Source organism: Sphaeramia orbicularis, chromosome 13, assembly GCF_902148855.1.
Source record: "Sphaeramia orbicularis chromosome 13, fSphaOr1.1, whole genome shotgun sequence".
Lineage (NCBI taxonomy): Eukaryota > Metazoa > Chordata > Actinopteri > Kurtiformes > Apogonidae > Sphaeramia > Sphaeramia orbicularis.
This window is the reverse complement of record NC_043969.1, coordinates 7,184,516-7,328,694: the sequence shown is the minus strand read 5'-3', so window position 1 is coordinate 7,328,694 and position 144,179 is coordinate 7,184,516. Positions and strand designations below refer to the sequence as shown.

General features: G+C 39.8%; 1 protein-coding gene across 1 annotated transcript; it reads left to right on the top strand.

The window, feature by feature from the left end:
* The first annotated feature begins 62,651 nt into the window (after positions 1-62,651).
* Positions 62,652-143,939, top strand: ecel1 (endothelin converting enzyme-like 1). Its single transcript, XM_030152012.1, has 18 exons — positions 62,652-62,805; positions 71,386-72,588; positions 73,473-73,541; positions 82,824-82,934; positions 83,017-83,109; positions 95,577-95,701; positions 120,860-121,082; positions 124,666-124,764; positions 125,237-125,311; positions 129,335-129,438; positions 130,396-130,454; positions 133,240-133,291; positions 138,042-138,109; positions 138,665-138,789; positions 140,215-140,280; positions 140,917-141,012; positions 142,213-142,289; positions 142,407-143,939. Exons 2-18 carry the CDS (start codon positions 71,731-71,733, stop codon positions 142,504-142,506), a joined length of 2,400 nt encoding a protein of 799 aa, XP_030007872.1. The 5' UTR covers positions 62,652-62,805; positions 71,386-71,730; the 3' UTR covers positions 142,507-143,939.
* The last annotated feature ends 240 nt before the right edge of the window (positions 143,940-144,179 follow it).

Sequence of the window (144,179 nt, the reverse complement as noted above, 5' to 3'; positions counted from 1 at the left end):
ATCCAGTGGGGGCCATGCTTCGAAGATGGCGTGCCATCCTGGGGTGAAGAGGACCCTGTTTGTGGTGAAACAGCGCTTTTGGTGGCCAGCCATGGAAAGGGACGTTACTGAATATGTGGCCGCATGTCCAGTGTGTGCGGCCTGTAAAGTCTCCAATAAGGCTCCCATGGGGAGTTGCGTCCGTTACCTGTTCCCAGAAGACCCTGGTCGGACATCGCCCTGGATTTTGTAACAGGTTTGCCCCTGTCTAATGGTAACACGGTGGTTCTCACCGTTGTGGATAGATTCTCCAAGATGGTGCATTTTATTCCACTGCCTAAATTGCCCTCGGCTAAGGAGACAGCGGAGGCGCTACTGACTCATGTGTTTCGTCTGCATGGTTTCCCCAGAGACGTGGTCTCCGATAGGGGGCCTCAGTTCATTGCCAGTTTTGGAAAGCTTTTTGTTCCCTTGTTGGTGCTTCTGTCAGTCTGTCCTCTGGTTTTCACCCGCAGACCAATGGCCAAAACGGAGAGGCTGAACCAGGTCCTGGAGGTGGGTCTCCGTGTGCTGGCCTCCCAGAATCCCGCCTCTTGGAGCCATCATCTGTTGTGGGTGGAGTTTGCTCATAACTCTCTGCCCAGTGCTTCTTCTGGGCTTTCACCTTTCCATGTTGTGTATGGTTATCAGCCCCCCTTGTTTCCTTCCTTGGAGAAGGAGGTGGGCGTGCCTTCGGCCCCTGGCTCTCATCCATCGATGCAAAAGGACTTGGTTCCGAGCTAGACAGGCCCTATTGAAGGCGTCGGGCCGTTACAAGACCTCGGCGGATGCCCATAGGAGCCCAGCCCCCGTTTACCATCCTGACCAGAGGGTTTGGCTGTCTGCTAAACATCTCCCTCTGCGGATTGAGAGTCGCAAGTTGGCACCCAGGTTTGTAGGTCCATTCCCTATATCAAAGGTTATTAATCCTGTTTCTGTTCGCCTGAAGTTACCAAGGTCTATGAGGATCCATCCCACTTTCCACGTCACCCAAATCAAACCTGTGAAGGAGAGCCATCTGGTCCCGCCCACCGAACCTCCTCCGCCGCCACGGATGATTGATGGGGATCCGGCTTACACGGTCCGACGTTTGATGGCAGCTCATCGCCGGGGGAGAGGTTTCCAATACCTTGTGGACTGGGAGGGTTATGGACCTGAAGAGCGTTCCTGGGTGCCAGCGTCTCGCATTCTGGATCCGGACCTGATTCGACAGTTTCATCAGAGCCATCCTGATGTCCCTGGTCCGTCTGGTGCCGTCCCTAGGGGGTGGGGTACTGTCACACCTGCTGCCAGACGCTAGTCTGGTTTTGTCTGTCCTTTGTGTTGTTGTTTGTCACTTCCTGTTTTATTTTGTTAAGTTTTCCCTCATGTGTCTTGTCTGTCGTCTTTACTTCCTGTTCTCTGTTCATCCTGACCTCTGTCTTGATTACCTGTCTCCGCCCTGATTTGCTCCACCTGTGTCTAGTTGTCTTCCCTCCCTTTTGTGTATTTAAACCCTGTCTCTTCCTATGTCAGGCGCCAGTTTGTAACTCTAGTAGTTCAGACCAGCATTCTTGACCTCGTTTGTTCGTTTGCCTGCCTGTTTTTGACCTGTTTTGGATTCCTCGGTTTTTTGTCTTCTGCCTGCTCCCTGTCGGTTTTGTCTGCCTCATCTGAAACCTGGTTTTGACCTTCTCGCCCTGACCTACCGGTACGTGAGTTTTAGCCTTGTCCTTATGTCCTGTTGCATGAGTTTTGCCTACCTGTGTATGACTGTTTCCATCCCTGACCTCCCTTGCTTTTCCCTAGTTGGGAAAAACCCCCCTAACACCACTCGGGGAGACAGGCTGTCGCCCTCGATCTGGAGGACGAATCAGAGGAGGATATCACCAACTATTATCCTCAAGATTCTGTCATTGATCATTATTTTTCACCTGTGTGTGATAAATAAACCTTTTGAACTATATTTTTGGCGTTTGAGTTCTGCATTTGGATTCTGTGTTTGTACTAGCACCATTACAAACATTGTCTTATTTTAATCATACTTATTGATTACAATACATATAGCAGTTTCAATTCAACTCAATAAATCAACTCAAATCATCATGTCAGTATTACATTATATCTAATCACTGTTTTTACCCTGGATCATATGTTCCCACTTCTATGCCTATATCAGCCTGAGGAGCCCTAACCTCAACCTAACTTGACAAAGAGTAATAATCTGATTATGAGAAATCAGACCTACATAACATACCTGGTTTTCTTCCTAATACTGTGATGTCTTCCTGCATGTATACAGGTTAATCTGATTTATTTAATTCTTTTATGTGCATGTGTAAAAAACAATTAAATAGTAGAAAACAGAAGTTACGTAGTCAAACATGAGTGGACGAAAACAGGAAGTTTGAGTCTACCATCACCAGTGGCGTCACTAGGCCTATTTTAGGGGGGCTGAAGCCCCCCCTAAAATATTCTTAAGCCCCCTTAAATGATTTGGTGCTATTTATTTATTTATTTATTTATTTATTTATTTATTATTTTACAAAAAAGTTCCAGCAAATTCAATATTATGTGGCCAGAATATGAGTTTAAAGAAATAATCATATAACCTGTCATTATTAACTTAAATATGGTCATAAATCTGTCAGTTTCCCTTCACTTCATAATGTAAGGTGAGAGTCCCTTCAGCGCGTCATTATCCAGTCCATTCCACTTGTTCATATACAGTACGCCCACATCACTGAAAATCCAGTCCACATTTTGCCTGCAACCGTCGCTTGTGCTCGGTCTACACAAGAGGGTATGCACGTGACGGCACCACTAGTGGAAGTCACTGCGGTTACGCCCACTGAGTGGCAGAAAGAGGGAGACAAGTAGCGCTTGGCTTGAATACTGCGAAACTTTAGAACAATCTAAAAAATGGGGAGGAGCTGTTGTGCCATTGATTGCACAAATAGGTTTAAAAAGCACTCGGAGCAATCTTTTTACTGGCTACCTAAAGCCAAAGACAGAAGAAGCAGATGGATTGCTGCAATTCATAGAAATAACTGGAATCCAGACAACAAAACCTGGATTTGTGGTTGCCATTTCGTGTCAGGTAACGTTAATTTGTGCTGTGTTCTTGCGTAAAATCATACCTTAAATTACATATCGTTTTGGCTAACGTTACTTCTTAGTAAAGCTCTTAATGTTAGCATCTGTCATTTAGTTCTACATTCATAACTGAAACGTTTTTGTCTTCAGTTGTGTGATTCTGAACCTTGTGCTCTACATGATTTGTGAACTAGCTTAAACTGAGGCTAACCTAGTTTTCCAAATAAGGGGGTACTCTAGCACAAAGCTGTTGTAGCTGTGTTGTATCAAGTATTTGATGTTAACTCTACTTAAATATCCAAAGTGCCAGTAGATCAGACACTCACTTGGGTCAATACTAAGGGTTAAACTACAGTAAATCAGTAGTGAACTGTGAGCACTACTGCTGGGGCCTTTACCTTGGCAATCACTGCCAAGAAAAATATGTCTGCACTGACATAAAACCTCAAAAACAATAGTATGTTGAATTAAAAGCACTCACCAGCTGTAATCCTCTAATTAATGATGACGAGTAGTTAACAACTCTTTGGCTTTTGTATGCTTTCAGGCTTTGCATTGTGGATTTCCTGGCGTTGAAATCAGCTCATATAAATGTCAGGATACGTGATTTCCGGCCACATATCAATGTTCGTAGACCACTTGTTGTTTGGTAGTTGTATGGATCCACGTCCAGATCCAATTATCTTTAATTTCATGTTTTATTCCACATTTTTCCCGGTCTCGCTTGTGTTACTGCTATGCTCCGCCATGTTGAGCCAGTTTGTTTTTTCCCACTCAGTCTGACTTAGAGGGGCGTGGTCCAGGGGGGAAGTGACGTATCTGCATTCCCTCTATTGTAGCACACATACCTCTTTTCCACCAAACTAGTTCCAGGGCTGGTTCAGAGCCGGTGCCGCTCACTTAGCACTTCTTTGTGTTTTCCACCACCCAAGCACCTGCAAAAACCGGTTCAGGTAGGCACCAACTTAGAGCTGGGCTAAACTGGGGCCAGACAGCCAGCTGAAAAGAATCCCACATTTGGACCTGCTGGACTGGGTTTAGGGGACAGAGGCCGGTGAATCTGACTACCAGTGCACTGAACTGGGACACAGCAGACATGGACTGGAGGCTTTAGATTGTGGACGAGTCTGTTGTTCAAACAGGGCAAAGGATACTGGTAAGTTTGTTTCTTAAACGTATTGTTAATAGCTCACAAAAAGTTGACTTTAGAGATTAAAGTGAGCTACAAACGTTACGGATGTTAAATCGCTAGCTGTTGGTATGCTAACAACAAGCTAACAATAACATTTCTGTGTTTTCTCCGAAACGCTGTTTCCTCAGTGGGTTGATAAAAGGCAGAACTGAACCCAGTAGTTAACTGAACCGTGTTCCAGTAGACAGGGTTATTGTTCTAAAAGTAGTTAACTGAACCGTGTTCCAGTAGACAGGGTTATTGCCCACATTATGGAGAACATGTCAAATTACAGCACGGTTTCTTTGTTTTGTTCTTTACAGTTGTTGTCCATGGACGAGGAGGCAGATTCACAGCAACACCACCTGGATTTTTCTTCCCTTTTGTAAAGTTTTTGAAGCTTTTTTTTTTTTTTTTTTTACTTGAAGGCCAATTTGTATTTTTTACTTAAGTGTTAATAAACCCATTTGAAATGCATAAAGTTCATTTTGTCCATGTTTTCCCGTGCCTCACATTAACTTGGGTAACAATACTGCTCTGCTGACCTCACTAATTATCTGTTTACAGACTATTCTTACATTATGTTTGTACTTTTGTCATATAGAACCCCATATTTGTGTTTTTCGCCTGTGGATTACAATATAGGTTTGTAAGCACAAGAGCAGCGCTTGCTTCTGGGTGAGCGTCTCCCGCACCAGACCCAGTCACGTGATCACGTTTTATGATGGCGTAATGACATGGCTCTGACTTGGCTCCGATTAGCTCTTAGCATAATGGAAAAGCAAACCGGTTCTTTGGAGGCACCAGGTTGGAACCAGTTAAGCAGTGGCTCTAACACTGGCCCCGAACTAGCACCAGGGGCCTCATGTATAAAGCGTGCGTACGCACAAAAACCTGGTGTACACCCTTTTCCACGCTCAACGTTCAGGATGTATAAAGACTGAAATGATCGTGGAATGGTGCGGGTCCTTCAAGGCCAAGTCCATAGCTGGCGTACACATGTTTCTAGCGCTTTGGAACCTTTGGCGATACTTAGAGGTGACACTGAGAAACTGTTAATAATGTGAAAAAGGACATTCCTCCGATTGATGGGCACATCAGAGATACACAGAAGAACAATGAACACACCGGCACGTCATCCTACTGCTAGAGCAGCACATCCACCACCAGAACCAGAACCAATTAGACCCTGTATCCATCAATGCCAATCCTGCCCGGGTGGACATTAAGCAACAACCATATAAAGAGACAAGGACACAGAATTCACTGGTTGATAAATGCATTTAATGTAGTGTTCATGTCTGTGAGAACATTTATTAGTCGTCCAGTCGCTCATTGACTCCGCCGATTGTCCCTCACGATGTCCTAATATGACTCGGGTCAGCACAGACCCATGCCGGTGTTCTGGACACCGGCCGGACGGGCATCAGCAGTGGGCTGTGGCGGACCGGAGGACCGGCTAACGCCGTGGAGCAACAAAAGCCTCTGTGACAGGAGGATGATACTGCGTCGGACCGTCTGCTGTCTCATTGTTGGAAAATAATAATTTGAGTGATTAAACATGAGTCAAAGTCTATGATTCCTCTTTGATATTCTGACATGATTACGCATGAACCTTATCTTGTTTGGCTGTGATCAGACTATTATATGACCCGTAGAATAAACTACTGTGTGAGTTACACTAATACTAAATATATATTTACTTGGGGGTGATCTGCGTCAGCCCTGTGAGAACAGTGTCCACCCACAATATCGTCAACTTTCTGCTCAGTCTCAGTTCGTCCTCTTTTCTCCTTCCGCCTGTTTCGGCCTCCGCTTCACGGTCCACCTTGACATCATCGTCTGATCCCGCAGACAGGGGATCCCAGAGGGAATCCCCCTGTAGACCCCGTTTATACTAATTTGCATATTTAAATGTGGGCGTGGAGAGGGAGGAGTCAGGTACTACAACATATGCACTCAATTCCATGCTGATTGGGATGAATAAAAGAAGTGTACTTGGATTCGGGCGTATGCTCAGTTTTATACATCTGGATTTTTTTGTGCGTTCGGACTTTTCTGGATTTGGGCGTACACCAGGTTTCAGTATGAAATCCACGCAAGTTTTTATACATGAGGCCCCAGGTTCTTTTTGGTGTAAAAGGGGTATGTATTGAGACATGAACTACCTTCCTCCATGTCATGGAAAGCACATAATTCCATATCATATTTACACAGTTCTACATTATATTTAGAAGGCATAGGCTTTTAGACATAACCCAAAAATGGTGAGACACAATATAATAGGCAGCTATGGTCAACTGAGCCTTCTCCTCAGTTTACATTCACTAATTTTGGAGAAAAGGTGATCATTGTTCATCCTTAATCTTTAATATTATACATCATAGGTTTAAGATGATGTTAGACTCTCATCTGGTCAAATGGCTGATACAGTGGTGGGATTGTATGTCAGTGGAACTTGTACATAGATCATGGTTGGATTATCACACATTCTTGTTATATACTGTATGCTTTTATGAAAAATCTTTGGCTTGTCTAAGAAATTTAAAAGCTGGATTAAATTCAATAGCCTAATAATTCTGTGTCAAGAATGGATGTCAGATGCTTCTTGGGGGCTGAGCCCCCCCAAAGGTCAGATCCTAGAAACACCCCTGACCGTCACTATGTACATACAAAACTCTGAAAGAAATCTGATAATGGATTGAAATGACTAAACCAGGGTTTATCAATTATCGCATATCTTAAGGGCATGTAAACGCATCAGGATCTGATTATTACAATTCTCCGACTACGCCTATTATATTAGTTATTGGATTTTTATGGTCATGTAAACAGGTGTCAGTGATTAACCAGTTCTCCAGTACATCTGTCCAAAGAGGAGATTTTGCTACATTCAAGAGTCACCTTAGAGACATGTCACACAATATAGACTAAGTTAGAGACAACCCTTTTGAGAGAGACACAACGTATTTGGAGTGAGATCCTTTGCACTGACTCTCAATACCCATTGTGCAGTACTAGATGACCTGGAAATGACCTGTGTCAAATCACAAACAAGGAACAGGGGGTTGAGGATCATACACGAGTAGACAAATGGCATGAACAGATAGTGATTGGTGTGTTCCATCGATACGCTGTAAATTATGTAACATATCAATTTACACCTACATTCATCACAGCAGGGTTCCTCTCCAGAATATATAAGGTGAATCCAGAAGAGGAGAGGGATCTCACAGATTTTCTCTAACAATGGCTATTATTCTCTGTCTTGCAGTGTCCTTGAACATAATATCACACACATTCACCACCTGGACATTCAGCCTCTCCTCATACAGCTCTGACTTTACATGACTTTCCAAGTCATGTAATGGGTATGGGAGTTAGATAGTGGACTCAGTTAGACTCAGAATATGGGTAGGTTATACTCTAAAGACTTGTTTAGCCGATACTTAAGGTTAATTACCTTAACAGAACCGCATACACTCTAATGTCCCAGACTTTTCTGAATGTAAAAGTACCGAAGAGATGGAAATTACTCCTTTCATTTCCCAGACTTCTCCATGTTTATGATCACCATACAAACCCTGAATATCAATAATTAATGGTGCAATAAAAATTCAAAACTTATGCTGTTATTTCAGTCTATGAAGCAGACCTAATAATGTGCAAGTTGCAAAGAGTGAAACAAACAAACAAATTCAGTCATATAATGAAACCCCGACATTCACATGCATCATTCATGTTGTTTCCGAATGAAAAACCCGTACATGGCAGAAATTGACTCTCGTATGTACTCACACATACTTGTCATTTCACTCTTGAATGTACACTCACATACCACTGGCAGTGCTCCAAAACACACAAATACACAACACACCACATCATCTCTGTACCCTGGGCAGCTGTTGAGTCAGTCGGTGGGTTCGCTGGTCCATGGTAATAACACAGGGGCTGATGGGAAGGCAGTCTGAATGTTTAGTGGCTGCAGCAGAGGGCAATCCCAGCATGGCTCCGACTGCCAGCAGCACATCTACACACAAAACACACATATGCAGACACACAAATACACAATTACTGTCTACTACCCTTTCAGCCAGGCCTCTCGGTCTGCAGTGACTGGAAAAGGACTGTTCATTCTTATCAAGAGAATGGAGGAGGAGATGAGGGAGACAACGGCTTTGATGATCCCCAGAGGAGGTGAGGACGGAAGGCACATGGAGGAATTACAGAAATGGATAAGAGAAAACAGGAAATACAATACGCATGAGACTTCATTCATATTGCCTGGGATTAATAGCTATTATAGTAACATGTCTCTTCCATGGTCAATATTACCAGATCCGCGTAACAAGTCTCTACGTGGTGCATGGAAATAAAGCTGGGACAGTGCAAACATTATGAATGAACACAAGAACCGCCAACATTCCAATAACCCCCATATTTTAATCTCTTAACATCCACCACATCACTGGCATATTATGTTTCAGTCACATTTTAATACAGAAGCTACAAGAGTTAAAGAAGCCTAATAACCATATATATTGCACTTACACTTCTGGTGTATAAGCCTAAGGTCAGGTCAGACAAAATCCTAAAGAAGACTTAATAAAATGAGTTCAGAGTGGAGATGTATTAATTTTACAGTTATTTAATATTATTTTATTACATAACAGTGATCCGTGGCTTGAGGTTTTTTTCAACCCGCAGATCCCGCTCTTGTGGAATTTGACCCGCCCCAACCCACCCCACAAATAAAGTGCCATTTTTTTTTACCCACCCCAACCCGACCCGTCCCATGGGTAGCCTGCTGATCTATGCATCACTAGTACTAAGCTATCATGCAGTGTGACTGATAGAACTCAAATGCACAGTGCTGAAGGGAGAAACAGATTTATTAATAGAAAGAAAGAAAGAAAGAAAGAAAGAAAGAAAGAAAGAAAGAAAGAAAGAAAGAAAGGGAAAAAATAGAAAAACCTGATGCAGTAGTCAGAATCCGGTGGGAAAGAATGGTAGAAGTCCTGGTTATTGCAGGTGATGAGGTGCAATGATCCAGCGCTGTACAGCCGCAGAAAAGAACCTTATATACTCTCCTAATGAAAAAGGAGCTGAGACTGTGCAGCACGCAGCAGGTGGATGTGATGGGAGTCTGACTGATGAAGGAGGGGTCAGAGCATGCCAGAGTGGACTGTGACATAACCATCAAATAATATAAAATCTAACAGGCTATATATCGCTAAATATTTTGACCTGCATAGGAATTTATGATACTGTAGATATTTTTGTGTCTCTGCTCAATCAATGACCCAGCCCAACCCGCCCCCCGCAAATAAAGTTACATTTTTTTACCTGCCCCAACTTGACCCGCGGGTCCTGCCCAATGATCCGCGCATCACTATTACAGATACAAAAAACTTCAACAAAAAACAACATAATCATCATTTTAAATTATTAAATTACTGAATTGCTGAATGACATTAAGTAAAATTTCGAGACAAAATGTGTTAATGTTGACAGTATTCAAACCAAGCTCTTCCTATTTAATCATTTTAGAGGAAATAAAGTATTTCTTAATTAATCAAACAGTAGATAAATCAAACATCAGCAAAGAATTCAACACATTGTTGTAGAATAAAACATATTTTACTTCATGCGTGAAAGAAACAGAGCTCTCTTCCTCATACAGTACACTACTTGTCCAGTGCCAAATGACTGACATGAACAGTTATCTCTGGCCAGTGAACCAGACAGGATGTTTCCTTCCAGAGTTGTTTGAGAGTCAAACAGAACTGTAACAAGAATGAATATTGGATTCAAAAATTCCACAGCCCCAGTCACACTAATATGGATATTTACGCATATGTTTAAAAGTAAATATTTCAGTTCACTGAAATAATAATCAATAGAAAAACTATTTTAGGGAAACATCTTGACCTGAGAGATTGGGGCTGTTTAGGTTTAATGTGAATGAAATGTTTTAGGAAAACACTATGGGGGCGGTAAAATGTACCTTTTGATGGTCTAATGTTAATGCAAAACACATACGGTATAAAACAAAACTATATTATACAGCATAAAGTTGATTTAGACTCTGTGTGATTGGGGTTCAACATTCAGCTGGTCCAAGTCTTTGTCAAACAACGGAACCTTTCGAAATACTGTATTTTCCTTCTTGCATGTGGTGGCGCTGCATCACGAATCACTGAAGGAGAAGATAAGACAAAGAACTGGACAAGAAACCCAACTCATCTATTGGTTAATGCAGGGTAATTTCCATTTCCGCCGAATGAAAACAAAACATGGAGGTTGTGTTAACCCACAATGCCCTGTGTTGTGGTCCTCTTCTTGCATTTGGTTCAATTGAAGCAGACCGAACTTAACCCTCCAGATCCGGGTGCGTCTTTTTGGCACACTTTGCACTTCGTGTTAAAAAACTTTATATTATTTTTTAAAATTTAAATAAGGTTAGAATTCAAAAGTTCTTCATTTTTGCATGATCTTTAAAATTATGGCCACCAACTAAAATTTGCACATTGTAAACAAAAAAAAATTACAAGACTAGCATTTGTCTCCCAAGTGTGCCTAAAACGCACTGTTTCTTCCATTATAACCACTGTTTTTGATCCGTAAGCCAATAAGGCATAAATCATGCTTTTACTGGTATCTGGGCTTCATTTGAGAGGTGAGGGTCTAAATTAATTTATTAACAGTGTTTTTACCCTGTGACGTCACTTTTACCATATTTGGAAGAGGAAGAAATTGCATTTTTTTTTCCCATTAGATGGCAGTTTATTGTTCCCTGTTCCCCTCTTCACCAAGGCTCTGAGAGGGTGTTTTTATGTGTGTGTGGAGGTGTGCGAGTTCGTGTGCATGTGTGTGCATGTGGATGCACGTGCGTAAACATGCGTGGTGTGTACATTCTAAGACTTTTTGGCCTTATGCGTAAAAAGCGCAAGAAGCCTTCAAAGTGCACTGTTCAGTCACTCCATTTCATGTGTAGATTTTTTTAGGAAAGATCTAAATTCCTGTTTTACTTTATTATTACAAATCACACATTGCACACATGTGCAGAGGGCCCCATACACACAAGCATTCCACAGTACTGAGGTGGAACAATAGCGATCTTTTATCAGCACTTCAAAAACACATGAACAGAAGCAAAATCTGACTGTGTTTACAAACCTGTGGCTGCAGGTGGGTCTGAAGAGGGCCAGTTTAGAACAAATGGGCATTTCTGACTTTGCATCCCCTACCTGGCACGATGGAGCCAGATTTTAGCACGGAGGGGGTTCACGTGGGGGAGGGATGTCCAGGAGCAGGCAGATGCCATGCGCCTCTCCGCTGTTTTCTCATGGACACTGGGGTGACCGCTCTTTACCTGATCCATCTTATAACCGTGGCCCGATCAGGTGCCTGGAGGAAGTTTTCAATTTCTGTCTCACTGACGAACATGATGATGGACTTAGACCAACCCCTAGGGGAAAACGCTCCAACTGGAACCGAGAGTGACCCACCCCATGAGTGCGTATTTGGGCCTCTTCCTGCTGGCTGGGGTATACCGCCTCCATGACCAGGCAACCCGCAGCATGGAGGACAAACGGACAGGCCGGTCTGTGTTTGGCTCCACCATGCCCCTAGAGCCATTCGAACCCTCAACGCCACGAAAACCCTGTCTCGGAGTTGCAGCGCAGCCAAGCCTTGGAGAGGTGTGGCAGGTGGACAGGGTGACTCCCTCCGTATTCAACTGAAGCTATGACACTGCGTGGATGAAAAGCTGGCTCCTCACCCAGGCCGCTGCTCTTTCCTCTGGTTCGCTCAGAGGGTGTGTCCGGGTGTGCCGCTTCTGTGTGTGCCAAAGCCGCGGGAGGAAGTTATGAAGTTATCTTGCACATGGACAGACAACAGACAAACCAACACCGGCAAAAACAACCTCCTTGGCGGAGGTAGCAAACCCGGGGTGCCCAAGTCTCCTTCTCTGCAGCTACAGCTGCAATACACATGAAGCCTCAGTCATAAATGCTGTTATGTACGAACGCAGTATGAAACCCCCTTTCACACTAACGAATGAAACTACGTAAGACCTCATTGGTGGAGGTAACAACAACAAACCCGCAGTTCCCACTTGTCACTGTGTCCCGGCCCATTAGCGATTAGCACGCTGTCATCCCCTGGGCTATCATTATAAACAACAACAAACATCGGTAGCTCCCACCTGACACCACATCCCGGCCCTGTTAGTGATTAGTGCACTGTCATCCAGGGCGAAGATTTATAATAACAACAATCACCTAGATTGTAGGACCTTCACCTGTACAAGGGACAAGTATCATCCAACATCAGCTAAAACTGAACATCAAGGGTAGTTGTTCTGCCAGTTACCATTCCAAATGAACAAATTAGACATGGGTCCTATAATGAACTATGTTACATCCCACATATATTAGATTCAACTGACAAAATTCTGTGGCCAGTAGTAAAAAGGCACTCCTGAGGCAGACAAAGGGCAACCTAATAAACTGAACAAATATGCACCTATGTGACATAAACAACCACAATTACTGCTGAGTATGCTAACATCTCCGCTAGCTAGCAAGCATGTGGGCATTGTTCATAAAATGAGTTCGTAAACGGGTAGACACTGTTACAACCAATAGCAAATATCAAGAGGGCACAAATCCACTGAAATACAGAGTATAAAGCATTTATCTTAGCGATACTTTCAAGTGCAGCAGCAACAACGCCAAGTTTGCATCCATTTTGCATGCTTCTTTTTCTTTCAGCTCTCACCATTCTGCAAAAGTTTGTCTTGTTCCTCATTTGGGCACGCAGTTTTTTCTTCTTTGTCTTCCTCCATCCTCTGACAACAGCCACCTCTTCCTTTTCTCTACCGGCTGTGCTATGGAAAATGCCTGTGAAATGAATGTATGGCTGGCTCATGTTTACAGCTAGCCAGCTGTACCTGGCTGGGGGTGTGTTTGTGTCAAACTGCTGTAAATGGTGACGTTTCTTGTGAGAGATGGAGATCTAGGCCACCAGGATGGTGGCAGAGAAGTTGTAAGTGGCATATTCAGCACTAGAGACCCTAGTGGGAAGGGGGAGGGCTTCCATTTTCTCCCTAACAAGCCATTTAACCATTACAATTACTTTGAAGCTATTTAATTAAGGTAAAAAAAAAAAAAAAATTTGCACATTTCCGCTTTAACTTACTTAAATGCACTATGGGTACAGGGTGGCATTGAAAGGGCTGACAGGGCGGACTCTTCCTCTTGCAGTGTGAGTTTTCAACTTGCAGGGTTGACTAAAATGGGATGCAGTTGTGCAATGTGCATGGTGCAGGATTTCCTCCAGGTGATGCGAGCGGTAATAAAACTTCAGAGTTTTTCCAACTTGTGATCACTTCTCCAGAGAAATGTGCCATGACTTCAAAACCTCTGTCTGAAGTGATGCTGGTAATTCTGCTCTCCAGTTTGGCAAAAGAGTGCAGGTTTACTGCATGACTACATAAACCTAATGGCAGTCATTTAATCATCATGTTTTATAAAACAAAACAGTTAATAGTTGGTCTGTTTAGACACAGTGTTTTTAATCTCTCCCTTGTCACTACAGAGAAAAAAAGTCATCCACCAGCATCAGGTTGAAAAGTGGCACAGTCAGTGTGTCAGGTTATCCCCTCTTTCCATAAATGCATCTTCTGTAAATTTGTTCTGTATATTAAGCAAATTATTGTTACTTGTCTCTGCATTTTTTTGAAGATTGAGTGCAGGTTAGTATGCATTATAAAATCACTAAAAAATACAATTCAAATGATCTGAAATGATGCAATGGTTATAACCCTGTCTGTCAAACTGACAGTGAAGATGTCTGTTTTAGGGTGTACATATCTTAAAAAAAAAAAAAAAAAAAAAAAAAAAAGTACCATTCAACAATATTGTGTCTTCGCTTATTGGTTAACACAGTTTAAAGATCATAGTGGATCTACAAATGCAGAAAACATTTAGTAACAGGCATTATATTGTTACAATTGCAATAATTTTTCATTAGAAATTCTGGTTTCTCATTGTTCTTCAGGTTATTCACATTTTATTGTGACAGGATAGTTTGTGTATATCCTGTTTCTTTGTAATGGAAGAACTCTCCACTTTGTGGATAATAAAGGTAAACCTAACTAACACGACTGTCACAATAGCTTGTTTTCTTAGAGAACTTAGAATGACTTAGTATATTTTACTTGCACTTCTTGCAAACTCCCTACACACTTCCTTTCCTCTTTGAACTGGACATTTTTGCTTTCTGCTTTTGGAATCTGACTTAACATGACTGAAAAACTGGCACAGTCCAGGTAACCAGAATATACCTGGAAGCATTTTTGTATGATTCACTTTCAGGTATCTTTACCACTCTCCGAACAGACAGAATATAGATTGAAATGAAATGTTGGTTTGCATGAATTAACTAAGGTCAGTGTAAACTTCCTGACCTCTACTGTATTTCATTATTCTAAGGACCCAGTCTGGGTACATTCATATTGATTCTCGGATAGTTTGATAACACATACAAGTAACCTTTTCAAGCCTGAGGACAGAAGATAGGATTGAGGATTGAAGACAACATTCTGCATTCCACATCTCTGCAGCAAAAGTTCAGCTAGTTTATTACAGACTGAAATGTCTTCAGTCTCATAAATCATCATAATCAAATCCAAACATTGTGTTCAATGTTTTAACAGTGAACATCAAGAATGGTGACTGGATGAAACAAGGCAGTATATAGAAATCAGAATCTCCCTCAAGAGAGAGGGAAGTGTGGATGAAAATAAGAGGATGCCAAAGAGAAGCATAAAAAGAGAAAATGGGGGAGATGAAAGCAAGAAGAGGGGAAGGGAAGATCCTGCAGAGAAAATAGGACAAGAATGTGAAAATTTTTCACCTGTGAAAGAAATCATGGTGTTTGCGTGGACATGTATGGGGATGTGTGTAGTGGAATCACCATGCAACATCAACACATCCTTCAGGGCGAAAGCTGTATTGACAGGTGTCGTCCACAGGGGGCCTAATCTTGTCTGGATTTTTTGCCGTCGGCATTTGTACCTGTGTGTGCACATGTATGTGTTGTGTGATGTGTGGGCAACTGAGAGTAAGGATGAATTTGTGTGCATGCACTAAGGGTGTGGTCATGTAGATGTTTGTGTGTGACAGTGTGTGGTCGATCAGTTTGTGTATGTGTGTGATGCCCATGGCATTTCCCCCAGCCCCCACAGAGTGAACTTGTGTTTTTGATGTGCTGCAGAGTACTGGACAATAGTTAATTCTCTGTTTCATCTCTAAAATAACAAGCATGCTTCAACTGCAAAAACAACTCTTCCAACTTTTTAGGTTTGTTTACACCCAATTAATCCTCAAGGACATTTAGCTCATCTGAATTATTGACAATGTGATCATCAGACAATAAGAAATCCACAGGGGAGCAAAGTATTAATCGTTGGTATTCAGGGATTAATTAAACAGGTTTTGATCATCAGGTCTGACAGTGTAGGTGCTCCGCAATCCCACCTACCGATGCTCAGTTTGAGGTAACAGAGCCTGACGAAGCTCGGCAGGAGGAAAGACTGTGGCTCCCCGTGGCTTTGATTGCCTCTTTTCGTTTGATCGAATTGAACTGAAATGACAGATTTAAATGACAGACACAGAGGAGCTCAGAATGGGGGAAAACACAGGCTGAATGAAGCAACAAGACTTAGAACATCCAACTTGAGCTAAATTCACCAAAACACAAGAAACAAAGTGTGCATGTTGGATGAAGATGGTGTCATTTTAATTTTTACATCACAATTTGGAGTAGGTGTAGATTTTTGACAAATGACAATACAAAAGTAGTTATTATTGTTATTATTGTTACTGTCAATATAGCCACCAGTGTTTGTGGTGTTATAGTTCTGCAGAAGTTCATTTCCAAGATAAATATAACTGCATGTAATTGTAATGTAGCAGGCTAATAAGGTCCAGAAACTTAGGTTATTGTTGAGTAAAAACATTTAGTGGCAGGAATGATTTGATGTAACAAAATAAATAGGTAAATACAATAATGACTGTGTTTGATGAGTCCACACTCAAAAAAATATTTGTTGGACGAACGTAATAAAATTATGGAAACAATTTCCACCTAATTAAAATGCTTTCATTTAGCGAGACACAATTTTGTTGAACCAACTAATTGTAAGTATGATGAGTGAACATAAAGTATTTACGTTACCAGTACTTAATTGCAATGTATGGGTCCAACTTAATTTGTAAGTTATTTCAACATATTTACTAAGGAAGGATTTGACTTAACTGTCTTGGGTCACATTAATTTGTATAAAATGATTATGGACAACTTATTTTGACAGGGTAGGTACATCTTCATTTTTAAGTGGTGCAATAACACTAATTAATCATGCTGATTGATCAATACTAAACTAAGTTCAATCATCAGAATATAGCCTCGAGCCCTGTTCTTAGATCCTTAGAGATTGTCAACCCTTCCCTTCTGTCAAGGTTCCTTACTTTAAATTTCCCAGAGCAGTCAGGCTCCACAGGTGTGCTTAAGCTCTTCCACCAGTGTGGTTGAAGGTGCTATCAGCCAGAAAACCTGTTCTTAAAGCAGCCATTTTGAAACATCATGAGTCAATGTAGCCTTGCTCATTCTGGTGTGGGAATCCTTATCCTAAGTATTTGGCTTGATTATTCTCTAACAGATCTAAATTACGTTGGTGCTTTAATCCTAGGTTTGTAGTTAAGGTTAGAGCCGAGCTAGACTAAATCTGGTCCATTTGTTGTCAATACCCACTCCATAACCCGGACATTCTTTCATCTACAGACTGACAACAGTCCAGGTTTTTATGTTATCCCTTGTATTAGTTGTAATCTGTGTTAAATAAATTGTTCTTTCCCTTCAGCACCGTGCATGTGAGTCCTCTCATTTCCACTCTTTGTGACAGAATGGAACAGCCATACCTGGACTCAGCCGGTGCTGAAGCGAACTGTTTTTCGTTTCTCTGCGTTTGAGTATTTATCCCTGGTTTCGTTCGCCTCTTCTTAGTTTCCCTTTGAACTATCGCTCTGTGCTTCCTGGTCCCTTACCCGGCTTTTCCGAGGCTTCCCTTCGTCTCTGCTCTTGTCCTCAGCACCAGCGGCTCTGCGTTCTCCAGGCTGATTGGTTCGTGTGATCTCGGAGCCGTCGGGTGAACACCCTGTTTTTTTCTCCCAGTGGATCTCGGTCTTCCGTTAGTTTCTTGCCTCGTGTTATCAGCGTTCCCATGTCATGTGGCTCTCCTCCTGTGTCCTCTCCCGTGTGTGTCCATTGATTTGGTGAATTCATTTGTTTTGGTCTGTCTGTCCATGTGTTTTTCCCGTGTGTGTATTCCCTGTTTTTGTGTTTTTATTCCTTGTCTCGTTCGCCTTTTTCTGTTTTTCCTCTGTGCCGTCATTCAGTGCTTACAGATCCCTTCCCCGGCTTTCCGAGACTTACCTTTGTCTCCGTCCTTGTCCTCAGCACCAGCGGATCTGTGTCCTCTGTGCCGGTTGGTTTGGGAGGTCCCGGAGCCGTCGGGTGCACACCCCGTTTTTTTCTCCCAGTGCGTCTCTGTCTCCCATCCGTTTCCTGCCTCGTGCTTCCAGTGTCCTATACTGTGTGCAGACCTGGGCATTTGTGGGGTTCTTCTCTCGTGTCTTTTCCTTCGTGTGTCTGTTGGTTTCAGTGAGTTCGTTAGTTCTGATCTGCCTGTCCATATGTTAGTTTGTTTGTTCTGCTTGTTTTATTCGTCCCTCCCTGTCTCTCTCCATCCATGTGTGTATTTCTCTGTGTGTGTGCATTTCCCAGTCAGTGTGAGTATTTCTCAGTTTGTGTGTGTTTGTTTGTTTGTTTGTTTGTTTGTTTGTTTGTTTGTTTCCTGCGTTTTTTCAGCCCCTATATTCTGTGCTCTTTGGGGTTTTTTGGCTTGTAGTCTTGTGATTTGTTTCCCGATCATGTGGTTTCTATTTTCATGTCTTGTCATTTCATGTCCTTTAGTCTGCCCCATTTTTTGGTTCTTCCTTCCCTCGTTCCATTATGTTCTCTGCCGTGGAACCTTTGTTCCTTGTGCCTCCAATCTGTCTGTCATTCCTCTTTGTCCTTCATTTCTGTTAGATTTTTTCCTGTTAGCCTGCTAGATTCTGTTTGTCTTTTCGCTGTTTGTCCTTCGGCTCTATTGCAGTTTCCTATTCTGTTCAGTTTCTCACTTCTGGTTAGTTCTTCTCTTCTCTTCAGTTCAGTTTTTGTCTTTAACTCATGTCTTCAGTCTTTGTCTTTTGTCTTTCTCTTCAGTCTTTCTCTTCAGTCTCTGTCTACAGTCTTTGTCTTCAGCCCTTGTCTTTAACTCTTTCCTTGCAGTTCAATTCTTTTTCCCTGCAGTTCAACTCTTTTTCTCTGCTGTTCAGCTTTTTTCTTTGCAGTTCAGCTCTTTATCTCTGCAGTTCAGCTCTTTATCTGCAGTCCATTTCTTCAGTTCTCCTCTTGAGTTCAATTCGTCTCCACAGCTCATCTCTTTAGTTCTTCACTTCTGTCCAGGTCCTCTCCACAGCTCATCTCTTCCATTCTTCACTTCTGTCCAGGTCTTCTCCACAGCTCATCTCTTCAGTTCTTCGGTTCTGTTCAGGTCTTCTCCAAAGTTCTTCTCTTCACTTTGGCCCTTCTCTTTTCTTCAGTACAGTTCTTCTCCTCAGATCAGTTTCTCCTCAGTTAAGCTCTTCAGTTCTTCCCCTTTGTATTCTTCAGTCCAATTTCATCTTTCTCTTCAGTTCAGTACAACAGATGTGTCCCTCTGTCTGCCCGTGTCCCTCTGTCTGGCCTCAATCCCCCTTTCCTTAGTACCACCCGGAGGTTAGTACACTGTCCGGTAGTGTCCCCCCTCGAAGTCCAGTTCCGTCCGGCAGATTCCCTGAAATCCGGTTCCATCTGGCAGCATTCCTGAAGTCCGGTTCCATCCAGCAGCATTCCTGAAGTCCGGTTCCATCTGGCAGATTCCCTGAAGTCCGGTTCCATCTGGCACGTTCCCCTGTCTTAGTCTCACCCCTCGTGTTTCCCCTGTCTTGGTCTTGCCCCTTGCGTTTCCCCCGTCTCGGTCTCGCCTCTCATGTTCCCCTGTCTCGGTCTCACTCTTCGTGTTCCCCCATCCCGGTCTCCTCCTTTGCATGCATCCCATGTTTTTTTTTCCCCTGTCTCACAGTCTGTAGTCCTGTCAGTCCTGACTCAGTCAGTCAGAGTCATGGGTCCAGCCACAGTCCAGCTTTAGTTGATGTCTGTAGTCCAGTCATAGTCCGGTCTGCCTTGTCTCAGTCAGAGTCATGGGTCCAGCCATAATCCAGTTCCAGATAACGTCTGTAGCCCAGCTATAGTTCTGTCTGCCACAGCCCTGCAGATCCAAGAACCAGGGGATTTTTCTACATCCTGTTCCTGAGGATTTTCCATGGCCTGTACCAGAGGTTTTCCATGGCCTGGTCTGGGGGGTTTCCACGTCCCAGTCCAGAGGGGTTTCCTGATCCTGGTCCAGAGGTTTTTCCACATCCTGGCCCGGAGGTCTACCCTGAGGCTCGTTAGCCGTCTGTCCTGAGGGTCTTCAGCCCGTCTACCCGGTGGCTCTTCACACCGTTCCACCGGGAGGCTCTTCAGCCTGTCTGCCCAGAGGCTCTTCTCGCTGTTCCATCAGGAGACTCTTCTGTCGTCTGCCCTGAGGTTCTGCAGCCCGTCTACCCGGAGGCTCTTCACGCCATTCCACCGGGAGGCTCTTCAGCCATTTGCCCTGAGGCTTTACATGCCGTTCCGCCGGGAGGCTTTCCACGCTGTTCTGCCGGGAGGTTTTCCATGCTCCGTTGCCAGGATGCCCTGTTGCCAGGATGCCCCATTGCTTGGATGCCCTCTATGCCCCAGGATGCCCCATTGCCAGGATGCCCCAGTCTTTGTAGGGGCACTAGTCTCTGTGGGGTTTTTTTGCGTCTCTGGGGATGTCAGGGGCCGTCCCTTGAGGGGGGGGGTCCTGTCACAGTTTGTGCCTGTGTGGCCGCTGGCTCCTCCCTCTCCACTTAGTCCATGATTGGACCCACCTGCTGTGCGCTGCACGGCTGCAGCCCAACACCGTTCAGCCTATTTAAGGCTTGGTGCTTCTGCTGTGCAGCGCTGGTCCATTTGTCATCACTACCCACTCGATAACCCAGACAGTCTATCATCTATGAACTGACAGTAATCCAGGTTTTTATGTTATCCCTCGTTTTAGTTTTAATTTGTGTTAAATAAATTGTTCTTTCCCTCCAGCACCATGCATGTGAGTCCTCTCATTTCCACTCCTTGTGACATAACCAGCAACTTATATAAAAAAGCGGAGTCGTTCACGTTACATTCATTAGCGCTGGATGAAAGCAACGACGTAAAAGACAATGCTCAGCTCCTCATTTTTATCCGAGGAATTAATGATACTTTTGAAATAACAGAGGAGTTTTTGACAATGGAGTCTCTGAAAGGGAAAACATGGGGAGAGGACTTGTATGACCGGGTGTCTGCTGTCATCGAAAATATGAAGCTCCCTTGGAGTAAACTTTTAAACGTCACCAAAGATGGATCTCCAAATTTAACGGGGAAAAATGTTGGCCTGCTGAGGAGAATCCAAAATAAAGTGAAAGATGAAAATCCCAACTAGGATGCTATTTTCCTTCACTGCATCATCCACCAGGAATCTCTATGTAAATCGGTATTACAGCTGAATCATGTTGTGAATCCTGTCGTAAAACTTGTCAAGTTTATACTTGCAACGGGACTTCAGCACCGTCAGTTCATCACGTTTCTTGAGGAAAGTGATGCAGATCACCAAGACCTACTTTATCACTCCCGTGTCCGCTGGTTAAGCTTGGGGAAAGTGTTGCAATGAGTGTGGAAGCTGGAGAAGGCTGACAAATTTCCTGAGTTGAGCAAGGAGAGCTGGCTTTGTGACTTTGCATTTGCTGTTGATATATTTTCACACATAAATGAGCTGAACGTGAACCTACAGGGGAAGGATCAGTTTGTTCATGACATGTACACAAACATGAAAGCCTTCAAATCTAAGATGGTTATATTTTCCAGGCAAATTTTAAATAAGTCATTCACTCATTTTCCCACACTAGCCACACTGAAAGAGGCCGGCGCAAAAGTGAAGAAATACAGCAAGTCACTGGATGCGCTGCACAGAGAATTCTGCCGTTGCTTTTCTGATTTTGAAAAAAATGACAAGTTACTTCAGTTGGTGGCCTGTCCCCTGTCACAAGACCCTGAAACAGCACCAAAGGAGCTTCAGCTGGAACTGATCGACCTTCAGTCTGACCTTGTCTTAAAAGAGAAGTTCTTCTCTCTTAAACTGAATGACTTTTATGCTTCACTTAATGAAGCGGTGTTTCCAAACCTTCAGGGGACGGCACAGAAGATGCTGGCATTGTACGGCTAGACTTACGTGTGTGAACAGACGTTCAGCGTCATGAACATCAACGAAGACAGCCACAGATCCAAACTAACTGACCAACACCTCAGATCAATCCTGAGAATCGCCACAACAAAACTAACTCCAGACTTTGATGCGCTGGCTAAAAAGGGACACCAACAACACTGTTCCCATTGAAATTAAAGTCAGTTTTTCTGCTGTGTTATGTAAAAATGCATTTAAAAATAATTTGTTCAAAAAGCCTTACATGTTACATGTCATTTCTGTTAAAGGGTGCACATAAGCGATGTGTAGATGCATGTACGTTCTCAATATAAACGATGCGCACAAGATCAGATATAACACGCTCTGCATACTGGCACGCTGTCACTGTTCCGTCCTTGTGCTGGTCGTTGTTGACTTTTGGCACTGGGGACGCACATTGAATAGAAGGAGCCGGACAAGTAGACCTACATCTCCTACCGTTTTTGAAATATAGACAGTTAGGAGGAGAGTAATGATGATAATATCCTAAAGGATAACAGAACTTTTAGTGCTTTAAAATAACACGTTAGTAATAAAAAGCTGTGCGTCATTTCAATAAACAGCCAAATACCATGAGACTTGAAAGACAGATATTTTGTTGTAATGTTTTTGTTAATTTTCAACTGAAATTAAAGTACACATTTTCTACATATTCCATGTTATTTTTTTCAGTTATGAGGTGGATTACCAGAACACTCTATTCATCTGCTCCTGGTCTGGCCCTTCTGTCAAATTTTAGAACCCTTTGTGGCCCACGAGTCAAAAAGTTTGCCCACCCCTGGGCTAGACTAAATGATGCCACCTTCTGCTCTGAAAAGGTATAGAGGATATGCGTGTGACGTCACCGCTAGCGGAAGTCACTGTGGTTACGCCCACTGAGTGGCAGAAAGAGGGAGATGAGTGGCAGCTTTGGCTTCAGTACTGTCTAAACTTAAGAACTATATTTAATAAAAAATGGGGAAGAGCTGTTGCGCGATTGATTGTATGAACAGGTTTGAAAAGCAGCCAGAGCTATCATTTTACAGGTGCCGATAGCCAAAGAAAAGAGAAGTAGATGGATCCACAAATCCAGGAAGCCAAACCTAGATTTGTGGTTCCCGTTTCGTGTCATGGTAACATGAATTTATGCTGTATTTTTGGGTAAAATCAGACCTTAAATTACATATTGTTTTGGCTAACATTACTTCTTAGTAAAGCTCTTGGTTTCATGATAAGATCTTTCATGGTTTTTTGTCTTCATTTTGTGGTTATGTACCTTGTGCTCCTACATGATTTGTAAACTACCTTAAACTGAGGCCAACCTAGTTTTTCAAATACGGGGGTACTGGAGAATAAAGCTACGATGTTGTATTAGGGCCACATAAGAAAATAAAAACGGTTGTCACTATGAGTACTAAGTCATAAAATATCGATATAAAACCTGGAATTTTATGATAATAAAGTTGAATACAAAAAGAATCACAATGTTATGAGAATAAAGTCGTAGTTATAAAAAAAAAACTAATAATTTAACAAAAAAAACATTTGTTTAAGAGATTAAAGTTGTCATATTAAGCAATAATATTACAAGAATATTGTCGTAATTTAAATACAGGTGGGAAAAATATATTTACAAGAATAAAGTCGTACCCTGCTCGTACAATGCAGTAGTATCTGTGTTGTATAAAGTACTTGATATTAACTAGACGTAAATCTCCTCAGTACCAATAGATCATGCATATATTCACTGGGGTCAGTACATGGTCTACTGCAAATGGATTTTGGATCAGTTGGTTCTCTGCCTAGTTTTGGACCCTGGTTGTCAGTAATGATGAAACCATGTATGTTTGTTTCAGGTAAAAATAGTGATGATCCCCTTCACCCTGGATGTCAGGATATGCAATTTCGAGCCACATGTCAGTGTTCGTGAACCACTTGTTCTTTGGTAGCTCGTACGGATCCATGTTGAGTCCAATTGTCCTTAATTTAATTTCATATTTCACATTTTCCCAGTCTCACTGTGTTTACTGCTATACTCCGTCATGTTGCGCGTGGTTGGTTTTTGCCACTCAGTCTGACTTAGAGGGTTAGAGGGGTGTGACCCGGGGGTAAGTGACGTATGTGCATACCTTCTATTGTAGATGGGATTCCTACCTAAACCCATTAGGTTGTGTTAGCATAAAGCAATCTGGTAGTTTTAAGGATTTTGCATGTCATGCTAAAATTATATGATTTAAAAATATTTAACCGCTAAACATGAATTCACAAAATAATATAATAGAAGCTACATGTTGTCCTCAGGTCCTCCGTGGGCATTTTTATACAATTTTCTCTCTTTTTTTTTTTTTTTAATTTGTTTGATCATTCTGGCTGTGTTGCAGCTTTTGGCATGAAATTCAGCAGAAACGTGTCTTTTTAATTATATTTTTAAATACAGCATCTTTTACTCGTAGATGTGTTTTGTTTTCCTATGATGCATTTTGCATCCTCTGGTCACCCTTGTGGACAAAAATGTACATGCACAAAAAACTATTGTCTTCATACATCAATATTTTTCTTTGCTTTTTTTTTTTTTTTTTTTTTTTTTAAATAAATCCCTTAAACAACTTCCCCCCTGCCCAAAACTACCAAACATTCAACATTCAATTAATAATTAGAATTCTGAGTATCTTATTAAAAAAAAAACACAAAAACCAGAATATTTTCCATAAAATAAATAGTAGGTGGATGAAAACATTGGTGGTTATTAGAGCCTTGGATAGGTCAAAGATTAGCAACAAAATTGATTTGATTGCATTTTTTTTTTTTCTGTAGTGTCTGTGATACTCCCTGTGGTGACCCTTGTGGCCAAAAACATCTCATTTACTGCTATTGTAACCACGGTGTTTAATCTCACTGCCATTACATTTTATAACCATGCCTTCTCTAATGTCAACATTTTATTTTAGAAGAAAACTAGTGATATTTGACATTTTTACTGTATTTTACCAATTTCAACCATTGTTCCATTGTTGGCTAATGTGTGAAATTCTTGAATTTTTTTCTGTCATATTATGGCGCCATATGACCACCGGGAGGGGGGGTTTGTTTTTCTGTGGGTGTGCGCAAAATCATTTTTAAATCAACATCTGAAGGTGGCATTGACCAGATGCAGAAAGTCTATTCAGAGATGGATATAATTCAAGCCAAGCTGCTGTTATACAGTGTGATGGTGGTTGGTACACAGGAGTGTCTGAATCGGTCAGTGCTGCATCTGGGTGGGATAATCCACTGGCTGAATGAACTGTCCATCAGCCACAGCTCAGGGTGAGAATGACTGACCAGGATTGCACAGATTTTGTCCTTCAACCTCCTCTTAGCCACCGTATCCAGACTGTCCAGATCCAGTCCCACCACAGAGCGGCTTTTCCTCACTAGCTTGTTGAGCCTTTTGCCCTCACCAGTCCTAACACCGCCCCACCAGCACACTACAGCAGAGAATAGTGCACTGGTCGCCATGGACAGCTAGAAGGTCGTAAGGAGCCTGCTGCAGGCACCAAATGACCTCAGTCTCCTCAGGAAGAACCTCCTGCTCTGGCCTTTCCTGTACAGTGCATCTGTGTTATCATACTAGTCCAGTTTATTGTTGATGTGGACCCCGAGGTACTTGTATGAGTCCACAGTCTCCACCTCCTTCCCTGGATGGTGATTGGGGCAGGTTGACTTCAGTTCCTCCTGAAGTCCACCAGCACCTCCTTAGTCTTGCTAATATTGAGCTTCAGGTGTTTGTGACTGCTCCATGCAGCAAAGCTCTCCATCTATTTTCTGTACTTGTCATCGTTGCTGATGAATCCAACTAGTGCTGCAACAACGAATCGCTCAAATTGATCCAAATCACCATTGATTCGTTGGGTCTTGAGCATGTTAGTATTGAGGCATGCCCACATGCTGTGTAGTGTAACAGAGGAAAACACAGAGCAGCATGGCTGAGGCTTTGGATGCCAGGCCAGATTATTAAAGCTAGGTTTGCATTATGTCCGCGGTGGCCATGGCAGTCCCATTTGCCCAATACGTAGTGCTCCGTTTATGTAACAGAACTAGAATATAGAGAAAAAAATAGCCAAAATCCCACAGCACACTACATTTCAGGCAAACAGGGCTACTGTGGCCACTGCAAATATAATGCAACCCTAGCTTCAGATAGCCTATTGCCGCGTTTCCACTACGTGGAACCAGCTTGACTTGGCTCGGCTCGACTTGACTTGACTCGGTATTCCTGGAGACTGTTTCCATTACAGGATACTACTGACTTTATAGTACCTGGGTGTCATAGTGATGTGGAGTGTTATTTCCGTGTCGTCTGCTCAGAGAGTTGCTGAAAACTCGCTCATTGCGTGTTGTCTCATCTGAATTTTTACGTCAACCACCAAAGACTGAATCTCCTCAACCGACCATGGTGTAGTTTTGGGCTGTTATCATGTGGATTAACCTACCGCTATATTTACTGTCCACTTCTGCATCTGTTTTTTGTAAAACGGCGGGTCACAGAGAAAACTGTCTGACCAATCAATGGTCTGCAGTGTTATACGTCACAGTTTAATATTGCTTGGAACCTCGGCAGAGGTGATACCAAAAAACTAGTACAGCGTACCAGATTCCAGGTCCTTTTTCGTAATGGAAACGCAAAAAGACCGAGCCGAGTCGAGTCGAGCTGATACCATGCAGTGGAAACGCGGCATATGTGTCGTGATTAATTTAACCCACTAGCTAGTTAGACTTTATCGTTGTAATTATGTTTTCATCCATCTCCGTTCATCAGGCCAACAGACTAACATTACCTATTGTTGACTGGAAGTAATACATACAATGCTAGTTTGATAGCCCCTAACCAGAGCTGGTTGAATACTATAGCTTGCTAGTCTCTAGCCATAACAAGTCTAGGTAGTGGGCTAGTTCTCGATAACTATACCGAAAGCCATTGCAGGGATGTAATCATTAGTGATTTGTCTGCAGCCTATATTGCTTTGGTTTAAATGACGATCTTTGAGAATTGAATCTTTTGTGTTTATCCGATGAATCAATTAGTTATTAAAATAATCTACAGATTAGTCAGTTGTTAAAATTATCATTAGTTGCAGCCCTACATTCAGCTATAGAAAAGTCATCTGAAAACTTGGAAGTGGCAGGATCCAGAATCAAACCGGAAATCAGAAGTGTAGAGGGTGAAGAAGAATGGAGCCACAACAGTTCCTTGAGGCAACCCAGTGCTGATTTGACACCACCGCAGATAAGCAGCCATCCACCCTGATGTACTGCGACCGGCCTGAGTGGTAATCCAAAATCTAGGCAGTGATGTCCGGGTGAAGTTGCATAACCAGCAGTTTGTCTGTCAGGAGGCTGGGTTGTATGCTGTTGAAACCACTGGAGAAGTTAAAGAAAAAGATGGAAAAAATCAGAATTCATGAGGCTATGACAGAATGGTTCAGGAAGCGTGAGACATCATTGTCACATGCGGATTGATAACCACTGAGTCCAGAGGTGAACCCCACTGAGAATCATAGACTTTGCACAGTGAACTGACTCTCCCATTATTAATACAAGATCTTAGTGAAAATTACTGGAGTTCTGGATGGAAATAAATGTTATGACATTTATTGTGCTATTGGTTAAGTATTGCATGATCATACCTATTATCACTTAATAATTGCCTCTTACTTCTATACCACAGTTACCATGTTATTATCCAAGCTGTAATGTAAAATGCTAAAAAACAGATACTAATCACGTTGCTGGTGACTGCAAAGGGGTTACATCCAAATATATTCTTTTTTGTGAAAGAATGGACCCTGTATGTACAATACAAGACTCATTTTCTTGAGCTGTAACTTTTTACTATGCAGGAATACCTTCTTTTAAAAGATACTAAAACAGAATAATTTGCATCAGTTAAGTATTGGGACAAATTCAAGTGCACACAATCATTGTTGAATACTGTTGTGAGGTTTAAAATGTCCCATTTAAAACACTTCTTAGAAAGCTAATCAGGAAATAATCAAATGGAATTAATTCTGTAACGTCATTGAAGTAATGAAAGTAGATTTTTTTTTATCAAGATAGGGGGTATCTGTAACTTTTCCAACTATGTTAGTGACATTAGCACCTTATAAAGGGAAACTTCATCAGGATGTGAGATTCATTCATTCATTCGTTCATCCATCCATCCATTTCTACATTGTGTACTCTTTCTTTCCTGCTGCTCTTTCTTTGCAACACCTCCACTCTGCATTTTCATGGACAGACTAAGGCTGAGAGCAGAAGAGGATTTAAGATTATTTATGCAAGTATATACATCAAAGGTGTTCATGCATGTAATACACTACATTTCTGTCCCCTCCCACTCTGTGTCATGCTAGCATTGGGAGGTGTTACTGAAGATGATGGGGAATTAGAGAAGTGAGAAATTGAATACAAGTCTTGAAGGTGGCTCCTCATTATCGTAAAGGCAATTCCAATCCAACATAATTAAGACACAACAATGCAATAACTGTCAGCTCATTACGGAGAATAATAAAATTCACATCACAGTGTCACTCTCACAAATGCCAACTTCAGGCGCCAACTGTGATCATGCAGCCAATCCCTCGCTCTTTAACAGAGAAATTACAATGGAGCTTTGGGTGGAGGCCCATCTGCTTAGATTTCTTATCTCCTAGTCTTCTCTGTCACTCTGTAAGGACTGACTTAGATGCAAGGATGAGGAGGTTTATGCCAGCTAATTAAAGGAATTTGACTAAATACAAATTAAGGGAAAAAGTTTGAGATATGCTGTAATGTGTTTGTTTACCAGACAACTTTTTTCTTAATGTCTGTTTTATACTCCTTCACTGTGAGTATCTGATTGTTGGCTACATCAGTACTGTGTGCTCTTTGTATCTGTGATTAGTTTAGGTACACATCGGTGTAAGAAGCCTTGAAGTAAAAGTACTAAAGGCACACTGTGAAAATACTTCACAATGAGTATAATTCCTGCACTGACTTGTGCAGTACAATTATTCCTTTCAGTCTTTTATTATATTATAATAACAGTGAGTTTTGAAGGAAGTCGAACTGTGGAACTGAAGAGCACTCAGCCCTTACTGTGGTACCTTCGTGAGGAAAGGCTGGAGGTTCAGGTGTGGGTTACGTTTAAGAAAGAGAAAACAGTTACAGTGAGCCTTTTGAACAATGAGGAGGACGGGCATGGTCCTGTAGTGGAGGATTTTACCTCTTGGTGTGAAAACTTTTACCTGTCCATCAATGTCTCCAAAACCAAGGATATGACTATTGATTTCCGTAGGTCTCCCCATAATTTATTACAAATCGTTATTCAAAATAAGGTTGTTGAAAATGTGGATGAATACAAATACTTAGGGACCATTATTGATAGGAAAGTGTCATTTGAGAGTAATATAGAGGCACTGTGTAAAAAGGCCCAACAGAGACTTTTCTTTTTAAGAAAGATGAAATCATTTCATGTGTGCAGGACTTTGATGACTTTGTTTTACCAGTGTTTTATTCAGTCTGTTTTAACATTTTGCATTGTGGTGTGGTATGGTGGTCTTTCAATGACCAGCAAGAGGAAGCTAACTAGGCTGGTAAATGCAGCATCAAAGGTGGTTGGGGTACAGCTAACCCAGCTACAGGACATATATGATAAACGGGTCAGCGGTAAGGCCAAGCAAATTTTAAACTGCCCTGATCACCCACTTTTTGGGGAGTTTAATTTGCTCTCCTCTGGTCGCCGTTTTAGGCTTCCTCAATTGAGAACCGGACGGGCCAGGGACTCCTTTATTCCGGCGGCTATTAGGAATCTGAATTCACGTAGCTGATATCTACATTTTTTTTTTTTTTTCTTCATATGACATTTTTAAAATCTTTTTATATGATCATTTATTTTTTAAGGCTCATGGCCATTATGGCAATTAACTTGTGTACTGCATTATTGGACCTTTTCTTACTTGTGTTGGGAAGGGGAGTGGCTCCATTGTATGTTGTCCTGTATTGTGTAATTTTATTGGGGTGGCATCTGGGGGTGCTGTTTCTGTGTATGTGTTTTTGCGTATGTGCTTATGTGTTTATGACCCCTGCTGCACACCGAATTTCCTTTCCTAAGGATAAATAAACTTGAAAGTTGAAGTTATATATGCTTTTTTAAATTATTATTCATTATTTTCTATTGTACGTATTTAAAGTTGAGCTTATTTTGGCTACATTAAATACAGAGCTGGTTTAATGTGTACGTTCACTTTGTGTTTTTATCATCATTCTGTGAAAACCACAGTTGTTGGAAGAGTCCAATTTTTCTGAGTTCATATAAACAGGCCAGTTTTCTGATTTATGACGATTCATTTTGGTTGCAATCAGTTGGGTTTCTAACCGTTGGTTAAATGTGTGTCTATGTTTGGTTTGTAATTTGTGCATTCACCAATGGACACACATGCAGGCTGTGATTAAACTGTACTGTTGGTTTTATGTTGCTGCACAGATTCATGATTACTGTCAGTCAACTGCCAAGAAATGTTGGAACTTGTAAATACAGATAAGGTGGAAGAGTGTTAACAAACACATCTGTGGTAAAAATCTTACAAGTTCTGATGCAAAGTTCTGACAAAAATCACCCTGCAAGTATTATATGAGAGAGAAAATTCACTGAGCACATTCACTTAGCTTCAGTGATACATGTTTTTTCTGAAAAACAGTTAATATTTACATGTGAAAAGTAATTTCTCTGGGTTCATTGAAGATACAGTTTTAGTACCAAACTTCTCTTAAAATAAGCTGTTTTTAAAAGATCTGTATTAGGTAATTATGTAATGAAGTTTGTTTTCAGTCTGAATAGGCTGAATACTGTTGACTGACACTATGAAAAGACCACTTCAATAGTCGATATCAGTTTACATACTGAATTGAGAGAAGTAACTTTGAACCACTTTTCAAAACTTTACAATTAGGATCAAAATTAGAGGTGTTTCTGGTGGAGGTGTTTAGACCTAGTAGCCAAAAGTGCTTTATATAACAGAAGGATGTTCATGGGAGCACCACAAAACAAATAATGTGTAAATGAAATTATGTCCTTAAAAATGTTGTATGATCTTCATTGTGTACAAATTACACATTGATAATTATGTCTCAGAATCTGTTTTCCATTTTCATTCATTCATTTTCCAAACTGCTTAATCCTTGAGAGGATTATCATCAGATCATCAGAGGGCTGACAAATAAAAATAAACCACCTCACACCAACAGGCAATTCAAGGCTCAGTTACATTCACTTTACATAGGTAAATAGGTATGCCTGTTTCAAGTGGTGTAAACATCACTGCTTTTATACTTTCATGCCTTTGTTGTGTTGGCATGAGCATAAGAATGAGCATATGACCACCAAAGCCATTCTGCTGTAAATATATTGGTAGTTTTGCACCAACTCACACAGTTGCTCTTAGAAAAATTTTGCCACTTCTTGAAAATTATTCTCTTCAAATCTCAACTCTGCTTCTATGGTTCCCGGTGGCACTGCTCTGTTTTCTCTGTTGGGGTGCACATCTGCAAGCTCCCACAGGACAAAACAGAAATAAGCACATAAGGTAGGCAGAGGACAGACAAAACATTCCTTCCATGTATGTACAAGCATAAATCAGCCTTTAGATCAGTTAACCTATTTAGGTGCATGTCTTTGGACGGTGGGGAAAAAACGGCATACCTGAAGAGAACCCACACAGACACAGGGAGACCATGCAAAAAGGTCCCCACCGCTGGCTTTCGGGACAGTAAAAGTATATTTTCATACAACACTTAACACCGCTTTGACCCACAGTGGGCTTCACACAGTAGTGCATGGGCCAGATGAAAGTAATCAGCACTCAGGCACCAACAACCAACCCGGGCCATCCTCTCCATACTGTAAAAGAGTGAAATAGAATGAGAGAGAGGAGGGGGAGGGAGACATGATCTCTGGGAGCACAATTTAATTACAGCTGCAATCAATCTGATTTACAGGCACACACGTGCACACACACACACACACACACACACACACACACACACAATGAACCCAAGTCTTTGTCATTTGCTAAAGCTACAAAATTCTCCTCTCTGGCTTTTGTCTATTTGTAGCGTGCACGTTCACAAAGAAACACACCAGATTATTTTCCTCAAGGTTCGTAAAAGTACATAGTAAAGATTCACATCTTAATCTAGAGAGATGAACAAACAAACATATATGCACACACACTGATATGTTCATATATATGTCTCTGTCCAGGCAGAAAAAGCAAATAAAATTTGATGGGTTGATTGACACACACACATACACGATTTTCCTCTCACACACACATGCACACACACACGAAAGTATTGTTCTCAGCAGTAATGTAATCTTGCCTCAGCTGCTGGCTTCATCAGACTGATGTAATAGGAAACTGGTATTTATGTTTTTCAGAAAAGATGGATTGAGCAGAGGGAGAGAGGAGGGTGTGAGGAGGTTATAGCCCTGAACTGACTCCACTCAGCCTATCAGGCCTGAGGAGGGAGAGGAGGAAAAGCACTGAGAGGGTGGAGGATGGGTAAATGAATAGAAGGAGAGAGAGGGGCTGGGGGGAAGATGGGGAAATTGAAGGAGAGATGGAGTAAGAAGATGAAAAAACTGCTAGAGGAGGTGTAGATTAAACAGATTAGAGTGTGAGAGATTGTTTTTTCTTTTCATTTCATGTTGGTTTTACTCATTAAGGTGGAATGGCCAAGTTGAAAGTGTGTATGAGCATAGCCACAAATGCAGTGTATTATGATACGGAGTAGTGCTATTAGATGACAGACCCCCCCCACCAATGTCCGTCAGAGAAAACTGTAACGTGTTAAGTAATGCTATACTGTGTCAACAGGAACGGCATGGTTCACAGTATTTGTTTGCACAGATGTAATAATGACAGTGAATAAGGAGTGCACTGCCACCTGTGTTTTTATAAGTGTAAAAGTATGTATCAGCCAGTTCATCAAGGGGTCTTGAATTTAGTTGGCTTGGCTACAAGTGGGGTGATTCCAAGAAGGCCTTAATTTGTTCCAGTAAAATAAACTGGGCAATCATGATAATAAAATTAGTTTGCTTCCTGAGGTTCATTTACTGCTTCTGATTTGCAGCACATTGGATTCCATTAGATGACTGTTATTACACTATAAAACAATCTAAAGGATCTTTACTGCAGTAAAGACAGTGACCTCTGTATCCTAATACAATACCTGTTTTCCACATGTTGAAATAGTTGTCATTCATTGGAGATTCAGATTTATATCCAGTGTTAACAATCATGGCTTATTGTTTTCATCAGTACACGTTCACAATGTTCAACCTCAACACATGATCACAGGTGTGCCCTCTTGCCTTCATGTCTGAAACCTTTGGTGGAGGTAATGATCCAAGTACATGTTACACTGCTCTACAAGCAAAATGTTTCCAGAATAAAAGTAGTGAAATAAACAAAATAAAGAAATATAAAACACAAAGAACTTTAAATATACAATACTGGGTCAAAATGTAAAATTCTATTAATTATTAACTGAATGGGTTCAGTTTTCACATTCCTTTAGGGTAAGATTTATAAATAAATCATATAAATATTAGGGCTGTCAAAGTTAACTTATTAACACAGATTAATCCATCCTCTTGATGAATCGGATTAAAAATTTTAGCGCAATTAACCCATCTGCAGTGCAGAATGACTCTGAATGTCTCTGGCAACGCATTTGGGGCAGTTTGTCCGGGCAGTTGATCCGGTAGTGACAGGCAGCAGAACCAACCCATAAAGGTGGAAGATGCTAAACAGCACGTTAGCCCTCTGGATGAGAAATTTGAGTACAAAAAAACCCAAGACGGAAGAGTTGTTTCAAGTTGGTTTGTATAAACTGTTGAAGGTGTTTAATAAACATGTTAAGTACATATATATTCCCTTCTTTCTTGAGTCTGTTTGCTCATGCAAAATGAAACGCGATTAATATATAGATTAAAAATGAATTATATTTAATCGTGATTAATGGAAATTAATCCACAGCAACTCTGTGTTTAATCTGCTTAACAATTTTAATCATTTGATAGCACTAACAAATATACCTAAATACACCTACATAACCCTATGTATGTAGACTCTCATCTATCTTGGTAACTTTACCTAACCAGTGCTTTTCTTATTTATTTTTCAATTCAATGAATTCAGATGAATTATTAAGATTTAGCATATTTTATCTCAACACAAACAGTTTCTGATGAATTGTAGACCAGTGTTATGTGAGATCCTTGAGCTCAGCATTGCCATTGTCACATTAATTGAAGGTATCTTTGAATTTCATGCATCCCAATATCTAAAACTATTCATATTAACACCATAAAGACCCAAACAGCCACTAGCGACCAAAAGCATCTACTGATCCAACATGTTGAATACCAGTTGATCCGCTAACCCTATCACTACATGTCCACATGTTCTTTCAAAAAGCAGTTTTTCAGCTTTTCAACAGCATCACATTAGCCATTTTTTGGTTGTTCAGAGGCTCCGTCGTGAATGTGGAAACACTGTCATCTTCTACACCACTGATTCACTAGTAAAACCCATGGAGTTTGATAAATGACAGTGGATGGAGACACTGGGTTTATGTTCAGTTAATGGCAGATTTTATTGAAAAAGTCACTTTTTCTTCAGTTTTCTCTGTTTTTGATATAATAACCCTCAACTTTGAAGTGAGCTTTTATGAACATCTACATAATCAGTAAGTTAAATATTGAAAATCCATGTTTCTCACTGAAAAAATGCCAAAGAAAAAAAAAAAAAAAAACTGAGAATAATATTATCCATATGATAAAAGCCAAGCGGCCTCTGTGTGTGTGTGTGTGTGTGTGTGTGTGTGTGTGTGTGTGTGTGTGTGTGTATGTGTGTGTGTGTCTCAGGATTCACACAAAATCTGGAAAGAGCTGACTGCTGCATTTTGGCATACTTATGTATTTGGTCAAGGAAGAGACTAGCGAAAATGGCAAGTTGATAGGACCAATGTTTTGGGAGATATTAATAATTTTGGAATACAAAAGCCCTACAATCACATTGCTATACCCCGAACGCTTTGGTGGTGACTGCTGGACAAATGCAGTGCAGCATGCATAAATACACAACAGCATAAAAACTACCCCATCTAGAACCCGTGAATCCCCACAGGTCAACATGCTAGTAGTAAATAATTCTAATTCTATCCAACCATGTATTTTTTAATTATATCTTTCTTTTTTCCCCTTTTTTCCATTACTAAGAAACTAGAGATTGTCTGCTCTTGTCTTTCTGTGGTTCCACTGCAACTTAAGAAGAACACTGACAATGTCACAACACAATCAAGAACAAAGAACAAACATCAAACTTCCTTTTGGTGCATTCAGCTGTTTTTGCAGATATGTTCTATTAACCCATAGCTGTTTGTTTATTATCACAACCAATGTGGTGTCACTTTGTGAGTTTTTGCATGTTTTGTTAATTTGCTTATGCTTTACCAATTCACTTTTTTTTTCTCTCCTGGCCACTGTATGCTTCTCATCTCTTACATGAACAAAGCTCCGTGCAAAAGTCTTCAGCCAACATATGTTGGTTTGATTTTTTAAGTTATAATGTCCACACATAGGCATTTGTCAGTCTCTGTCCACACATAGGCATTTGTCAGTCTCTGTATGAAGATTCAATCTGTATATATGTAAATTATGAACAGCAGGAAAAAGAAAAGTTTGAGGGTACAAACAGCTTTGATAAACCAAAGTGGTCGTATTTAGTGTGATCTCCCTTTGCACTTAACATGTCATTAACCCTTTTGCTCAGACAAAATTAGATTTATTGCATTAATTTTCTGCTTTTATACCACATTTCAATCAACACGTCAGATGTTTCCAAATGTTACTGTTAACTGTTAGTAACTTCCAGCTGTTTCTTATCATGGGGTCAGGGGTCACAATAAATACATCAAAATCTCAACACTGAGATTTTGGACTGGGGGTATACTTTGGCTTGTTACATCGCATCAGAAATACATGCATACACAGTCTTTCTTAACACTCCCATCTGTGTGCATGACCTTGAAAACAAGCCTGATCATTCTGATGTTTTTATTTAATTATTTGTTTTTTGTATGATGCACCGATTGGATGGCACTTTTAATTTCATTGTGGTTGTTACAATGACATTAAAGATATTCTGTTCTTTTGCATAGAAATACGGAACATATTTATTGATGTTTTACTTTGAACATTTATATTGTAGTGAGGACTAGTCTTAAAACTTGAAGTTTCAGTACTTTTATTATATTCTGAACAGTCAAAAAAAATGATTAAGTTCCAATTGCATTATAATGTTTGTTTTTGACCTGCTTTTATTTTAATATAAACACTACTGAGAAGTGTGGTAGTAATCTTTGATCTTTGTGGAAGTCAAGTATTTTTCCTAATTAAGGTTTTTCTGGTTGAAGTAATAAAAGTAATTTAGGGCCTACTAAGATCCCAATTTGCATGTGCAATCTAGAATTTTGTGCGTGGGGTTGGACCGCGGTTTGGGGCATATATCTCAATTTTTTTTTCTTCTGTCATTCCAAAAATGTTCACACGAGGGTGAAAAACGCGTTCTCTGTGTCTTGTTTCATCATTTCGATGTCTCCTTCTTGCAACAATAACAAGTTCCATGTGTGCACAATTACACATAAAAACTGTTTGCACCTCCCTTTTAGACATGTTAAACATAGACGAAGTTCTATCAGCAAAATTACTTTCAGGTTTGATAAATCGCTTTGTGTGTGCTAAATTAATATATTCACATTTTCTCCCTCCAGCACATTCACAATTGCATGTAAACGCCACATATTTCATATTCCTTGCGGTCAACATACTAACTGGATGCAGAAGCGCTAATTTGCACCTTTGAAAGACACAACCCTTAGCGCACACTGATAGTAAATCAGTTCATTATTTTGCGTGTGCAATGAGTTTGCACATGTTTTTATACACACAAACCTTTAGTAGATCCAGCACTTAGTTTTAAGATTTAAGTCAGTTAGTTTTCTCACTTAACTCCAATGACAAAGCTGAACCCCAATAAAATGTTGAAAAATGAAGTAATTCTTGTGTATATCACTCAACACTACTGATATCATGGGGGTATAATCTGGCCCAGGGGGGTACATTCTGGCCTAGGCCAGAATACACCCAGGGTATAATCTGGCCTAGGCCGCTTTAACCCCAGATATATTCCAGCCTAGGGGCCTGTTACACCGGCGGTACTATTTTGAATTCTCCGTTGGGGTACGCATCCACAAGCTCCCACAGGACAAGCAGAAATACGCACAGAATGAAGACAGAGGACAGGCAAAATGCTCCTACGTGTGCATATTTAACATTCAGCATGGGCCTTTAGATCAGTTAACCTATTAAGGTGCATGTCTTTGGATGGTGGGGGAAAAACGGCATCCCTAAAGAGAACCCAGACAGACTACGCAAAACCTGCCACTGGCCAGTTGGAATCAAACCCAGGCCCTTCTTGCTTTGAGGAGACAGTGCTAACCACTGCACCACAACACTGCCCTGTAGTCCTATTATTTGTCATCTAACAGGCAAAGACAAATCATTAAAATAATAATCACCAAACTGTTAAAACTGTTGTCAAATTGATGTTGATAAATTTCCAACTGTTTATGGTGTTACGTATCATGGAATCAGGGGTCACAATATATAGTCACTTTAACCTTTAAGTTCAGTTTTGTGTATCTTTTCAGGCTGTGTACGTATTCCCTGAATTTTCTTGTTGTATCTGAAGAAAATGAAATTGAGAAATAAATATGTATGTTCATTTCAACCTTGAAAAAACAACAAAACTAAAGGTTGGACTTTTGTACTGTTGTTACGACCCATAGGTGGGTCGTAGTGTCACTCCGTGGGTGTGTCCACTTTTGTCTGTGTGAGTGGATAATATATTGCAGGTGCCGAGCCAGATGTTCCCCCGTGATTGGAGCGGCAACAGGAGTCGGACCTTTAAAGACCGCGGAGCTGGGCCAGTCACTGTGTCGCTCTTCCTCCACTCCCAACCCTGCCTCCATTCCGCCAGCAGTCCTGTTCAGAAGTAGGGGTGGGCTGCCCTGTTTGTTTTACCTCGTTTTCTCCTGTTTTTGGTAGGAAGGTTAGACATTGTATTTTGGTTTCTTTTATTTTGCAGGTCAGCCTAATTTCTCAGTGCAGTTTTGTTTGTTGTTTTGGCCAGAGCCCACCCTGAAGTTTCAGTTGCTTTCTGTCTAGTTTTCAGTATCCTTATGTTGCACCTTGTAAAATAAATCACCTTTTTTGTTAAACTTGCAAAACCCGTGTCCAGGGATTTTTTGTCTATGGCTTGGGAGTGAGGAAAAGTGATCACAAACTTCATGTTGCACCCTAGGGTCCCCTAGCCGGGGCGTAACATGAATAATGATTTGTTATTTAACAACGAATTTTTTGTTATATTTCTTCATGTGATGCATTGCTGTTTTGTACTTCATATTGTGTAATAAGTTATAAAAAGCCAACAATCATTGCTGATTTGTGTTGCTGTGGGATTGCAGGAAAGTGCATGTAGTTAACACCATCTTAGACCTGCAGTCAACACTGCCTTTTTATCATCCATTACTACAATGTTTCTCTAACCTTTAAGTGACTTAATTGCATAATCCTAACCATACATTAAGTGTAGTTAGCATAGCACCGCCCTACCTAAAAGCTTTTCTAACTTTAATCATACTACTGGGGCCCTAAGCAGAGATATATCTCTCTGGCAAAAAGGTCAAGGGTCTTGTGGTAAAAGCTTTGTAACTCAACACCAAGCTTTACCAGTATACAATAGATTCCAGTGGGGAGCTTTGAGAGTAAGAAGGAAAACAGTCTGCTTGTTACATGATTGTAGCAGGATTGTTTGCTATCAGACAATAAACCTGCACTACAAGATACCCCTCAGTTTGCCTGGCTGCTGGAGCTCTATGTTTGCTTCTGCTGCAGAGAGTCCAGACTACAGATGTTGCTCTCCTCTCTTTTTACAGTGCTATATTGTTGGGAAAGGATTCCTTCAAAGCCAGTGCACACAGGAGGGAATATTATAAAAGCCAGATTCACTCTATAACCTTATATATGGGCCTGTTGTATTTAAACAGACTTTAAAATAGATGATGTTGTGCTTCTTGTTGAGGTAACTGGAGATGTTTTCTCCTAACAGTGTTTAAATCCTCCCATTTCCTTTTCAGCATTGGTACTTTCCCTTAAATAAATCAAAGTAATGCTGAACAGAGTCAGTTGGGATAATTTGCCCTTCTTTCATATTGCTGTCTTCTCAACAGCTGGGCTCCAGGGCTATTTCAGCTTTAAACAGTTGTATCTTTGTTCAACATTGTCAGCATTTTCTCCTTTCATGCTCTTAGGAGTGGCATTGCCCCTGGCCTTTTTTTTTTTTTTTTTTTTCATATATCCTGTTCATTACACCATGTACTGCTATCAACTGGCTCCCTAACATGCCACTGGCAGGAGGAAAACCATTCAGCAAAATGTGGCAGCAAAAGCCAGGTAGGTTGCCATGGACACGGTAACGTCCACTGTGAGCTGCAAAAACAAAGAAAGTCGTTTTCATAGTCCCCCTGTTTTTTTGGGTGGGTGTGTAAATCTGTTTATTGAGATAAAGAGTCTTTAGGGTTTTTGAAAATGCATTATCTCATTTTTACTGTTTGTTTGTTGTTTGAGCAGCTTCCCAGGCAAAGGAAACAAAATGACAAGTCAAAGCTGTGATTTGTAACACTGAGGGAATGAGTTGCTAAGAAGACATACTGTCATTTCAATTATAAAAATGCTTTGTTTGTTATGCTTTTTTACAGAGCAGTCTTAGTGGATTTGTTATCTGATGACACCAAGTCCTTGGAGAGAACTGAAGAGAAGATGTGAACATAGAAGACTTCACAGATTAAATGTAGGCACAAGGAACACCTGTACTGTATACTTACATACTGAAAATAAATATACAATAAAATAGATATACTAAGAAAAAAGGCTCATAGTTTTATATTAATCTGACCATTCATCAATGTAATGCAACAAAATGAATGATATTAGAGACAGTTTGAGAATTCAACCTGTCAGCAGTAATAAAGGGCGTTAATGAAGTTTTAGAGTAAAATACACTGTTTATTAGTGCTCCATGGTCACAGCAGAATGCTTTCACTCTACCAAAATGTCTTAACAGTGATGAATAAAAAAAGATTTATGAACAAGTGTTATAAAGTCTATGAAAACCAGACAAGAAGATATTAATTTATTAATACAGCATAAATGTCATATTAGGTATGAAGCAGCAGTGAAATGCCATGGTGACAGACGACCTAAAGAAGAGTTACTAGCATGCTTTTGTTTAACTCTGTAATTTTGTCTGCCCTTTAAAGAATATTCTTTTCCAAAGAAATTGGTGAAATGCATTCATTAGTTTTGTTTTGGTCAATTTAAATATATATATATATTTTGTGGAGCATTTGGACATAAAAAAAATATTAAACAGGCTTCACTATGGTTCTGACTGATCAAATGTTAGTCACACTAATCTAATTTCTTTTTCATTAACAATGGATCAAATGTAATATATAATGTAAAATGTACAGTAAAAGGTGTCTTTCATAGTGACACTGACAGATCTTTTAATTTGCTGAATCAAGCAACACAGTGAAGCCACTTTAAAACTGTATTAATGGTTTTATTTATTCATTTGATATGATCGTTTATTCAGTTGATATGACAGAAAATATTTTCACTTACTCAGTCATCCGTCCATCAATTTTCTAATCCTCTTAGTCTATTTCAGGGTCACAGTAACAACAGGAGAAGCAGGGACGTGCAGCCTTCTCACCAACTGAAACCAACAGTTTCTTCCAGATTATCCTTGGGGGGATCTGCATAGGCTCTAAGCCATCTGGGAGATACAAACCCATCAGCATATCCTGGGTCAGCCTCAGGGCCACTGTCCATCTGGCTGTGTCTGAGGCCCCCAGGGGGGCTCTTCGTCAGGTATCCACACCACATGACCTGGGTATGAGACAGTAGCCCTGCCATCCTGCTGAGAAGTTTCCTCATTCCCAGTGGTGGTCCAGGCCAGTGATTGTTTTGAGTGATGTTTTTTCATCATTATATATTAGACAATAATCTTTAACAGTGCAACTGTTTTCAGAGAATATGGAAATCATTGGGAAACTCACTGGCCCTCTCACAGGGGCAGCAGCTGAGGTAGATATGCCTAGACGTCTCTCTCCTTCCTCCAGCTCCTCTTGGAGAATACCTGGGTGTTCCCAGGTCTATATATACACATAATCCCTTCATATCCTGGATCTACCCCAAGGTCTGCTTCCAGTTGGACAACACCTCACCAGGATTCGTCTAGGGGCCATTGAACCAGATGGTTGAACTACCAGAAATTACTCTGAGTGGGGTGACCTGGATGACCAAGCTCCTCTATCTCTAAGGTAATGCCCAGCTTCCTTACACATTTCATCTGCAGTAATTTGTATTTGGCGGTGTAGCTCTGTTCTGGGACTTTCCTATTCTCCCACATGTCTACATGGAAAGCCTAAGATAGGAGCAGCACCGAGACCCTCCCCAGAGAACAGAGCAGGCATCAATCAGCAGGTTTCTATCCAAATGTATTACATATTTGTCCAAAAACTGACAAAAGACAATGCAAAGGCATTTCCATCCGTGATTATGTGAATATTAGTTGGTTCATCATTATTATGGTTTTAAACTTTGCCAGTTGGATGGTATTTCACACAGTAACATTTTGATCGATTAGCTGATAGAGTTAAAAATGTGAAGCTGGATATGTAATGTTTCAAACCTTATCCACAGATTGTCAAACCCTTTGATTAACATTTGTTTCTGCAAGACCTGGGTTGAGGGGAGGCTGCAAAGTGGCTCACAGAGAGAACAGCCAGGGTTGAGGCTAAACGGAATAAGTATTGAATGAGATTTCACCACTGAGTATGTAGAAGGGAATCAGATGAGTCCATTAGCTGATGTGGGTTCACACTGAGCTCATTGCTACCAGTGATGTACAGGGACTGTGGGCTGATCCTGACTTTCTGACATGATCAAATAAACACTTTTTGCTTAAGTTGTGCCATCCTTAGCACTTCAGGTATAAATGATTTTTTGCTTTTTTCAACAGCTCCTTTCACTTTGTTAATGTTAAGGTTTCCTCACAGCAACGACAAACTTTCACAAAAATGCTGGGGGGGTTAAGATTTTGCAGAGGTCTGTGGAATTCTGAGGATGATGAATTTATGCAGAAGTTTATGACCATAGGTGAAGTTAGGGATGTAGAAGGATTAGTAAATCACGATCTTTGCCTCATGGCTCAGCTCCCTCTTCACTTCTAAGGTGAATACACGACTGCAAAACTTGTTTACAGTGTACAGTTATACTGGCTCAGCTCAACTCGACTCAACTCAAGTACCAGATACTATTCCTGGAGACTGTTTCAGTAACAGGATACTACCGACTTTAGAGTACCTGGATGTCATAGCGATGCTGTGCGTAACTTTCTGCTCAGAGTGTTGCTGATAAACTCACTCATTGCGTGTTGTACACTGCTCACACTGAATTTTTTCATTGGCCATTAAGGACAGAAATGCCTGAACCTCCTCAACCAACCACGGTGTAGTTTTGTGGGTTGCCATATGGATTAGCCTAACGGTATATTTACTGTAAACTTCCGAATCTTTTTTTTTTTTTAAATGGCGGGTCGCACATTGAAGACGCAATGACACAGAGACAACTCTCTGACTAATCAGTAGTCTGCAGTGTTTACATGTCACGTTTTAGTATCTCTTCCCCTATTTTGGAACCTCAGCGGAGCAGATACCAAAAAACTAGTACTGGGAACCAGATTCCAGGTCCTTTTTTGTAATGGAAACACAAAAATGCTGAGTTGAATCGAGTCGAGTCAAGCTGGTACCATGTAGTGGAAACGCAGCATTAGTCTCACAGCTGCTTTTGCATTCACTAGTGAACAAGACAGGATCTCACCCTTTACCTAAAAGGAGAACACAATTTTTTCCAGGGAAAGAACCAGATTTTAAAGTAGTGATGACCCACCATAATAGTCACAGTTTTGTTTCTCATTTTTAAAATTTGTCCTTTTCGTTTAATGTCTGTAAAAATCACTTTTGTGTGCATTGTCCTGGCTGGCTCTTGCCTCCTGGTGCTTGGTTTGGTTTAGAATAAAAAGTGCTAGTTTTGCATTTACTTTTCACCTAAATTTTAACCTTGTGATCTGTGGAAGATGGACTGGACGGTGGTAGGTTTAAATTCTGATTGCTTTTATTGTTTTCAAACAATATTCTCTGTGACATTTGGTTATCACTTTCTTTTGTAAAGAGGGGATCCTACATGTCACCACCCATATCTGCATATTTCCTTCAGCTAAAGGCAAAAAATTTCTGGAAGCCAGAAACTATCGAAAGTGTTTCTAGGTAACAAATCAAAAGTATAATTTCAACTGTTGATTTTCAGCATTTCATTCTAAGAAGATAATTACAAATGTTACTTCCAAGAATTGTCATTATTATTAAGTTACAACATGATCATAATGTTGGGTGTCTAGTTTCAGTTGATCATACATTGTTCATTGTAGTTCTTACCACAACTTTATTTCCTATGTATTACCAACTATTATTCCACCATTACCATGTTATTGTTAAACTGTAATGTAAAAAGTTACCTTACATTATTACCTTACATGTTTTTGTTTTGTTTTGTTTTGAGGAATTAACTAGATTCAGATTAGTTTTTATGAAGTTTTACTGTTAGTTTTACATCTGTCAGTTATTGAAATGCCTTTTATAGAAAGATACAATGAAAGATTTATAAAGGTTTAGAAACTATTGATTTTTAAAGGTCTCATATTGAGCAAAGACATTATCTTTCCTGAACACAATGAACCATTACCGAACAATAGTTAATGGTCATTAATTAACGTCTGGAGTTCAATTAAAAGTGGAACTTGAAATAGTTCAATGTACCTGCAGTTCATTTTTCATTTAGTTTCAGTTAGTCACGCATTGATCATGGAAGTTCTTATTTTGTTTTTGAATTTATAAAACCTGTTCTTTTTAGTTATATTTTATTTATCTTTTTAAAATACTAATTCTCATTTTTGGTAAATTTTCTAAATTCTTTTATTCCTGCTGCATCATTCTCAGTCCAAAAAAAATCCAGTTTGTTCTGCAGGGTAGATTGCAGTGGCATTAGCATTTAGTATTTGATGATGTGTTTTTAACATAGTATACAAAATATGGATGGAGCTGCTTTGGTTTTGTGAAATATTGTTTTGAGGCCAGACTTTGCATTTTTGTTGACACTATCTTGGCTTCATGAGAGAGGTGACCGCACATGGACAAAGATGTGGAGCTGGGGAGTCATGAGGGCATGCAGATCATTAGTTTACCGACAAGGGGAAATGGTTTAAAGTTCTTGAAACATTTGTGTAACACAGCCTTTTTAGAGTAATTTATCAACCACAACTACATATTAGTGACCTGTCAAGGTTTTGTTTTTACTTTTCTGGATGAACAGAAGGTCTGAAAGAACAACTCAGCAGTCAAAGAACCCCACAGACACATCTGATATGACAGATGTCAAACCTGGCCTTAAAAATCTTAGTGGAGCAATAATTTAAAGATGGCCCAAACAGAACAAATAACACCAGTGTCCGTTTAGAAGACACACTAGTTTTAGAGAGAATTTCGATATCGGTCTATGAAACTATGGCCCCCTTTTCACCAGATTCCCAGCAACGTTTATTACCAGGAATTAAAAAATAAAAAAATTAAAAGTTAAAGAATTCCTGGCACCCTGAAAATGTATTAAAATGAGGCTTGGTTGTTGAGTTGCCGACTGCCCAAAGTCCTGCTGAATTTCTTTTGAGTGTATTCAGTGTACATTCAACATTGTCTAAGCTCTTTTGAGTGTATGTCCTGAATTCACTCTGTAACATACTCGGATGGAGGGACAGATGATTGCAATGCACTTGTAGGAGCCAATCAGCGTTCTTCAGCACATAGCCCTGCCCCCAAGAATTCTAGGGAATCTGAAAAGTCCTTGACCCCTACCAGGACCTTTTTTCAGGGAAAGTTTGGGGTCGAGGGAAAGTTTTTTACCCAAATAATTTCGGTGGAAACGCGCCAAGGTTTTTCAAAGTTCCTGGTAAAGTAACGTTCTTGGAAAGTTTCCAGCCATGGAAAAGGAGCTAATGCATTTTTGGAGCAGTATCTAGTGGTTATCAGTGGTATTCCACTTCCACTTTGGCTTCACATTGGAGCTGCAGTCCTTGTCTCTTGGTTTCTGAGCATCTCCTCTGCGACAACTATCTGGTTCTTTTGATACAAAATATTCCACTATATTCACCGGCTAGGTGCTAAGTATGACTGTCTGCTCAATACCTTTGCATACAGTTATAAACAGAGAGGGGTTTTAATGCTAAACGTATTGAGACTGCACCGAAGCCAGTAAAGTTTACATCAGATTTTTACACAATTGTGCAGAGCTGTGTTTGGGTTGTATTTAGAGATTACTTTCTCCTGGCCACTTTCTTTGTAGTTTTGTTGTTTCTTTGCAGTTAGTCTACAGATATGTGACCATAGTGCAGAGTGGAGAGAGCAGAGCAGGTTAAGCCCTTGCTCTGCTTTCCCTACATGTCCCACTGGACTCTTTAAGAAGCTCAAGGCTTCCACAGCCACGAGCCAGAGAGAAACACACACAAACACAGAGAGGAACACACACACACATACACACACAGAGGTGATAAGGAGCTACTTAAGGGTACTTGAGCTTTCCCACTTGAACACTTGTTTATAGGCTGTAAGCACACCTAGCTCTGCTGCTCAGGGCTCTGTGTATTCATCAGAGCAAACAAAGGCAACACAGGAGAAAACAGAGAGATGTAAATAAATCGACGCACATGGTTGATCCTTACACACTCATGTGTTTGAATGTGGTTTTATACAGGGAGAGGTTCTGTTCCTGGCAGCACTCTTCCCTCCTTCCTAACTTCATCCCTTAATGAGGCAGCGAGTGGCGATCTGGTTGGGCTTTTGTCAGCGGGTGGCTGGAGCTCCACAGACAAATTAAAACTCAATTATGTTTTCATTTCACGCTCTTTTATTGGGGCTGATAATAATAATAATAAAAAAATCTGGAATAGCAGCTCAGGAGAAAAGAGGCAGAAAGAAGGAGGACAGATGGATGGAGGAGGTTGAAGGGAGGAGAATACAGAGAGGGCTGTAATGTTAACTCCTCCCTCGTGGATTCCTTGTGGTTCTCGATTTCTGACTATTTGAGTGTGTGTGTGTGTGTGTGTGTGTGTGTGTGTGTGTGTGTGTGTGTGTGTGTGTGTGTATGTGTGTGTCTCATTTTGTCTTGAAAAATAGCCATAAAGCCCACACAGACATTAAAGTGAGATATTAAGGCCATACAGTCCAGCACGCCTATAATGAAAATAATGTATAGTTGTACTGCTATGTGGCCTCAGTAGAACACCATCATTCATATATACTGTACATTACACTGATGACAGTGATAAATACACACAGATTCACACATACACTACTGCACTGTGTGTTATATGTGTGTCTGAAGGAAAACCGTCACAGACACACACGCCTCCTGTTGCCCTCTAGCCTACTATCTGCAATAATTGATTGATTGGACAAGAGAATACAACAGACACAATTAGTTCACCCTGGTCATGTTGTTAGCAATTCCCCGGGGACCCTGTCGACATGTTAGACACCCACGCACACTGCCTCACATGCACGCACACAATTTCCTTCCTTTAGCTTCCGTTCGCCCCATTTTTTTCCTCCTCCACATTCCTCTTTTCCAATCAAATCCAAGGCTCTGACTTTTGCCCTCCCTGTGCTTTTTCGTCACGTACACACCACCCCCATCCCTATCCTCGGTCCGTCTGTCCATCAATCAGTCATCCACACACCTCATCACCCAGCACCTACCCATCCTTACCTCCCTCCCTCCCACTGCTGTCGTTGTAACACTTTTAATTACGGCAAGTTAAAAATTACGAGCCCAGAACACCAAGTCGCTGGCAGGTTGGCTTTAATTGCCTGGTGTTGTAATTCTGGACAGAGGAAGGAAAAGGTTAGGGGGGGGCGTCGGAGTCGGGGGGGGGTGTCACACTTGGGTGGCAGTGGGAAAAAAGAGAGATTGCCTTTCAGATGACCTCCTTAATCAATCGAAAGCCAATAATAGACCACAGCAGCTTTCTCCTCCCTCTCATTTAGTTTTCCACGCCCTTTGTTGCATGTTAAGCTAAACACATTACAGAGTGAGAGTACACATGCAAATTAAGAATTATAGGTTTCTTTTCACCAGTTTGATAACATACAAATATACAAGACAAGCAAATGAATGAAGATAATGCAAGTAGGAAAAAAATATATTAATCAGTGTTCATGGCCTCTAACTGTACCGCTTTGAAATCACATTTATATGTAACTTAATCATTTTATGACTTAGATTATAATCAAAAAGGCATGAGGGAACAATACCATGCCAATAATAATACCAATAATAATGTGAAATGCAGTTTTGGTTCACATGTTGATATTACATACCTGGGATTTGCAGAAACATACGAAAAACTTTCCATAAACGTTGATATGTATATCCAGTAATGACTAATTGAAGTTCCTGACATTCATAGCTTGTTTTTTCTGTTTGAAGTGTAATGGTTTTTTAAATAATATATAAAAACAATAACTATAGTTGCTGTGATTAATCTGATGACCAATCAGCTGATATATTTATCTAACTTACAATAGATAATATTAACTAATAGAATATTTGGCTGCTGTGGAAAATGAAGTCACACCATTTGATCTTGCACTCGTACCTGAACCTGGCTCTTTTATATTTATTTTTTTAATCAATCTTATACACATGATGAGGCTGGATATCTGTCTGTCTTGGCTTTAATACATACACATGCACATGACACAACAGCAGCTTCTCTCAGTCCAATTCAAACAGACAGATGCTGACTGACAACCTGGAACGTTTCCTTGCTAAAAAAAAATGTCAGCTAACTCCTACCTAACACCATAAACAGTGATCTACATTTTAATACAGCACAAATAAGGATGATGATGATAATAATGTGTTGGTATTTAGCGGTAGAAGTAAAGAAATGTGTCATATGTCCTGGTTTAAGCTTACTGTATCTTACTAACTCTGGAAGGCTGCGCATTGGTCTGAGCACTCAGAGTCTGAGTCAGGGAAAGGTGGGAGGTGTCAGGGTGGATCAGACCATTTTCGAGATGAGGTGTGTGTGTGTGTGTGTGTGTGTGTGTGTGTGTGTGTGTGTGTGTGTGTGTGTGTGTGTGTGTGTGGTGTGTGGTGGTGGGTGGGGGGGTGCTGCACCCCCAAAAACAGGCTAGAAGTGCCACTGCTATTTAACATCTACATGAAAATGATAAATGCAATGCCATAAAATAGCAGCTTAATTAATAAATATAGCTTGATCACTGAAAATCAAAGTCAGAATAATTAATTATCAAATCTGGAACTGAACATCAAACTATATGTGAAATTCTTGGTGCAATAATTGTTTTGCTTTTTTTTACACTTTGTTTTTATTAGTAATTTACCATTTTGTCATACAGAACATAACAAACAACAATCGGCAACAGATAATAGTCACAATCTAGTAGTAATGATAATTTAGGTTATAGTTATGAAATAGCAACCAAGTTACCTAATTAATCTAATTTCTAGAGCAGCAGTTTATAAAGTATTTGACAGGACTGTGAGACAAACCATACATTAATTGAATTTAAAGAAACTAATCCATTTGCCCCATTTTATGTAAAGTTAGCTTGCAGCCTCAGCATAAATGTTAATCTCTCCATTTTGTGAATTTCATCGACAATTTTCAACCAGTCCTCCAACAGCGGTGGATCAAGTTGAAGCCATTCTCAAATGATTTTTTTTTTTTTTTTTTGCTGCAGCACCAAAGATTTTTAGAAGGTATTTAACAGTTACTATCAAATCATCAGGAAGAAACCCAAAATCTGTTCTATTTTTATTCCAACATCTTTCTAAAAAGTTGTAATTTTATTACAGGACCAAAAAATGTGGGTGGGGTTTGCATCTGTGTCCCCACAACCCCTCCAGCTTGTAGAAGCATTTAAGTTCTAAAAAACTGAACAAAATTTTTCCAACTAAATTCTCGCCAGTAGGCTGAAGAGGAGGTTGAAGTGGCAGATTCACACATATTGTTCCATTGTTCACATGGTAATCAATTCTTTCTCCCATCTTTTTTAATATAATTTTTTGAGTTTCCTTTGCCTTTCAACAGGCCTTAATAGAGCGTGATTATTGTTTTAACTAATATTAAAAGATAATAATTTCAGTTGATAAACCTGATCTCATGTTTTCAAGTTCTGCTGAAGAATTTGTATATGTTATGTAATGTAATATATCTTACATAATAAAAGTGAAGTCTGTCTGTGTGTCTCGGACATCACACATCATCAAGAAAGAGCTGACTTCTGCAGCTTGGCAAACTTATGTATTTTTGGTCAAGGAAGAGACAAGCAAAAACAGCAAGTTGATGGGACCAGTATTTTGGGAGATATTAGTCATTATTATATTATGGCCTCCCAATGGCCAATCACGCTGCTATGCCCAGAATCATAGAATCATCACTGAAGTGGGTTACCTAGCAACAGATAAACAATCGGGCCATGTTGCCATGGTGTCGAATTTCATGTGCAGAAACAGACATGCCAGCTGAGAGGTTATTCAACTGAAAATGCCAGTGGAATTCACCAACAAAGTAAAGAAAGTAAAGGAATGAACTGTATCGGAGGGAACCTGTGGTTCCCCACCGGTCAACGTGCTAGTTAATTTTCTATCTCGCTACCAAGTTGTCACATTTGTCCATTTAATTTATGACCTTTCAACGCCTGGCTTCACCTAAAGCATAAATCTGTGATGCGCAGGATACTAGAGAAATGTCAATGCAAATCCATAGATGTTGAGAACTGACAACGTGTGCCAGACAGCATCATCATGCATAAACCACAGAAGTAGTGGTTTGGGGTTATTAAGTCCATTCATAGACTAACACATAGGAGACAAAAGTTTGTGTCCTATTGCATGTTGCGTTGATTAGTGTGTTGTCTCTCTTTGTCTTCCTCATTTTAACCCTTCATTTAATTTCATTTATTGCTTTACTTGATAGGGACAGTGCTCATTAATCAACAGAAACATAGAAAAAAAACAGTAAATGAGACTTACCCAGAAGGTCTAATTTTCATCGGTTCCCTGTTCTCATCCCTAAAAACAGAAACAATCTTGAAAAGGAAAACATCATACAAATCATCAATAAAGCAATGGAAAAAAATACTAGACTATACAGTACAGTGTAACAGGCAATCAATACTAAGTATAATAATTTTATCACTACCTAACAAAACCATGACAATGTCTACAAATCTTTTGGAGTACTCCTTGTGTCAGAAAATGAAGTTGCATGTTGCAGTGTGGTGAGGCCTTTCAGCTGTTGTAGTTTATTCCCTTATAGACACACACTCCCCAAATCCCTCATCTGACTTGGCACTGTAATAGGAGGCCCGTGTGGTGTTCCTCCCCAGCTGACATGAATATCTGAGTGGTTGGATTCCCCAGCCCCCTGCCTTGTTGTAGCCTCGCAGCTTGAAGCTACTGTTATTATTAAAAAGTCCTCTCAGTGTTTGCTTACTGGCACCTCTCTTGGTGGTCTGCTCGGTGATTAAAGTGAAATCTCTGCTGCAGTCGCCTTTGGTCGCCTTCCCTTTCTGATTCATAACAGAGACAAGCGCCACATACACCCCGCCTTCTCCTCCCCACCATGAATTCATAATGATTTAAGATGATTTATGGCTCCACCCTGACTCACGTGGATGACCACGACTAGAACCACTCTGATATATTAAAATGGAGCTCACCCCTCCGCCGTGGCCTCAAGTGGCATGACTAGTCAACCAAAGCGAGCTGTAAACCTCTTGCAATTCCAGTAGATCTCAAACCACCACAGCACAGCATCAGCAACTTGATGACCACTCCACCCTGGCCTACTCTCCACCCGTAATAATACAGATATATTTGTGTCCTTTGCAGCAAAAGTGCATTAAGATGTAGGTCGTGGTGGGGCTAAGTGAATGTGTATGCGCAGATGGTGACAGTGACAGAGATGTAAGCGACGATGGCATCTGACCAAAGGATCCATATAGGGATGACATCATCCCCAAAAGAAAAAAAGACCAAGAGGAGGAGGAGGGGTTTTAGCAAACTATGAGCTCAGAATATCAATGTAAGGGAACAGCGCTAGGCAATGCTGGCACGGAAGCGCCAAACCTCCTCCATTCCTCCACCCTTCTTCCTCTCGGTGTCTATAACTCTTCTATAGCCAGCCTTTTATCATGGGGCCTTGACACCTGTCCTTTTCCCACCCCTCCCTCATGCTCCTTCCTCTATTCTCTCAGAATTCAGGTTGCAGCCTGCTAATCTGGTCTGTGCCTTCCCCAATCACAGCAGTTAGACTTTAGTTCGCCTCCAATCCATTCTTTTTGTTGTTGTTGTTCCTTTTATGAGGCTGACAGAGAGGACACTTAGTCTATTTCAGACCCATGGGACCCAATGCACATCTAGTCTACAGTGTAGAAGTTGTTACGCAAAAATGGATTTATTAGCTACGTCTCCTTAATTTACTGCTTCCTCTGTAACGTGCATTATGTTCACCTGTGGGTTTTTGTTAAAAAAAAAAAAAATCAAGATGGGAGGGATTCTATCAAAATAAAGCCATTTAGTATTCACTGCTTTTTCCCAGCTTGGCAACTTGAGAAGGCGATGTCTAAATTAGACTATACTGTGTGATAAAAACAACCAGACAAATTTGTCATGTCAAGATAGGTCGAAAATAATTTTGCTTGTAGCATGTGTCATACTGTACACTGGTACAATGAAAGCTTTGTATTCTGAAGGTCTTTGGAGTAGAATAGAGGAAACAGATGTCATTGATTGGCCATAGTGGCTATAGTGTAGTTAAATGATTGTATCACAAACCCTAAAGAGGTGAACAATCCAGGAAAAACAGGACAACAGGACACCTTCTGTGTTTTTGAATAAACATCTAAACATCACACTTTACCATCATGTGTCAATTCTATAAATGCATTTTAGGACAGTTAAGAAAAGTGATAGAAGTACCCACATTAATTCGTAAATATTAGTGGTAACATTAAAAGTTATCAGTAAAATGTCCTTAGAATAGAATAGAATAGAATAGAATAGAATAGAATAGAATAGAATAGAATAGAATAGAATAGATCTTACAGTTTCTAAGTGAAATCTACTCCAGTGCACACATACTATGATCATCATATGTTTTTAGTGTCGCTGTTTGAGTCTCGGCTCAGAAGACAAGGCCTGTTTACAGCATAATGTATTTTCTGTTGAATCTAGGTATGAGATATGAGATACTTTTCTGCTGAGAATATCACTTTTATAACTGATTTGTTTTAAAGGCCAGAAGAAAAATCAGATTATACACACACTATAATATCTTACCAATATTTCAGAACCTGATGAAGCGTTTAGGTTGTTTGCTTACATCCTCTGATTCAGCCAACAGAACGTTTCATCACAAAAATGTCTCTGTGCTATATGATGACATGAGACAAACCAACCAGGTAGTTTATGTTGTAACAATGGTTGATTCCTATTTAGAATAAAACCTAGAAGAATGTGTAGAAAAGACTGTGTCCTCTGAAACCAAATGTCTATCTGTTCCTTCATGCTTACCTGCATCCTATTTGTTGTTTCTCTTTCTTCCAAGCAGCTCCATATGCCTGCTAGTCTTTCGTCAATTTTTCCATCACCTGAGGATGTGACGTGCATGTATTAAAATACCATTATCACATTATGATACCATTGTATAAATCCAAGTAAACAAATTAGACCAAGATGGGTGCCTTCTATCTCTTCAACAATTAAGACCCAAACTATAGCAAGAATGAAGAACAGTGCCTTCTTGTTTTCTGCTATAAAGCCACAGCAATCAGTGGCATTTATTATAAAAGTGTGTAGGCTGGTGGAAGCTGCCAATCATCTGTAAAATGGTCTCATTTGTTTATAGTAATTACAGCAACATCTCAAAGTTAATGTGCTGCTGATTTACTGAAGTAAAAAGGGTACAAGCACACCTTAATCTTGCAGTCTGTTTGTCTTTGCTTTATTTATTTATTTATTTGTTGTTGCTGTGTTGTTTAGTTCGATTGTTGTTTCTTCTGCTGCCATACTTCCTCCCTCCACTAATTCTTCTCTTCTTCTTTCAATCATCTCTCTCTCTGTAGCTGTCGAGCTCTTTCCATCCATCTCCATCCTTCCCACCATATCTCTCCTCCTCCATGCCTCCCACCCTCACTGGCTGTTTGAAGGAGAGCTCTTTGAGGGTCTGCTCGCTTAATTACTGTAATGGGGTTTGTGACACTTGAGACTAAAGAAGTAAAAAAGCTGGAGAAGAGGGACTGAGGAGGGGGCAAAAGAAGGGACTTTATTATTAGTTTTATGTGAAGGCCTTGGTCCATGAGCAGAACCGAAAGATTTCCAAGGCTCCACAGAGAGGCATTCTTTTGCAGCAGTTTGTTGTGCTTTTCATCGGTCCTTCATTATTGTGGAAATTTAATTGCATGCGTGAGCATGTGTGTGAGAGGAAAAGAATAAACAGCTGTGAGTGTTGTGTTTTTTCTCTGAGCTTCTGCATAGTAGCCACCGACGTTCAGAAGTGTTCAGAAGAGTCTCTCAGAAAAAAAAAAAAAAAAAGTTAATTATGCAATTATTGAACATTGCAGCTGTGACTCATGGGAAATGTGCCAACATGTTACTAAAAGTTTGTGTTTTTAGGTTGTTTATGGCAGTAAATCTTGAACTACAGTTCAAGGATTTCTGGAGATCCTTGAAGGGATCAACTGGGATTTTTTGCAAGTAACTTTTCTAATTTCATTTTTTCTAAAGCAGAACTTAGCTCTTAAATGAAGGGGCATCCTTTAAGAAAATACCCCTTCACCCATGATTAATGCATTCCTTCAGGTTCATAGCAGGAAAAAGTGTAAGACACATTTGGTTAACTATAAATGAAATAAAGATACTGATGACTGCCCAAAATTAGTTTTACAATTGATCTATGTATTCAGTGACTATATGAGATGGGATATGAGAAGAAGAAGAAAAAGAAGAAAGACAAACAGGAAATGGAGGACATGGAAGTAAAAAGATGTACGTAAGAAAAAAGATGACAGAAAGAAAAGAGAGAAGGAGAGAAGACAAGCCAAGTTCTTGTCCATCTTCATTATGTTTGATTTCAATTTTTATCAGTCGAATGTCTGGCTGGAAACACTGGCACACAAACACAGAAATACACATGGATATTTAGACGAGGCTCAATTCAGTTTCAATTTAATTAAATCAGAAAGTGAACTCTACTCTGAAAAGTTTGCGTAGTCATTAGGACTGCAATCTCAGGCTGTAACAGAAAGTAATATCTGAACTTTTTCGTGCAGTGCACTGAAGAGGTCATATTCACTGACACAATTGCATCAATGTACTTGCAAGTTAACCCTTTGTCAAAAACTTGCAATTATTATTAAAGCCACTTTTTTGAACAAGGGAATAAACAAGAAATCTTGAATAAAAACCTTGCATTTGTTGCTAAAATGCCAAATATTACAGTCATTCCAGGAGTCACAATTTTCTACTGGTGTAATGGGGAGGACTGAATCATCCCAGTTTGCTAAAAGTTAATGAAGATTTGTGATGTGCAGCCAGAAAAACAGTTTGAAACGCACAAATCAGACCCAGGTCACTTTCATATGTGGTCCTAAATCAGACACATATCTGATGTTCTGCAATGTGACTTCAGTCTGAACGGTCATCTCACATTTCATTCAACTTGCAACAGACATCACAATTGTGAACTGAAGGAGGCCAGACTTGGCAAGATCCATATTTAGTTCTGAAAACACAGAGTCTACAGTGTGATGCCATGTCTTCTTCTGCGCATGCAGGTCACTTCAGGACTGTAGAGCAGTGGCTTCCAACCTTTTTTGGCTAATGACCCCATTTTAATATCACAAATTTCTGGTGATCACAGACATTCAAAACTGAGACTTTTTTTGCTAAAATTAATTTGTTTTTGATAATGTAATAGTTTGTTATACTATGTCGCAAATAAACGTTAATTTTAGATGACATTAAGTCTATATAATGTATATTATTATATAAGGAGGCAGAAAAGCCAGGTTGAGATTACTGCACAAAGATATATACAGTCAGACCAGCTTGTATTTACAAGGCTGCAAATTAATACTGTGCAAACAATAACTCAAACTATGAATTATGAAAGACCTGCAGCATCTTTAACCGGCCACAGTGAACATTTGAAAGATAAACAGTACCATAGTGCTTCAGTTTCAGCCTCAGCGTTTGTCATATCTTTTATGTATTGTGATTGTCTCTCTCAACTCACCATATATTTTTTATTAGTAAGGTTTGTTTTTTTTTTTTAAATCAATTACTAGAAATTTCAGGCAACCCCATTTGAATTCCAGGTGACCCCATGTGGGGTTCCGACCCCAAGGTTGAAAAACACCACTGTAGAGTGTATACACATTAGTCTGAAGGTAGTAGCATTTAAATTATAGTGTGAACAACCACACAAAAATTGGATTTCAGCAAAATATTACAACTGAACATTAACTGCAATGTGAAGTTAGAGGTGATATTCTTAAATTGAGAAGTTGTGCAGCTGGTCTCCCTCTTGACGACAACAACAATACAACAATCTTGTTTCTTTAATGGGATATTATGCAAACCAGTGTCTAGACTTGTTACTAAATGTAGTCCAGTATTAGCTGGAATTCCTTATTACAGCAAAGTTAGCTCTATTTCCTAAAAATCATATAATTTTTTCATCATGACTATCAGGATTAGTTATATGTTTTCCATAAACTAGGTCTTTTTTAAAAAATAATATTTTCTTGAAATTGCACTGACAGCAACATCACACTAATCTCAGGGATTATAGGCCTTCAATTTGCTTTGATACTGTAGTTCTACTTCTGGTCATAAGTGTCCATGAATGCAATAAAATGTTCTGTTAAATGTGGTTAAATTGCACATTGGTGTGAATGGGAGAATGACTGGTTGTTTTCATATGTCACCATGGAACTGACAGCATGTCCAGGGTGTACCATGCTGATACCCACTGTCAGATGGACCCTCCAACCCCACAGAGGTTTAAGTGATTGCACACAATGAATGAATGAAAAGTGGTTTTCTGTGATAGAACCACTGGACTAAAAACATGACCAGGCACCAAAATCTGACAGATTAAAGGAAAACTCAACATGAACAACCACAAACACAGAGTACACAAACAGAGTATAAAAAAGTATAAAAGTAAAAGCACACACACACACACACACACACACACACATATATATATATATATATATATATATATATATATATATATATATATATATATATATATATATATATATATATATATATATATATATATATATATATATATATATAAAATACAACAATATAAAAATATATATACATTTCTCTATATAAAAACAACAACAAACAAGTCAAATGCCATATACAAACAATATGTGCACTGCAGTCTTCAATACATTTGTATCCAACTGACTACTTAAGATACAACTTAAAAAAAATAAAGCCAAATATTTTTTAATGTTTGTGTGAAAGCTTAAAAGTTTAAAGAGGTAAGTGATGGTTACATTGAGGAAAAGTGAGCATATAGACATTTTCTGCCCTTTTGTCCTCATCTTTTCTGAGCTATGCTCTACAGGGGTTGGACAAAATAATGGAAACACCTTAAAAAATCAACAAAATATAATTTAATATGGTGTAGGTCCGCCTTTCGCAATTACAGCCTCAATTCTCCGAGGTATTGATTCATACAACTTGTGAATTGTTTCCAAAGGAATTTTAAGCCATTCTTCAGTTAGAATACCCTCCAACTCTTTTAGAGACGATGGCGGTGGAAATCGACGTCTTACTTGAATCTCTAAAACTGACCATAAATGCTCAATAATGTTGAGGTCTGGGGACTGTGCCGGCCATACGAGATGCTCAACTTCATTAGAATGTTCCTCATGCCATTCTTTAACAATTCTAGCTGTATGGATTGGGGCATCATCATCTTGAGGTGAAGGTGTTTCCATTATTTTGTCCAACCCCTGTATGTTGTTTGTGTTGATCCTGGTGTTATGTGCATCATAAAATGTGTCCATGTGAAACACAACAGTGAAACCAATGTTTAGTGGCAGCGAAATTAAGGAAACAAAGCTTTGAATCAGGAAAATTGTAATCAAATATTTTTTTTAATCAGTTCAGGTTGATTAATTGATTAATCATTTAAACTCTATATTCAGTAACAGGTGTCATCCTTGAGGCAGTTTCTTTTTTTTTGTTTGTTTAATTTGTCACTTCTTTGTCTTTACTGTGTGTGTACAGATTATTATGAACTAATATGACAAATAAAAGCAACACATTGACGCTTTTCAAGCAAGAGTTTCCAGAGAACTCAGCAGAACTTTCCCTTTTTCTCGTGACAACACACACAGACACACACATCTATTTAACTCCTCTGGGGGTAAAACGGCCTATTGGGCAGCTGAGCTAGGGTACCCATGGGGGGGCTCAGGAATATAAATGGGGCTCCCGTCTCTCCATTAGTCTGTCTGAGGGGGGAGATGGCAGGGGGTGGACACACGGGGTGGGGTCAGGCTCAGGTGTTGAACAGACAGAAGAAAAAGCATCCCCCATCCCCCCTCCCTTCTACTCTTATCTAAGTTGTTGCACCTTTTAAGCAAGTCACCTCCATCCATCTTCAGTCTGCGAGCTACCTGGAGTCTTTAAGTCTGTTACACCCATCCCTGAGGATAGTTGGTGTGTGTAGTGGTGGTACTGGCTGACATATTTTTTTGAAAACAGTATCCCTCCTACAGTATTTCTGTGTGACCTTTATGCATAAAATCTCTGCCTCTGATTTAACTCCCATTGTGAGAAGTCTGCTTCATCAGGGACCTTGATGAATCAAGTTAACCAGGACAAAAATGGATATTTTTAGACACTCAAAAATAGTCTGTTGCTCATATAGACTCTTTTCAATTATTATCAAGTGGAAGTGTTTGACGAAGTTCAAGCAGATGTGTGCGTCGCTGTTATGTGACCATGAGTGCCGCGTAGAGTCAGACCGAATGAGTTTTCTCGCCTGTCCCTGTGGCAGCAGGTGTGTAAATAAGACACTAATAAAAATGAGGATGAATCAAAGAGCTCAGGGACTGGAACGCCACTCATCCATACACTCCCTCCCTTTTACTTAGTCAAACTCTGACATTGATCCCAGCTCATCTGCTCATCGGCAGCATCCCCGCCTCACGGGGTTTCCTCTCCTTCCTCTCTGGTCTGCCGGGACACTTGTTATAATTCTAGGTCTGTAGGCTGCGAGTGTTGTGGCATAATTTTGCCAAGTGTCCTTTTTCTGTGTGGGCTGCCAGCTGATCCCAAATCCATTGCTTCAGTGAGCCGGATTATAGGCCAGTGTGCCTGGTTTGCCTCATTTCCCTCAATGTTGTTACCTGTTAGCAAAATGAGTCCAAAAATGGCACGGGAAAAGCTGAATAAAATGGCCCACAGCAAAAAAGGTAATTAGCTCAGGAAGTCACATGTATAAAAAGAAGAAAAGAAGCACTTATCACAGTCATTTGCAGTCAAGGTAAATTCGATGTGGGCAAACAGTCAGTGATCATCAAAAGGTAACATCTGTACTTTAAACTGTAGGCAGTGTAAGGCAGTAAACTCTTATCTGTAAATTAACAGGTAAACTATAAAACGTCCAGCTTTAACACCTGCACTTTTTCTCCTTTGTTGCACCTTGTTTAGGCAGGTGTCAACACAGTAATCACATTCAGGTGCAGACCTAAACAACCACACTAAGGCCCTTGAGAGGACATGGTCTATGTCTGATCCTGAACCAATTCTGGTAACCTTGATCTAACCCAACAACCAGATGTGCTCTGCAAGTTTGAGCTAAAGGGCTCCTGTAGCCAAGAGTCCTTTTCTTTGTAGGATGCGACCATAGACTGTGAATAAAGGTGTATGCCACTACCTGGTCTGTAGCAGAAACCTTATTTGTTCTGTGTGTGTGCAAGTCTAATATGTCCTGTCACTTGTATTTAAAAATAATATATGTTCTTATTGGAAGAGACATGGGAGCAATATTTTTTTTTATTTATCTGGTTAAACTGTGCCCTGCGATGAACTGGCGACTTGTCCAGGGTGTACCCTGCCTTCGCCCCTATGTAGCTGGGATAGGCTCCAAGCGACCCCCGTGACCCTAGTGAGGATAAAGCGGGTTCAGAAAATGAATGAATGAATGGTTAAACTGTGTTGTCACAGTTAATAGATCATGGACAACAGGGTTATGTGGGTCCTATCTCTGACTAGTGTAAAAATAATAAGTGAAATGTAGTAATAATAAAAATGGAGAGTGCCAGTGTAATACTAAAAATAGAAGTAACACATATATGATTTTATTGTAATTTTTCCTGAGCCTGACTGATCCGGTCACCTAATAGTTACTGTTAGCTCATTAGCAAATGAAAGCTGATTGATGGTTCAGCTGACATGTGTGTATCTGATTGAAAATGAATCACATTTCTAATACAGTTATAATAATTTTTCTTCAAATCCAACTGCTGTAAATTATTTAGAAATATGCAAGGCATGAAATAGTATTATAACACGTGTAGGAAAAAAAATCAGATTTCCAGTACAGATCAGAGATCTTTGCTGAGATAATTTCTGTAAAAAAAATATTTGCAAGCTTTTTTTCTATTTAGATGAAAAATAAGACAAATGTTCTAGAATTAAGGCTTTTTCCACTTTCTTAGTAATCTTTTTTTTTTTTTTTTTTTTTTTCGCAGGGATGGTTACAGGCAATGCTATGTAATTCAATCATTTAAAGAAATTATAGTTACTAATCAAAATATTGATTTAATAATTACAGTACAGAAAAAACTTGTACAACAGTAGAAGTATTATAAAAATGAACTGAAGTCAATGAGTATCCATCTATTTTCTGACTAATCTTTAAACGCCTTCTTAATCCTTGCGAAGATCACTGGATGCTGGAGCCTATCTCAGCTATGGGTGAAGGTGGGGTACACACTGGGGTAGACCACCATGTCACCCTTAGAATGTTCAGTGACAGCCCTATCACTCATTGATTGTTTGGGGGAAAAAATGGATTAAAACATTAATCTTACACATTCTTAGTACTAAAACCAAAAGTAACAAATTTATATTCACTTGAGATTAAACCCTGGAGATTGTTGTACATTATTTAGAAATATGAGTGTCTGGAGGTGTTCTTGATCATGCATAGAACACATTGTGTTTCCAGTACAGATTGGGGTATTTGACAGTCTCTACCACAATCCTGGCTGTTCAGTAACTAAACGCTTCAACAATTTCATCTGTGGGCCATAATCACCATACCCTACAGTGTGGTTTTATGAGCTTTTTCACTGAATACAGCCTCCAAAGCTGAACATTTCTAGAACACCCTTTTGCTCTGAGGAGAAACTGTAGAGTCATGGAATAATTCTCTAAGATCCCTTTTGTCAAATAATTTTTGTCACATAAGTCTAAGTTTGACGTAAAGGAGGTTGCGTCCCACTTGAATGGGAGGGAGTTAATGCTGATGTTACATATAACACCTGTGGAAGACACACTCGTAGAAGGAAAAACTTCTACGAGTTATGCAAAAGTTACGCAAGATTCTACCATTAAGAATTTCAGTAATGTCATTATAAAAACAGCTAAGTCATGATGACATGCCCTCATATTCACTGAACTTTGTAGTCATTCCACTTCCGCAATGGTTTTCTTTATACTTTCCTTTTCAATCATTGCTGTCACTTCCTTAAACACTGCTGGCTCTTTATCGTTGTTCCTACACCTGACTATCTGCTTGCTCCTGTTTTAATTGCTTTTATGTTACATTTGAAAGCCTTCACATTCACAAAAGAAGACAGGTTAAGTCTGAGTCTGCATTAGCTCCTCTTCCTCTGTGCCAGGCCCTGAACTTCGAGAGACTTCAAAATCATTTCCTTCCATTACTTTTCTAGCAAGTTGTATTTCACTTTATGTTTCATAAGGCTTATTCTATATGAGCTTGTAATTTGTTCTTCCTTGAGTGGTTAAGAAACAACTGTCAAAAACTCTGTGAGAGCAAAGTTATTTTTATTTTGGCCTTTTACAGTCTGAAAAATCCACCAACACTATAGGTGTTTTTCCTCTCCCTGAACAATACTGAAATGGCCAGTTAGTTACCCTGCGCATTTGCATAGTAATATTAATCAACCTTGTGGTTTGATTGGTTTGTGTGACTTTCAGACTGCATGGAGATTTACATTTCCATGGTTAATGTTTAGTGGTTGTTTAAGTTAGAAGAGGATTTATTAAAATAGACTTTCTGATGTGGAAACCCTATAAAATGTTGCAGCCCAGTAATATCAATCAGTGAAATAGGCTCACTCAATGAGTTGATGCTTTCTCTCTGAGCTGGTGCAACTGAGAGAGTCAAATTCATATGTGATTTTTAGAGATAATCAAAAGAAAATCTATCACAGTACTAACTTAGAGGATTTTGCACACATTACCAGGGGCATATGAGCTTGTGGTGCAAAATTGTCTTCAGGTTGCATTCTGTTGGTTTATGAGAGAACATAATAAGATTTCTCCGCAGTGATGTCCAGTCGACAGCAATTAATCAGAATACAATCAAAGTCGCACACCCAAATGGCAGGAGCTGCAATTTTTTGATAAATGTAAAATGCACGACAACAACATACCATCATAAATGAAGCATTGTAGTGCTACAGAGATGGCAAATCATACCATGCAAACACAAGGAAACACACACATCATAACACATAACATCACACCATATTATCATATAATGTTTTTCACCGAAAAGGAAGTATAAAAATAACCATTCTTTCCAAATCATATTGCAGTTGCAATATAATTATAGTCATTTAAATTAATTACTTTAATTATTTTCTGGTGCATAGTACAGCCCTTATGTCCAGATACCTTACTTTTAGTCTGTCATTGTTAATAGACGTGTAGGCATGAGTGCATAAGGGGTCTTCTTGTAAACTGAGGTAGTTCTTGATGTTTAATTATGCGTAACACTCACAGTTTCCCAATATGAATAACAATAACAATTGAGCCAGTAATTGCATGTTGAAGTGTGAACTTAAATTGCAGTTAGAACCACTCGCACGAATACCAATTATCTGGAAAACACAATCAAAACAAGGATAAAGAGCAACTAGTGGGTTTGAGGGATAACATCTGGTTCGTCTGGTTGGGTGCGTCAGAACTTTAAATATCTTTATGAGCTTTAAGACTTGGTTTCAGGGTCAGATCTTGGTTGGGTTGGTCATTCGTGATGGTTAAGGTTAAGTGAAAGCACCAGGGGATGTGCTTTGTCAGTCAGTGTCCCCACAAACACAGCTGAGCCGAACTGTGGCCGTGGTGGGTGTGTGTATGTGTGTGTGCTTACCTTGTTAATGAAAGACCCCCTCCTCCCTCTCTCTCTCTCTCTCTCTCTCTCTCTCTCTCTCTCTCTCTCTCTCTCTCTCCGTCCATACATCGGAGGCTGTGCGCTGCAGCGGCGGCAGAAAGCTGTGCGGATCCCGGTGTGTGCCTATCTCCAGAGGGACGCCGGATAATCCACTCGGACCTTCAGCGGGGTGGATCCGTCTACACATAGAGAAAAAGCCACTTTTCCTTTACCAGCGGGGATTGTTATTTACTTCACCCCAGGTAAGGTCTTTTCCCCCCACAAGTTTTTTATCACTCTGACGCGGTCCACGCCTCTAATGAGCTTACTGTTCATGGCACTGTAGTCTATTGTCATTCCAAATTTGATCACCTAACGTATGCCATTTCAGAGAGCGAGGATGAAGCAGCAAGGACCTCAGTTTAACTTGAGAGTCACGTCTTATAATAAATTCACATCAGCGTAGGGCTACGCGGAGCAGCGAACACTTTGATGAGAGGTTTCCACTCATTTTTGCGCACATGGACTCTCACTTAGTCTTTCTTTACATGGTCCCCATTCAAAGGGCGGTAAGTTTCTCTCTGATGCTTCTGCTCAACAATTTGTTACTAACACTGAAAAAGAAAAAAACTCAATTTGAACGGGTGGAGGCGGTCTGTGAGGCTGGATGTTTATCTTTTGTACTCTTACCACACGTGTGGATGTCGTATTTTCATTGATGATAACTTGATTTTGTCTACCATGATACGTTCTTTTCTTCCAAATGTCTGTTCCATACATGTGTTGATGAACAAAAATAAGTTTATCTAAGTCAGATTAACTCACCATGTCAAAAGAGAGGACTGATAACTTTTAATAGTCATGCTATATGATTGTTACTCACTGCCACGCGTCTTTACGCAACACTTTTAACATTGGCCAAAAGTTTATCTTATTTATCACGACTCAGTCTCTCTGTGAACCCCTGACAACGTCGCCGTGCATCACTTTCTGCCCACTGACGGTACCACTCAGTCTGTGGATGTCTGTTCGGTTGTTTGGAAACTCTACTGATTGCAAAACAGAAACCAATCGATTTGACAGTTTATATGCTGTTTCATTCATAACCCAAAGGAAGTTTTTTTTGCAACAGAAATGTAAACTAATGATAATAACTAATAAATCATTTAAAAGTGGGTGCAGTGGCGGATACAGAAAAAATGGAAGGGGGGCTCCGCAGGAGAATGGTGGGGTCCAAGGTCGGAGCCCCAGTCGGTCAGGGTTCAAGGGAGCAATGTGAAGCAATATTAACATTTTAAATGCTTCAAATCACATATAACTATTTATTATTATTATTATTATTATTATTATTATTATTATTATTATTATTATACACTAATAAAATGAATCCAAGTTAACCTCACTCTTGTGACCACTTTTGGAACCAAAGCAAAAAGTTTGCTTTAATAAGGTTGTCCTTAGTTATGGTATTGAATTCCATTGCCTTCCAAATAATTTGAAATTAGAAACAACAGGATACGGTGTATGCCTATGTTTGACAACTTTGTGTGATTCACTCAATCACTGGCTGTGTTTGGCTGCAATGCAAAGATATTTAATATTCAGGCCATGCAGTAATGTAGTTTTGACTGTATAATAATACATTACATACATTCTGTGGCTGCCCGTTTGGTTTTCCGGTACGCAGACCCAAATGCTGCTTGAATAAACAGTTGTCTCTTCATGATTAGACTTTAATCTAGTTTAGATTTAACTCCCTATACCATATAGACAGCATTTTACATTTTCAAACAAGGAGGGAAGGGGGTATTTTTAAGGTTTGCTGTGTTCTTTTAAACTGATGTTTTCATTCATGTACATTGCTGTAATAAAGGTGGATTGTAATTGTACTCATAAGAGCAAACTGTGAGAATCCAAATTTCCTCGTTTGATTTTCTGAGTTGCAACACATATTAAAAACTGTAACAATGAAGAGCTCAAAAAAGTCTTGTAATATTGCTTATGTGGGACAGTTTCTACATACACAACACTATGAATGTTTTTTAATAGTGCCACAAAGGGGTTTAACACTGATACAAGCCCAACAAGTTTTCCCTGGTACTATATGGGACCCCTGAGCTGTGTGTCCAAATCTGTAGCGATACAAATGCGCCGTAGTAGTGTACTGCAGCCTCTGGCAACCGATGATAAGCCTCAAGGGGGCTGACTTCCACACTGAACCTTCTGAGTGCCGTGAAGCCTTTGGGGCAGACTCTGTGACCACTTTGATTAGGGGATAATAAACCCATTTATAAAGGGCTTTCAGGTGACGTAACTCACCCAAGAGGAGATAAAAAGCAGAGGGTACCCACTAAGCTCTCATTTCAAAGAACCAAAATACCAAATACCACCACAAACTGCAGAGAAGGAAAAAACAAAGTAAGAAAAAAAAAAGATTTAAGTCATGGCTGTCTGGGGTGGAAGTCAAACATTAGCGCTGTATGGAGTTCTATACGTACATTTGACGACTTAATGACAAAACTTAAAAGCCGATGGGATGACAGTACCCCTGTCCATAAGGCATGAGGGGTTGCTGAGTATGGATCTGAACACAGATGGAGACTTATGATAGATTATGGATCAATGTTAGGTGTTAGACAGCACTGTCCACCTCTATCATCAAAATACCAAAAGAAGGATTCTCTTTTGTCAGAATGGTGCTCATACCTCTAATAGAGACTTGGAGAAACAATTATAGAAGAGCAATGACACTGTTCCACAGGCAACACCTTGTAAAGCAGTTGACAGCGTTTTTTGTTTTTTTTTTTTGTCATTTTTCTGCTCAAATTGTTTACAGATCAAAAGATGGAATATATTTCTTTCTATTGATTAAGCGGTACACTGTTCTGACAGGGTTTGCTATTAACAAGTATCTTTTACGGTTTTATGCGTCCTCCTGCCACCTTTGCCAACTTTGCCTCTGTGCGGCTAGAAAGTTTTGTCAGAGCAATAATAATGTGTAAATATAACAAGATTACTTCCCATCAGGAAATCATTCCCTTTCACTTCTGTACCTCAATCATGAAACAAGTTATATACTGAGAGTTTTGTGTGAAGCTGATTTTCTGTTGTATCACGGACATTCATGTGAGGAAGGTGATCCATGTGTACGGCATACACACCAATATCACCCTGAGCCCTCAGATGCTTTAGCGTAATCATTACCCACTGATCTACCGTGAAGATTTATTACTAGTTATGGAGTGGTAAGGGTACACCCAGCCTTTAAAACAAACTGTGCCATTCCAGCCCATCCTCACCAGAAGAATCACTATACTGGTCAACTGAGTAACAGGGTTAAGTCTATGAATGGATATGTGACATTATTATATCATACTATTACAAACCAAAAATTAACATTGTCACTTTTGAACTATGCATGTGATTGTTATTGTAACCCTGTTCTTTTCCTAACTCTAACCAGGGTTATGTACACACCAAAGGGTGAGGACCTCAGCTTTAGACTTGTGCCAATGCAGAAGTATCTTAAAAATGTAACGAAGCCAACAGCTGCTGGGGAACGTACCAAAAATCCCTGGCGTCTATAGACTTGCACTAAATGTCTCTTTAAAATATGAAATCACTCATTGTATTTCCAGGACATATTTGGTTATTCTCCGTTTCATTTGGAACCTGTAATAGATAGATTCAAATTTCCTCCATTAATCAGATCTGAGGTCAAATAGAATCTTTCATGTCTGCCGCGTCAGGCTTTGATTGACAGTGCTCGCTCACCTACTTTTTATTTAATAAAACACATAATTTCCTGACAGACAACTCAACTATAGTTACGGTTTAAAGGGTCTATTAACAAGACTGTAAAATTACAGCGCTTGATTAAGTTTACAGTTTTACCAAGTCAGTAAATGAAAGCTCAGCATCAGCTTACCCATGACCCCTCAGGTTCAAAACTATAATTCAGAAACCAATGGGTGACATCTGGTCCTTGCCCTCTGTCCAGTAGTTACATATAGTGTATGGTACATGCTAATATATTTTTGCTTGAAAACACACTTCATTTATTTCTAACACCCACACTATTCTGGCTCTTTAAACAGAAGATTTTTAGAATCACTGCTGACCCTTGTCTCAGTTTGCATTGTCATCTGGATAGACAGAAAAGGCAACTGTTCAAAACGTAGACACTGATGTTTTCTTCCTGATTTGTTTTACTAAACAACACATCAACCACTCTGCATCTTGATTATGCCAAGTATATATGAGTGATCATGTGATATATGCCTCTGGTGTTAGACATTATGATCACAACACATACTTTTTGGAACTCATTTACTGTAGATGTATTCTGTCATTCAGGTATGAGGATGTATTCTGTTGTTCTTTTGCACTGAATAGGGCTCTCTGACCCTCTTGTAGCTCTTCTAGAACCCATGAAGGTCTCTACACCGCACTTTAAGACCCACTACTGTGTGGTATATGTGATTAGTTCATCCTCAAAAGATGTATGGGAAATTCTTGGGAATTGACTAGATGCTATGCATCAAGAGATGCATGTTTTTATTTTCATCATGTGTGTATGCATGTTCTATGTGTCATTGAGAGAAGATGCACATCCAGCAGGGTTAGTATAACTCTCAATATTAAGTCCTGTCATGTTCAGTAAATAGCCATTCATCACACAGGCCTTTCTCTATGATGGTACCCACAAGATCCAGTCCATTAACCATATGTTGGTTGTCCACTCAGAGTGATGGTGTGTGCATGTGTGCATCTTAATTTATTATAATACTAAGGGAGTTGTGACACAGGAAACTGTGTGTGCGTGTGTGTGTGTGTTTTTAAATTATAGAGGAAGATAAGTTACAAAGAGAGAATGCTCATGTTTTCAATATAAATTCAGTATTTACATAGAACCAATCAGTATATGCTGAGGCATGAAGCGCAAGAGATGTTAGTGACCAGACATCATTTCATGATACTGTGTGTGTAACAAGGCAGGAGACTGATGGATGATGGGTTGGATTGATAATGACATTGTGCAGAGACACAGTATCCTTGATTTTCTACTATTTTATTCCGATTTTATCTTTCTTTAAAGTCAAATCACCTGCACTGCACTTATCACGAGTAACTCTAATGTTGACAAAAGAAGGCTGTTGACCGCAGTTATGTGCTAATGACAATGCCTTCATCTGTCAGAATAAAGCCTGCTCCACTAAAAAGACTGCCTGTTTTACTTATCAGCAGAAATGATAGAAGTACACAAATCCTTTACTTAAGTCAAACAAAAAATACCAAAGTAAAGAACAGGGCTGGGTATCATTAAGATTTTATTAATACTGCTACTCTTATCTTATTGGTTCTTTTTTTCGGGTTAGAGTTAGGGTAACAGATTGTGAGCAAAATTATTTGCTTTGTTTTCTCATTTATGTCTTAGGCATAATTAATATTATTAATGATATAATTAATGTTCTTAAGTAGGAAAGTGCAGAAACATTGTTTCGAACTATCAGTTATAATAGATTCAGAATTTTTAAAATGATTCTTCCTTCCCATGTCTGTATGGGTTGTCATGGGGTACTCTGACTTTTTCCCACCATCTAAAGACATTTACTAATAGATGTTGAGTCTAAATCACCCGTAGTTATGAATGTGAGAGTGAGTGGATGTTTTGTACACGTCAGCCCTGCAATGAACTGGTGACACATCCAAGGTGTGCCCCACCATTATAAGCTCTGGCACCCCTGTGATCCTCATGTGGACTGAGTGGTTCAGAAAATGGATAGATGGATGTTACACCCATAGTGAAACAATCATCTGGCCACTGGTCACTTCCGTGCTCATATTTTGGCTCGAGGCTACTAGCATTACGGTACATAACATGAAAATATCAGATGAACCATGAACTAAACATCCAACTGCGTTCGTGAAAGCACATGCAAGTCTCCAGTAATGCCGCTCTAAACCTGCAGGAAAACACCAAAATTTTAAATTATATACCTTCCTTGTGCAGTTCTCCGTGCAGTAGAGGTGACCAGTTTCATGCCACTATAGAAAAGAGAAGCCAAGCAGCTCTAATGCTAGAGTAGAGCAGTAGAATCACATTTGACTGAATCTGATCAGTGATCAGTAGTTACAGTTGTCAATCCATTTACCCCACCCCCATCCCTTCCTGTCAAACCAAAAATGCAATATGCGGAAAGGTATTTATCGATATTTATCAAGCACTGCAAGTCCAGGTATCACCAATAAAATGTTCTTAGTATCAAAGGTGTTCCTGATATTGAATGCCTCCTTTCAAAGTCTTACGTTATGATAGAATAGAATATTATTCTGTTTTTGTCACCAATGAATACATAAGTGAAAGCATTTTAAATTTTGATACAGAGCTAATTTTAGATATGAATGTGATTATGATTAGACACGCATGATAATGTTTTTGGCAGATCATTTCCATAGTGGAACTCATACATAAGTAATAGGTGGAAAAAAAGGATCAGAGTAAAGAGGCTTTCTTAGACATTAAGGTGAACACCAAAACAATCACACCAAGGTCCGCTAACTGTGGAGGTGCTCACTTGTATGGGAACGTGATCTGACCCAAATACAAGTCATTTGGTCTAAACATGTTCGGTACCCAGGTGCATTTGCAGACGGGTGTGTCTATGAACAAAACCAACAGCTGCTGAAAACAGCTGGAAAATGAGTCCTGGTCTGATCTGGTCCAAGAGGAAACCAACTTCTTTGCTGATTTGATTCATAACAGACATAAAACAGGGTCCTTAAAGCTGAAAAAAATGAGAGGAGTCTGACATATATATATATATATATATATATATATATATATATATATATATATATATATATATATATATATATATATATATATATATGTGGTCAGTTAAAAAAAATCATTAAAATACTGAATTTCCATTTGAGCTTAAATTGGGCAGTGTGTCCACCTTGGATTAAAAGATATACTTTGTATCAATTTTGGATTGGATAAAATCGAGTATGCGCAACATCCTGAGGATCACAATTACAAATAGAAACCCCTGCTGATTTCCCACCAGTGAAGAAAATCACTTGTCCTTACTGCAACACATAGAAGCAGAAGATTTGAACCATGAAGAGTGAAAGCTGTAACATCTGCAGTAGAACAAACATTTTGTCTTCAGTCTGTGAACTTTGTGTCAGTCCAATCCCAATTCACTCTAAAGTTGCATTGCTGCCCGAGTTCAGCATGACATACCTGTCCATTTTCATCTGCATTTACCTTGAATACTAAGCTCTTCTTTTTCCTTTTTCTGTTCCTTTTTTCCTCTTTCCTGCTTATCTGCATGCAGCACTCCCATAAGGCCGGGGAGAGCTTGTTAAAGACATCAGTGCTGAAGTTTGCTATTCTCAGAGGGGATAATAACAGGGATCAATTTTCACAGATCGCCTTCACAGCTTTCAACAAGTTCACTGCACGTAGCCACTGAAAAAACACACACACGCACACAGACAGAAGGGCTTGAAAACTCACATTGGGACAACATCCAAAAAACAATTTATCAGTCAGTTTCTGTCTAAAAGCTTGTGATAGAGCCTGCAGGCTACATGTAGAAAAGATCAGCAGAAGCAAAGAACGCAAACTGCTGTGACTGTGTCTTGGTTGGGCTTACACAAGTACATGTGCATGCTGTGAATTCAGTTTCTTGTAGGTCTTTGAGTTGAAAGGTACTTACTGACAGAAATGGATGGGCACCCAGAGAGTGTAGACCTCTGCCAAGGTCAACAAACCACTCATCCTCTTGTATGACAAACAAACCACAAATTTTGGCCTGTTCTCACCTTTGTCAGTGCCACTGGTTAGACTCAAACAAAGATCTTAGTTCACTGTCAGTTGGTAGTTTTTGGGGCTTTTTTTGTTTAATCTATTTTTAATGTTTTAATTAGATTTATTTTTTAACGTGTAAACAACACATCTCTACTAATGAATGTGTCCAGTGGTCTGTTGGTTAGGCCACAGAAACAGTTTTACAGGATATTTAAAAATTTGGTACAAATGTTTAATTGGTTACAAGAGCGAACTGAAAAAAAAAAGTGGTGGCTTAACATTAAAGGTCAAGGAAACTTCACTTTGCATCTTTCCATTCTTATGATTGCAATGTGTCAAGAATTCAGTGAGAGGTTTTTTTTTGTTTTGTTTTTTATACTTTGGCTCAAACATTCACTTGGACTCAAGGATAAACAGATTTTGGTGGTCTCAGGTTATGTTGTTATGACCACTAAAAATGTTTTTTTTTTCTGTCAACTGCTTTTAACCGAGTGAACTGAAACAGATTCTGAATGATGGTGAAATGATATTTAATGTTTCAAATAAGCCTGGGGCTCTCCAGGGTTTGTCGTTGGCACACACCCTACTCTAAAACCATGTTTCACAAAAATCAGTGCAGTATTTTTTTTTCATAATCTAGCTCTATGTCTTCATACCTTTTAGTCTGGGGAGATAAGAGCCATAAATTCTTCATGTCTATCTATAATAAATAGTGTCGGAGAAGTATAGCTCCATACAGGCCAAGTTTTGTCAATTACCTCACCTGTAAATGTCCAGCTGATGCTCAAGTCTTCTGCTTCTGCTTCTGTTTCTGTTGATTCATTCCAAGCCATGAGTCACCCAGGGACATCATCTCCCTAAGGGATGACTATCACCAATCAATCCAACAACTTTCACAGACAAACAACAGAATGAGCCAGAGCGGGCAAGGTGTGCAGTGCTGTTGTAATCGCCAATTCAATTTCCCATCTCTGTCTCGAGTTACAGCCCTCCCCTGTCTTATTTCTATTTTTATCGACAGGTGACCTGTAATTAGTTGGAGAGAGGGAAGAGAGAAGACCAAATGGAAGGGAAGTGGCAAGAAAGAGGATGAGAGAGAGCGAGCAGGACCCTACGATTCCACATGAACTATGGGAGCCCCTAACTGTGCCGGCTTTTGATTCAAAAAGAATAAAGAGGATTTTGCCGTGAAGAAGGCCAACAGGATTTTGACATTATTTCCGTTTCTTGCCCTGTAGTGGGGTCCTCCCTTTCTTTGAGTAGAACTAGTAATGATAATACTCTGAACATAGGTCTTTATATGTCCCTTTTCTTTCCTTTCTCCCCTAACCCTCTGCTACTTATTACAAAGTAATCACCCACTGCCATGGAGAAGACATACTCACTAACTGCCCACTATGATGAATTCCAAGAAGTGAAATATGGTGGTCGCTACAGCAGTGATATCCTGAGCAACGGCATGACCCTTCACCTCGGGGGAAGCCTGGACCGCCATGTGGCACGAGGCCGGGGGGGCACCTGGTCAAACAGTCGAAACAGAGATCTAAGCAGCACCAGCAGCAGTGGCGGACTTCCACGATGGAGCCGGAGAGAGATCTGCCTCCTCTCTGCCCTGGTATTTGCGGCTGGTATGTGTGTTATCTTGGGCAGCATGCTGGCACTCAAATACATTTCCCTTGATGCTCAACAGGACCCACAGTGTCGACAGGACTGCCAACGCAAACGTTCCCTTCTGCGGGCAGCACGCTTTGTTCAGGCAAATATTGACCCAACCATCCAGCCCTGCTGGGACTTCTACTCCTTCGCTTGTGGTGGCTGGCTGAGACGCCATGGCATCCCTGAGGATAAGCTTAGTTATGGTATCATCACTGCAATAGGTGAGCACAACGAGGAGAAACTACAGCGCCTTCTGCTGGAGCCAATACATAGGCATGGGCCCAACTCGGCAGAACGCAAAGTCAAGGAATTTTATCGATCCTGCGTCAACATCCAGGAGATAGACAAACTGGGCTCCAACCCCATGATGGAGGTGATAGACAGCTGTGGGGGGTGGGACCTGGTAGGAGCTCCTCCTTCTCCTGCTGGATGGAAGAGAGAGGATGCCCCTCAGAGGATGGACATCAATGAGTTGCTGTACAGGACACAGGGAGTGTACAGCACCGCCGTGTTCTTTTCCCTCACTGTCAATGTGGATGACAAAAACTCATCCAGGAATGCCATCAGGGTAAGAAAAAGAATATATTTGTGAATGCATGAGATGTGTATTCACAAGGAATATTATGAAGTTTCTCATTTCATCTGCAGTCCCCTGGCAGGTCAAAAGAAAAACTGTCAACCAGCGACAGAACACTGCTAAGCAAACAAGACAAAACATATAATGGAATACATAATACACACACACACACCTACACACACACACACACACACATTAAGTCACCACGAGTATGACTATTTCAATCAACACAAATTCAATACATTCTTAAACAATATATGGAGTCAGAAGCTTTCAGAACATTTCACAATTTAACCTTAAATCTACTGATAGTGCTACAGTTGTATATCATGTGGTAAGGTGTTCTACTGATTATGGCTCTCTGAGAGAAACCTGACTGTCCATTGCCAAGTGTTGTAAGGGAAACGTGCAATCTATTATGGAAGAGAGAAGATAGATTTTACACATCTTTTAGGTACATTTTAAGCTTTTTACTCTGAGGTAGAATATACTTATAATAGACATGGCTTAGGTGTGCTCTGTCTTAAGGTCATGTAACAACATTAGGGAAAGTCGCGTTAGCTGAAGAACACTGTGAGAAATTCAGTAAGTCTGGCTTAAAATGTGAACATTTCATCACAGAGTGAGAGAAATGTCTCTTCAAGTTTACAGACTAGCACATGTGCAGTTTAACAAATGAGGAATAATTTTTTAAACATTGTGGTTAAAGAAGAACATAAAAATATGTTGTTAGTTGAATGTCTAAGAATGAATGGAAGTCATGCGTCCAACAATCTGTGTTATGAGTCAGGTTTGAGTGTTGATATCATAAACATAGACATACAACCTCAGAAAGCGTTTGTGGTTTTGACTGGTGTATTTTTGTGTTTGTATAGATCGATCAGGAAGGACTCACACTGCCTGAAAGAAGCCTTTACCTGGGACAGGATGAGGACAGTGTCAAGGTAAACAGTGGCGTGCACAGACATTTAGAGGGGCAGGTCCTCAGCCAACGAAAAAGGGCACCCCTCTCCCGAGTCCGACAATCCTGATCTGCAGCGTTTTCATAAATATTGGTCCGCAATAACTTGCCATCACTGTTTATTCAGTATTACACATATGTTAGCATTCTACAAAACAATGTACTGCTACTGCAATGGCCTTACACTTTTCACACCAAATAACTAGAAAAAAACAAACAAAAAACATTCTACTTGTAAAGTACAATGAGCATAGGCCTGAAGAGTCCAGGAGCAAAAAAATGACTAGAGGAGGATTATGAACCACCCAACCATGTAAAAATCTACAAAGCCAAAACTGAGTCACATAACCATGACAATCACTAATTTACTGAACAACCTCTATCAACCTGAACAAACCAATACAGAACCAATCTAGGACTGCACATTTGACACAACTGTGCATAAGGACTGACATTTGGCTTGATCCAGGACAGAAGAGAGCTGGTACTCTGGGCTGCCTGCTGCAAGTCTCTTTCCCACTGTTTCTTTACTCTTTCCTTTCTTGGCATTTTGCTACAATTGATGAATAAGAAACATTAAATTGCGTACTACAATAAACATTGTAGACCAGGGGTGTCAAACACATTTTAGTTCAGGGGCCACATACGCTCAATATGATCTAAAGTGGGCCGGACCAGTAAAATAATATAAATAACAGGATAAGAACTTTTGAGTGAAAAAAGTAAATTCTATAATGAAAATGTTTACATCTACGAATTGTACTTGAACATAACATGAACAAATATGAACAACCTGAAAATTTGTTAGTAAAATAAGTGCAATGTTAACAATATTACACCTCAGTTTATCATTTATACAAATGAATCACAACTTAGAGACCACAGTGGATCTACAAATACACAAAACATTAATTAACAGGGAGAATATTATTAAAATTCCACATACTTCTCTTAAGACATTTCAGATATTCACATTTTTTGTAAAAAGCTTGTCTGTAAATGTAAACATTTTTGTGTAATTTTACTTTTTTTACGCTAAAACAAAGAGACAAATTGACAGTTTTCATTATTTATAGGCTATTATGATAGTATTTTACTGGTCTGATCCACTTTAGACTGAAATGACCTAAAATGATTTTAACATCCTTGATTGTTAATATCTTCAGTGTAATTTTTGCATTTCACAAATTCATCCCAGGGGCTGGATTGGACCCTTTGGCGGGCCGGATTTGGCCCCCAGGCCACATGTTGGACACCTGTGTTGTAGACATACAGATTTTTTTTCATGCTTGTGTAACTTATTATGACAAACAACAACTTTGACAATAATCTAATAATCGGAAACTTCACATCCCAATAATTTCCAAAAAAGGGGATTTGATTTAACTTTCATATTATGTGTAATACTCCAATCAATGTGAATGTAACATGAAGCCTAGTGTCTGGGTGCTCACCTCTGATCTGCTCCTGTCGTCCACTCCCCACAAACTACAAACTCTACTGCCCCTGTTCAGCCTGACACCACAACAACATGCACTTTTAGACACAGTTTGGATTAATAGGTTATTATAGATTTGTGACTCTGGAAATATACCGGGCACTCACAACTTTTCACACAAATAAGTAGCAGAGGATTTTCGTCGATTTGCTGGTTCGCCCCTCCGTCTCTCCTCACATTATCGAATGCGCTGAATTAGTATCACCGGGCCGTGGGCCGTGACCTCTCTGTGACCTCTCAGCTTGTGACAGCTAATCACCAGACACACGCTAGTGTTGCACTACTGGCTACACTAACCAGCCAAACATGTAGGGAACGGGACAAAGATTTGCTTAAACAGTTGTAAGTCTAAGGCACCAGTTTGTCTCTTGCAAAAACTCGAGGCCATGCGATGTGTGATCAACAATAGCGGAACTCCGACCGCATTAGTCGAACACAAGCAGAGCAGGAGAGAGAGGCAGAGAGAGGAGAAGGACTGGCGGAAGGACAGGAGGCACTGGGAATTATTTGGATTTAACTTAATATTAAAATATGATTATAATGTCATGTCGATGGTATTGTCTTCTTTGAATGAGGAAAAAAATAAATAATTACATTTAAAAAATAAATAAATAAATAAATAAATGATCGCCAGAAGGGCACCGAGGCCAGAGGGGCAGGTCTTGAGGGACACCTCAGGTCTCTCTGTGCACGTCCCTGAAGGTAAACATGCTTCTTGTTCACTTATACTCCCTGCTTTTGCTTCTCATTTATTCCTGTCTCGCAGCTGGTCCTAGACTGGATTGGTTGTTATGTTTTTAGACAATGGCTTGAACACTTAGCTGTGGGTGGGTCTTTTTTAGATATGTCTAATAATGAGAATTAGAACATTTTTGGATAATCAGTCACTCTTTGCCTGCAAAAGTAAAACATTTTTTAGTTTCAGTTTTTTAAATGTGTGTGGTTTTGATAAGTTAGACATTTAGGGCTGTTGGTTGGACAAAGCACTCTTAGGTTACGTTCAGTAGGTCTTAATGCACAATTTGGATTTTTTTGTGAAATCCAATTTTTTTGTGTGCTCGTTCATGTGACACATTAAATACGACTTCTGTCAGTTCTCAGTATGAACTGAATGCGACCCTGAAGTGACCCGACGTAATACGTGACCACGCAGCACGCACTGTGTTTACATAAGTAAATATGGAGGAATCTCGTATCGGTGTGTGTGTGTGTGGCACTGAAAAAGTTTCTCTGCAACCGAAGTCAGCACCATTACAGTTAAATAATTTTAAGTAGAAGATTAAAAAAGAGGAGAGCCAGGTTTTTTGCTATGACCTTTAGTGGTACAATGGCAGCTACGTCTGTACAACGGAGTATTTGGATGTGGAGTCGAAGTGCGGCTTCATTCACACAGACTTCATTCATAATTTTCGAATGACAAGAAGACTGTTTAAATATATCTGTGACCACTTCTCTGTAGCACTCTCACGACAAGACACTCATGTCCGACCTATATCTGTTTGCAAGCGTGTTGCAGTCAGGCTGTACTGGCATTTCAATGACGTAAAGGTCAGATAAATGTGACCTGGCCGTTCAGACTGACATCGCATTGCAAAATATGTGATATGTATCAGATTTAGGACCACATATGAAAGTGGCCAGGGTCGGATTTGAAAAAATCAGATTTGTGCCTTTCAAACAATCTTTAACAGGCCAGATACAGGTCAAATAGTGGCAAAAAAATCGGATTTGGACCACATTTGGCTGCAGTCTGAATGTAGCCTTAGTTCTGAGGCTATTGTGTGAATTGGCATGGTTCTTTTTGACACAAGCACATGGAGAACCCAAAAGCAGCACCTCAGATTTAAGTCTTTTAACAGATTTATTATCAGATGAACTAGTAACAGACAAGGAACAGACAGCAGGTAGGTCAAGGCAGGTGGGGGTTGTGAACCGGGGAATCCAGACAGAACCAGAGGGAGCAGGCTGAGCCGTGGTTGGAAGACTGACGGTGGGTCGAATCATCCAGGGCAGAGACAGACAGGCTTGGTTGGATGAAAGCGGGTCAGTACCAGGGCAGAAGACAGGCTGGCATAGTCAGACAAGCAGGGGTTCAGGGAATCCGGGCAGGCAAGTCAGGTCGGGACAAACAGGTTCTGGATCGGAGGTTCAGACAGGTAATGCTGGAGAGTTGCAAACGAGGTTGAACAATCTGGCGAAATGCAAACGCACAAGGTAGTGGTTATATAGACCCAGGCCTAATGAGCGGCAGCTGGGACCCACAGGTGAAAAGAGCTGAGTAATTAGGGGAAGTGTCAGAGAGAGATGAGGAGGTGTGACTGAGAAAGAGAGAGAGAGAGAGAGAGAACAGAACAAGTAGAGATGTGACAGAACCCGCCCCTCAAGGGACGGCTCCCAAAGAGAGAACAGGACAGGGAGGGCGGAGGGGGTCTGGAGGAGGGTCAATACTCTTCTGACATGGGCTCCTCTTCAGACCCTGACCCCTCCTCTTCATCAGACGATGGACCCTCCTCCTCCACCGGCGATCGAGGAGCGTGGGAAGGAGGAGAAACCACACCATTGTCCATAGTGTGGCGACAGTTGTTGGATGGCTGATCTGGGTTCTGGCGGTGAAACTCACGAATCAGCTGTGCATCCAGAATCTGGCGGGCCAGGACCCATGACCTTTCCTCGGGACCATACCCCTCCCAGTCCACCAGATATTGGAGACCCCTGCCCCTACGCTGAGAGCATAGCAAACGGAATATGGTGTAGGCTGGTGCACCATCAGTAATGCATGGAGGGGGCGGTGGCTGTGGATCTGGCACCAGGGGACTCCCCCTTACAGGCTTTATCCTGGATACATGAAAGGTAGGGTGAATGCGCATGGAGCGAGGCAGTTTTAATTTAACAGCAACCAGATTCACTATCTTTTCAATAAGGAACAGGCCTATGTATTTAGGGGCCAATTTTTTGGATTCAGACTGGAGGGGCAGGTCACAGGTGGACAACCAAACCTTTTGCCCCACCTGGTATTGTGGGGCCTGTGACCGGCGGCGATTGGCGGAAAGAGAATCTCTCCGCCGCTCGCCTTAAAGCAGCTCTGGTCTGGGCCCATGCCCGTCTGCAACGACGGATGAAGGCCTCAGCAGACAGGCAGGATGATTCTGCCTCCGCTATGGGGAAAAGCGGAGGCTGAAACCCGTAAGCACATTGAAACGGGGTGACTCCAGTGGCGGAGCTGGAGAGGGTGTTATGGGCATATTTGACCCATAACAGTTGTTTAGACCAGGTCGCAGGATTCCTAGAAGCCACGCAGCGAAGGGTGGTCTCCATCTTTTGATTCATCCTCTCAGAGTGTCCATTGGATTGGGGGTGGAACCTGGATGACAGGCTGGATGAGGCCCCGAGCAACCTACAGAACTCCTGCCAAAACACAGAGGTAAATTGGGGGCCTCGATCTGACACCACATCCACTAGGATGCCGTGTAAACAAAAAACATTCTGCGGTACTGCTTCAGCAGTCTCCTTAGCCGAGGGAGCTCTGGCAAGGGAATGAAATGGGCCATCTTACTGAAGCTGTCCACGACCGTCAGAATGACAGTGTTACCTTCTGATGGAGGCAGCCCGGTGACAAAGTCTAAAGCGATATGTGACCATGATGAGGTATGGGCAATGGGCGGAGGAGACCTGCAGGAGGCCGATGAGGGGTCTTATGCTGACTGCACACCGGACATGTGTTGACGTAATCAGCCGTGTCCTCAGCCAGGGAGGGCCACCAGAACCGTCGTTGTAACACCTCAGTAGTGCGCTGGATACCTGGATGACGTGAGGTTAGAACCATGTATCCATCCATCCATGGTTGTATCCATGTATAGATGGTAGCCCCCTGTAACAGCTCGAATGCAGATGAGATGAGTGGTGGAGGGTATCAGTTTTTCACAGTTATGTCATTTAACCCTCGGTAATCAATACAGGGTCTAAGTGTCTTATCCTTCTTGTCCACAAAGAAAAATCCCGCAGGAGACGAAGATGGTCAAATTATGCCAGCTGCCAATGATTCTTTAATATAAGTCTCCATGGCTTCTCATTCAGGAGGAGACAGAGAATAGAGCTGGCCCTTAGGGAGAGTTCTGCCTGGTAAAAGATCAATGACACAGTCATAAGGACGGTGCGGCAGCAAGGACACGTCCCTGGATTTACTGAAAACCTTTGTAATCATGGTATTCAGGTGGAACATGAGACAGATCAATGGCCGAACTGGAACTTACTATGGTCTTAGGATTCGGGATCTGCTGGAGGCAAACGGACTCACAGGTGGGGCTCCAACCCAGGTTGGAACCTGTGGACCAGTCAATGTGCGGGTTGTGCCACCAGAGCCAAGGGTAACCCAGGATCAGGCGAATCTGAGGAGACTGGAGAATAAAAAACTGCATAGTCTCACAGTGATTACCAGACAGTAGTATAGGAATGGGTGGAGTTTGGTGTGTTACCGTTCCCAGGAGGTGACCGTCTAACGCACTGACCGACTGAGGCTGTGGCAGAGGGACCTGGTCCCTCTCCAGTTGTCTGACGAGCTCCTCGTCAATAAGACTCACATCAGCTCCAGAGTCTATGAATGCAGTGAGCGTAATAGGCACCCCTGCGGGGAAGAGCTGGACATGAAAGAGAGGACGGGAAACAGGGGCAGAGAAGTGGGAATGGGTCAGCAGAATGCCCCTTAACTCTGCTGAACCCTCCCTTTTGCTGGACATAGATTAACGAAATGTCGAGGCTGGTGCGTCCTACCTGCATTGCCCCCCCCCCCCCCCCCCGGGGGCTGCTGGTTCAGGAGGAGATGGACTGGTGACGGCTGACGAACCCGGGTAACTCACTGTCGGACACTGGTCTGTCCTCTTCTGCCGTTGCTCCCCCCTCCATACCTGCATGGAGGATTACAACCTTCAGGATCCCCAGAGTAACGCTCTGGCTCCCCCACCCAGGGTTTGGAGGCAGCCCCTGAGAGTGGAGTCGGGGGGGGGACCGGGACCGGAGTCACTGCCACTGGAGCCGACGCTGCCTCGGGGTTAAACACCCGGTCAGCAATCCGTGCCTCGTCCAGGGATAGGACTTTCAACGAGTCCATAATCTCCCAGAGGGTCTGGTCATGCTGACCCACGAACACCCCCTGGCTCGACAGCGCTTGATGGAGGCTGTTGGCGTCAGCTGGGTCCATATTTGGCCAGATTGTACTGACACAAGCACATGGAGAACCCAAAAGCAGCACCTCAGATTTAAGTCTTTTAACAGATTTATTATCAGACAAACTAGCAACAGACAAGGAACAGACAGCACAGACAGCAGGTAGGTCAAGGCAGGTGGGGAATCCAGACAGAACCAGAGGGAGCAGGCTGAGCCGTGGTTGGAAGACTGACGGTGGGTCGAATCATCCAGGGCAGAGACAGACAGGCTTGGTCGGATGAAAGCGGGTCGATACCGGGGCAGAAGACAGGCTGGCGTAGTCAGACGAGAGGGGGTTCGGGGAATCCGGGCAGGCAGGTCAGGTTGGGACAAACAGGTTCTGGATCGGAGGTTCAGACAGGTAACGCTGGAGAGTTGCAAGCGAAGATGAACAATCTGGCGAAATACACACGCACAAGGTAGTGATTATACAGGACCAGGCCTAATGAGCAGCAGCTGGGACCCACAGGTGAGAAGAGTTAGGGGAAGTGTCAGAGAGAGATGAGGAGGTGTGACTGAGAAAGAGAGAGAGAGGGAGAGAGAGAGAGAGAACAGAACAAGTAGAGATGTGACACTTTTTAGCTGGGTTAATCATTCAGGGCTGTAAAATCACAATTCGCACATTTTTGATACTTATTTAGGCCATGCATCAGCAGCAATGCAGTTTGACAACAGTTCACCAAGTTCTTAAATGACTTGTATCTTCATGTTGTATAAGCAGTTATTCTAATTTTAAAATTTTCATTAGTTTTTGGGGCATAGTTGTCCATCTGTCCATTGTCATTTTGTTTTCAGAGCATAACTGGGACCATTCATCATTTTTTCAACAAACATGCTACCATCTATTCCTATGTTGGAGTGGTACTTTTTCCTATTTCGCACCTTGGGAACCATGAGAAGGAGCAGTAATGGCCTTTTGTTATTTTGTCTATTATCTGTCTGTGCTGTCCATTATGATGGTTATCATCATTTTCTCATTTCCAGAGCAGTACTAGAACACCATTGGATAATATTCCAGCAAACTACTTTAAACTCCTCAGGAAACTACTTGACTCCTCTGCTGTCAATGGGGAAAATTAATTAAACTTAGTTAACACCAGTAATAACACGTTTTGGTTTGTAAATTCAGTTTCACTTTAATTAGTAAATATAGTGTTATTTTGAAGAAGTGACTAGTTGTAGCATAGTATTTATTTAATTTTCCATGTGTTAATAAGAAAGCCTTGATTATCGAAGCTGAAAACAGTAGAATGAAATAACACATATGCTGTATGAATCACAATCTATTAGAGGTCAAACAATATGGTTTCTTCAGTTCAAGTTTCAAGTTTATTTGTCATGTGCGTTCAAGGTATAAGTACCATGGCAATGAAACACAGTGTGCCCTGACTTTCTCCGATATGCTGCTGAGCCACAGGGCCAATACCGATACCAATTATTAGTTATCATGAAGGCTGATAACTGATATTTGGAGCCAAGATTCGTTTGGTGTAAAAATGAAAATCTTGGTGTCAAAAATTTGAATCATACAAACACCAACTTTGTTTAAATGCTGTTCAGTATGTTTATTTTTTATTTAACAAAACTGAATTGGGGAACTCCCAGGCTCAGCTTCATATCATAAATTCAACTGAAAATAAATAAGTAACCCTCCTTTTACAAGTAAATAAAGTCATCATCCAGTCCAATATAACTGAAATGTTCTCACTCAAATTTAAGTGAATGGATAAAAAAGGAGGGAGGTCGGAGGGGCCATAGGTGGGCAGCCACGCTTCCGTCAGTCTGCTCCAGGGCAGCTGTGGCTACAGATATGGTAGTTTACCACCACCAGAGGGAGAATGTGAGAGTGAATGAATAATGGATCCTCCGTATGCACTTTGAGTAGGCGTTCATAGAAAAGTGTTATATAAATCTAATCCATTATTATTATTATTATTATTAAACTCACTGAACGAGACAAAGAAGAGAAAAAATAAAGTTTGCATTATGAAGCGATGATTATGAACTTTGCTTTGCTGTTTTCTGATCATAACTTGTTTTCATATGAATGAAAACAGTCTGTGCTAATCCATTGTTGTGTGTTACACTGAAATGATTCCAACTATAAACAAATGGCCCAGGGTTTAACAGGTTACGTATCATAACACTGATGGGAATTTAGTTACGATGCCACCAGTCTGAATGCCCAAATCATCATCAGTCACCACCACAGAGAAACAACCAGACAGAGCATAGCAGCTGTCTGATTAAATCTAGCACAAACCTCACTAGACTCTCCAAACTTCCTGCTGTGCTCTCTCTTTCCATCCATGCTCTTCCTTCCATTTTCCATTCCTTACTGCTTTTCCTGGTACCTAACCTCTTGCCCTATTTCCCCTCCATCTTTCCTCCCTCCTCCATCTGTCCCATCGACTTACTAGTCTTCCATCAGTCCACCTGTTTTCCTCTATCCCCTGCTGTGCTTTTGTTATCCTGTCCACTTAGCCACATGTCACACTGTTGTCGGCCATTACTGATGATGTCGCATCTCCTTCTGTCTATTAGTGTTGATGTCATTGTGCTACACAGATTTTGGTGGCATACAAGTCCCTGATGGAGCGGTTGCTGAGCATGCTGGGAGCTCACAATGCCACACAGAAGTCCAAGGAGATTATACAGCTGGAGACCCATCTGGCCAATGTGAGTCGATGTACGACTACTCGTGTGTGTGAGTCTGTGCATCCGTGTGTGTTCACTGTTGAGTAAAATCTCCTCTTTCCAGATCACTGTGTCAGAATATGATGACCAAAGAAAGGACATCAGCACCATGTATAACCGTATCACCCTCCGGCAGTTACAGCGTATCGCGCCCAGTGTGAGTACTATGCGCACTCCCACTCACACACACACACACACACACACACACGCACGCACGCACAAACACACACACAAACACACCACACACACACACGCACACACATATAAACAACACATAAACATACCAAGTTGTGTGCAAATATGTGTGTATGCACATACATTTGAGGTAAAAGCAGACGTGATGGATTAAGGTTTGAACTCCAACTGAGCACTTTAAGTAGTGTGGCGAATGTGTGAGTGCACCGGGGGAGAATGTGTGTGTGTGTTTGGGAAAGGAGGTAGTGGTGAAATATTGCACGCACACACACATATATATACATATATATATATATATATATATATATATATATATATATATATATATATATATATATATACGTACACAGGCCTAAGTGACTCACAAAAGCTGTCCGCCCTGCAGGGGTAGACGGAGAGATTGAGGGATGGAATGAAAGAAGTAGGTAGAGAGAAAAGGAGAGAATGAAGAGACACTGGGGGGTGTTGTAAATGATGGAGGGAGGGGAGACAAAATAGGAAAGACACTAATGATTACTGAGAAGAGGAGGAGAAGGAGATGGCTTCCCTCTGAAGAAGCAAAACACAGCATCCTCAAGATGTTTCATGTTCATGTGCAAGGAAATGCAGGAAGAAGGATGGAAGAAAGGAAAAGCATGAAAAATAAGAGTGAACATTTGGGGTGGGAAAAGTGTTCAAAGATATTTTGACAAAAAAGAAAACATGGAAAGAAGCAGATTAGAGGATGAAGATTTAACAGGAGGTAGACAGAATGCTGCTAAAAGCTTTCTTCAAGGTATTTGTTTTGGCAAAATATAATTAAAGTTTGAAATTAGTGAGAAAATTTACTAAAGTTGCATCATTGTGTTTAGCAGTTAAAAAAAAACCTTAAAAGTGAGTAAATTTGGATAATTGTTTTATGATTTCCTGTAACGTGGTCAGTCTAAAGCCAGTAAATCAGTATCTCCTCAAAATGGTCTTCATGCATGAAGGTGGGGCTGCATGATTTTGGCCAAAAATAAAATTCTGATTTTTTTCTTCTAAAAACGCAGTTATCGATTTCAATTTTGATTTTTGGGTAAAACTACAAAAGACAACAGAAGTCGGCATGTCATTTTCATGAACAGCACGTAATACAATCCACTGATCCGTACCTCAAATCCGTGATGGTATTACGGAATCCCCAAAAATTCCGTGATGGGCCTACAGAAGTTGTGGGTTGGGGGTAAGTCAGTGACAGGCATCAGTCCTGCGTGCGTGCGTGCATGCATTGACCACATAAGATGAGTGATCCTCATGTGGTTATTTTTAGATTGGGGGATCCGTGCATGGAGGAGACCAACTCAGGACACGCTAGAGGGATTATGTCACTGGCCTGGGAATGCCTCAGGATTCCCCTGGAGTTGGTGGATGTGGCTGGGGAGAGGGCTGTATGGGCTACTCTGCTGAGGCTGCTGCCTCTGTGACCTAGACCTGGATCGGAAGAAGATGTTACAGTACAGATTCATGTGTGGACTATGCAAGATGAGCGATCCCCATGCAGTTACATTTGAATTGGGAGATCCATGCGCGTACCAGGGCTTATATTGGTATCACTACTTTGGGCCCATCACAGATTTAAGGTCCATGGTCATTACACGGACTTCTGTGAAAGACCACTCTCACAGTTAGGAGAAGGAGCCTACAGTAGCCCGGAGACATGAGAGAGATTAAAAATCGATTTGATGATTTCCCATTTTAAAAAATTGTCCTAATTAAAAATCCAATTTTGATTTAAAATTGATTAATTACGCAGCCCTACATGCAGGCCTAATTTTTCGTATATATTATTTAAAAAGAAAAAAACTGTGTTCTCACCCACCTGGGCCGTGTCTACTTCAGGCTCGGGTCCTCTACCAGAGGCCTGGGAGCCTGAGGTTTCTGTGCAGGATTTTAGCTGTTCCAAGGACTGCGTCTTTTTGGACAGAGATCTCTGATGTTGTTCGTGGTACCTACTGGAGCCATCACTCAGCTTGGGGTTTTCTGCCCCTAGTGCCCCGATCACCACCGGCACCACAGTGCCTGTACGCTATGATCGCTACTTGGTTATGCCGCTCCATGAATGCCTTTCCTGCCAGCATCTTATACCCTGCTGTGATGTGCTGGACTGTCTCAGGGGCTTCTCTACACAGCCTAAACTTGGGGCCTTGTCTGGTGTGGTAGACTCTGACCTCTATTGCTCTTGTGTTCAGGGCCTGTTCTTGTGCAACCATGAGTAGTGCCTCTGGGCTGTCTTTCAGTACAGGCTTTTCCAGCCACTGGAATGTTTTCTCGATATTAGCCACTTCCTCAATTTGTCCGTGGTACATACCATGCAGGGGTTTGTCCTTCCATGATAGCATCTCGGGCTCCTCTCCTTACTGGGCTTTTGTTGCCTGAGGCATTCACTCAACAGTTGGTCATTGGGGGCCATCTTCTTGATATATTCCTGGAGGCTTATTGTTTCCTCCTGGACAGTAGCTCTGACACTTACTAGTACTCGGCCCCCCTCCTTTCGCTTTGTGTACAGCCTCAGGATCATGGACTTAGGATGAAACCCTCCGTGTATGGTAAGGAGCTTCCTAGTCTTGATATCAGTGGCTTGTATCTCTTCCAGTGGCCAGGATGTTATGATTATCACGTCGCAACAAAATTCTGAAGATGCCTGAGTTACCTTTCAGCTCTCTTTGTAAACACATGGTTTGTTTATGGTGGATGGCACTTTGAAATTGTTCACTGTAATGCAAGAGATTCAGGTGAGTAATCACAGAAAGACTTACGGATTTGTGATACTTAGGCTATGACTGAGGTTTTACAGATTTGATGAAAAATTGGTCACAAAAGTCTCCCGCACCTTTAATATTGCATTGTCAAGTGGGTCAGTGTAATGCACTGAATATTTAAAAAAAAAATTATATGCTCTATTCACATCTTTCTCTCTATATACCGTGTTCCAGTCTTGTGCCATTAAGTCAGAGTTGAGGGCCTTAAAGGTGGGGTATGAGATCTTAGAAAAATGGTTCAAGCCAGCTACATTTTGAAAATACTCAATTTAAAAGTCCAAATCCCTTTCTTCAGACATCTCCCCGAAGCCACACCTCCAGAGTACTGACACATGCAATGCTCATTCTCGAGGGTTCACAAGCATTGCACAGCAACAATTCTCTGGCAGCCCTCGCTCTGGCGGCTCCTCCAACACCTCCACTCTTACAGAACAGCCCCAATTCATATGTATCTGGCTAACATTACATTTCCTTGTAATTTATGTTAGTGACAAAACAGTTTGCCAGTGAACTTTAGATCCTAATATAACTAATATAGCCAAGCTCTGGCTCTGGCTTTGTTTCCTGTACAAGTGCTCCAAGCCTCTGAGAACGCACAATTCATGCACAAAGAGGGGTACGCACAGAGGGGGGAGGGAGAAATGACAGTTGAGTTTGATAGACATATCACCGTCCGTTCCACAGGTGACTACATTTTGGGTTTTTTTGTGTGTGTTAGAGCATTTAATTAATTGGTTGTAATCGGTGTGTGAAGGGGATTTTAAGCAATATAGTAAAAAATGTTCCAGGAAAACGTCTCGCACCCCACCTTTAACTGTCCCTACAGTTTATACTCCGTACCGTACCATACTGTCTTCATCCACTTCATCCAGGTCACAGGGCAGCAGCCTCAGCAAAGAAGTCCAGACAGCCCGCTCCCCAGCCACTTCCACCAGCTCTTCTGGGGAAATCCCGGGGCGTTCCCAGGCCAGCTGAGAGATATAATACCTCCAGCATGTCGTGGGTCAGCTCCGAGGTCTCCGAGGCCAGATGGATACGCCTGAGACAAATTGCCCCTTGGGGATAATAAAGTTTACCTTGAGACTCCTATCTAGGGAGGTGTCCAGGAGGAATCTTCACTAGATGCCCGAACCACCTCAACTGCCTCCTCCCGACATGGAGGAGCAGTGGCTCTACTCTGAGTCCCGGCTGGATGTCTGAGCTCCTCACCCTATCTCTAAGGCTGAGCCCGGCCACCCTGCAAAGGAAACTAATTTTGACTGCTTGTACTCGCAACTTCACTCTTTCTGTAATTAGCCAGAGCTCATGATCATAGGTGAGGGTCGGATCAAAGATCGGCCAGTAAAATTGAGAGCTTCATCTTTCAGCTTAGGTCCCTCTTCACCACAACAGACCAGTTTAGTGTCCGCATCACTGCAGATGCCGCGCCAAATTGCCTGTCAATCTCCCGCTTCATCCTACCCTCACTCGTGAACAAGATCCCAAGATACTTAAACTCCTCCACCTGAGGCAGGACATCCTCCCCAACCCAGAGTGGGCACTCTACCCTGTTCTGGCTGAGGACCATGGCTTCAGGCTTGGAGGTGCTGATCTTCATTCCAGCCACTTCACACTTGTCTGCGAATGACCCCAGCAAGAGCTGGAGGTTGCTGCTCAATGCAGCTATAAGAGGACCACATCATCCGCAAAAAGCAGAGATGAGATCCTCCCACCACCAAACTCAACCCCCTCCACCACCCAGCTGCACCTAGAAATTCTGTTCATAAAAATTATAAACAGAACCAGTGACAAAGGGCAGCGCTGATGGAGTCCAACCCTCACCGGGAACAGGTCTGACTTGTTACCGGCTACCCAGACCAGGGTTGCACTCCTTCGGGGACTGAATGGCCACTAGGAAGGGGCCATCCACCCCGTACTCCTGGAGTACCCCCCACAGAATGCCCCTGGGGACACGGTCGTAAGCCTTCTCTAAATCCACAAAACACATGTGGACTGGATGGGCAAAGTCCCATGCCCCCTCCAGCACCCTAGCAAGGGTACAGAGGTGGTCAACAGTTTGATGTCCAGGAGGAAAACCGCATTGCTCCTACTCAATCTGAGGTTTAACTATCGACCATATCCTCTTCTCCAGTACCCTGATGTAGACCTTACCAGGGAGGCTGAGGAGTGTGATCCCCCTATAGTTGGAACACACCCTCTGGTCCATCCTTCTTAAAGATGGGGACCACCACCCCGGTTTGCCACAACAAAGGCACCACCCCCAATGTCCACGCAGTGTTGCAGAGGCGTGTCAGCCATTACAGCCCTACAACATCCAGACCCTTGAAGTACCCAGGGTGGATCTCATCAACCTGCTGCCGCGGAGTAGTCTCACTACCTCGACGTCTTCTGCCCTGGAGATTAGTCCATCCTTCTCCTGGTCTCTCTGCTCTGTTTCCTCCACGGAATGTATGTTGGTGGGATTAAGGAGCTCCTCAAGTATTCCTTCCACCCTCCAACAGTTTGTACTCTTTTATAGATATATTTGTTTGTAGTATTATTTTTCCTGTTATTGACATCATGCAGTATGAATGCTGGTAAATGGTCAGTTATATCACAAACCAATAATCCACTGATATTGGAATATTCAATGTTATTGGTACAAATGTTATCAATGAGGGTTGCACTGTGAGATGTAATTCAGCTAGGCCTAGTAATGCTTGGAAGTAGACTCATGCTGTACATCCTATTAACAAATTCAACTGTCATTTTAAGTTTAGTCCGATTTATCAGATCAATGTTGAAATCTCCACAAATGAAAATGATTTTGTTACTTACTTGTAAAAACAATGTTTCCATCCAGTCATTGAAACATTCCACACTTGAACCTGGTGCCTTATATATATATAGCTTATAATAACATTTTTCTTCTTTTCATTATGGATTGTGACCGATATACAATCCAGTACGTCATTGACTGTCATATTATCAATTATTGTGCATTTCAATGTTTTGTCGACATATAGAGCTACTCCACCACCTGCTTTTTTAAATATGTTTGCATAATTAAGTTCATACCCATCTAACTCAAAGTCCACCCCTTTATCTATATTGAACCATCAGTACCGTGTTCTCTGCCCTGCTCCATGAATGTCTTGTTCCAGTTGCTGATTATGTGTATCTATTAACTTAACTTATTGTGTAAAGCTGTAACAAAAAAATAAGAAAACGTGCAGACAGAAAAGTCTAATCTTAACCGGTATGCTGATGAATTCGATTTTTAATTGGAAGAGCATGCCAGGCAATTTGCAATTAGCAAAAGGTAACACACCATTAAACCTGTATAAGGGCAGTAGACTTAAACAAGCAGCAAACCAACAAGTCACTGCAATGTGACAAGTAACGATAAATTCTGAGGAAAGAGGAAAATAAAGTAAAAAAAGAAAATGCCACCTATATGTTAGCAGAATGAAAGCGATAGCCTTTCTTTCTTTCTTTCTTTCTTTCTTTCTTTCTTTCTAGAGAAGGTAATTTCATGAATCTTTGCATTCATACCTACATCTTCACATCTTTAAATACATTTTTCATTAAAGAATGTTTACCTTGCATTGTTTAGTATCATTTTTCAGCTCAACATCACCTGTGTGACTATATAGTTACTTTTTCATTTGGCATGCTGTATCAAAACACTGAACCTAAACTCACACAAAAAACAAGATATCTGAGAAGGAAAAAGTTAGATTCTTTTCTGTTTTTCACCAAAAACATGTTGAATGAATCTATGCCTCAGGCGTTGTGTAGGAAAACTATACACAGCTATTTATAAAACAAGCTGGTGTTGGATATGATGCCACAAACATGTTCAGTGAACCAATTTTACAACTCAGAAAACTATATCCAACTATTTCTAAAAACAATCAGGTGTCACAAGATGCCATGATGTTGTCCCGCCCCCAGACGCTCAGCATCTCTTAGGGTGAATGGAGCTGTGGGCGGACCTCGGCTGGGCTGGACCCCAGGTTTCCACATGCTGATTGGAGGATCAGTCGAAAGGCTGAATCCCGTTTGATTGACAGCTATTTTGAGATATACTCCTTCACTGGACAGAGTTCAGTTTAATACCGTCACGCATTCTGCTTGTGAAATTAAGAGAGAAACCACTATGAAATTACTTGTTCATTTCTTGCACTCTAAATAAAACACACTCAGTGTACTTCCTTGTTTCAATTTAATATAATTACAACGTTTTCTTGTTTAGTTGGTACGATAAGGTCACTGACCATTTTCTTAAAAAGGAACGGAGGGCCAAATTTATGTTTAAATAACTTGACTTTTTTTATGTAAGCCAACAATGAGCTTCCCCTCTCTGAAAGACGAGCAGCCGCCACTGTTCAGTACGTATTGCGGTTCTTGAGTTCATGGTTGGGTTCAGATGCAGAGGCAAGCTGGAGCTGGTAGTGATAAAAAGAAATGGCAAGAAAAGATGTATGTTTAATAGGGCTGTAACCGTTTCGGTATGCACCTGTTCCATTTGGTACACAGCTGTACCGGAACGGCACAGTATGTTGAGTAAAAAAAGGAAAAGGAACGAAAGGCGTCATTCGATGTTAACTTTAAATCCACGCAAGTTCCACAGGGACATATTGAAGGAGCACACATTGACACGAAATACCAAATAGCAGCTGCCATAAGGTTAAAAAAAAAAATAGAACCAATGGTCCTGTAGCTGACTGGCCAAATTAAAAGCTTTGGGAAATGTATCCAGATGCCAGTTATTATCACCCAGTTCTGTGTATTTATTATATTACAGAAATAGCCCATGTTTTGGTCACATTCCAATCAGATCTGTAAAAAATTCAAATTCCAACTTGATATCATTGATACTTACTGATTTATTGTATCAATCCACTTCCTATCTGTTATAATAGCAAAATTTTTCAAAGTCGCACCAAATCCAGAATCAGATCCGGATCGAAATAATTTCAATACCTTGTGTTGACATCATCATACAGAAGCTGTATACCAAGTCTGAAGGCAATCAGAACTGTAGTTTTGGAGAAGACGACATTTGAAATTTGTTCCCTATAAGTGCCCATGTTAAATTTTCCGGAAGTTCCCAGATCCAGAAGAAGATCCTGATCAGCATGTGGCCATTATGTTTTGGTCATCTCCCCATCAGGGCTGTACTGTAGAAATTTACACTTGATATCATTTATATTTACTGAGTTATTGCATCGATCCACTTCCTATCTCTTATAATGGGGAAATTTTTCAAAGTCACACCAAATCCAGAATCAGATCCAGATCCAAATAATTTCACTAACTTTAGATGACATTATCATAAAGAAGCTGTATACCAAGTTTGAAGACAATCGGAATTGTAGGTTTGGAGAAGAAGACGATTGAAATTTTTGTAACGGACGACAGACGACGACAGACGACGACAGACGACGACAGACGACGACAGACGACGACAGACGACGACAGACGACGACAGACGACGACAGACGACGACAGACGACGACGACAGACGACGACGACAGACGACGACGACAGACGACGACAGACGACGACGGATACTGCATGATGACAGTAGTTTACGGCCTGTCGGCCGGTAAGCTAAAAACAACAAATATGATGTCAACCTGGAAGGAAGAGACTGAAGACCCTCTGCCATCATTACAGTCCTGTTTGGGATCAGTTCAGGTTCCCGGTGAAAGACAACAATGGGGAAAGAGACGGTGATAAGACGAACGTTGTTTACCACCTATGAACTATGATAGTTCTAAAACACTTACACTAGCTCTGTCTGTGTCTCTGTCTCTCTCACAAACGCTGTATAACAGAGGAATAGAACCCGGGATTTGGACGTTGAAAGGATGTAAAGTTTCACAAGTACACAAAGTGGCCTAAACAGTTTGTTAGCTGTCCTAAAATAAATAATTTGGTTAATTTTGTTGTTAATGTTGCTCTTAAGTTTGTTACAAGAGAATATGAGTTTGCCCTCTTGTTAATGTTGCATTTCATGTGGAATTTTTTTTTTGTTATTTTTATGCAGAATGTGAACTGACAGAACTGGGATTTGATTTTTGTTGTTTGTTCAAAACTAGCTGTCAGGGAAAAGTGCAATATTAATGTTAAAAATACATTTAGTAATATTAATAATTTATTTTATTTTCTATGTGATTTATAGCGGCAGAATTATATTATTCCTGTTTTTCTATATTCTATTGTCTCCAAACATTGGAGGAAAAATGTTTAAAAATTCATAAATGCATTAAAGACATTTTGAGGGTTTTCTTTCTTCCTGTACCAAACTAAAATAAAAAAGGAACTGTGGCTTTCAAAACCGAAAACATACCGAACCGAAAATTTTGTGTAGTGTTACAGGCCTGGTGTTTACGCATCTAAAATAATGATTGTTTTGGTATCTGAAAAATTTAAAAGTTATTAATTTTAGGTGTTCCTGCTCCCACTCTTCACCAGTGTCTTTGTAAGGGTCAAACCCATCGATCATAAGTAAAGTAAAGTAAAGTAAATTTTATTCATAGAGCACTTTTCACAGACAGAGTCACAAAGTGCTTTATCAATTCAAATCAGAATCAAATTAAGTTTACAGAGACCCAACAGAATCCTTCAGGAGCAAACACTTGTGATTGGTGACAGTGGCGAGGAAAAACTTCCCTTTAACGGGCAGTTATAGCCAGTTTCTCAGTATACTGTCACTTTTCAGCAGGGTTCGGAGTTTGAAAATAGTGTACCATATATAATGATAACAAACTATCACTAATAACCCATTTAAAATATCTATATCATTGAGAAAGCAGCTGCTAAACATACACTTTGTCTCTCTCTTGCCTCAACTTTTGTCTTCCAATATGGCGGCATTTTTGTTTACTTCTGGTATTGATATGTCATCAATCAGTCATAGTGGTCTGCTGTTACAGAGACCAAAACCATTTTTGTACTAGGCTGTACATATGTTTATTTAACCTGTACAGCTTGCAATTTTAGCATTAGATTATATGCAGACTGACTCAGTGGACGTTCAAGTTGCTGCTGATTCTGCATTGGCTTCATTTTTCAGCCCCAGAGGCTGAAGTTTGGTTAAGCCAACATCAGCTTTACCTTATCAGAGAATAATTTCTTGTCATTCCCTTCCTAAACAGCAGAAACAGTATTAACCTATCCATATGTAAAATGTATAGATATACAATTTGATCCTCCACAGGCACAAACTAAATGTTAAATACTAAAATGTCCTTAAAGTAGAGCTCTACGGGGAATTCACTGTTTTCAGTGATTGGATACTGTTGTTTTTGTCCTTCAGGAATCTATGTGGTCATGTGACTGAAACTGAGCGCTAGGTCAGTCAGCTTGGACTACTGCTACAAAGTCCTGTGATTTGCCTCTCTCTTCTCACACTATCTATAAATGTGCCCTCTGATTTGGCGGCATTTTTAAATAGTAAGACTTTTCCAGCTGTCCATCTACAATGTCAATGTGACTGCAGCCTTGCATCACTGCCAGCTTTTCCAGCCCTCCCCACCACCTGTAGGCCTTGAGGGGGAAGATATTTATTCATCACTCACCCAATATCTATATGTAAACATGCCTGTGGGGAGCTCAGAGCTTAGACACCAAACACTAAATATATTCTGCTGCTGCAATGAAAATATTTCATATGTCTCAAGTACAGTCAGTCAGTTGCTCCACTAGTACTGGGCACATGCAAAAAATCATGAACAACACAGACAAGTACAATTCTAAGATGAATTAACAATTTTAGACTTTTCGTATTCTGTTTTTATGAAGGTAATAGCTTGTTTTATTATCTTATTCAAGAGCAAGTGGGAATTATGTAATGAATGCCACAGTAGATTAACTCTAATATTCATATTATTTCAGATAAAGTCTGTTCACACTTCATACAACTGGATTTCATGACTCACTTAAATATACACACCACTTTTAATTGGCATGTTATCTGTATGCATTATAAGCTTTCCACGTGTATGTTCACACCGTTTTTAGTCCCGTCTAATCTGAATCGATGCGTCAAATACCACGCACTGAGGGTTAGAGTTAGGGGTTAGGGTTATGTGAACCAGAAAGGTTAGTGTAAATTGATGTGATCAAATGGCCTTGAATAACATGTGAAAGGTTGAAAATGTGTAGGTATAGCACGCCAAATGCCATAACAACTGGCGTGACATACAACGCCATTTATTGAGATCAGTCTGCTTCATACATATGGCCAAGAATTTGGCTCCCTACCTCCCTCTCCTCACACTCTTCTTTACTGAAGAAGAATGGATACTTGTCTTAAAAAAGACATACTGAGATGTTATTTACTCAAGTAAAAGTGAAAAATGGCAGGCTGTAAATATGTTCAAACTGCAAAAATAAAAGTAAGGACATTTATATCGACTGCTTCTGTGCAGTGCTCAACGAACCTCTTGTGATATGAGTACAATTTTAAGACTGCTTAACCATTCAAAGTTAATAATGACAACATACTGAAAATGATGAAATTTAACTTTAAGGTGCAAAGTCATTTTCAGTGTCTGTGTTGATACTCCAAGGAATTGTCTTTTACAGTGAAATTTGTATTGATGTTGAGGAAGGCACTGGTGGAAAAAACAAAAAGTAAGTGACAATTCATCTCAAGGGCATTAAAGTAAATATTCTGTTTTGATTATTAAAGAGTAGAAAGTACAGATATTTGTGAGAAATTATAGGGAGGAAAATTCAGTCCAGTTCAAGTCAGTTATACATACACTGAACAAAAATATAAACGCACCACTTTTGTTTTTGCTCCCATTTTTCATGAGCTGAACTCAAAGATCTAAAACTTTTTCTGTGTACACACAAGGTTTATTTCTCTCAAATATTGTTCACAAATCTGTCTAAATTTGTGCTTGTGAACACTTCTTCTTTGCTGAGATAATCCATCCACCTCACAGGTGTGGCATATCAAGATGCTGATTAGACAGCATGATTTTTGCACAGGTGTGCCTTAGGCTGGCCACAATAAAAGGCCACTCCAAAATGTGCAGTTTTATCACACAGCACAATACCACAGATGTCACAAGTTTTGACTGTGCAAGGAAAATGGTGGTCACACCAAATACTGACTGGTTTTCTGACCCCCCGGACCACCCAATACAGTAAAACTGCACATTTTAGAGTGGCCTTTTATTGTGGCCAGCCTAAGTCACACCTGTGCAATAATCCTGCTGTCTAATCAGCATCTTGATATTCCACACCTGTGAGGTGGATGGATTATCTCAGCAAAGGACAAAGGAGAAGTGCTCACTAACACAGATTTAGACAAATTTATGAACAATATTTGAGAGAAATAGGCCTTTTGTGTACATAGAAAAAGTTTTAGATCTTTGAGTTCAGCTCATGAAAAATGGGAGCAAAATCAAAAGTGGTGCGTTTATATTTTTGTTCAGTGTAGATACAGTCTAATTTTGCAAATCGTCCCTGTTTGAAACTCGGTTTGGGAGAGAAAAAACTACCCAGAAAATACTAACGGGAAAGAAAATGATGGAAAAAGAAAAAAGTTGGCAGGAAAATAAATACTCAAATGCTCAAGTAAATTAGAGATACCTGAAAACTCTACTTAAGTATTTGTTCCTCATTAATGTCTGTCTTTCCTCAGTTTCAGTGGAAACGACTGCTGGACAGAATTTTCCACGACAACTTTTCCGAAGATGAAGAGATTGTGGTTCTTGCCACCGATTACATCCAGAAAGTATCCGACATTGTCAACAACACTTCAAAAAGGTATCAGCAGAGAGGGGGTGTCGTCTGGGAGGGGCGGGGGCTGAGGACAAGGTGGGTGGAGGCACTATAGAAGGACGAGGGCGCCGAGGTGTATGGAAAATCAATGAAATTAGATGCATGCATTTTTGAGTTGGTACTTTTTGAGCGTGAGTAAGCTCTTTTGTTTGAGGTTGTTTTGTGTGTGTGTGTGTGTGTGTGTGTGTATTGCCTTTGGTTTAGGGCTGTCACTACAGTTTGGACTACAATGCAGTGTCACAAGGCATATGGATTAGTTTTTGATGGCTGTTGTGCATGTATTTGTGTGTGTGTGTGTGTGTGTGTGTGTGTGTGTGTGTGTGTGTGTGTGTGTAGGTGTGTGTGTGTGTGTGTGCGTGTGTGTGTGTGTGTGTGTGTGTGTGTGTGTGTGTGTGTCTGAGGTGAGTCACTGTTGGGTGAACTTCCACTTCTCCTGCAGCTGATTATTATTGATCTACACCCACACCTTTCTACCACATGCAGACTCAGACCGACACACATGGACATGGACACACACACCTCCTTTCCCCTTCTTCTTCTTCTTCTTCTTCTTCTTCTTGACAGACTCCAGGGGAGGCCTTAGAGAGCTGATACGCGTCAGGATGTACGTTACAGCCACTGACAGCTCGCCAATAGTCACTGTGCTACACACAACAGCACTCAACCCTCATGCATGGCTGACTGGCTACATGACTGGCGGGTGGATTACTTGCTTGTCATTTATGTCTCAGACTGGATATACGTCGGTCTGCCTAACAGCATAACCTTTCTGGACATTTTGGTAATTTCATGTCTCACCAGTCCACGGTTTTACATGTATCATCTCACCAAGCTGAATTTTGACAGATTTTGTGCAGGTCAGTGGCTTTTAGGAGATCAGTGATGATGTTTCGAACAGCTATGCACAATCAGTGTGGTCAATTATTCAATGACATTGCATTATAGAAAGGTAGAGTTAGACTGACTTAAGACTGTTTAAATTAGGGTTTGCACCAACTTTTTCTCAGCCAACATATAGTTCTAATCTGACACTACTGGTCTGAATGGTCAAGTGGTCTGACACAAAACAAGATTTATACCCCCACCTGTGGAGTGAGGTTAGGGTTAGTGTTATAAATCTATTTTAAGATCATCATTTATTTTTTTCAGGCAGATTGGATGTTAAACGTATGGATTTAATTAACAGTCACTATTAAGGCTTATGCATTGTGTGCACTAACATGGATGTAATATAACTGTATTTCAAAACAGAAAAAACAAGGTATTATACCAGTCCAGTCCATCTCCCAATGGTATCTCTGCTGACCTCGATCTACTAATTTATACTCATGGATCATTACAAAAAGCAACAATAGACATGCACAAAATGGAATGGGTCAACAATTTCCAATCTCTCCATTTTCCCCTGTCCTCACAGATACACACAAACCAGAGTTTTAAAAAATCTCAGCTTTTGTGACCTAAACACATTTATGCATGGATGTGAGGAACAAATGTAGAGGAAAAAAAAGCCATTATGCAAAATATCTGTATTAAGTGTGGACGGGGCATCAGTAATAGGTGATTCTATTGCTCTACTACATGACTCAAAACAGAAACATACAAAAGTTGTTTTTTACTTCCACAGTGACATGAAAAAAAAATCATGTAATATACATTTACATTTAGTCTTTTCATTTAGACTGAGAGGAGAGAGCTGCATGAGGAAATTCTAGTGCTTTTCCCTCTAATTTCACCTCCTGCAGTTTTATTTATCAAATCAAATTTTGTTTATATAGCGTGAAATCATAAATAAGTAATCTCATGACACTTTACATTTAGGGCTGGTCAACACCACACTCTTGAGCTTTAAGTTTATGAGTTTGTTCAAAATATTTTACATTAAAACTTAGAGACAGAACCAAACGTCACACAATCCCTTCCCCTCTCTGCATAGCTCAAGCTGAAACCATCCACATTTTCAGTTTCTTTCTTACATAGCTTTGGACTGAAAAATCTAGGCTCATCCAGTTAATAGAACCAAATGAACCAAATGATGTCAGATACAACCCTACAATTTTCATCTTTTCCAGAAAGATAGAAATTGTTAAAATGACATAATTTCTTACTTCCCTCATTGAAAAATCCACCAGTTTGGAATATGCAAATTATGTTTCGCTTAAAAAACACAAGATGCCTGCTTCTCTTCAAAAAATTCATTTTCAGGGTGTGAGAATAGCTTCAGGGCTCCACATCTCTTGTAAAAGTTCCATACTAGATCACAATTGTCACTGAAATATTTGAGAAGCCACAAATCTTGCTTATGGGGCTGATGCTTAAACTCATTTTAGGTGAGCACAGGGAAAAGAAGAAAAGTCCTACAGAGCAGATGAATGAATGTGACACTCAGACAGAAACTCCACACTGAAACAGATAAGGCTTCTGTAGCAACAACAGATCTGCAAGAAGTAGTTTATTTTTATGTAATTTCTCAGTTTTCTTCTTCTTTAAACTTATCTAGTATTTTACATGCTTCTTTGCAAACATGTAAAGATATACATTTCTGATCTTCCACCATCTCCTCAATTCTCCTGTTGTTTTTTTTCTATTTGGGATAAAAGAGCTCTATGTGCATCCCATCTCTATTATCTGATCTCCTATAGCTATGTTTCATGGAGTGATTAAATTTTTAATCACAAAGCATGAACATATCAAGTTGGGATTATATAATCTATAATCCCCTTTGTAAAAGTGCAGGTTTCACACCACCGTCACATTAGCCACTTCTCAGATTGTAGAAGGTAGTGTTGATTCTGCCTCCTCTCTTGTTGTTTACCAATCTTCTCTTTGAGCTGCTTGTCCATCCATCCCCCCGATGGCTTTAATAATAGATCTCACACTACAATTCAATCATCAGCTCGCTCCCTGCTTTTTGTTCCCATCTTTTCTCCACCTGTGCCTATCTGACATCCTGTCTTCTCTCCCTTTTATCACTCGTTCACTCTGTCGGTTATAAAGTCTGGGTGATATGAGCCTCAGTGCAGAGCTATAAATGTACTGTTAGCTTCTAGGCTTTACATGCATCTAGTTCAAATGATATTTTTGAATCAGTTACTGGCCTATACATATGTATATTACCACCAATGAGCATCTTGAAACAATGTCAACCATCTGATACATTAAAGAGATATATAAAGCAACTACCAGTATGGTAGGATTTATTCTTATGGCAAAGTGGCACTTGTACTGACACAAACTGACAAGAAAGCTTAATTTTTACTTAATATATATGTTTTTCTGCAGTTTTCTCAGTATGTTTATTACTTGTAAAAAAACATCTAACTTATTAACAAACTACCACAAAAAAAGCCTTAACAAAAGACATCAAATAACATGAGGTGTGGATGTCACCTTAAAGGGTACTTGAAGTGAATTTTCACTGCTAACTATTTCAAAAGATCACAATATATAATACTCACAGTTCCATCAGGTAACTTGCATCATGGCCTGTTATCAAGTACACGCGAGTATTAAGTCACTGCTCCGTTAGTCAGGCATGGTCAGCGACATGTTGCCAGCACTAGTAATGATTTAGGCTTGGTCTTTTGTCCAATTAGCTGCGCTGTGATGGACTGGTCACTGACCCCATGCAGCACACACCAGTCTAAGATGACATGTTATTGGCCAGTGCTGGGTCACATCCCTAGGACAATGGTGGAGTACAAAGCTTACCGCTGCACAAACAAGCGCGAACACACGCTTTCCACTCATTGTCACTCACTGACTGCTGATGGTCTACCTCCACTTGATCACCTGGAATCAATGATGGTACATCACTTTCCACCAGCAATGGTTGCTCCCTATAGGTTCTGCCCCCGTGTGTAATTCATGTCATAAAAAGGTCCAGTGTGCTGTAGTTATGGCGATTTTATAGTGAATTTGCACCTCTCTTGCTTATAAGTAATACACAAAGCACAATTAATGTCATAAGCATGACCAGTACAGGTACACTAGGGGTTCCATGTAGTTCTGATTTTCCAAGCTTTCAACAGCATGGGGAAGTGGCATCATCAAGTTTTCTTCTTCAGACTAAAACTCAAAACTGCTTATTTTGACAGTTGAAATAACACTGTCTTGTAATGTTCTTCTGCTGCATCAGCTGATAGTTTACATTATAGCTCCATTCACCACAAGGTCAGAACTATCACAGTTTAGTCTGCACCATGAATCAACAAACTCTGAACATAGAGAATATAATTTCATCACATAATAACATTATACCTTCATAAGCCTCATAATAAAGCTCACCCATTTAAAAGAAATGCTGTGATTTCAGCATCAAACTCCATTCTTTTAATTTAGAGTCGTGTCCAGTGGTGAAAACAACAGTGCTTCTAGTTTTTTTTTTAATCATTTAGCCCATTTACATGCCCACCAATACTCCGATCATTATCCGATTTCTGGAGCTATCAGATTATTCAAGTGATCATGTTAAACAGGATAATCTCATATGGTTTGTCAAATAACAGCAGTTATCTGATTATGAGAAATCGGATCAACACACTTGGATTTCTCCCCCATACTCCGATGTCTTCCTGCATGTATACAGGTAAATCTGATTTATTTCATTCCTTTACATCTGTGCATGTATGAGCATCATTAAAATCATAAAGAATGGAAGTGACGTAGTCAAACGTGAGCGGAAGACAATGACAGGAAGTTTAAGTCTACCATCACTGCATACGTATGTACTCTGGAAGAAATCTGGTAATGGACTGGAACCTATAAACCAGGTTTTTTCGATTATCGCATTTCTTAAGTGCATGTAAATGCATTAGATCTGATTATTACAATTATCCGATTACTCCCAGATACCTTTATGGTCATATAAGCAGGCTCACTGACTCACTTTCTTTGACTCTAAAAGTTTTTAGTGGTTCTCATCCTATCTGGTCATTTTCTGATGCTTTGGTCAAAGGCCCCATGGTGTTAGTTTTCCTACAGGAAACCAGCAGAGTGACTCACTACTCCCTCTAGTGGACACATAAATCTGATGCACCACGAGTGTAGATGTTCTCAGTGCATATAACTACAATCCAATACGAGGGCCGTTCAGTAAGTTCATGGCCTCATCCAGAAATACTGGTTGTTATAATACAGGATGTTACATTCTTTTGTGATGGGATAGTGATGCTTGAACATCGATGGACCAAGTGCATTGCTGTAAATGGAGATTATGTTGAAAAATAAAATATAAATTATCAGTCTGTGTTGTTCTGTTCTGGGTGAGGCCATGAACTTATTGAACGGCCCTCGTACACTGACCACTTTGTTTTGTGTTGTATTGACTGTATTTTCAGAAATGTATTCTTAACACTCTAATGATACTTAGAGGTGTTTATTTTATATTTGAAAGTAGAAATCCTACATGCAGCCCCTATAAAACGGTGTTTTTTCTCATCTAAAATGTAATGAAACATATTTCACAAAAAAAAAAAAAAAAAAAAAAAAAGACAAAAGGAAGAATAGTTAAGAATGATGGAAAATAACAGTGCATAAAAAATCAGTAACAGTAACTATCACCATTCAGATTCATGAGGGTAAAAAAAACTCCAGTTTGAATTATACAGTCAAGGCAAATTAATTAAACAAGTCAAAATTTTCAGAAATAAATAAAGACAATGAATAGTTTTTTGATCTGGAGTCAAGGTGGTAGAATGTGAATGGTACTTCATGCTTACATACAGTGAGATCAAGTAAAAGTTTGACATTTTAACAATGGCCCCATACATTTGCCGAGCTGTTTTTCATGACATGCTGTTAGACCATGTCTGAAAAAGTACAGTAGTTCCAAATTTGTAAAAGACTTGACATCGTTGAAAAGGGGGGACCTGACATCATTTAATTAATGGGATAAGAGAGAGTATTTTCAGACAGTCTCGGGTTTGTATTCTTTGTGATGCACTCACTTGCTCAAGTGACACAAATTGCTATGTAAAGAATGCAAAAACTGAGCTGAGAGAGAAGTTCAAACTCTGGTTCTTTGCTCACTTGCACATTTCTCTTGAAGAAACTATGGGTTTCTGGAGCTATTCAACCAATGGACAGGCTGTCCAGACAGCGTATGCATCATGCCTTAGACTTTAGCTCATACTGAAGCCAACTTCTGGACTTCAGTTTCTCTCTGATTTCCTCCCCTGGTCAACTCTTTTCTCTTCCAATTCTCTCCTGCCTCTCACATCTCCTTGACCTTACATCAACCCCTTCTTTTCCCCGATCTTGTCTTGATCTCTCAATACATTTACATCCATTTCTTCCTGTCACCTCTCAACCTGCTGTCATCCTCCTACTCACCTGTTCCTCATGTTTGTTCCCGCTCCCCCCTCTTTTCATTTCTTTTTTTTGTTCTCCATCCTCCTCCTCACACCCCCAGATTCTGCCTTCTGGGAAGTTCATTATCAGGGTTTAAACAAAGGTTGTTAATTGCTAAATGAAGAAAGAGCTATTCCATTTCTTGAGGGAGGCTGCTTATTACTACAGCTCATGAGAACATGGTTAAAAATGGGCTGGCTGCTCACATCAAGGGGCCAGTCTGTTATTCAGCCATTACACAGCATGCTGTACACAACAGCACAAAAACAACAACACAAAAAACACAGATGACAGGAAACCGGAGTTAGCCCTCATACTGGGACAGTACCAGGAATCTGATCCTGTCTGTGTTGTGTTCCTCCAGTTTTGGCGAAAAGCAATAACACACTTCCCCGTAATTTATTCTCAATGCACTTTTATCCCATTAAGGTTACTATTATAGCATCATTGGTCATGTTAACTTTATTATTGCTGCTTCACTGGGCCATCTGTGTAGATCTATGTGCTATTAGTCATCAGAGCCAGTTGGCCTTATGTGTGATGTGCACTCGTTACACATGGCACCACAACAGCTCACATCAAAGCAGGTGCCTGTGTTTACAACTTAGATGAGAGGATGTAGCAGAACTATCCCTCTGGTCACAAAGACAGCAAAAAAAACACATTGAAATTGAGTTCCTAGAACAGTGATGGGGTAAACTTGTGTTGTCTGCTTCCCAAATTTGATTTTAGCAAAGCACAGCAACACTAAGTGGATGTGTTGGCCTGCAGTGGTTTGTCTGGGTCTGTCTATGTTCTTGTATTCTGTGACTTTGTGCTTGAAAAAGTGATGGTGAAATACAACTATGCACACCATGTTCATATATGAAATGAATGTGGAAATATAGGCATGATGGGTGATGGCACTGCTGCACATGCACATAAAATAAGTTAACTTATATCTTTGGAACAATGTAGCATAGAAAGCATTGGACTAACACTATTTGCTAAATATTGGACTTAAAATATTGGTGAACTGGCTAATATCAGCTAATATGGATATAATTTTGAAGGCGGTGTGTCCAGTGTCATCTTCGTTATTGTCGTCTTCGTCTTTGTCGTCATTGTTGTCGTTAATAATTTATTCAGACATCTTCTCTGATGAAACTACTGGTTGGATTCATTTCAAATTTTTTATGTAGCTTCCTTGGGACAATGTCTACAAAGTTTATTCACAGTTTTGCAATATTTAGATTTTTGAATTTTTTACGTATTTTTGAAATAGTAAACATTAGCCTTTACTTACAATGGGCCATATTTTGATGACTTATAAAAATGGAAATGGTTAAAGATATCAACCATTTGGACACTGATAGAAAGTCTTATGTGGACTTTCATTTAATTTGTTGTTATTCTCAAGTGAAAGTACCACTCACTTCTATTAGGAGATTGATCTCCTGCATCAAGACCACCGGACTCTAATATAGCGGAAGAACCTGACAACCTTGCAAATTCAACTTGTTATTGATTCTTGATAGAACATGTCGGTGAGATACAGTGCCATTAGTCTTATTTTTAAGTAAATAATAACCATCGGGTATTCTGCCAAGAAGCAGTGAAAGTATTTCATTCTTATGTACCTTTACAGGTGCTGTTCTTGTATTTGTCAGTAGAGGTGATGCTGGATCATTAACCAGCACAAGCACAGACTCCAAACCTACTTATAAGACCCAGTACCTGTTGCTCTTAGACTGACATGCTAAGTTAAAATAAATGTTTTTTACCTTTAGAAAAGTTATGCTGAAATGATCAAAACAATGCCTCTATATGTGAGGCAGTAAAAACAACATAAAAACGAGGTGGGTACTCTGACAACCTCTGACCAGGCCAATAGTTCACCCTACACACACAAAATACAAAGAATTTTGCATTTATTATATGCCAGCGTAAAATGGAAATAAAATTTTGCACTTGAGCTGTCTAAGCTGCAGAACTGTCTCGAGTGTTTCAGGGTTTTCTCCATTTACAGACTGGATTATAATGGAAACTGAGCAAAAACCCTCAAATTGCATATCTTTAATTAGTAAAGACGTGGACACACAGAGCTCTTGACAATCACAAACCAACATTCATGTACTTTTCTTCTTTTGTTTCTCAAGTATTTACAAATCTATGACAAAATCTATTAAATTGTCTGTGAAAAAGGGTTCCAGATCCACTTGACCTCTACTATGAGAGAGATTTTGCCCTTGTCATTACTGCATATTGATTCGATCATACCTCACAGATTTAAAGATATGAAGAATAAAAAGGACGAACAAAGACAGAGAATGAACAAGATGTGAGTTAACGCCATCTTTCTGCAGATGTTAACTGCACCCGCCTCGATGCATGTGGCAATATGTGTCAGCTTTTGATAAACAGTTTTTACAATGAGGATTATTTGCATAGAATGAGGATGATGTTTCCACCAAATGTATAAATATTCTTTCATTTATTTCCATGTGACATTGTTTACTGAATTTTACCCTGGCAGCTGCTTTATATGTGAATTACAGACTATGTTTTTATCTTGTTTTCTTTAGTTGAATAAATACAAAACCAGTGTCATTTTGCATATTTCACCTATATTCTAGATTGCCCTGGGGGTAAACTATGCTAAATAAAGCGGGGTGGGACTTGTACCCTCTCCTTAGGATTTTCATGGAGATCATATACTTGGCCCATCCACAGTCGTGCTATTAGACTGACAGGAGTACATGATTATATAATCTTCTGCATACGTGGAACTGAAATAATTATAATTATAGCTGAAGCAAGTGCTTACATTTGACAGCCATTAATAGAAATTTGAATTTGCTTTAAATATCCCTCTTTCCTCTCTTTCCATGTCTTTGATTTGTCTTGTATTTGGGCCGAGGAGGCATTTTGAATGATTAAACCATCCAACATAATTGCTGAGGTGCTAATCTAATAATTTTGTTCAGGGAGAATACAGGCAAGTCACGTCTAACCATAAAGTATGAGGCCTAAGTACATATAGTGGTGGATAATTTGACTGTGTTTAATTGGGTTCCATTTGTTTAGCTTTAGGAATATACATGAAAATCCTATCACATTTGGGACACTTTTAACAGAACAAGAGAAAATACTTAAGGGTTAATAAACTGTACAGACACAGCCCTATTGTTGCTTCATACTGTTGGAGTCGGGGGTCATGGCAGAGGTGTTGGCCCGTTTTATCATTGCCCAGCAGAGCAGATGGAGAGGAGGGTTTGTTTCTCTAAAGGCCACTAATGGACCTCAGAAAAACTCCTTTGTGCTTTTTGCACTCTGCTGCTTTCTGTCTCCCACTCACACACACATGCACTTACATTGTTTACAGTCCAAGAGTACATTTCAACATCTAAAACCATCTGAAGAGGCTCCTACAGGCTGTAGTACAGTATGTATAATCTACATGTGGATGGTACAGGAAAGACTAAATCCTTGTCAGTGCCGATAGAAAGAATAGATCCCCTGTGAGAAGTGGAAAGATGACAGACAGATAGAGAGAGCACACAGACATCAGCCTGGCAGACTGGTATGATTCAGGATGGCATGATGGATGAAAACGAATCCTCTTTTGTTTTGTTTTTTTCTGATTTATTTCTGTTGACATGTTGTGTTCACCCTGACCCTTATTTTCTCTCAAACTGTCACTGCCCTCACTCATTCTTCTCCTTTTCATCCATCTGTTGCTTCACTTTTTCAGCTTTTCCTCTCCCTTGCCTTCTGTACATTTCACCCACATTCCTCCCTGTTTATCCCATTTCTGTACTTTATTTTTGTTACTTCTTTCTCTTACACCCAACTTTTTTCCAAAGCCTCTCATCCATCTATTCATTCCTTCATTTTTCAGCCTCCAGCATCTTTTCCTGTACTACCCGTCATATCATTTCTTTTCTCCTCCTCCACTCTATTGGTTGCTATTGACAACTCGATCCATCCATCGCAATCCTATTTTCTCTCTGTCCATTTCTCAATCCCGCCATAAGGAAAACACAATCCTCATCTTTATAGGCATCTATTGACCAAGTGGTATCTATGTTCTCACTCTGACAGCTTCCCATCATACAACTCTACTGACAAAAGCAGCCACACCTCCACGGATTCTCTATCCATCTACTCACATCCCATTTATCTTTCTTTCCTTTTTGTGTTCTCCCTTTATAAGTCAGTTTGTGGGGTTTGTGTGTGAGTGTGTGTGGTCCCCATGCACTGCGGTGACTGCAGCCAATCCCATTAGCCAGATGAGCAGGCCTCCAATGAAGGGGAAAGCATAATGACAACACCAGCGTCTCCCTCACACACTCCTCCCTCCCTCCGTCTGCTCCTTCTGTTCATCCGTCACTCTGGAGGGTGTGTCTGTATGAGTGTGTTATTTCTCTGAGTGTTTGGGCGGTGTAAATTAAATGAGCGTACGCCTGGAGAGTGTGTACTTCACGTACGTTTATTTATGTGAAATTTCACATCCAATTTTAATATACAATATGCATACATGTGCATGTGTGAGTGGGTGTTTGTGGGTGATACACCAAAGTAGAACAGCTGCAGTTGATGGTTCACTTCCATCTGGGGCCACTGCTTTTAAAAATCTACACTCAAGGTAGCTGTAAAGCATTTCAGATAAAGCTGTTCACCAAATGGTGGATTTCATGGCACTATAGCTTTCAGCAGTGGAGGTTTGATTCCCAGCAGGGCCTCCGGAGCTGAAAATATATGCAGTCATGCTACTATAAGGTGCTGTGGATTGAAGTTTCCACAAGAAAGCAGAGCTGTGTGTGACTTTCTCTGTAGTGTTTGCAGTTTGAAGCCTGGAGTGTGTATACTTTGCTCATTTTTCCACTTTGTGTACCATTGTACCATTTGCCTCAGTCTAAGTGAAACATAAACTTCCAGGTTCTGTTGCATAAGGAGGGAAACCCCATTGTATTCACTTCAGTCATTACAATTACTCTTCATCAGTGTTGATTCAACATATAAGTAAAAAAAATAAAAATAAAAAAAAATAAAAATAAAAATAATAATAATAATAATAATAATAATAATAATAATAATAATGTATTTTATTCATAGGTACCTTTTTAAACATAGAAAGCTTTCTTAAATAGATGAGTTATTAGTCAGAAAGTTAAAATGAAAAAGGGAAGTGAGTGAGTATTTATGATTTCAGTGGGTAAAGAGCCCCAGCGCTCCCCATAGTGATGAGGTAGGCAGGGGGGACAGAAAGGTGAAAGGAGGAGAAGGATCTGAGGGTGTGGGAGGGGGTGGTGATATGGAGAAGGTTGGACAGACACAGGGGGCCGAGGTTGTGGATGGCCTTGAATGTGTAAAGTAAGATTTTGAAATTATTGCGGGACTTAACCGGGAGCCAATGACTCTGCAGCAAGATGGGGATGATGTGATGAATGGAGGGAGGGAGGTTTAGTAATTTTCTGAGCAGCAGAGTTCTGGACCAGTTGAAGCATATGGAGGGATTTGTTTGTGATGCTAAACAGGAGGGAGTTGCAATAGTCAATATGGGAGGTGATGAGGCTGTGAATGGGTATAGGGGGTAAGGGATGGGCGGAGACAATGTTACGTAGATGGAAATCTGCAGTCTGGGTAATGTTATTGATGTGGGGTTAGAATGGTGACATCCGGGATTTAAGTTCTTTTAAGCCGTCAGTGAGGGAGGGAGGTAGGAGGATGGAATTAGGTTTTACTGGAGATGTAGAGCAGGGTGTCATCTGTGTAGCAGTGGAAATATATGTTATATTTGCAAATAATATTACCAAGGGACAATGATGAAGAAGAAGAAGAAGATGATGGTGATGATGATGATGATGATGATGATGATGATGATGATGATGATAAGGACAGAGCCCTGGGGCATGCCTGTAGTGACGGGGGATGGATGGGAATGTAAGGATGTAAGCTGAGCACACTGAGTACCGCCAAAGAGATAAGATTTTGAAGGTCACAAATGAACATCCTTTCCCAGAAGCCTAGCACTGTTTTAGGAAGTCACCAAGAACATAGTGGAGTGGAGCAAGAACAGCTCCCTGGTGTGGTCTGTAGTAGAACAAAGTTGAGTAAATGCTTTCGGTCACTGCACTGATCCATTCTGAACATCCAGTTTCTTTTATGCATATGCAGAAGTGCTATTTCCTGTCACCAGTATTTTACAGCTGTTTCTTGGAGGTTATCTTTGGTGTTAGTAGTTATGATATGTTTAGCTATATATTTCTTTTTTCATTCAGAATTCTTAACATTAAAGGTGGGGTATGAGATCTTAGAAAAACGATTCGAACAAGGTACATTTTGAAAATACTCAACTCAAAAGTCCAAACCTCTTTCTTCAGACATCCCCCCGAAGCCACGCCTCCAGAGTACTGGCACGTGCAATATTTGTTCTCACGGGTTCACGAGTGCTACACAGCCACAATTTGCTCGGCTCCAGCAGCCCTGGCTCCGACGGCCCCAGCGGCCCCAGCAGCCTCGACAGCCCCGACAGTCCCGGCTCCATTTCTGTCGGCCCCGGCTCTGGCAGCTCCAGCTCCGGCGTCCCCACCTCCGCTCTTACTTCATACCTATCTGGCTAACGTTACATTTCCTTGTGACTTATGTTAGTGACGAAACAGTTTGCTGGTGAACTATACATCCTAATATAGCTAATATAGCCAAGCTCTGGCTCTGGCTTCATTTCCTGTACAAGTGCTCCAAGCCTCTGAGAACGCACGATTCATACACAAAGAGGGTTATGCGCACAGGGGGGAGTGGGGAGGGACAAATGGAAGTTGAGTTTCATAGACATATCACCATTCAATCATTTCGATTGGACACTTAAAATGATTGGATGGTGGTTTTTCAGTCCTGTCCATTCCACAGGTGACTAATTTTTTTTAATTTTTGTGTTAGAGCATTTAATTAATTGGTTGTAATCAGGGTGTGAAGGGGATTTTAAGCAATATAGTCAAAAATGCTCCTGGAAAACATCTTGCACCCCATCTTTAATGGCAGCTTGGAAAATAAAACAGTTACTTCTTAAACTTTGATGAATGATAGAAACAGTAGAGTCAATTTTATCACAGATGCAATACATTGAAGGACCATTTTACTAACCCACATCTTCATCCTCCTGGGTGACGAAGCCCACAGCGTTTACTTAGCGCCACTGTTTATAGAACAGTGTGGATGCTCACATCTTTATCGTCACAGTTGTAATTCTTGGACAGGACAGCCCTTTGGTTTGTCCTACCATATTGACACCACAATATAGATAACAAACTTCAGGGAACACTTTGTTCAGAACCACTGAAATATTGATGAGAGTTTTCATTATGTAGCCTAGTGGAAGTAGCTCGGGAGTGACATCGACTCTATTTTAAAGAGAAATGAATGACATTTCCTCTTCTAACACTAAATATACAGTTTAACTATAGTGAAGTTTGGACTGGAAGAGGCCCCCATTACCAAAAGGGTCATTACCTGCAGTAATGTGTTGATGCAGTGCATGGGGACAGTGTCTTTTCATCTGCCTAACTAGCTCATTAAAATCCATTGAGCTAATGAGCCTTCACTCAGTCTTCTGGTGATTAAGACCTACTACTTGATCTGTACAGCACTCTCACAGACAGGTCCTCTGCTTTCACTGAGCTCCGCTGTGACTCCATTACTACACAAAGCACACAATGGCACATAACACATTTGACCATGTAGAGGAGAATGTAGTGAATGACACCAAGGAAGTTTGTAGGAAGAAAATTGGTGATAAGGAGTAAGTGGAAATCATTTTGGTCGACCTGAATGTTACCTCTTCAGTTGAGTGTCTGTGTGGATGGAGATTTGGATTTGATGTGGAAACAAAAGAAGGATATTTACTAGGGCTGTCAAACGTCAGGGATGCATCATTAAACATAGATCTTTGCAAGATGGACTCACAGCAGGCTATAAACATTTACAAACCAAGTATGGTCCTCAAATAATTTAATGTAATAAGGGGACTTAAAAAACTTCTTTTGAACCCAGTGCTCTTTCAGAACTATGACCAAGTAATGAAGTGAAACGTTGAAGGTCAGGTATTTTATAACCGTAGTAGTGTTAAGTATGCACAAAAACATAAAGGTGTACAGATCACCTGAGCCTTTGAGTTAATAGAAAATTTAAACCAAAGTATAAGTAGCCCTTACAATACCTGCATTTTTATATAAATAATGTTAAATGTAGCTTTAATGCCATCGCCTTGTGTCACCATATCTCGTAGGTTACTACATTATAGCTTCTGTTGCTGCGAATTCTTCTGTTCCGTGCTGCAAATTCGCTCGTCATATTGAGTTGAAGATGACTTCTAGCCAGACATTTGTTGAAGTAAATTAAAGTGATATTAAACACTCCAACATGTTTTGAGCTGTAAAGAGAATCCTATGACTTGATTATAACAAAACACAAGAATAATGGTAGTAATATATAAACATTTACAAATATATCTATTTTTTTTTAAATGCATTTTATGGGTGAAAACAGTTCAGTTCGCCATTTCTATCAAAAGACAGAAATGACTCTATTGTCATGAAATTTGTATTAAAAAATTAATAGATGCAGGTGATCAGTCCAACAGTCCTTCAGTCACATTCTACCAAACCTCATTCATTTTCCAATGGGTCAGACTGATGCCTTTTTACTACTTTATTCAGACTCACGAGACTCACATGAGGGTAGTGATTCCTCTGGTGTCATAAAACTTCTGCCCCGACCAGTTGATTGATTTTTTTTTTTTTTTCGTTTGAATTCGAAATAACATTAAAACACCACAGTGATGCAACAGCAGAGACTGCAGAAGTGCATTTTTTTCAGAGAACATAGGTTGGTACTTCAGGGTTCTGTTCCCCATGGGAAAGGACTGTATGATGCAAGAACCACAGACAACAGTATTCTAGGTATAATGTAAATTTAACTGAATATTGATTTTAAGCTAAGTCTGTCTAAGGCAGTAAAAACAATATTAACAACTAGAGCTAACTCTTTCATAGCCACATACAGTTATGTATTGATATGCTGTGATACTCTGTTATCCTGATGTTCCTGAACTGCTCTTGTCTCAGATCCACACCTGCACATTCAGACACTAATCACCTCTGCCTCAGCCTCTTTCAGCAGCAGAGGGTAAAGTTAAACCAGGGTAAATGAATGCTTCAAACAAAGTTCTGTTAACCAATTACATGCTATGTACAGTACTGTGCAAAAAGTATTAGGCAGCTTTTAGCTTGACCACACATTTACATTTCTCAGTCTTTATAGTAATATATCTTACTGTATTACTCTTGCTTATAAAGAATACACAAAGCACAATTAATGTTGTAAGTGCTTTTATTTAAAGTATACCTGTACTGGTCATGCTAATACAACACTGGAAATATTCCACAACCTGCAACATTTCTGCATTCAAATTGTACTTTGGTAAATGTAGGGAAATACTGACAAAATGTTTTCATGGAATAAAAAGATGTTTTTGATTATTTTCACTGCTGCATTAATGCATATATTGCATTTCATTGTTGTACATAATTAAAATTGAGCTTATTCAAACTACTTTATATCCTGCTGGTGGTTTAATCTACAGCAGTGCATCATATTTTATAAGACATCATGTTTGTGGTGATGCTGTCCTGTGATAACCATGTATTGCTATATACTGCTGTTCACAACAGCATACTCTGTGGAACTAAACTTTGCACAAAGTACAAAATCAATTAGCAGCATGACTTAGGTTTTTAACCACAAAGCAAATTGTGAATGATTCCTCTTTACTCTGAAAGATTATTGTCATTTTCCTCAAAGATGCCTGCAGTAAAACACTGATCACCTCTACCACATGAGCCAGTAAACAGTGAAGTTTATCATATAAATGACTTACATACATGCCACTACTCACCTGGGTACTCTCACAAAGATGACATGCATATGGAGAAAATATAGACGTGTACTTGTTCAACTATGACCACTTTTATGTTTTATCTGTACCGTACAGCTGACAACAAAACAAGCTGAACACACATGGGCTAATGAAGCGTATCATCCACAACTGTAACACATGTTGATGAGATGACAGAACGACGAGGACACCTGAGTCTCTCATTCATTTATTTACCATGCCTTTCTCTCCCTTTTCATGTCAATTAAATTCTCTTCACAAGTGCTTTGTTGGCGAGGGCCTCGGGGTGCTTGTGCCAAGGCGCTTTTGATTTAATATCTGTCATGTATAGGGGAAATAAATAAATAAATAAAAATGTAGGAAAACAACAACAACATGCCTTGAGGTTCATATGGAGCCTCTCAGTGGGGAAGACGGGGCATTTGTCCCCGCAGGGCAGACTAGATGTGTGCCCAGTGGGGGCACGAGGACACAGTAGCGTTCCATTGTCTGAGGGGGAAGACACAGCTTGAATACATAAATGAATGATCCATTTTCACTCGACACTTGCTCACCCCTCTCCACTGTGAGTCACTCTGGATTGGAGCGAGTTGTTCTTTAACTGTTACACTCTCTCGATCTCTCACTCCTTGCTCTCGATCACTGTCTCGCTCTTGTTTTCTCTCAAACTTTCATGACTTTAAACGGGCTCAGAGGGCAAATGGGAAAAAACAGCACTTTGGGTCAGATGGAGAGAGATTACAGCAAAACACAATGCTTTACAAAGCTAAAAGTGGGCTATTGTTTTACATTTACATTTGTATGTTAAGGTTGTAAATGGTAACAAAATATTTTTTTTAAAAAGTGAGACCAAAACTGCAGTAGCAATTTCTTTATTTTACTAATGTAATGCCACATTTCTACTGATGGTATCAGCTCAACCTACCTTGATTCGACTCAACTAGGTTTAACACAGCACCACATCAGAGCAGTAATCATTAGTAATGCAGGGTAAACTATTGTGACATTATCTTTGCCACAACTGCAGTTATGAGCATGAGTGCAATGGAAGATGATGATATGTGACATAAAAATGTTCTATTAAAGGTGCCCTGCCACACAGTATCGTTTTTACTTGCATTTTTTGAAATATGTTAGGTGTGTTTGTGTTTTGTAGTGAATTTTAAAATGAACTGCTACCTCCTCTCTCTGCTATGGCCACTGAAAAGAAATAGGTGGAGAAATCAGGTCAATTAGAAAAGCTGGTCAGTGTGACGTGTTAATGCCTGAGCCCATTACTATTCATGGCTCGCCCGAGTGAGACAGAATTCGTCTATCTCAGTGACAGTTTTCGTATACAGCAAGCTGGGGCACTGTAAAGGGTGGGTAAACATTAAAAAAAATCATGGAGCTCAGCATTCTCATAGAGCAATGTAGGGGGTCTAGTGGATACAGGTTAGAAGCTGTGAAAATTCTGTATAAGGTCCGCCGTTAAAGAGAGGCATATAAGCTAGGAGTCAGATGTTCAAAGCATGTAAAGTTTCATTTCCTGTTTCCGCCAGTTCTTCTACTTGTTGTGCAGGGCTGAAAAACCAGACTCTCATTGGCTAGCTGTTAGCCAATCAGAGTCAAGCAGATCAGCATGTTGAATATTCATGAAACTGGACAGGAACTTTCTATACCACATTAGAATGGCTTGAAACTTGATAACCAAGGCATTTTTTCCCACAAAAAATGTTACATAGTCCATGGTAGAACTTCAGACATTACCACAAAAGTAACGAAATATGTGTGGCAGGGCACCTTTAAGATTGTTTCAGATGAGAAATCCGAAAAATGTAAGAATAAGTAAATCTGTGGTCAGTTTGTCAAAATAGAGCCTATGTAAAAACAGGATTTTTGGAGGTTTACCACATGACATGCATACATATGGACACACCAACAATTCAGGTTTAACCAATCTATTTTTTTTTTTTTTTCATCAAATTTTAGGCCACAGGCCAGGATGGTCCCTCGTGCACCCCCCCACAATCCTATAAATTTGGTATCATTGGATTCCTTGGGATGTCTAGATTACAAATATAACTGGTAACAGTAAAAAAACTGGGACTCACTGTGACATATCAACAGTTTTATTGACCTACTGTAAAACATACAAAATAGGGTGTCTCAAAAAAAACTTTTCTCTTCAGATCATGGTGTTATTTAAACCAGTTAATCTCCAACATGATAATAGCCCCCCCAAAAAATTTCAGCATAATCCGTCAACGTTTGACCCCCCCCCACCACAAAGTATGAAGGGCCCATCAAAAAAGGCCAAAAAATGCTGTTTTTAAAATGCATTACCATGTTTAATGGATACTAAATGGATACTACTAAAGTAAAGACATCCATACTGCTTCACATGTGGTACCTGACTGAGTCTCTTGTGGTACTAAGTCTCTTTGATAACAAAGTACCAGTAGAAACCAAAGCAGCCATGGCAAGACAACTGCAGGCCAACCTCAAACCTGCAGCATTCATTAGAGGCATGGACAGCGGCCTGACCTGGATGACCTTGTGGGACCCCAGTCCTGGCTGATATTTGACCTTCTAGGCATAGATGGAGCATGGCTGGAAACACACCCAGAGCAATGGGAGGAAGAGCCACAGTACAGAGAAATGGGGGCTATTGTCTCGGGTGACACGATGGTGCAGTGGTTAGCACTGGTGCCTCATAGCAAGAAGGTCCTGGGTTTAATTCCAACACCAGTCGATGGGGGTGGGACCCTTCTGTGTGGAGTCTGCATGTTCTCCCCGTGTCTGCATGGGTTCTCTCAAGGTACACCAGCTTCCTTCCACCATCCAAAGACGTGCACTGATAAATTAATTAGTTAATCTACGAGGGCCGTTCAATAAGTTCATGGCCTCACCCAGAACAGAACAACACAGACTGATAATTTATATTTTATTTTTCAACATAATCTCCATTTACAGCAATGCACTTGGTCCATCGATGTTCAAGCATCACTATCCCATCACGAAAGAATGTAACATCCTGTATTATAACAACCAGTACTTCTGGGTGAGGCCATGAACTTATTGAATGACCCTCGTAAATTACCCATAGGTGTGAATGTAAGAGTGATTGTTTGTCTCTATATGTTCAGTCCTGTGATGAACTGGTGAAATGTCCAGGGTGTACCCCGCCTTTGCCCCTATGTAGCTGGGTTAGGCGCCAAGTGACCCCCGTGACCCTAGAGAGGATAAAGCGGGTTCAGAAAATGAATGAATGTCTCGGAGCTACTTGTTGTTAACGATGCTGCAGAAAGAGGTGTTACAATGTTAAAATATATATAAATACCTTAAGTAAAATGTGACACTATCCCTCTGCTGAAAATGAAACTCAATGTCAGGGTGATAACATCTGACTTGGAGCATCAAGTACTTAAATATTTTTGAGAAACAAATATTCAATCCTTAGACGCAAACATTTCTTGTCTTGGTCAGTCACAAAATATCATTGCACATAAAAGATATCAATGGATAACAGATGAAGAGCAACACTAAACTGTTTTAGAGTACTCATTGGACATATTGAGACATATTAAACATTTCATATGGGTGAAAATTCTGGCAAAAGAAATGTTCATATCAGAAGTTCTGGCCTGTTAACACCCAAAGCATGTGACATTTTAGTTTCATGTCAAGTTATATAACAAATAATTATGCAATCTTCAGTATTCATTTCTCCATTTTATCCATAACACATTGAAACATATGGTATCTTTGCCAATATTTGTCCAACTGGATTACTTTTTGCAGGAGATGGAAGCTAAGACACTGAGCTTTCTTGTTGTATATATATTTTAGCCAAATGTATGGAGAATTGTGAAGAACAAACATTTATTGAGGTCATGATCATGTATTGTGATACAGGTGTTTATTGTTTATACCATGCCATACTTTACTCGAGTATATCTCTAGACACAATAAGGATAGAGGCATTATTTAAAAACTAAATGATCTGGCATACAATTAGTTTTCATTTTATTCTTTATATGTTCAATTATCTAAAAAAAAAAAAGAGGATTTAATGAGTTTTTGTATCAAATGGTAAAATTACAAATTTTCCGTTTAGCCATTTTGTATGTTTTACAGTAGGTCAATAAAACTGTTGATATGTCACAGTGAGTCCCAGTTTTTTTACTGTTACCAGTTATATTTGTAATCTAGACACCCCAAGGAATGCAATGATACCAAATTCATAGGATTGTGGGGGGGGTGTACGAAGGACCATCCTGGCCCGTGGCCTGTTTAGTATGGCTTTGATTTGCTTGGAACCTCAGTGAAGATGATACTAGAAAAATGTTATATTATTACATAACATATTACATTACTGTTATTAAGTGTCTATATTGCTCAGGGAAAGAAACTGTTCCTCATTCTGGTGATGCAGGCTTTCATTGAACTGTACCGCCTGCCTGAGGGCAAGAGATTAAACAGGTGGTGTGCTAGATGGAAAGAGTCCTTCAGGATAGAGCTGGCTCTGCTGAGGCAGCGGGAAATGGCAATTCTCTTCAGGGAAGGCAGGGGGCAGTTGATAATCTTTTGGACTATATTGATCACCCTCTGAAGAGCCCTCCTGTCTGCTGCTGTGCTACTAGCATACCTTGCATGGGCACAGTATGTAAAGACACTTTCTATAACTGACCGATAGCAGGACACCAGCAGCTTCTGTCAAGCTTGTTCATTCTGAGGATCCTCAGGAAATTAAGTTGTTGCTGGGCCTCCATGGTTACTGCTGTGGTGTTAGTTGACCAGGAGAGCTCTTCAGAGATCTGCACACCCAAAATTTAAAGGATGGCATAAGATAAGGTCAACAGTATTGGTCCAAGAACTGAGCCTTGTGGAACTCCATGACTAACTGTAGTGCACTGAGAGGATTCATTATTAACATTAGCAAACTGAAAACAATCTGTTAGACAGGATTTAAACCACATTAATGCAGTTCCTTTAATACCATTTGATTGTTCCAATCATTGCAGGAGGATGTGGTGGTCGATAGTGTTGAATACCACACTAAGGTCAGTATAGAAACAAGTCCCTCATCTGAGGCAGTTGGAAGGTCATTGGTATCTTTGACGAATGCTGTTTCTGTGCTGTGATGTTCCCTAAAACCTGACTGGAAATTCTCAAACTCTTGGCTTGAAGGAAGTCACATAACTGATTGGTTACTATTTTCTCCAGAATCTTAGATATGAATGGAAGATTTGATATGGGTCTATAGTTAGCTATAAATGCAGGGTCAAGGCTGGGCTTTTTAAGAAGAGGTTTGATTACAGCTACTTTAAAGGACTGTGGCACATAGCCTGTTGATAATGACAAGTTAATCATATCAAGGAGGTAGCTGCTAAGTAAAGGTAAAGCTTTAATGAGCTTTGTTGGAACTGGATCTAAGAGACAAGTAGACTGTGGATGAAGAGACTATTGAAATTAGCTGACTGATCTCTATGGGAGAAAAGCCATCCATGAAACCAAATGGTTCAATAGTCAACTCTGTGGTTTCTGGGTCTGAAGGATTTAAAGATGGATTAGAATTTGTGGAGGACAGGAGACCATTAATTGTATCTCAGATGAGCAAAATCTTACGACTGAAGAAATTTATAAAATCGTTGCTATGGAGGGTTGCAGGAATACTAGGCTCATATGCACTGTGGTTCTTTGTCAGTCTGGCTGCAGTACTGAACAGAAACCTGTGATTGTTCCTATTTTCCTCTATTAGTGAGGAGTAATAAGCTGCTCAATCAGAACGAAGTGCCCTCCTGGATTTATTTAGACTAGCCTGCAAGGCTGAATAGTGTTCTTCGAGTTTAGTAGAACACCACTTTCTCTCAAATTTTTGAGTATGCTGCTTTAATTGGCAAGCATGAGAATTAATCCAGGGAGCTCGCTTCCCTTGTTTTATCATCTTCTTTTTTGTGGAGCGATTAGATCTAATGTTTTTCGCAGAGAGTGTGTTGTACTATCAACAAACTCATCAAATTGAGATGGACTAAAATTGACCGAGTTGGGGAAAGAATCTGCTGTGTTATTCAGATGTGGGAGTAAATTTAGTGCTGTTGGGATTTTATCTTTAAATTTAGATACAGCATGATCTGATAAATGTCTGGTACAAACATTTTTGGCAGGAAGGGAATCATTAATACAAAAATTAAAAAGTTATTAAGAAGTGGTTGGAGAGTAGAGGATTTTGTGGAAGGACTATTGAGTCTTCAAGTTCCACACCATAAGTCAGGTCAAGGTTGTTACAACTCCTGCCAGGAGGATTCGAGTGTAGTTTAACATGTTTTCGGTCTTTTAGTGAGCAGTCAAGTGGTGTGTTTCCTGTTGGGGACACAAACATCTGTGCCCGAGCCCCTCCCTTTACCATATAGATTCCTGTTATAAATGGCAGTAGACCCCACTCCAATACAAGCGATAGGAGAGCCTTGGGGCAGAAATTTGCACCCAAGCACCACCCACAGGAGAAAACGTCACATCCCGAAAAGAATCAAGACCTTCCTCAGAAATGCAATGTCCCAAGATTGCCTAAACCAGGGGCCAGGTGCCCCTGGTGCCCAGAGTTTTTTGGCTAGTGAGCTAATATATATATATATATATATATATATATATATATATATATATATATATATATATATATATATATGTGTGTGTGTGTGTGTGTGTGTGTGTGTGTGTGTGTGTGTGTGTGTATATACAGGGTGGGGAAGCATAATTTACAATGAACATTCAGTTGTTTTTTCTCAGCAGACATTACGTCAATTGTTTTGAAACCAAACATATATTGATGTCATAATCATACCTAACACTATTATCCATACCTTTTCAGAAACTTTTGCCCATATGAGTAATCAGGAAAGCAAACGTCAAAGAGTGTGTGATTTGCTGAATGCACTCGTCACACCAAAGGAGATTTCAAAAATAGTTGGAGTGTCCATAAAGACTGTTTATAATGGAAAGAAGAGAATGACCATGAGCAAAACTATTACGAGAAAGTCTGGAAGATATTATTAAAGAAGAATGGGAGAAGTTATCACCCGAATATTTGAGGAACACTTGCGCAAGTTTCAGGAAGCGTGTGAAGGCAGTTATTGAGAAAGAAGGAGGACACATAGAATAAAAACATTTTCTATTATGTAAATTTTCTTGTGGCAAATAAATTCTCATGACTTTCAATAAACTAATTGGTCATACACTGTCTTTCAATCCCTGCCTCAAAATATTGTAAATTTTGCTTCCCCACCCTGTATGTATATATATACATATATATATACATAGATAGATAGATAGATAGATAGATAGATAGATAGATAGATAGATAGATAGATAGATAGATAGATAGATAGATAGATAGATAGATAGATATTAGAGCTGTAACGGTCCGAACCAAACAGTTTTGGTACGCATCTGTTCGGTTCGGTACACAGCTGTACCGAAATAGCACAATATGTTGAGAAAAAGAAAAAGTAACTGAAGATGTCGGTCGATGCGGAACTTTAAATCCTTGCAAGTTCCCCACGGACATATTGAAGGAGCGCACATGGACCCGAAATATGAAATAGCAGTCGATATAAGGTTAAAAAAAAAACAAAAAAACAAATATGATGTGAACCTGGAAGGAAGAGATTGAAGACCCTCTGCCATCATTACAGTCCTGTTTGGGATCACAACGGGTTCAGGTGACAACCGCTTATGTCCAGTAGTTCTCAAACACTTACACTTACCCTCTCTCTCTCTCTCTCTCTCTGTCTCCCACACACACTCTGTATAACAAAGGAATAGAAGCTGGGAGTTGGATGTTGAAAGTATGTAAAGTTTCACGTTCGTTTCACGCCAGCGTTAGTTATGGAGTGCACCCCTACATATATCAATGCCACCCCCCCGACCAAAAAAAAAAAAAAAAACATTGTTTTTGACAAATCACACCCTGCACACGTGCACACACACACATACACACACACACACACACAAATACACAAAGTGGACTAAACAGTTGTCTTAAAATAAATAATTTGGTTAATTTTGTTGTCAGTGTTGCTCTTAAGTTTGTTAAAAGAGAATACAAGTTTACCCTCTTGTTAATGTTGCACTTCATGTGAAATTTTTTGTTTGTTATTTTAATGCAAAATGTGAACTGACAGAACTGTGATTTGATTTTTGTTGTTTGTTCAAAACTACCTCTCCAGGAAAAGTGCAATACTAATGTTTAAAATACATTTAGCAATATTTTATTTATTTTATTTTCTATTTGATTTATAGCAGAAGAATTATATTACTCCTGTTTTTCTGTATTCTATTGTCTCCAAAAATTGGGGGAAAAATGTTCAAAAATTCATAATAAATGCATTAAAGACATTTTGAGGGGTTTCTTTCTTCCCGTACCAAACCAAAAAAACCTTGGCTTTCAAAACCAAAAACGTACCAAACCGAAAATTTTGTGTACCGTTACAGGCCTTATATATATATATATATATATATATATATATATGTGTGTGTGTGTGTGTGTGTGTGTGTACATATATATATATATATATATATATATATATATACATATATACATACATACATACATACATACATATATAAAATTAATTTTAATTGATTAAAAACTTAAATAGACATTTTAAAATAGTGGTGCATGTGTTTTGGCGTGTCCTAGTGGTGATATGTGGTTATAGTGCATCTGAAAACACAAAAAAATAATTTCACCTGCCGCCACTGGCTATATGTATATTTCGCTCTTTATTAACAGGGACAGAGTGAGTCAACCATAATCAAAGCTGGTATATTCCATCTAAGAACACTCCACAGACTCATTGTCATGTATTCTCTTCTAGGGTTCTCCATAACTACATGTTGTGGCGTATCGTGGCAGCACTGAGTGAACATCTCTCCACCGCCTTCCGCAGCACCATCCACGAGTTTTCACGGGAGATTGATGGGACCGAGCAACAGCTGGAACTGGGCAGACTCTGCCTCACACAAGCCAACAAACACTTTGGTATGGCACTGGGAGCTCTGTTCGTCCAGCAGCACTTCTCATCACAGAGCAAGGCTAAGGTATGAGAGACATATATATATACCTCTAGAACATTCCCACAATAATCTGAGAGTGTAGGTGTGTATAAGAATATGACTGTAACATTTAGTTCTCAATTTCTACTTCTTTTCTTCTTCTTCTTCTTCTTCTTCTTCGTCTTCTTCTTCTTCTTCTATGCCAATCACTTTCCCCTTTCAGCCTATTGCTCACTGCACTGCTGCCCTCTCCATTTGCTGATTGAATTAAACATCAACCACAAAAGTGACATTCTTTGCTTGTTACAAACATTTACTTGTTTCAGCTTCACAAAAGTAGAAGAAAAAATTTGCCCCCTTTCTTTTAGTTATTTGTCTGTTGCTTGAATATCTTTTTTTCCCTTTAAACTGTAGATTGCTCAAACTCAGCAATCTGAGCAATCATTTAGAATCTGAGAAAGAAAAGGGTCTCTTCATTATGTTATGATATTTTGTAGTGCGACAGTAATGAAAATAGTCATTACTTGCTGCTTTATAAAAACGCCCAAAATAACTCACCACACAGTCCGGATAGCATTGTGACTGCATGCAATTCCACTGATGCCACTTAACTGGCTTCTAAAACTGCACATCTGTTTTATGTTTTTTGATAATCATGCAAAATTACAGTTACAAATTCTCTCACAGTGGTACACTGAGAACGAACCACATGCTAACTGAAATTGAGTCATCATTCCTTTTTTAACAGCAGATGTATCCACTGTTTCATCTTCTTTTAGACTAAAACATATATTTCATGACAAGCAATTTCTCTGTAGCTTTGAGTAAATAAAATATATTAGGGCAAAAATGTCACTAAAGGTGCTTTCAGGGACCGCGGGAAGAAAATCTACAAATGACATTGGTCTTGAACTGAATTTTCTAAGGTTGTTGTTTATTACCAAAAACATTTGACTATAATTTTCAATTACTTGAGGTATTCCAAATCTTTGAAAACAGACTGCGAAGTGCATTACTCTTACACAAATTAAATAATTGTTGCACGTTGAACAGGTCATGTTTTAGTGGTTTCTTTTCTTTTTTTTAAGTTTAGTACTTCATTTTCTTTGGCTGCTTACAGGGAGAAGAGTAGGTCTTTTTTTGGCACGCATGGCTACATTATTTTGACTGATACATAAACTGGGATCTAGACGTTCCAGCCATGCCGATCATAATCTCATCCATCTCCTCTCATGCACTGCCCCTCTGTTTCTGTTTGGTTTTAGGTCAGTAACTACTAGTCCCCCACCTCTGCCCATTGGTAACCTTTGGTCCATCTTTCTTTCACCTTAATCCTCACCTATACGTATCCTTATCGTAGCCTCATGTCCATTCTGAGACATGGGGATATGGTTTCCAATGGGATTTCTAACCTCTTTAAGCCCATACTTTTTCTTAAGCCATTCATCTTCCCCTTTCACCTTTTTTCTTCTTATACTATCACATTCCACCTCACAAAAGTCTTCTTACAGTAAGACAGCCTTTTTTCCCTCCTTGCTACTAAGCAAGACTGACACAACTGGGTAACTTATAGGCACTAATTACTCTCTGTACTGTACCATAATTGAAATGAGTTCCCAAGTTCCTTAAGATTTTAATGCGATACTGAGTGTAAATTTGAATTAAAGCTTCAGGCTAGTGGAGCTTTTCTGATTGATACAAAAGGGCCATTTAGGACCAAGCCTTACAGTCTGCTGTTTTTTTCTACAGATGAAGTGGGTGCTACTCCTTCAGAATCATTCGAATCAGGTTCCAAAGGGCACTGGGATATTACCCGTGTCCACACTGTTCTTTTCATTTTCTCTGTAGACATCAGTCTGTACCAGGTTGGCGTGCCCACACAGGCTGCCCTCATTATCAACACAAGAGGTGCAGGACTTGAATCCACTTGCAATGTTTGTAGTTTTGACTGACTCACTGATGCTGCTTACCTCAGCATGGACAGAAACTAATGAGTCTCGGGAGCTGATGCTGACAGACAGAAGACTTAGAGGGAAGCACACACTTTCTTGTTAGCGAATCACCAATATTAAGGAGCTGACAGGCATAACACACACTGATGTTCTGAGGGGTAGTAACCTTCTTTTTGTAAGCAGAATTCCTTAGATGCAATGTAAAGTTTCAACTGCAGATGTTTCAACAACATTAAATCAGATTGTGACCAACATTAGTATCACCTCTAAGAGTTTGCTTAGGTTGTTTTTGTAAATATGCTGTAAAATGGAAGAAACTCGTGTTTTTCTAGATAAATCTCCAGTGTTCTTGGGTATAATAACCAAATCTGTGCAGTGTTCACAAAAAATGCACAAATAACCTGATACATAACTTGTGGATTACATGAACATTTCAACCTTCTTCAAATCATTCTTCTTAAATATTACAACTTGTGCATAGTGTTCAATTTATGACAGAATATAACTTCCTTTACATACGTCAAGTTATTCCACCTGATGTATGCAGAAAAATGACATTTATGTAGCCTAGCATTATGTTTTCCCGTATTTTTTATGTGGTTTGCAGGTTTCCTCTGATTTTGTCCACTATAAAAAACAGGTATACGACAGATAACTCTGTCAGTGCCCTTCATCATGGTACTTACCATCATGGTACCTGGAATTGGTTCCAGAGTGCCAATGGCCACTCACTTCTCCTAATGTGTGCAAAGAGCTAATGATAATCGTTAATTCCTAGAGCTCTGTGTATTAGGATGGGTAAAATGCTGAGATGGCATTTTTCTATAGGGAAGAGAGTTAACCTTTAACCTTACCCTTTACTTTGTTGACCCATTCACCAGGTTTGTTTCTTTGTGTATCTGTCCCTCCCAGAAACTTGTAACAAAACCCAGCATCACCCCTTTATATTTTAATTCATTCAATATATCTTTTGGATTAAGCATTTACATGCCTATTAGATACTAATATTTTCCTACTGAATGGATTATTAAAGGTTTATAGTTCCTTATGGGTTGTATTAGCCAGTCTCTTCAGATAGAAGTGGCTACATTAGGCAGTTTATACCCCTCGGCCGACTGGCCGAAGGGGTATTGTAATCGTTTTGTCATCTATCTGTCCATCTGTCTGTCTGTCCATTCTGGCCAAGGGATATTAGTATGCAGCACGTTATCTTATAATTGTGCTATAATTCCAGGATTTGTGTAAATGGTGTTACTGATTTACTGTGTATTTAGTCCATGCTAGGCCATTTCACAGGTATTCACAGGTAAATGTTACATCAAAAGCAACCTGCGAAGATCTTCATGTTGCAAAATGTTAATATGTCCTTGTTATTTTTGTTGCAAAATTTCATTGCAGAATGCAAGTAAAGATTTCCACTGACTTACACTGAAAATGAAATGGAAACAAACCACACTGTTGACAAAACTAGAGACTAGAACTCTGTCCTGTTTGTCTTTTCAGTTTTGTTGACACCTGTGACATTTCAGAGATTTGATTTCTGGTACAAAGAATAATTTTTTTTCTGTTTTAGGCATGCTAATACAAGAATATCTGCTGAAGGTTATGGATGATCCACATATGAATGTCGAGTGATCAAGAAACTTGAAATTTTTTGTCATGGCAATTACCTGCAGGTACAGGAGCTGGTAGAGGACATTAAGCACTCCCTGGACATCCGTCTGCAGGAGCTGGACTGGATGGATGAAGCCACCAAGGATGCTGCTAGAGCAAAGGTTCAGGGTTTAATGCTGCCTCTGCATCACACACACATTCAACTCTGTAAGATCCGATTAGTGTTTGAAAAGGATTTAATTATTTTTTTGCCATTCTTTTCTTTCTGGGGGTTTGACTGATTGCTCAGTTAGATAGAAGTGTGAGATAGAATACATCAAGGGCTTGACATTGAGAAGTGAGGATCGCCTAATCCGGATCTCTCTGCGGCGCTGATTTAGGGTCTGCACTGCAAGATATCCCCTCTAATACTTTTACAATCTGAAGTTATAATCCTTTTAGAGGGCTATGCTGAATATAAAGAGCTTCCCTGTAATCCTATTACATTGGCTGATTAGTTGATGCGTGTGTGTGTGTTTTTGGACGGCTGTGTACACCGGCCCACAAGCCGAGTGCACATGATTGTGTATGGACACTTATTAGTTACTGCCAGTGAATTTTTCTACATCACCCTCTCCTCCTCCTCTTTCCCAGCTGAAGCACATGATGGTGATGACAGGATATCCAGACTTCCTGCTCAAACCTGAGCTCATAGATCAAGAATACGGGGTGAGTCATGAGCCTCTTATTTTACTCAGGGCTGCCCAGTCAACACAGACACACAAATCCCAATTCCCAGAAACCCCTCTATGTCTTTCTCTAGAGTGATTTTCCATCAGGCATTACCATGCATTGTTAGTGATTGCATTCAGGTAGAGCAAAAATACATCAATGCACTGATGAGACAGAGTAAATAACTAATGTACTAGTGGATATTCCTGCATAACCAGAAGAATTTTATTCATTATTTGTACATTTGGAGTGGATGAAAACAACTGTAAACCAATCCAGTGGGTCATTAAAAACAAGCTCAAAGTCCAAAAAGAAGGTCCTCGTGATCATGATTCATCATAAACACTATGTGAGTCAGTGTCCATTATTTTAGAAAAACTTTGTAAATTCCCTACTTTTTAGTGTATATTCTCTAGTTTTTAGTTTTTTTTCTCTGTTGACAGTCTGTTGTCCAGTCAGTCCAATTACATTTTAAACATAAAGTCTGAGGGATGAAACGCAAGAATGAGCTGAAAAGATTTTCGTGGTCAAAGGTCAAGGTCACTGCCATGTCATGCCTGTCCTTTCTAATGAATGTGATATCTCAGGAATGCTATGAGAGAACTTCTTCACATTTGACACAAATGTTCACACAGACTCTAGAAAGAACTAATTAGATTTTAATGGCAAAAAAGGTCAATGTCACTGATTGAATAAAGTTAAGGTCTTCAAACTAAAATGTCTGTCACTAATTGCAGGCTGCTCATAATTGAGAGACCTATGAGAACATTTTATGATGCAGAGATAGTGGACACAACTGATTGAACTTACAGGTCTTGTTTCAGTGAACATGGGGTCAGTTAAAAGACACTGGTTGAATTTCCAGCACACACAACCCCCAGGATGTTCCTCTGCAGTGATACATACTAATGTTTATTCACACAAAACTACAGTACGTTGAACAACAGTACCCATTTTGAGTGTGTCCTCCATAATTTGGGATTTTAGAGTTTTAGTAATCAATATGAATAGCCTATGTTTAAATCTCACTTTTTCTCACTAGTTGTCTAATTTTTAGTTTTCCCCAACTGCCTCCAACAGTGTATTAAAATCTACAATTGGTATATTTTGGTTATTCTTTTGAAAGAAGAAAACATTATGAACTTCCTGAACTTAACTTAAGATATTTACTGAATTGCTTTACCACAGCATTTGACGGTTTACAAAGTATTTTACAGTATTAAGAAGAAATAATGTATATAGTAGTAGCCTGTTGTATTCAAGAGATGCCTACATGGTAATGAAAAAACCTCCTTCTATCAGGTCTGTCAAAATGCTGCCTTTTTTGACTCATAGTTTTAGTGTTAAATCACTACTTTGACTGGCTAGGATCAGTTAAAATGTTACCACAAAAAAAAGATGCTTTTGTTAAAAAATTGCTCTGCTGTAACTGCTAATAACTGTGTACAATAAATAAACAAGCAACAATTGCTATATTGTTTCAGTTCAGTAGCTGTGAAAAAAAGAGGAATTTGTCCGAAAACAAAATTACCCCAACTTTATGGGCAACAGTGTATTTGGCCCAATACAATAAATAGACCCTGTTTTTCTGTTGAAGGTTTTTCACCCATCTGCTTGCACAGTTTACATTGTGCATTATCAGATGTATGTGTTTGTCCCAAATTAACAGAAGAACATCTGCGTCTTTGAGACTAAAGGGGAAAGAAACAAAGAAACATAAAAGATTTCAGTCAGTTTTATAAATAGACACTGTACTTAAGAAAGTTACACTGCATCCTTGGTAAGAAAACAACTGGCTTCTCTCAAAATTCTGACCACATGCAGAAAGTGTTAAATGAACTAATTCTGTATTATTTTTTTGTTTGTATCCATGATTTGTTCTTATTTTGCCAGCACCCATTGATTTCCCAGGTTCATAAATCATTTTAACATGACATATATGATTTGTCCATTGCACAGGGTGTTTGAACAGGTCTTGAACATCTTAAAAAATATGGAATTTTGAAACACTATTTTCCAGACCTTGAAAGGTCTCGAATATTGTGTGAAAGTCTGAATAAAGTTTGGAGAACGTTTCTCTCACAGTTGAACTTTAGAGTATTCTCAAAGGCACATGCTCTTGTAAGATAAGAAATACATGAGGAAAGCATGTAAAAAATTGTATATGATTTAGCTAATCGGTCAGTACTGGAATTGATATCCAATCAAAGCTCATGTAGCCTATGTGTTCAGCTTGAGGAGGTCGTCCTTCCTCATGTGTCTGAATAAAGGAGGTAAACATTACACTTGTGGGAAGCAAACCACCACATACTCCGTGAGAAGACGTCTACATGTAGACCGCAGTTGTAACATTATTGAAACTGGATGTTTAAGAAGTACAGTGGATGATGCAAGCTGTAGCCTACAATGATTTGGTCCTGGTCATATAGTAAAGTTAACAGTAGCAGAAAAAATAACCAGGATCACAGTAATTTTAGTAGTGTCATGCAAATCCAAAGGCCATGCCTGCACGCCTATGATGTTGATGTGTAATTACAGCAGTTTGTACACAGAACTGTATATGGTAATGTTATTACGAATTGATTAAATTTGTTACTTTACAATAGATCTAGCGTGCCTGCAGTTCACGTGTCACATTGAGCAAGCTTTTCTTTTTCAGCCATGACTATCAGTTAATTCATTGGTTTTTAGTCGTACTGCATAGGCAGCTAACAGGAGAGGGGTGCTCTACTGAAACTTGTTTGAGTGATATCCATGCACTTTTGTGATATGATTTTGTTTTGAAATCGTTTCTGTCAGTAAAACATAATTTACTGTGAATTAAGCATTCATACATTTATTAAAATAAACTTTTCTACTACACACAACAGGTACAATTTCAACCAAAACAGTAGGCACACAAGTATAAAAGTGCATAAAGTCAAGGTCATGGGGAAAAAAATAGCAGTTTTCAGAAAGTCTGGAAAAAGTCTGGAATTTTTGTTTGGATAAAGAGCAAGCACCCTGATTACATGAAAATATAAGTTTCACATTTGAGGAAAAAAAATAATGCACAAATATCATATTTAATCACATTTAGAGTATTGTTTGAGAGTATTCATGATTAGATTAATAAATTCAAGGGTTAAATAAGTAGTATTGCTCCATTGATTGAAAGACTATGAAACCCTTGGGTGATAATGCATGTGTGTTAAGGGTCAGAAACCGATGCATCTGGTGCATGCTGATGTTATAGCAAAACTCAAAAACTCAGTAATAGAAAATATTGATGCTGCAAATGTCATGTCAGCAGAGGGACACACAAACTGAAAATAAAATTGTTTTGCATGAAAATGGAAGCGATGGTAAAAGTGCATAGCTCAAGTTAAGTGCTCTAAGTGCTAGAGGAGGCTGAAGTTCATCCAAAGACCTGAGAATTTTCCTTACACCCATTCTTTTTTTTCCTTTTTTCTGAGGCATCACCCTAGTTCTTGGCCATGTGTCAGAGTATTTACACACAGCGCAGCGCTTGCCTGTATAGAGTGTTAATAGGGGGTTACCTATGCTAATAACAAAATATTAGCCACACCTTTCTAATTTAGGATCAAGTGGGATTGATCATACAGGACATTTGAGTAGCAGCTGAGGTTCAGGTTCTCAAATGGCTTAGCTTCATTCTGGGGATTTAGAATTTTACATAAGTTTGTAAAGGACTTCCATGTGGGTGGATCAAAGAAATGTAAAAAAAAAAAAAGAAAAAAAAGAACACATGGTATTTTAGACCATTATTAGTGCATACTTGTGAACAAAATGTGGAAAAGCTAGGGCAGACAAAAACTGCGATCATTAGATCTGGGAAAAGTAATTTTAGTAAGTTTTTGACTCCACATGTTCTGTACATTAGATTTGGCTTTGGAAAACCCTGGCAGCAGATTTTGGTGCTGAAGAACATGATTCTGGAGTTGACTTGAGGTCCATTGGATCATTTAAGAGTTACTACAATTATGTAATTATTTACTTAGTACTCCTGTGGTTTTGCAGTTTGACGTGGATGAGAAAACCTACTTCAAGAACATTCTCAACAGTATAAAGTTTAACATCAAGCTATCGGTCAAGAAGATCCATGAAGAAGTGGACAAGACTGCGTGAGTGTCATTATCTCTTTCCATTACAAAGACCACACTAGCTTTCCATCTCAGCTCGCCGACACGCGGCTCAAAGCAATTAAAGGTGGCTAATATATGTGAAATCAGAGTTTGAGCTCCTCCAGCTGCGACACAGCACACGCTGAAGTTATACCAGCACTGTAATATGTTTGACATGCTTAACATGTGTCACTGTGCATCCACTGTTAGCCTGACATATTTGGTGATGTGCCACTAAATTAAAGCAACAGATACCCAATCGACACACACAGCTGGTGAAAATCCATTTGATTTACTTATCTATAGCAGCCAGGCAGCAGAAAAGTGCTGTGGGACATGCACTTCATTTTTCTCAAATACAGCCCAGTACTGCTGGATTGAGTGCCTCTCCACTATGACAACACATTACAGTCACATTAGTATTCCAAAACAACTGTATCATTAGCCCACACTCAACGCCCTGAAGAGTTAAGTCACATACACCCCCTTTATCACCAAAAAGTGAACCTTTCATCACTCACTCTGTCTTGTCCCTGCAAAATAAATAAATAAAATCCCCCTCCACCTCCTTCTCCCCTGTGCTTGTCTCCCCTCCATCTCACAGCTGCCCATGCAGAGCCATCAGTCTTTCACTCCTAGAACAAGGGCATCTCACACTTTCAGAGTTAGTCATTTGGGGGATTTTGCACCAATCGATTGGTCTGGCTTTAAGTGGATTACCATAAAGGAACTGTCCGTTTTTTCATATGCAGGGAGGAACTTTGGTCGTGGGACCGTGCACACAGAATATTTCTCACCAGGGGGTTTAGACAGAGAGACGAGCAGAGGTGTTTGGAATTCTGTTCAGGATCTGAGTGTGTTTTATGAGTAGATAGTTGGGTAATTTGTGAGTGCGACTGCGTGTGAGGGATTCCATCTGTAACACTCCTGTTTGTTTGACACTGTTTTTATCCTCAGGTGGCTTCTCCCCCCTCAGGCCCTTAATGCCTACTACCTCCCTAACAAGAACCAAATGGGTGAGTGCGTGACTGTTCATTATACATACTGATATTTGTGTCCCCTTCTTTCTCCACACAAACATCCACACATTCTTTCCCCATTGCCATTCTGCACAACAACACAGACCACGCATTAGTTACACACAATTACACCAGGTTGTCGTCTGTTTTCAACAAGTCAAACCACTGTGACCATTGTAGGAAAAAATAAATAAATCCACCTCCTCATATCATATTCCTTCTCATCACTCACTTTCTACTTCAATCTCTACCTCACATACTTAATACTCCCCTGGAGGGAAAACAAGCAGGAACACCTTTCCGAGTTTTAACAAATCTAGCCTTGCGATGTCACCCCCTCCCCCTCACCTGACTCCTCATCCTCTCTCTGGATCGGCCCACTGTCTGTGTCTGCCTGCCTGCTGGATTAAATCTCTTGCAGAAAAATCAATGGTGTGCTCGCAAGCTGATGCTGGAGGACAGGAGGAGTCGGACAAACACAGCCATCAGAGCCCCATGGGTCATTTCCTTTAACCCACATGCATCATTCTTCTCACTTCACACTCCCACTTCAGCTCTATGTGTGTTTTCATTTTCATACAGTCTTTTTTCTTTGCTCAAATTAATACCCTCTCATGTTCTGTGTCCATCTCTATGGCCTTCTGAGCTTTACATCTAGAGTCAGTATTGAAGATGTAAAAAAAGACACAAGGACAGATATTTAATTAACTCTCTCTTACATAACCAGTGGATTTATCTCTTATTTATGTCTTCACAGGGAGCACTACCACACTCATTTTTAATCATATTTAATCAGGAAATGTAAGATTTTACTAATTTTTATGTTATAAAATCTTACTGTAATGTAATCTTCATGATGTATGTTAATTTATACTGCAGGTTTCGTACACTGGATAAACAGTAAAAAAAACAAAACAAAAAAACAGTTTAAGTTACTTAAAGTCAAAGGAGTGAATACAGCTAAAGAAACAGAATACCAAAAGGCAACATATTACAAAGAAACATGGGGGGGTTCTGGAAAAGGCAGATTAGTACAACAGTTTATGTTAGTGTTCAGATAAAGGTTAATTTCAGCAAGATGTCAGTCCCGCTCACAATGGCACTAGCTGTGTTTCCATAAAATGTCAAGTAAATCTAAAGCAATCTTTTGAAAGGATGCAAAAATGACTATTAACTGGTTTGGAGTGGAAATATATACACAGTATTGTTTCACCTTCAGGTGGTGCTGTAGGCTGTTACACATGGCTCTAATAAACAGAGTGGAAGAACCATTTTACGTGGGTTTCCATGTAAAATGGTTGTGACATCTTATGAGACAAAGGAATAATCCCATCTCCTCATCACAATCTGCTGTCAACCTGACAGGGTTTCAGACTTTATCAGAATATCTGAGAAGACGCAGTAAACAGCCAATCAGTCAGCTGATCAATCACCTGTTTGCTCCATCAGAACATATTTGAAAAAGAATTTCATTCCCTCTATGTACATGTTCTCTTTTGGGAAAAATGCTGAAAACCATTTAAAAAATATAGAAATTTTCCACTGCAAAATAAAAAAAAAAAAAATGCACCTAATGGTAACATACTGCTAGTCTGAACATATAATTTTTAGTATCAACCATTTTAATTTATTACAAAATTAGCTCTGAATAGTATTGCCTGTGTTTGGGCATAAAGTGAAATACTGGACATTAAAAATTTTTTACCTGAATTGTGGATGAAAACTCATGTATGAACAAAATCATCTGGAATATATTATCAAGGTAAGTTTAGAATTTAGATCCAGCAGTTTGGTAAAATATTCAGTTTCAACATCCTAATGTGAGCCCAGTGATGAACTGGCGAAATGTCCAGGGTGTACCCCACCTTCGCCCGTAAGTAGCTGGGATAGACTCCAAGCGACCCCCGTAAACCTAGTGAGGATAAAGTGGGTTCAGAAAATGAATGAATGCGAACATCCTAATGTGCGCAACGCTATATGTGTAAAGATACTGTTTACCAAGTTTGCTGTAGAAAAACTCAACAGTGTTGTACATAGCCCTGTTCTCAACCCCATCCGTCACCTTCGGGATAAACTGGTGAGATGCAGACTGAGACCTGGGCCTTATCTCTCAGTATTTGTGGGTGAATGGGACAAAGACAAGCAAAAACCAGAAGACCAATGAGCAGCCTTACAAAATTCAATACTGTGGGTCATATAGAGTGCCCTAAAGTATTTCCTGTTTATGTTGATTTTTAAAGGACTGGATTCTAAGCTTTGAATGTTAACAACAAAGCCGCACATACCCTGTAGCCAACTGATGATAATTTCAAGCTGCTACAGCATCAAGGCCACAGAAATAACAGTGAACAGTTATTTCACTGTTATTTAAGTGCATGCTTTAAGTGTCATTTAATTAACCTTAATATGTTTGTGTGTATACTATAGTATTGTAGGAAAATAAACAACTATTGATAAACCAGAATTTGTTGCTCTTTGAGAGACTGAGTTGAGTTTTTCTCTTGTGCACTGATTGAAATGAACTAAGAAAAATAACACAGACACTCGTAACCAATACAGTAGTTGATGTTCTTTTCTCTGATTAGATGTATTGTGCTGTATATGCACATCTTGTCACATTGAACTTCAGGGAGTCACTGTTTGTTCATTTCCTCCACAGTCATCTTTTCATCCTAATAGAGTATTAATGAGCTGACTACTGCATGCTGAAACTTGAGTGTGTGTTATTCACATGAAATGCAGCTTCCAGTGCCTTCATTTTGCGTTTGTCTTTCTCTTCTAGTCTTTCCTGCTGGTATTCTTCAGCCGACGCTCTACAACCCTGAGTTTCCACAGTAAGTAGCCTTCTACCTGTCCCGTTTCTTTCCCTGCTGCTGTCCAAAGGGAAGTGGCGACATCTCCACCACCACAACAACAAAGGTCATTAAAGGCTACATTCATCTGGCAAGCCTCTGCTTCCCTTAAATCCCAGCACATCTGATTAAACCAATTTAACTACCCACCAAGAGCTCAATTACTGAACAAGGTCCTGCTAATGGAACAGGTGTCATTGAGAGGTCGACTTTCTAAAATTGAGCCCATCGAGTAATTTGATGGTGCATGAAAGCAGATAGCTTCCCTCTCTAGTCTATTCTCCTCTGTTTATCTCAGGTGTTCTCATTTCTACCACCAAATCAACTTTTTGCTGTGGAAAAAAAAAAGAATTAGAGTCAAAGCAATGCTTGACAAAATTATTCATACCCCCCATTTGTTCTCTTTAGATAGAGGCTTTATGTGTCTTCAACTGGGGGCAGACAAATAAATGTATAACAAAGCCACAATTAATTTCAATTAATACAAAAAAAAAAAAATTATATATATATATATATATATATATATATATATATATATATATATATATATATATATATATATATATATTGAGCAATACAGTATTTCATGACAGTACTCTGCATTTTACCAATGCATCATCTTTATTTGAAACTTGGACTGGATATTGTTATTCCTATCAGGGTAGAGAAGCTTTTAGTCTATTAACCTCTCCAAACTAAATCCAGACTGAAGAAGGAATGATGGATGGGTATAGTTTGAAATATTAATATACTGGTGCTAATGTTAAAATCATATCAAGAAAACAGCATAGAGATTAATGTGGTCTGTTAAACCTAGTCTAAACACAAGGAGACATACAAAAAACTTTAGCCGCTGTAGTGGAATTGCCAAAATCTTGAAATGAACCTAAACACTAAAACAAGAAATATGTGATTTGAAGAAATATGACATAAGATTGTACTTGAAAGTTATTAAAATTTGGAGCCATTGAAATATATTCTGGTCTGTACCAAATGCTCTAGCCATAAATGCTAAGGCAAACACGTGTAATCATGATTAAAACCTGTTCAACCCTGGGCCATTTATCTCCAGTGGGAATCATTTCAACGTAACGCAAAACAATGGATTAGCCAATATCAGAAGTTTCATTCATTTTAACCAAGTTATGATCAGAAAACATCATCCTCCAAGAGCTGGGATCTGCTCAAGGGTTCTGCTTGTTAAAAGGAAGTTTTTCCTCATCATTGTCACCAAGTGTTTGCTCCCGGAGGATTCTGTTGGGTTTCTGTAAATTGGCTTAAGAGTCTAGTGTAGACCAGCTCTAAATGTAAAGTGTCATGAGATAACTTTTGTAATGATGTGATGCGATATAAATACAATTTGATTGATTGATTGATTGATTGAATGGTTGGTTGGTTGGTTGGTTGGTTGAAAACTGCAAAGGCAAGATAAAATTCATGATCATTGCTTCATAATGTGACCTTTAGTTTTGCTCTTCTTCGGCTTGTTCAGTGAGTTTTAGTGGTAGAGAAATAATACTAATTCTGTTGGATCTGCTTAGTGTTAGCTTAGAGATGCAACATTTATCTCATCGGTCTGATGTTTTATTAAATTATCATGACATGTGCTAGTGTTGGACTATTAGCTTGGTTTAGATATTTACCCATTTAAATGGTTGTTGTTTGGATTGTGTTCTATTGTCTGACAAATGGTTTTGTTGAGTTTTTAGCTGATGTTCTTCCTGTTACATGGATCTGTCAGTAGGTAGCAAATATTAGGTAACAGGTGAACATTTAGTCCTTGAAGTTGTGTTAGAACAGTAAAATGAGCAAGAGTAGGGATTTGAGTAACTTTGACAAGGGAGAACTTGTGATGGTCAAATCACTGCATTAGAGCATCTCCGGATCTTGTTCATTCCCAATGTTAAGTGTTTAGAACCTACCAAAAGTATGTAAAGAACATCGACCGGATCTCAACCAATCCAGCATCTATGGGAGCTTAACGTTAATACCACCTGTCTAATATTGTGTAGGTCCCCCTTTTTCCACAAAAACAAATCTGACCTGAGGCCTAGACTCCACCAGACCTCTGAAGGTGTACTGTAGTATGTGGACCAAGACGTTAGCAGCAGATCCCTTAAGTCCTGTAAGTAGAAAGGTGGACCTCCATGGATCAGATTTATTTGTTCAACACCTCCCACAGATGCTCATTTGTCCTGAGATTGGGATGTCCTTCCTTAGTCCACTAACCACTGAAGACCAGGGACACCCAACAAGACCTGCAGTTGAGGAGTTGCTCTGGCCCAGTCATCACCATTACAAAGTCTCACAGTTCCTTACGTTGCTCATTTTCCAACACGTCAGCATCAAGGGCTAAATGTTCTTAGAAGTGGAAGTGGATTAAGTTGATGAGCAAAGTTGTCAATCTAATTGGAGAAAAGAATTAAGTTTGGCACTAGTTAGTGTGTTAGCTAACTAACTAGCTCCCACTCTATCTGTGAAGTTTCACACTTTGTGTTTTGTTTTTCCAGTACTTTACTATATGTGTACTGTCCTGGTAAGGGGATGTTAAATTCACAAGTGGCTCTAATGTAGTGGCAGAACGTGATAACTTCACAAATTCAACTTGTTATTGATTCTGGATAGAACATGCTGATAGAACATGCTGGTGAGCTACGGACACCAGTTGGTTTATGGGTTTACTCATCACTACAAGATATACGATACAGTGGTTCACATTTACGATACAATGCTTTACATTGGTCCTGTTTCTTAATAATACTGATATACATTTTAACTAAATGGCTGACTGGAAGAAGAAGAATCACTATAAAAGGTAAGAACAACAATTGTAAATATGACACCAAGTATAGAATTAATTAAGGGAAGATACAGATAAACAAGAATTATGACTCAATATACCCTTTGTTAACTACAACTATTCACTCAGCAGTAAACATATGGCTGCCAGTATAAGTATTTGTCTAAGCCAATACTTGATACACTGCAAAGAGTTGCAATCCTGCATTTGCACAGCATTCACACGAAGTCCCCTGAGTAACTACACACATACACGCCCCTTACAAATATGAGACAATTAGACCCAGCAGGGTTTGTACCCAACATTAGCTAACATTTCTATGTCTTCATTAGAGGTGATAACCACTACTTCCACTACCTGCTGCCATCCATGCAAATCAATATTAATTAATGATTCTAGTTAAAAGTGTGTGTATGTGTGTGTGTGTATACCTGTCCCCTTGAAGTTATTATTGCAGAAGCACCAAGCGCCCATAAACTCACTCCCTCTTTCTCATGCGTGCGTGCACACACACATACCTCTCCACTATCACGTTGAGTATAATGAAGCTTCAATCAGCCAGTTAGTTTAGCGAGGGAGTCTGGCCCGGTGTGAGGCAGCGTATCGACTAGCTGTCAGAAAGTCATTTTCAGATGTAGCCATGTGAATAGCCCTGAGTCTGCCCTCTCATCGCTCTCTATATCTACATGCGCTGCAAAGACAGAACGTCAGCTCAGGCCAGGGTCAAGGAGAGGTGGAGCAACCTGCTGTGTTCTGGAGGCTGGTGGTACACAGGGGTTAGTGGGCACCCGCAGGCCAGGCTTATTACTGGGTGGAGAAGTTTGCATCAGCATGAAATTGAAATTTATGTTCACACTGAAATTAATAGATCAAAGATTTTTCATCATTGTGAACAGCAAAGTGTGGCACTGAGCTTTTTGATTCCAAGATGATTCCAAGATGGATCCAGAATTTGAGCTTGAGCAGAATTACTAATGGGACAAGGTTGATAAAGATGATTTTAATGAGACACATCAAATTTAGCCAAAAGATAACAACCCAGACACTTGACCACCAGTGTCAGACTTACCTACAGCACTGGCACAGGCCTTTCAAAATATGGACATAAGGTTGGTACATCCAAAATTATTATGATTAAATAATACAATGCAATATTATACCCTGCTTCTATACAAACTGCCTATAGTTGTTTCTAGATTATGGAACCACAAGATTAAAACCCTCTTATATCTACAGAATATTATCACATGAAAATATAACACTGTAAAAAAATGTCTGTTCACTCAACATGACTTACTTTTTGACTGAGGTAAGTTATAACAATGTGTCAGGTAAAGGGTTGGGGTTCAGTAATAGTTTCGTCTGATGTAACTTCAATCAGTCAAGGTGATACATTGATTTGAGTCAGCTGAGTGATTTCAATCATTTGTTTACAGTGCAGCCTTTATGCATAATGAGTACTTTCAATTCTGTTACTTTACATACACTTGGCTGATAATATTGCTATACTTATACATTTTAATTTATGAACTTTTTTATGTTTAGTCATCGACAACTACAGAGAGCAATTACACTAACTTCTCGGCCACTTGGGTGCTTTCTAAATGCAACTAATCATTATTTGTTGGGCTGCTGTTTGTGCAGTTTTTAAAGCCTTTCCACCAAAAACAGCTACTAGCTGGGGTTCATAAGAGAAGTGAGATTGAACCGAAACAGTGAGGTTATACTTAAGTATTTTGTTGGGCTAACTGATCAAGCAGAGCTGGTTAATAATTCTCATAGGCTTCGCTGATACCTTAACTACTTTCACACTCCATATTAGTCAGCTGATCCAAAGTATCGACCATTGCTGCTTCAAGTGTATGTACTTAAAGACTATTATTTAGCAGTCTTCATCAAGAACTTATGTGTAACGTACGACTCTTTTGCCAGGTCCCTGAACTACGGAGGAATAGGAGCAATCATTGGCCATGAGCTAACACATGGATACGATGACTGGGGTAAGAAAAGCAACGTCTTTACCGATAAAGAATGGAAAACACCCCCACCTTTTCATCATTTCAGTTTGAGCCACATCACTTTGTTGAATTATTTCTAGCCATTTGTCATTTAATTTTACAGTGTAGGATGCTAATGAAGAGCAGCAAAGGCTGTTTAAAGCCACAATCTCTAACTATCATTTCCAGTCAAAAGTGCTGCCCTTTAACACACAGCAAAAGCTTTTAAGTGAGAGAATGGTTTCCCTCCAGTCACCTACATAATACTGCAATAAATTTGACTTAAAATGGTAGGTTCGATCACTACCGGCCTCTTTGACAGCTATTTATAATCACTAGTTCAGCTGGCTGGAGTAAAACTGTTCAACAGGCTCATGAAGGTCAACTCTAGATTAGTTTTGTTGTGATTCCTTCAGGTAATGAAACAAATATAGGATGATAAACCTGGCAGCTCTTTGGACTGTGAAGGAAAGTTGCAGGTTGTGTTCTGTCCATGCTAACACTGCCCCCCTGCCCTTTTGCCCCTCATCTTAGTGATGCAATGGTTCATGTCCCTAGGGGGCCAGTACGACCGCCACGGCAACCTCAAACAGTGGTGGACAGAGGAGTCCTACAGAAAGTTCCAGAAGAAGGCTGAATGTATCGTTAAGCTCTACGATAATTTCACTGTGTATAACCAGAGGGTGGGTTTGCATACACAACAACACACACGCACGTCTATATGTGGAATCCCTTATATCATGTATTAAACCATACATCAGTATGGTCTCAAGGTGATGCTGTTTGAGTCAGGTTACCTTCCCTGTGTGCTTGAGCTACACAGCACCTTGTTTTTGCTGTATGTAGAAAAATGTATTTATAAAAAAAAAAGGAAGAAAGAAATACACAAATTACATTCATAAGGGGACCAATCCATCATCTTTTCTTTTTGCTGAAGATGACTTTTCTCATTAAAGGGAGAACTACTCAGCTTTTCACATTTGTTGTTTCTTCTGAAGAAACTTTTGCTGTCATTGGGGAAATATTTCTTCTACTGTCATCTGGGTTATCCCAAATGTTGGCTGATTCAGATGATATGTATGTTTACAAGTGAGGATGAGTCTGACAAAAGTTTATAGTGTGTCTCATTTTATATACATCCATGTTGTACAGTATTTACTTGTGCATTTATGTCACAGTGTTGTTAATTCTACCGCAGCCAATGTGTGCTTAACAGGAATGATGATCACAACATTCTTCTTCTTTTTTTAGCTTATTGCAACCAGAAAGAGCATTATCGGCAACAAGCAACAGCAAAATATCTTTGATTATAAAGGGCCAGCAGTAGATGGCGTAATTCCTCTGCCCCCACAAAATCGAGCAGTGGCTCACTCTCATTAAGCTTTGACCATTTACAGCAGAACAGTCAAGTAGTTTGTTGAGTACTGGAAAAATATCAAATGGTTGTTGAGTTCAAGTGGTCCATCCTCTTCAGTTACAAGTCCTCCCATAATTCAGTAATGTATGTTGGCATTAAATGTCAGTGTAACTGCAAGAGAAACTACAACAGCGCAGCTTTTTCCACCATCCTAAAAATAGTTACATTTAATTTTTTTGCTTTATCGGAAAAAACAAGAATAGCATATGAAACTGACTAGCAGCTTCTTCACTGAAAAAACAGGCATTTCAGTAAATCTTACATTAGCCAGTCATGGAACAAATTATTAGACCACCCTCTTTTTCTTCAGTTTTTTGTTCATTTTAATGCCTGGCACCACTAAAGGTATGTTTGTTTGGACAAATATAATGATAACAACAAAAATAGCTCATAAGAGTTTAATTTAAGAGCTGATATCTAGCCATTTTCCATGGTTTTCTTGATAATAACCACAATCACTTAAGTTCTTACGTCAATAGCTATGGTATTGTACTGCCAAAAACAGTGCTTTTTAGGCATTCCATGTTTTCTTTTCTGTCTGTTTTAGTCACATGACACACACAGGAGTTAGTACTTGACCATTGTTTTTGATGACTTTTGATGATTTAATGATTTTTTTCCACGACTGTAAATGCAAGTTCTCATACCATTTAATGTTTCAAAAGATTAGGTCTGCTTTTTCTGTGCCTAGGTGAACGGTCGTCTGACGCTGGGGGAAAACATAGCAGACATGGGAGGGCTCAAGCTATCGTACTATGTAAGTGATTTCACATAAATGAATTGTTCTAATGCTGTGGTTTTGTGACTTTTTGAAAAAAATCATCCAGTCTGCTTTAAGTGTTCACTGCAGCTCCTGTCTCTAAAATTGGTACTTTGCTGTGTTTACATAAAATCAAAGAGCAGATCTGCAACTGAATGAAGATAAAAGATAACATTTTTATTTGAACTGCCTTACCGCGCTTATTCAAGGGTGTGTTTGTGTTCATGTAGATATAATTCAGTTCCATACTGAGTGTGTCTGTGATTGAAGTGAGGAGCATTATGAGCAAAGACAAAAGTGCAAAGGGAGTTAAAGAATGCTTTTTTAAATAATTTAAGATATCAAAATTCAACAGAACTGTCATAATGAATGTGGGTAATGTCAATCACTTAGACAGGCTGTGGTGAGCATAATCTATAAGTTTCTATTTGCTTGTCCTTGTTCATGTTACGTACAAACCCGCTGCTCCAGTAAGGTGTCTCATCTCAGGTTTTCTACAAGAAGCCATTCTAATGATCTCATTTGGTTTCAGGTCTTTGTGTAACTTGGTAAGAATATGTTACAGGACATTAGGTGAGAGCTCATTATTTCATTGTGAGTTTTGTTTGTCGTGATTCACTCCCTTCACTGCAGGCGTATCAGAAGTGGGTGAGGGAACATGGTCCAGAGATACCCCTGCCTGGGCTCAAGTACACTCATGAGCAGCTGCTCTTCATTGCCTTTGCACAGGTACAGGAGCTTCTTGATAGAACTCACACCATGGTCGCTCATTACATTTACATGTTAAATCAGTTAGTTGCTTCTCTGAGCCAGAGCAACTCGACAAAGAGCAGGTTGGAGCTACGTACTGGGTGTCAGCATTAGCTGATGGATGCATTAACCAGCAGAGGGATCAAAATATAGTGCTAATGACTTTACAGTGCATCTAAGCACTAGACCACCCTGGAACTATTACATTTATCATTTAAATTCAGGGGTATCATTGAAATTCGTGGCTTAATGGCCTAGTGACAAAATCTAGACACACTTTGTAATGCATTTTGCATCTCCACATCATTTAAATAAAACCCTGCTAAAGTGAAGTGATGTGAAAATACAGTAGTTTACACACCAGAAGAGTAATTTGCAATTTCATTTTGTATTTGTGTATTCAGATTGACACAAAGTTTTATTTAAACACTTAATTATATTGAATTGTGTAATATGGTGAGAAGTAATTAAGTACAATATCTTATCTCTGCAGTTTTCAGGTATATGTACATAAATATCAGTTTTCCTAACAATGTTTTCTTTAACTGGCTACATTTCAATACAAATATTTTGTTTCTACTTCTGCCATTTTCCAACAGGCTCATTCATTTCGTTTAATGGATTTGAGGTTAACTATCCATTATTTTTATTGCATTACAATGGTTGCCTTCCCAACATCAAGACCAATTTCAGCCTAAATGGACAGAATAATAAAACAAAGGAAAAAAGTCTCCTGCACATCATCTATGAAAAATACAAGACATGAAACTGACAAATCAAACATGACAGGTAAACTGGATTGCAGAGACAAGACGTCATGTTTTGAGTTTTGTCGTTGAGACTGACAAGTCATTTGAAGATTGGAGCAAAGCTAAATTTTATTTTTTAGTTTAAGTTAGTGTAATAGTCTTCTTTCATAGTGTTATACTAATATAATCTCAGGTTCAGCTGTGCAGAGAAATAGGGCCTCTCACTTTTATACTTTGACAACATTTCAGAGCCTGTACTTGATTTACAGTAAAAAAAAAAAAAAAAAAAAGTTGAATCTGTCTTTTTACACTAGTTTCTGCACTTCTGCTTGAGTTATGGATGTGTGTATTTTTGGCCTCTGGTGTTCTGTATTAGTATTGTATGCACAGTATATTGTATAGATTAAGTGATTGTAGTATATTGTTTTAGAACTGGTGTATGAAGAGGAGATCTCAGTCCATCTACTTGCAGCTGCTGACTGACAAACATGCACCAGAGCACTACAGGTACAGACTACACACAAGCAATATATTTTACAAATGAACACATACATTTCGCTTCTGTAAGATATTTTATATTGTCTAAACTTCTCCTGAACATTTTTGTGCTTCCTCCGATTCCAGAGTTATTGGCAGTGTTTCCCAGTTTGACGAGTTCGCCCGTGTTTTCCACTGTCCGAAGGGTTCCCCGATGAACCCTGTAGAAAAATGCTCCGTGTGGTGACATCTGCTGGTGTCAAAATGACCTTTATGTCCACAGCCCCTCGCACTTACAAACATGAGCTGTATGTGTCCCATTCATCAGAATTAACAGGATGACGTGTCTACAAAAAGTCCATTCTTGCCTTTAATGGATAAAGAAGACAACTACGCAGACCAGATTTCAAGTTGGGAAGTTGATACAGAGGTGATAACAGTCCATACTAACAAAAAAAGCATGACTCATACAAGCATTTATCATGTACATACACATCATGTGATTATATATATTTTTCTATATTTAAATTTATTTTAAAATCATCTATTTTTGTATTTTAGCAGATATATCACGTACATTTTCATATGATTCATAAGCTCTTTTGTTTTTCATAGATATATATAGGGTTTTTTTCTCTCCTTTATACTATCACCTCTGAAAAGTATCAAAATATCAACATGTACATTATGCATTGGCAACGACTGACCACATTTTTATGTGAACTAGTCATCAAATTTAAAATGAACTGAGATCAGTAGCATCCTTGTGCCTGCCAAAATACTGGTGTTCTTTCAGTTTGTTACAGGAAGGTTGATTCGTGTTGCAGAGCTGCACTCTAGTGGTTGACAAAGGGAAAGGTTACTGTCCAACTGTCTTGACTGTTGTGCTGTCTGCCTGCATTGGTCTCTTGTTACTGTGAGTATTTGTTTGTACGGTTTATAAGATTTGTTAACGTTCCTCTTAAAACAAAAGATGGTGGACTCACGGTTGTGGACATTATTTCTCAGGATTTGTAGCAAAGTGCAGCATTAAGTGGAGGACACTATTTCTGGTCTATTTACATTCAACCCTCCATCCTGAAGTACAACTGCGAAGAAAGTGGTAGAACTATCAAACATTGGATTAAAGAGGAGGAAACTGTTTTGTTTGTTTTTTGTCCTCACTGGCACATGCGGCAGGTTGATACTGTTGGATTATTCATGTCTGTGTTTTCTGGTGAACTCTGAGTAGCGGTGAGCCGTCTCTGCCCTCTGAATGATCTACAGCCCAGGAATCAAGTGAGAAGGAGATGTTTCATCACATATTCACAGTAAACTCATCAAATAACAGAAGCCAACACTGTACATAACAAATGGACTGTGGTAGATGAAGATTCACACATTTGTACACAGTGATATAAAAAAACAAAAAACAAAAAAAAACACTCTTTTGTATAAAGACTCTGTCAAACTGCAAATCTTTGTACAGTGGAGAAGTATATCAGATGTTACGGTTGTACAGTTTGTTTTGATGAGAGTGCATGTTCCCCTCCCTTATGTTCACAACTGACCAACATTCAGTTCTGAGATCAAACACACATTAACACACACTCCACAGCTGCTAGTTCACATGTGGCTGCTATCTTTTCCTCTCTGTTGGTCGCTGTTTAATGTTATGAATAAATACAAAGGCTCACTGTGTCGACTGTCCCTTATTCGGATGTATGTTGGTCATACCTGTTGTCTGTTTGTTGGTCATTATCAGAGTTTGTGTGTGACCAGATTTGTCCTCACTTGTATCCTCCAGTGGTGTGACCCAGCTCTCTCTTAGCCTCTCAGACTTGAATGGTGGAAATCCATCTCTCCCAGTCCAGCTCCTGTTTGTTTACATCCTGCAAACTCATCAGGAATCAAGCAGTATCCACGTAAAGTGTTTCCATT

What these genes read in the sequence shown, in the direction of transcription:
- ecel1 (XM_030152012.1), top strand. Translation starts at nt 71,731, where the DNA reads ATGGAGAAGACATACTCACTAACTGCCCACTATGATGAATTCCAAGAA. An exon ending in CATCCAGGAATGCCATCAGG is followed by an intron (nt 72,589 to 73,472) that starts GTAAGAAAAAGA and finishes GTGTTTGTATAG; the next exon opens with ATCGATCAGGAAGGACTCAC. An exon ending in GAAGAAGTGGACAAGACTGC is followed by an intron (nt 129,439 to 130,395) that starts GTGAGTGTCATT and finishes TTTTATCCTCAG; the next exon opens with GTGGCTTCTCCCCCCTCAGG.